At 37.9% G+C, this 109,519-nt stretch overlaps 1 protein-coding gene across 2 annotated transcripts; it reads left to right on the top strand.

Annotated features, from left to right (window-relative positions):
• Nucleotides 1-1,524: 1,524 nt before the first annotated feature.
• ANKRD26 (ankyrin repeat domain containing 26) lies at nt 1,525-95,219 on the top strand. Of its 2 annotated transcripts, XM_067030267.1 has the most exons (36): nt 1,528-1,936; nt 10,122-10,236; nt 10,399-10,572; nt 15,245-15,351; nt 16,626-16,763; nt 18,915-18,985; nt 23,349-23,382; nt 26,031-26,103; nt 26,987-27,047; nt 27,137-27,336; nt 30,932-31,058; nt 31,561-31,622; nt 34,516-34,609; nt 36,979-37,077; nt 37,696-37,724; nt 37,817-37,889; nt 46,317-46,574; nt 49,013-49,095; nt 53,078-53,229; nt 56,001-56,171; nt 57,962-57,995; nt 58,519-58,660; nt 61,696-61,909; nt 63,787-63,970; nt 64,622-64,759; nt 66,982-67,938; nt 69,317-69,469; nt 72,309-72,379; nt 72,722-72,815; nt 76,929-77,041; nt 78,626-78,755; nt 84,698-84,988; nt 85,572-85,789; nt 87,184-87,412; nt 93,744-93,789; nt 94,977-95,219. In XM_067030267.1, the coding sequence occupies exons 1-36, from the start codon at nt 1,707-1,709 to the stop codon at nt 95,111-95,113; spliced, it is 5,502 nt and encodes a 1,833-aa protein (XP_066886368.1). In that variant the 5' UTR covers nt 1,528-1,706; the 3' UTR covers nt 95,114-95,219. The 2 variants fall into 2 exon arrangements, with proteins under 2 accessions (XP_058912647.1, XP_066886368.1); XM_059056664.2 differs by lacking the exon at nt 16,626-16,763 and having other exon boundaries at nt 1,525-1,936.
• The last annotated feature ends 14,300 nt before the right edge of the window (nt 95,220-109,519 follow it).

Here is a 109,519-nt window from a genome sequence, read left to right as displayed (position 1 = left end):
TTCACTATGATGATTAGATTTAGGAGTGGGAAACAGATTTGGGTGGATAAAGCAAAGGAGCAAAGAGACTATTAAGAGGAAACACAAAAGTTAGATGTCCCTATTAGTTAGCTAATTACTGAAAAATTTGGCTAATAGAATTTTAAGGAAATTTAGCTATATTGATTTTTAAAATTTGTAGCAACGATCTTATACTTCAATAAAAACAGAGTACCTTGTTTGCATTCTACTTGATTTTTTTTTATCTGCATACTATTCTACAATATTCTTCACTCTATACCAACCAGTTTGTGCCTTCCTTAAGTACTGCCAGAAACTATCAAGTCTTTCTCCTGTTACAAAATCATAGTTTAAAAAAGTTCTTCACTCTAGTTGTCAAAAGAATACATATCAAACAATAATCATTTACAAATTATAATGAAAGAATAATATACCATTACCAAAAAAAGCCCAGATACAGATATATCAAGAAGTGTACAGGATTTACATAATGAAGAAAGCTACCAAAGGCTAATGAAGGACATAAGACAAATTGAGAGACATAACATGTACCTGGATACACTGATACAAGAGACTGATTCTCAGTTAAAATTCTCTTAATTACAATCAAAATCTCACTAAGAACTCTCTTTAGCTTGCCATAGTGATTAAAAATTCATCTCAAATAATGTAGAGGTAAACATGTCCAAGAGAATACTGAAAAGGAAGAATGAGGGGAACCTTGGACCTGTAATAAGATATTTATATTTTATACACTACTGACGCTAGAAGAAGCAGACCAGAATGGAAAACCCAGAAACAGAAAAAACATCCGAGAATTAAATGTAAGGTTAAGGGGTAAACTAGGTGAGGAAAGATGGATTGTTTGCGACAAGTGAATAACCACTTTTTCTCAAATGTTACACCATGCTCCAAAATAAATCTTGAATTGATTAAAGATTTAATTAGGGGAAAATAAAAGCGAAAGCTAAAATATAAGTGAAGAAAATGTGCAGACGCAACGCTGGGCCACAGGGGAGGGTCAGGAGGCATGCCGAAACGCATCTTCGTTTCATCTGGAGAAATTGCGTTGGTTTCTCCTAAGTTTGCACTTTATGACACCTGTTGCCACAATTTCTGGAACCATGAAAACAGTTTTCTGTAGTTACATCTGTTAAATTCCATGGAGAAAGCCTGGGGCCCAGAGAGATGTGGAAAGGAATAAACTGAGGGATAAGGAGATTTTGAGAGTTTTTTTAGGGGAGCTCTCTGGGGGACGAGGCCTTCAGCATCCTGAAGCTCCAAGCCACTCTAGCCCCAGTCGCATGCGAAGGCGACTTTCTCACGGGAGATTCTAACGTTTGCAAATGTCCAGAAACGCTCAGCCAGCTCGCACCAACGTTGCAAAAGAACCCAGCGCTGCCCACAGAGAATCGCAGAGATTTCAGACGTTTGGGCCTCGCACATGCGCACTGGGCACTCCTGCTCTCCGGGCCTCTGTGCGCAAGCGCAGTAACGCCTTCTTACAAGGCGCGCACGCGCACTGTGTTTAGCTGTATCGCTTGGCTAGGGTTACTCTGGGCTGAAAGATGAGAAACCGCGGAGCTGCCCAGCTGGGAGGTTGTGGCCAGATCGCGTTGGCTTATCTGTACCGCTAGTGTTAGGCTCAGGAGACTGTGAGAAGCCGAGGGGGAGGTGAGGTGTGTCTGAAGCCTGTAGGCTCTGCGATGAAGAAGATTTTCGGCTTCGGGAGTAAGAAGGGCGAGTCGCCCTTCGGCTCCTCCACCAGCCCACGGAGAGAGAGCGGTAATCGAGTCAACTCCCGGCCCCAGTACCACATCCGAGACAAGGATCTCGGGAAGATCCACAAAGCTGCCAGCGTGGGCAACGTAGCCAAAGTGCAGCAGATTCTGTTGCTTAGGAAGAATGGCTTGAACGACAGGGACAAGATGAACAGGTAACCGGGGCGGGCGGGAGGAGGCGGGGCGGGCCTGGGTGGGGCCCCTGCTGTCAGTTTCCCCTCCGAGGCTCGTGGACACCTACGTGGGGTCCCGCGCCCCGCAGACTTTATAGGCAGCAAAAGCCTTAGCTGGTTTCGGACCCTCTCATGATTCCCCTTATAGAGCACTTTACTGACAGTTTTAAAGTCATTTGACAGAATGTCAGTAATCACAGAAACGAAATTAAACATGAGCAGCATCTTATTTTTAATGTACACATTTTTATACCGTAATGTTATATGTTACAGAGAAGTGCATAATGAGGAAAATAATTCTCATGACAGATCAACTTCTGGACTAAAAATTCTTCAGATACAATCCAGTATCTTTTTAAAAAATTAATTTATTTATTGCTGTGTTGGGTCTTCATTGTCGTGCGCAGGCTTCTCATAGTGGTGGCTTCTCTTGCTGTGGAGCACGGGCTCTAGCCGCGCGAGCTCAGTTGGTTGTGGAACGTGGGCTTGGTAGATGTGGAACGTGGGCTCGGTAATTGTGGCTTGCCGGCTCTAGAGCGCAGGATCAGTAGTTGTGGCGCACGGGCTTAGTTGCTCTGCAGCATGTGGGATCTTCCTGGACCAGGGCTCGAACCCGTGTGCCCTGTATTAGCAGGAGGATTCTTTTTTTAAAAAATTTATTTATTTTTGGCTGAGTTGGGTCTTCATTGCTGCACGTGGGCTTTCTCTAGTTGGAGCGAGCAGGGGCTACTCTTCGTTGCAGTGCGTGGGCTTCTCATTGGGGTGGCTTCTGTTGTTGTGGAGCATGGGCTCTAGGTGCGCGGGCTTCAGTAGTTGTGGCATTTGGGCTCAGTAGTTGTGGTGTGCGGGCTCTAGAGTGCAGGTTCAGTAGTTGTGGTGCACGGGCTTAGTTGCTCCACGGTATGTGGGATCTTCCCGGACCAGGGCTCAAACCTGTGTCCCTGCATTGCCAGGCGGATTCTTAACCTCTGTGCCACCAGGGAAGCCTGCAGTATCCGTTTTATATCAGTGTACACCTATGTATATATGTTCTCTACTGAAGGACCTTAGAAGACAGCTTTGAAGTGGGAAGATGGCTGTGTCCTTGAATAGGAAGACTCATTTTCTTAAAATGTATGGTCTTCCCATATTTAAACCAAATAAGCATATGGTGGTTTAAAATTTTTTGAGTTACACATGCTTTCTTTATTTGTTGTGATGAAATTAAAAGTTTTATGTAGTAGACAAAGATTTGCCCTTCTAGATATAAAAATGTGCTGTAAGTTCCCACAAATTGTTCATTTACTAACAACTGAAAAGACAGATAAGTGAATGGAACAGAATAGAAAATGCCCAAACACCCAAATATATGTAAGATTTTAGAACTTGAACTGATGACATTTCATATTAGAAGGAAAAAATTAATTGTTTGTAAATGGTGGAGAAGTAAACTGCTAACTATTTAGATAAAAGTAACTAGATTTTTATCTCACAAAAATAAGTTTCAGATGGAGTACAGATCAAAAATTTTAAATATACAAAGTGAGAAGACGACCAGAAGAAAACAAAATTCCTATTTATACATTTTTTGTGCTGACAAAGACCTTCCTAAGAATGACTTCAAACGCAAGAATTCTGGAGGTTGATTTAACAACATAAAAAAATTTAAGCCCTCTGTAGATCAGAAAAGAAGATTAACAAAATAAAAGACAATGAGCTTTTAAAATATATCAACGTATTTCTATCAGGCAAGAAAACATATCTTCATTTTACAGAGAATTCTTTGAAATCAGTAAGGGGAAAAAACCTCTAATTTGAAATTAAGCAAAGTACTTTTTTGCATATACATAAGTGACCAATGGATATAGGGAAAAAATTTAGCATTTCTGGTAAGAAAAGGAATTTAAGTTAAAGAGGAATGAAAAACCATTTTCCCTTCAAAAAGTTTGTGAAGATGAAGAACAGTGGTACTTATACTGCTGTTTAAAGTCTAAGTTGCTTTTGACTTTTCAAATAGGCAATTTGGTGATAAGTACCACATTTAAAAAATGTATATTCCCTTTACACATCAATTCTCTTTATACAAATTAGAGGTAAATAATTAGAGATAAATTAGAGATAGGTAACATACAATTTGTTGTTCTCAACACTGCTTAAAATAGCAATGTATTAAGATGAACTCAAAGGAGTTTATAAATAAATTGCAGTGTATCTGGTATGGAGTAATATGTGACCATTGAAGGTGGCATGGATAACAGATGTATGTTGACCTGCAGAGATGTACTTTGGTAGATCATTGAGAGAAAAAAAAATCAATTTCATTATATATAAAATCAAGAAGACTATGGTCTTATCTTAGCCAAAAATATATACAAAAATATGATTAAAAAAAGCATTCTTTTCCTTTAAAAAATCTGTGATTTCTACAGTGAACATATACAAAAAATTCTAGTAAATGTTTAGTATTAGTGAAATAATCCTGGGAGAGAGCAGGAATATGAATCTTGTACAGATAAAAATAATTTCTCACTTTCTATTTTTTTGGAAGTTTTTCAAGGATTGATATCTTCTGACAATGTTTACCCTCTTCAGAAGGGAATCTTTTTATCCGTGCCTGTAGATTTTACTAGGTATATATTTCGCTATATACACGTTTTTGATTTTGTGTAACTTTATTACCTATAATATGTAAATGATTATAGATTAATCATTTTACTTTATTGCAGTCTTATGAAAATAAAAAATAGTAAATATAAGTGGTGATTATTACTATTGCAAAAGTTTATAGAGTTTTAGTTGCGTACTTATGAAAATAAAAAATCAAAAATATAAATGTAAATGATTATTACTATTGCAAAAGTACTGCTTTACTTCCCAAAAGTTTTCTTTAAAAATATCGAACTCTCCAAAGTAACAACTGACATCAGAAATACAAAGAATCATGAGAGATTACTACAAGTAACTATATGCCAATAGAATGGACAACCTGGAATAAATGGACAAATTCTTAGAAAAGCACAACCTTCTGAAACTGAACCAGGAAGAAATAGAAAATATAAAGAGACCAATCACAAGCACTGAAATTGAAACTGTGATTAAAAATCTTCCAACAAAGAAAAGCCCAGGACCGGATGGCTTCACAGGAGAATTCCATCAAACATTTAGAGAAGAGCTAACACCTGTCCTTCTCAAACTCTTCCAAAATATAGCAGAGGGGAGAACACTCCCAAACTCATTCTACAAGGCCACCATCACCCTGATACCAAAACTAGACAAAGATGTAACAAAAAAGAAAACTACAGACCAATATCACTGATGAACGTAGATGCAAACATTCTCAAAAAAATACTAGCAAAGAGAATCCAACAGCACATTAAAAGGATCGTACACCATGATCAAGTGGGGTTTATCCCAGGAATGCAAGGATTCTTCAATATACAACAATCAATGTGATACACCAGATTAACAAACTGAAGGATAAAAACCATGTGATAATCTCAGTAGATGCAGAAAAAGCTTTCGACAAAATTCAACACCTGTTTATGATAAAAACTCTCCAGAAAGACAAACTGAAGGATAAAAACCATGTGATAATCTCAGTAGATGCAGAAAAAGCTTTCGACAAAATTCAACACCTGTTTATGATAAAAACTCTCCAGAAAGTAGGCATAGAGGGAACTTACCTCAACATAATGAAGGGCATATATGACAAACCCACAGCCAACATTGTTCTCAATGGTGAAAAACTTAAACCATTTCCTCTAAAATCAGGAACAAGACAAGGATGCCCACTCTCACCACTGTTATTCAACATAGTTTTGGAAGTTTTAGCCACAGCAATCAGAGAAGAAAAAGAAATAAAAGGAATCCAAATCAGAAAAGAAGAATTAAAGCTGTCATTGTTTGCAGATGACATGATACTATACATAGAGAATCCTGAAGATGCTACCTGAAAACTACTAGAGCTAATCAATGAATTTGGTAAAGTAGCAGGATACAAAATTAATGTACAGAAATCTCTTGCATTCCTAAACACTAAGGATAAAAAATCTGAAAGAGAAATTAAGGAAACACTCCCATTTACCACTGCAACAAAAAAAAATAAAATAACTAGGAATAAACCTACCTTAGGAGACAAAAGACCTGTATGCAGAAAACTATAAGACACTGATGAGAGAAATTAAAGATGATACAAACAGATGGAGATATACCATGTTCTTGGATTGGAAGAATCAACATTGTGAAAATGACTATACTACCCAAAGCAAACTACAGTTTCAATGCAATCCCTATTAAACTACCAATGGCATTTTTCACAGAACTAGAACAAAAAATTTCACCATTTGTATGGAAACACAATAGACCCCAAATAGCCAAAGCAATCTTGGGAAAGAAAAATGGAACTGGAGGAATCAGGCTCCCTGACTTCAGACTATTCTACAAAGCTACAGTCATCAAGACAGTATGGTACTGGTACAAAAACAGAAATATGGACCACTGGAACAGGATAGAAAGCCCAGAGATAAACCTATGAACATATGGTCACCTTATCTTTGATAAAGGAGGCAAGAATATACAATGGAGAAAAGACAGCCTGTTCAACAAGTGGTGCTGGGGAAACTGGACAGCTACATGTAAACGAATGAAATTAGAGGAATGAAATTCCTCTAAAACTCTTAGAGGAAAACATAGGCAGGACACTCTGTGACATTAATCACAGCAAGATCTATTTTGATCCACCTCCTAGAGTAATGGAAATAAAAACAAAAATAAACAAATGTGACCTAATGAAACTTAAAAGCTTTTGCACAACAAAGGAAAACATAAAATAGATGAAAAGACAACCCTCAGAATGGGAGAAAATATTTGCAAATGAAGCAACTGACAAAGGATTAATCTCCAAAATATACAAGCAGCTCATGCAGCTCAATATCAAAAAAACAAATAACCCAATCCAAAAATGGGCAGAAGACCTAAATAGCCATCTCTCCAAAGAAGATATACAGATTGCCAACAAACACATGAAAAGATGCTCAACATCACTAATCATTAGAGAAATGCAAATCAAAACTGCAATGAGGTATCACCTCACACAGGTCAGAATGGCCATCATCAAAAATCTACAAACAAAAGGGGCTTCCTTGCTGGCGCAGTGGTTGGGAGTTTGCCTGCTGATGCAGAAACACGGGTTTGTGCCCCGGTCTGGAAGGATCCCACATGCTGCGGAGCGGCTGGGCCCGTTAGCCATGGCCGCTGGGCCTGCACGTCCAGCACCTGTGCTCCGCGGCAGGAGAGGCCACAACAGTGAGAGGCCCATGTAACGCAAAAAAAAAAAAAAAAAAAAAATCTACAAACAATAAATGCTGGAGAGGGTTTGGGGAAAAGGGAACCCTCCTGTACTGTTGGTGGGAATGTACATTGATATAGACACTATGGAGAACAATATGGAGGTTCCTTAAAAAACTTAAAATAGAGCTACCATACAACCTAGCAATCCCACTTCTGGGCATATACCCTGAGAAAACCATAATTCAAAAAGAGTCATGCACTACAATGTTCATTACAGCACTCTTTACAATAGCCAGGACATGGAAGCAACCTAAGTGTCCATCGACAGATGAATGGATAAAGAAGATGTGGCACATATATACAATGGAATATTACTCAGCCATAAAAAGAAAGGAAATTGAGTTATTTTTAATGAGGTGGATGGACCTAGAGTCTGTCATACAGAGTGCAGTAAGTCAGAAAGAGAAAAACAAGTACCATATGCTAACACATGTATATGGAATCTAAAAAAAAAAAAAGGTTCTGATGAACTTAGGAGCAGGACAGGAGTAAAGACACAGATGTAGAGAATGAACTTGAGGACACAAGGAAAGGAGAAGGTTAGGCTGGGACGAAGTGAGAGAGTAGCACTGACATATATACACTACTAAATGTAAAATAGGTAGCTAGTAGGAAGCAGCTGCATCGCTCAGGAGATCAGCTCTGTGCTTTGTGACCACCTAGAGGGGTGGGATAGGGAGGGTGGGAGGGAACGCAAGAGGGAGGGGATATGGGGATATATGTATACATATAGCTGATTCACTTTGTTATACAGCAGAAACTAATGAATCATTGTAAAGCAATTATACTCCAATAAAGATGTTAAAAAAATTATTGAACTCTCCAGTTATTTTTATCCATTGTTTAATCCATCTATTCATCAAATATAACTTGAATACCTATTATGTAGCAGATGTTTTCTACTCAGGACCCTGCATCTATCTCTCAGAACCCTTTCATCTTTAAAAACTTCATGTTGCCCCTGTGAGCAAGATGAGAAATTTAAAATTGAAGTATTAAGGCTTAGTCTCAATTGAAGCTTTTCTCCCTTCTTTCAAACAGAAGCATTTCTGAAGGTAGGAAATTTAAAAAGATAACCTTTACTTGTCCTTTTGAACATTTATAATGGTATTAAATACTAATATTGATCATTGGAAATGTCTGATTTCACACAACCTATAAATGTAAATATTGAATAAAATTAGCCATTCCTATTCATTTGAATCCTGAATTTCCTTTGGCTTAAAGTTTCCTGAAAATCAGAGTTAGAATTACTTTAAAAAAATTCTTGTTTTGTTTGTTATTTTAGTTCTCTTTCCCCGTGCTGCTTTTATTATTTTTTTAAAATTGAAGTATAGGTGATTTACAGTATTGCTCATCATGCCTTTAAGAACTAAAAGTTATTTAAGTGCCAACCATGTGACTAGAACTGCAGTAGACCTGTTATATAGACCATTATTTCATTTAATGTAAGGCACCATGGATTGTATGATGCCCCACTATTTTATATATTAATAAGAAATTTTTTTAAATGTTGCCAACTCACAGATATAGAGAACAAACTAGTGGTTGCCAGTGGGGAGAGGAAAGGGAGGAGGGGCAAGATAGGGGTAGGGGATTAAGAGGTACAAACTATTAGGTATAAAATAAGCCACAAGAATATATTGTACAACATGGGGAATATAGCCAATATTTTATAATAACTATAAATGGGTTATAACCTTTAAAAATTGTGAATCACTATGTTGTACCCCTATAATATATAATTTTTATTATTTTATTATTTTTTTATTTTTGGCTGCGTTGGTTCTTCATTGCTGCGCACAGGCTTTCTCTAGTTGTGGCGAGCAGGGGCTACTCTTCCTTGTGGTGCGCGGGCTCATCATTGTGGTGGCTTCTCTTGTTGCAGAGCACGGGCTCTAGGCATGTGGGCTCAGTAGTTGTGGCTCGTTGGTTCTAGAGCACAGGCTCAGTAGTTGTTGGCGCACGGGCTTAGTTGCTTTATGGCACGTGGGATCTTCTGGGACTGGGGCTCAAACCTGTGTCCCCTGCATTGGCAAGTGGATTCTTCACCACTGCGCCACCAGGGAAGTCCCATAATATATAATATTATACATCACCTATACTTAAATTTTTTTAAAAAGGCAACTTTAGGCACAAAGACATTATGATAATTAGACCAACAGGAAAAATGAGAAACGAACAAACAAAAAATGCTACCAATTATAGTTGTAAGACATCGTGAATTATAAATTTCATTCCAATGTCAGAGATGTTAAAATGTGAGAAAATGAGCATATTAGGATCACTGAAGTACAGTGTTCTCTCTAGCCCTCAAGACATATCTTCAAAAGAGGTATAATATCCTTTTACTTAATTGAAATGTTGCCCTTGTAAAATAGTAGTAATAGTAATAATTATGATAATATTAGCTGATAACTATTGAGCTGTTATCTGTGCGAGGAACTGTTCTAAACCCTTTGCATGGGTTCTCATTTAAGCATCACGATGGTGTCCTGTGAGATAACTACTGCTCTATTCCCATTTTGTTGATGAGGAAATTGAGGCACAGAAAGGTTAAATGACACCTAATAAGTGACAGAGTTAAAGTCAAATCCAAACTCAAGTTGAGCTGAATCTCAACTCAAGGTCATGCACTTTGTATTCAAGCCGGTTGTTCTTTCATTAATGTGGAGAGTAAGAAGAGCTAATATATATTGTTCTTTCTCCAGAAGAAAACTAAATATTTGTTTTAAAGGGATAGGAATAGCATGCTATTAAATGTTTTCAATTACATGAACAGTTGTATGTTTTGAAATAGTGCACTACAATTTCCTAAAAACTCCTCTCGGTTTCGTAGGACTGCTCTTCATTTGGCCTGTGCCAATGGCCATCCAGCAGTGGTAACCCTCCTAGTGGAGAGAAAATGCCAGCTTAACCTCTATGACAATGAAAACAGGACAGCGCTGATGAAGGTACAGAGTAGCCAACCATGTCAACGTGAGATGGATTTGATTCAACTACTTAGAATAAAAATGGATTTATCTCATTTAAATATAATGAATTGGTGAAACTTCTGGAATGTTTACTTTGAATTCCTAGAATTTACAGTCTGTTTCTTGGCATAACACTTATAGGCCATACAATGCCAGGAAGAGGAGTGTGCAACTATTCTGCTGGAACATGGTGCCGACCCAAATGTCATGGATGTCAGTGGCAACACTGCTCTCCACTATGCTGCCCTTTATCAGAATATATCACTCGCAGCAAAGCTGCTTTCACATGACGCCAACATTGAAGCAAGGAACAAGGTATAGCTCAACTAACTTTATTTACAAAATGTTTGCAATATATGGTTGTTGTTTTTTTTTTGTTTTAGCTGCAGATGTTTTATCTATAATAATATGTATACTGAATACCACCCATCAGGCCCTGTTACCATGGAAACAACTCCAAAGCCAAGTCACAGGCTGGAGAAAGGTGGTGCTCACAGAAAGAGCACAGTTCTGTCTCCCAGCCACCCTTCTACCCCAGAAGGACAATCTTCCCATTAGGATATGCCTGGGAGTGGGTGGTGGGCTCAGAGCCCACACAAGACAAAGACCTGGGGGAAGTGAGGTGAGGTGAGGTGGGGGCTGGCTGCTTGCAGGGGCTCAGGGAATGGGTACCGTTGGGGATGGATGGGAGGAGGAAGGAGACCCCGTACCCCAGCAGGGAGAGCTGGGTGAGTGCAGGTGGCCAGGGCAGGCAGCAGGCCCTGAGCCCTCCAGGACCCCAGGTTCTAAGATCGGGGAAAGTGGGGCAGGTCGTGTTTGACCTCCAGCAAGGGTGTTCACTTATGCTGGTGGCCATTTGGTCCACCATGTACACCTTGGGGTCTTCCACACTCAACCTCGGGTGGCTCCTCAGCAGAGTTGTAGCTGTGCGTGGGGAGCAGGTGATGGCGAAGCTGCTGTTCCTGCTTTTTCTTTGGGACACATATTACCTCCTCCAGCTGCAGCCACGCCAGGAACTCCCTCTGCTGACACAGATGGGGTCAGTTTCACATATTTGGAAGCTCAAGCATTCCCTGAGTGAAAATATTTTGAAATAACTTAATTATCTAAGATTTCACTTTAAATCATTATATTTCTAAAGAAGCATTGGAGGGTATAGCTTTCTTTTATGTGTCTATGGCAGATATTTGTGAAAACATTGCATTTGTTAAAGGTAAGACTTTTTTTTACCCCCAAATATTTTTTCCCCCACTCACAGTTTTTTTCTGATTAGTGTAAAACAACACAGAAATGTAAAACATGCCTTGGAGATAGACTTTGTCCTAAAACTCAAACAAAACCAAAGCATTTTACAATATAATAGCAATCTTGCTGCTGTTGACAAGTTCCTATTTTATTAAAAAATGATTTATGTAAAAATGATTTCTCTCTCATTGCCTAAGGCTTCAGAGGGAAAAAAGAAAAGGAAAAGGAGAGAGCAGTTGAAATATGCAGGCCAGGCTTCCCTGGTGGTGCAGTGGTTAAGAATCAGCCTGCCAATGCAGGAGACACGGGTTCGAGCCCTGGTCCAGGAAGATCCCACATGCCGCGGAGCAGCTAAGACCGTGAGCTACAACTCCTGAGCCTGCGCTCTAGAGCACGCAAGCCACAACTATTGAGCCCGCGCCCCTAGAGCCTGTGCTCCGCAGCAAGAGAAGCCACCACAATGAAAAGCCTGCGCACCTCAAGGAAGGGTAGCCCCCACTCACCGTGACTAGAGAAAGCCCACGCGCAGCAACGAAGACCCAACGCAGCCAAAAATAAATAAATAAATAAATTTTTTAAAAAAAGAAATATGCAGGCCAATTTGGATATTTGACAGTTGGGAAATGCCAAGAAGAGGTTTTTGGGGTTTTTTTCCCCTTCAGTTTATGTATTTAGGCAAAGTTCTTTTCAGGTTTCAGGGATAATCTTATTTGGGGAAAGAGCCTAAGTGAATTGTAACCTTGCCTAGAGATCAATTTTAGGAGGACTCAGAGGAAATCAGATCGGCAGTGAACGTGTGGTGATTAAATGGGAAATAAGGGAGAAGAACAAATAATTAACTGACATATTATACTGTTTTGGCAGAAACAGCCACTTAGATAAGAGTCTAGACTCTGCTCTCAAATCTAGAATGTCTTGATGGGAAGTAAAGGGTTTATAAGTAATGAGATCAAGTTGCATTTTGAGTTTACTCGTCCCTGTTCTACCTATTTACCTAGAAAAATTAAATGTAGTTTTGGTGACTCTTATCTCTTATACTTCTCTTTTTTTTTTTTTCAAATCCTCAATTGAGAAAAGGAATTGGCCATGTGGGTAGGAGATGAGACTGACATGGTCGCTACACTAATTCTCAGCTAGAATTGTGCTCATGAACCACAGTCACCTGGGAGAACTTATAAAAAATTTATAAGCCTAGGCGCTCCCCTGAAGATTTTGATGGAATAAATCTAGGAAGGCCCGGACGTCTGTGTTTGGAAATATTTCCTCAAGATTCTGCTATAGCCCTTGGTTAAGAACAGTGGAATGGATGAGTGTGATTTATAAGTTCACAGATCTCAAAAATAAGAAATCTCTAGAAGAGTTGGAGTTTGATAGATGCTACTTTCATCAACTCCCTCCTTTCCAACAATATTAGCCTGATGTTTGTCTTTCTCTGCCTCTGTGATTGAGAAGGTAAAAGGGATATTATTGGCAATACCTATTGGCTTGAGGAATAACTCCTTTTTCCTTCCAACCACTAATCATTCACTGCCACTCAGAGTCTTTAGAAATTTGCTTATGGTGAGTCATTTAATAAGTAGAGTGTGATCCTTTTCGGATTTTGCACCTTTTGTTATCATCCAGGTCATTAGGTCAACATGTTTATCACAAACAGGGTTTTCCTGACTGCAGTAATAGTAAAGCATGAGCCTTCTTTTGGTGAACGCTGCATGACAGACTTTTGCAGTGTGTGTGTTAGGTTCACTGGGCCCTGGCATAAGCAAGATGATAGTTTTAAACATCAAAACTCATGAAGTTAGTAACAGTACAGATAGGAATTGTTTTTTTTTTTTTTTTTTTTTTTTTTTTGCGGTACGCGGGCCTCTCACTGTTGTGGCCTCTCCTATTGCGGAGCACAGGCTCCGGACGCGCAGGCTCAGCGGCCATGGCTCACGGGCCCAGCCACTCCACGGCCTGTGAGATCTTCCCGGACCGGGGCACGAACCCATGTCCCCTGCATCGGCAGGCGGACTCTCAACCACTGCGCCATCAGGGAAGCCCATAGGAATTGTTTTAATAATTTAGTTTCAGCAGTCTTATGAACTAATTATCCATTTGGTTAACATCAGGGAGAATTATAGAAATAGACTATAGTTTTAACAGGCATTGGAAACATTCTTGAAGTGGGTATTATGAGTCTTAATAGCAATTTTTATTACGTGTTGGGACCCACTTTTTTTAGTAGAACACGATACTAAAGAAAGGAAAGGTTTTACATGCAAATATTTGCTTTATACCCACCCGTTTGGAAACACTCACAGCAAACATAAAAACACAAGTGGGCTATAGACTAAACGTGGCCCCTGGATGTGTTTAGCTTTCCTCTACAAATTGAGTCAGCATTTAAAATTTAGGAAACTCATGCAGAAATCTGCATTTCAGGCTTCTCTTAAGGAATCCAATCTGGTCCCCCTTGAGCCCACGCTACTATTTGGTCTGCCGTGCAAAGTGGGCCCCTTCTGTATGGGGCGCGTTCTCTGGTTTGCTGGCCTCACCTGGGTTCTTCACTTACTTGGGTCACCTACTTTGCCTCCATAAGCATCTGTGTTTCCAATTCCTGTATTACAGTTTATTTTGATAAATATTTCTAGATTTTAAAACAGTCATTAATTTATAATCTATTTCATATTTTAAAAGAATCTCTTAAGAATGGGATTGAATTTTTCAAGTTAGAATTTATAAGTTGGTTTTTTAAAAAAACTTTTTCTTTACATGTTCATGTGAAGAATCATATTCCCATTGGAATGTCTGTAAACCTTATGAGGTTAATTGGTTATCGCTGGATAGGTTATGCATGTTGCAGACAATATTATATCTTTCTCCTCAGTATTGTTCCTAAAATATGCAGTTGATTTAATAGTTAAATGATTATCTCTGGAGGAGTGTTTAGAGTGTATCGACTAGTATAGAGCAATAAAATAACTACAGGGCTTCCCTGGTGGCGCAATGGTTGAGAGTCCGCCTGCCGATGCAGGGGACACGGATTCGTGCCCCGGTCCAGGAAGATCCCACATGCCGCGGAGCGGCTGGGCCCGTGAGCCATGGCCACTGAGCCTGCACATCCGGAGCCTGTGCTCCGCAGCGGGAGAGGCCACAACAGTAAGAGGCCCGCATAACGCAAATAAATGAATACATACATACATACATAAATAAAATAACTACAGTATACCTGATAAATACTGTGATAGAAGCAAAGATCCTTGGAACCAGTAAATGCTGGAAGTGAGTTTTAGAGAATGACTTTGCAGTTAATCATGTGAAGAAGTGAGGAGGAGCATTTTATTTATTTATTTTTTATTTATTTTTATTTTATTATTATTATTATTTTTTTGTGGTACGCGGGCCTCTCACCGTTGTGGCCTCTCCCGTTGCGGGGCACAGGCTCCGGACGCGCAGGCTCAGCGGCCATGGCTCACGGGCCCAGCCGCTCCGCGGCATGTGGGATCCTCCCGTACCGGGGCACGAACCCGTATCCCCTGCATCGGCAGGCGGACTCCCAACCACTGCGCCACCAGGGAAGCCCGAGGAGGAGCATTTTAAAGAGAAGGAAGCAGCACAGGGTGGGTGAGAAGGAAGCGGCTCCTTTTTATTTACTTTCTATATTAGATGTTTAAGTTCAGAGAATATTTTATAAGTTTTAAAATTCAGTTTAGAAATATGTAACTTTGTACATTCTATATAAAGTGTTTCTGCTGTTTTACAGGAGGACCTCACCCCACTTTTACTTGCTGTAAGTGAAAACAATCAGCAAATGGTGGAATTTTTAGTAAAGAAAGAAGCAAATATACATGTAGTTGATAAGATGAAAAGGTACAGTAGTTTGTTCTTTTTCTTTTTAAAACCCTTAGTGCTATTCTAGAGTGGTGACAGAAAGATTAAATTAGTAAGAAGAGGATTAATGTATAATCAACACATCATCAGGTCGAAAAGCAATTATTCTGACTGTGTATCATGAAAAATAATATATAGCAGGATTCATATTCCTTTATAATATTGACTGATGTCATTTGCAACCTGAGTTTTTTCTTTTTTTGGTCATACGATCTTATAATAGCTAAGGGATTTCATAGTTTTATTAGCTTTATAAGGTATGGATTCTACTTTTTAATTTACCTTATGACACAGTATTGAATTTCTTAATTCTTTTATAATAATTTTTTAACCTCTACTTTGTACATATTTTTCCTTAAAAGATGCATGTCTTTGGGATGACTCTTTGCTTTAAATTACTTTCTTTGAAGAATACTGATGTTATTAGGTTATCACTAAGTGATTGTTAATCACTATTACCAGGTACTTCGGGCTCATCAGTTTTTATCCTTTTTCATTTCTAGTACATTTTGATGTTCTTATTTTTAATTGGTGAAGGTAGAAGGAAGAAAGGTAGCTTTAACTGGATAAACATTTCCTTCAATGAAGACAAGTCATAGGTGGGTGATAAAGAGGAAAGTGATGGGCTTTAGATCCAGACTGGTTTAATTCCTAGCTTTCCTACTTATTAGGTGTATGACCTTGGGAATGTTACTTATTATCAGCAAATATGTTTCCTGATATGAAAAGGAGGATAGTAGTATATCCTTCAAGGGTGGTTGTGTGGAAGAAAGATTACATATATAGTATTTCATTTAGTGCCTAGCACATGCGCATCAGCATCTTTAACTGCAACCATGACTATTTTAATTTCATTATTATTAATATTATTGTTTTAAGCCTGCAAATAGCTTTTCATTAACCTGACCTCTAGCTGATTTTGAAGTATAATATAACAGACTAAGGAAGAACTGGGGAATTCTTCCTTTATATACTCACCTGCTTCAGATAAGTGACCTCAGCATAGTTTTTTTGTCCATCAGGACTTTAAATTAGCAATTTCTACTACATGCCATCCGAGTGGGACAGGAGGCTTCTTTTTTGTCCCTTCACTTTCGCCTTGGAGGTAATTTACAAAGATGAACGCTTGAACATGTAAATGGTCAGTCCTACATGGATGGGCAAGATATTAACTTGGTAAAGTACATCAAATTAGCTGATAAAGTAAGTTAGCTAAAGTTCCTAAGGGTGAAGTTATCTCTCTGTTATTTTAGAACAGCCCTCATACTTGCTGTAAACTATGAATCAACAAATATAGTCAGGCTTCTTCTTCAGCAAGGTATTGATGTGTTTTCCCAAGATATCTATGGATGGACCGCAGAAGAATATGCTCTTATTAGTGGTTTTAATATGTAAGTGTTTACATTAAAATGCCAGTTATCACTAAACTGTGGTTAAAACTAGTTTAACTGTTACTTGTTATGTGACAGGTAAGCATTCTAGTTTGGTGCAGGCAGTTTGGGAATGGTGGTGAGATGTTCCCCATCATCAGCTGGAAACCAGCCGAAAGGCCAGACTAGTTAGATGTAGCAGTGGGCACAGGGTTCTTTATCTCAGGACTTTAAGACTTTAGATCCTTAAAGATCCTAACGTTATCCATTTCACTCCAAGCGTAACCCCTATGCATGGGGTACAAGTAGTGTCACAGCTCTGGTTTTTCTAACTTGTTATTTGGGTCTTGAAATGTTGAGTTCAGCTGACTATCCTGTAGTTTCTCTTGGGGACTTACCTCTATACTCTCCCTCTTAAATTTTGCAAGAACCTAAGGGATTCCCTAAGATCAAAGAGACAGTCCTCTTCCACAAGTCATTTGGAGGGGAAAAAAAGGGCATTCTCATCATTCTGTTGATTGCATCGATTCTATTGCTGCAGTGTTGCTACTAAAACTGGTCTTAGCAGGGTCTCCTTGGCAGCTGGATCTGGAGTCTGGATGTTGCTCTAATAAGACCTTTAAGAATTTTAAAAGAAAAAAAGAAAAAGAAACCGGCCCTGCAGCGGGGTCATGATTGACCTTTGCTCCCAGGATGCCCTTGCTGATCCAGATTCCTCAGTCTTCATGGTGATGCACGCTTAGACTTCAAAGGGACAACTTTTTTAGTTCTCATACATATGCCTGTAGCGCAGCCACTGTTCCAAAGCACCAGCGCCCAGTTCTGGCACCTGGGCCTTCTAGCTTTAGCCACACACACCCTCCCCGACACACTCAAAAACCTTATGTAGAGCCCACATCTTAGCCCAGATCTTCACGATGAGTTACCCTTTGAGGCTCTTACTTGTCTTTTCTGCTAGCAGACGTCAATGGGAACCGTTTTAGGCTGTCAGAGAGGTTCAAATGCTCCTGCCGGGAGAGAGCAGACTTTCCCTTTTCCTTTGTTACCAGACCTGAACCTCAAGGCTGCTTTATATCCTGTGGGGCACTTTTTCTTAGGTCGTGGAAGATCCCATATCATCCTCCTCAGAGTAGTGGGTGCCAGCTTGCCTGAGATTCCATAACTGAGGTTGGCCCCTCAGATGATCTGTTTTCCGTGATAATGAAAATCTTCTCAATGATTTACATCTGCCTCAACCTTCAAAGTATTTTCAGATTCTGCCTCATAAGGAACCCGTTCACCAGAAATCCCTGAATCTCAAGTAGGTTAGTTGGCATTAGGAGAGGTAAGCCCTGTCCAGGACTTGTCAGCATCCATTGTAAAAGTAGGGTTATGTCTTCCAAGTGAATTGGAGATGAACATGGAGCTTAAGCATCATTCTGAGAAAGATCTACTGGTTCAGAGTTTGAGTAGGTAGAGGAGGAGTAGTAGTGGTCCAAGCCAGGTCTGGACTTTGATTAGTTTTCTACTCTTGGTGCGATTAGCTGCAATAATGGGAGACAGTTATGTTATCTAATTTAATGAGGTCATATATTTATAAATAAATTCAGTTACAAATTATAGACTAGCTAAGAGTCCCTGAATTACAAACCACAAAGAAAGGACAGCTAATCACCCTAATTACTGACATTTTTCCTGAAAACTGCAACATTAGAATGTTAAACCTATGAAAAGACACACACATTGGGTTTTTAATATGATTTTTAAAAATTAATTAATTTATATATTATTTATTTTTGGTTGCATTGGGTCTTTGTTGCGGTGTGCAGGCTTCTCATCACGGTGGCTTCTCTTGTTGTGGAGTTCGGGCTCTAGGCGTGTGGGCTTCAGTAGTTGCGGCATGTGGGCTCAGTAGTGGCTCACGGGCTCTAGAGCTCCGGCTCAGTAGTTGTGGTGCACGGGCTTAGTTGCTCCACGGCATTTGGGATCTTCCCGGACCAGGGCTTGAACCTGTGTCCCCTGCAATGGCAGGCGGATTCTTAACCACTGTGCCACCAGGGAAGTCCCACAATTGAAGTTTTGATAATAGCTCTGACATTGTCTAAAGTGATCTAAGAATTTAATATATTTGGTAATTGTTTTTCATATTAGTATTAAAATAGTAATATTATTTATCACATTTTTAATACATAGCAATCGCCAACTGATTTCTGAATATAAAGAAGAAAAGAGACCTAAAACTCCTTCTCAAAATAGCAACCCAGGTAAGACGTCTGATAGTGAATTACTCTTGGTGACCCTACCATAGATAAAGTAAGAGTGAGGAAGTTTTAATAATGAAAAAGCAATGAAAAAAACCAGTGTGTAAATTACGTGTATATTTTTATTTTTAAAATTAATTTCTTAATAGTCTAGTATTCAGAATTGTTTAAGAAGTTAATTGTAAGTAATTTAAAATCAGAGACAGTATTGTCTGAAAAGAAATCCACATATTTAATCATGGCCTCTAAAATCCCATATTATATCTTTGTGTAAATAAGAAAAAAGATTTTTTGGTTAGTATGTTGTATGTTTCCTCTATAATTACATGAATATTAGTTATTGTATAGTGATTAGCCTCACTAAAAAAGTTACCACCTTTAAGCCTGGTATCTCAACAGTACCTTCCTGGTACTTTAAACAAATGGCAAACAAGAAGAACTGCAAAGCTGAGCCAGTGTGCAGCATACCAAGAAGAGATTATTTTTGAAAGATACGTACCTATAGTACAGAAGTCAGAAAAGCAATGCCTGGTAGAGAAGCACTGGTTATTTTCCATATTATTGTACCAGCGAGGTCTTGCTATTACCAACTTCATTCCTTACAAGTCCAAACAGCGTGAGATAGGCTGACTTCATTAGAACCAGATGTTTTCTTCTGTGTGTTGAATAATTGTCATGACACTATAATTTTGTTAGAATGAGATGCTCTGTTGGCATTAGTTAAAGGATTATCGTAATATTCAAATAGCCCAACTGGAGACTCAGCAAATTCTAATAAAAGCACAAAAATAATTCACATTAAGAAAACATGATTGTGTTCCCTAGATGTGGCACCTAGCGTGTTATACAATCTGTATGAGGACACCTCTAACATAGTAGCCCTCTGTCCATCAAAGAACTTCTGTAGGTTGGTTTTACACGTTAGAGGAGATACAGAGATGAAATAGAGCTTTGGTCTTCAAGGTACTAATAATAGAGTTGTCCCTGGTTAATTTCTGTATTTTTTAAAATAGAATTTTCAAAGAAAACATTCTTATTTATTTGTTAATTTGTCCACTTAACAAATAACTATCAAGTATCTTTTAGGTACTAGGCACTATTCTGATGTCACAGGATGCAAACATGTAAAAAACACAGTCCTTGCCCTCCAGGAGCTTGTTATTATAATGATCATTTTTATTATTTAGTATACTTTATTCTGTGCTTACTATGTGCCAGAGCCCACTAGGAGTTTACAAATTGTCTTTATGTATTTTTTAAAATTGGTGTTTCATATGTGCCAGATATTTTAAGTCCATGGTGAGGAATTAGAGTTTTTAAAAAGTGAGTGGACTTTAAGGTAAGCATGCAGAGTGTGGAGAAGTTTTCTAGGTAAAGAGGCAGAAGGACAGCGTTTGGCAGGAGGAACATCTATCAAGATCACATGTTTTGCAGAAAGAACTGCAGTGCACAGGCTAAGATGTACGAGTGAACTTGGCAGGATTTATGAGCAGTTCAGTTTTGCTGGTGCAGAAAGGGTGCTGTGGGGATGGTTGGTAAAGAACACTTGAGGAGGGGCTGGAGGAAAGTAGGGCAGGCACTGAGCTCCACAGCGGGACTAAGGGAAGGTCTTCTGGGGACAATCTGAGTCACATACTGCAGGGATCCTCCTCAAGGAATTTGAGTACCAGCCAATGACAAAAAGATGTCAATGGAATTACAGAGCCCTTAACTGAGGACTGAGGGTCTTGAAATGGAGGGAAGTAGCAATATTCCACATAGATCAGTTTCTTTTTTTAACATTTATTTACTTATTTGTTTTGGCTGCGTCAGGTCTTTGTTGTGGCGTGCAGGCCCCTTGTTGCAGCATGCGGGCTTCTCTCTAGTTGTGGCGCGTGGTAGACCAGTTCCTATATTTGTTCATCTGAGTGTGCTAAATAAAACTCTCATTCAAAATAAAAATTGAAAAGGAAAAACAGAAAAAAAGAAAAGCAGGAGAGAATGGTGGTGATGTTACAAAAACCTTTTAAAAAGAAAATTTCAAGGAGGGAGTATCAATTATATCGAGTAAAATTACTGAAAAGAAAGTTGGATTTAACTCTTAAAAGTTCTTTGGTGGTAACCTTTTCATAAGGACAATTTAAGAGTCATAACATCTACTTTTTACATGAGTGGTACATCTGATGTCCAAACATGGAAAAATCAGCACATCTGCCAAGGTCCTACCTAAGTTTTTCATAACAGCGGCAGCTGCCCACGCAGCGTCAGCGAAAACAGTCTGGCCTGGTGAGTACGCTTGCCCGCGTTTTCCCAGAGTTGGCAAAACCTGGGAATGGGACTTCCTTGGTGGTCTAGTGGTTAAGACTCCCTGCTTCCACTGCAGGGGGCACGGGTTTGATTCCTGGGGAACTAAGATCCTGCATGCCGCTCGGTGTGGCCACAAAAACAAAAACAAAACAAAAAACCTGGGAGTTAACTGTGAGGAATTAAACCCTGCTTAGTTGGAGAAAATTAACTCATCTTTTCATTTTCTTTATAGGAACTTTCATACTTTAGAACATATTATCAATCATCAGAATTCTTTGGTTTTCTTCTGGTTGAACTAGGATTGTTGCTTGTTTCAATCAGTTTCTGACATCACTGTTTCATCTATCCCTTTTATGCCTTTATTCAGATGGATATAGAAATACAGGAATCTCCAAGGCAAATATCAAGAAAAACAGATTTGAGGAAGGTTATTCTGTGGAATAACCTGACTGTAATCACATATAACACATCAACCCAAATAATACAGACTTCATGTAAACAATGCAACTGTTTGAGAGGTTTCCCCAAACCACACCAGGTTTGGCTCTTCCAAAGAACTCCCAGGACTCAGCATGTGGTTGTACTCATGCTTGTGATTTATTACAGTGAAAGAATACCAAGCAAAATCAGCAAAGGGAAAAGGCGCACGGTGCAAAAGTCTGCAGGAAACCAGGCGCAAGCTTGCAGGTGTCCTCTACCCATGGACTTACTGCATGTGCTTCGTTCCCCCAGCATCAGATTATGACAACACATGTGAAATGTTGTCCAGCAGTACCAGAGTCTCTCCCTCCCTCCTTCCCTCCCTCCCTTTCTTTGTTCATCAGCTTAAGATACGATGACATATGCCTTACAAGCTGAAAAAGCATGATTTCTGTAATCATTTGCCACATAATGGGAAGCGTTGAGAAAAATGACATCCCTCACTACTACACAGCACTAACTGTTTGGACCATGCTGCTCTATGTGGTGGGTCCAGATAGACTCTCGAGCAATGGAAGGAGACAGTCTCAAGAGATTATACTTTAAAAATGTATATATATTTAAAACTTAAAAAAAATTCAACTTCTCCATCCTCACCATCCAGTTGACCCCATTTGCCCTCCCCCACCTCCCTTTCAGGAGATTATCCTTTATAAAACTGGAATTACAAAGTCTTTCATGCTTATCTCGCAACTGGAAATAGGGCCAGAAAGAGTTTGTTTCCTGTGTGTTGCCATGCTCTAAAGTACAGTGCCTGTAGACCAGGCTTCCTTGTGACAGGGCGTTTTCACCCTGAACTGAAGAGCTGGAGAAGTTGTGTTACGTGATGGCAAAATACATGTATTCTCTACGCACTGCTCTGAGTGATGGAAGTCCAGAAATATCATGCTATTTAAGTTTGCTATTATCAGTTTATGGTACTGATTCTACTAATGATATTTTCTGTCAGTCTCACAGTTTGGTTAGGATTATGGTCATTGTAAACAGCGCTTCACTTTTAGGTATCAAATTTTGATAAGTAGTTTTTTGTGGTTTTTTTTGCATTTGATAAATGTGAAGGAGGGGAAATGGCTCTCATGCATAATTGCCTAGCAGTGGTATAATCAGCATTCACTCTAGTATACTCTCCAGGTGTGGTTCCAAAGGAATACTTTTTAAAAACTAATTAATTAATTTTATTTTTGGCTGTGTTGAGTCTTCATTGCTGCATGTGGGCTTTCTCTAGTTGCGGGAGTAGGGGCTACCCTTTGTTGCGTTGCGCGGGCTTCTCATTGCAGTGGCTTCTGTTGCGGAGCACGGGCTCTAGGTGTGCAGGCTTCAGTAGTTGCAGCACATGGGCTCAGTAGTTGTGGCTTGCGGGCTCTAGAGCACAGGCTCAGTAGTTGTGGCGCATGAGCTTAGTTGCTCCACAGCATGTGGGATCTTCCCAGACCAGGGCTCGAACCCATGTCCCCTGCATTGGCAGGCGGATTCTCAACCACTGCGCCACCAGGGAAGCCCACAGAGGAATACTTTTTAACAAAGCATCAGTCTTACACTTATAATATTCTGTATTTTTCTATTGTTGATTTAAAATGTGTTTTACTTTTTCCTTTAATAGTGGATGGGAGTTCTGAAGAAGAGTCTTTAAGCAGGTAGGATTTTATGGATTTTTAAAACTTGTATGTTTAACTAAGGGAACATGGAGAAGAGAAACTAACCTTTGTTGAGTGTTCTACTCTGGGTTAGACACTGTATTATGTGCTTAAATTTGTTACATCATAGAGTCATCACAACCGCTTTGCAAAGTAGCTGTGCTATATAGCTTACTTTAATTAATTAGGCAGCTGTGGTTTGGAGGGCTTGGTTAATTGACCCTTGATTCCTTAGTCAACAAGTTGCTGACCTGTGATGTGATGGTCAGCCCCAGATCCACTCTCATGTCCCTCAGCAGAGATTGATAAGTACCCGTGTAGCACTGGGGTCAAGATACAGACCCAAATCAGATCAACTCAGAAAGTCAAATTTAGTTATATATTAACTCTGATTTAGAGTTTTCCTAAGAAACCTGGTTAGTCCAAGCCTTTGTCCTGATATATTTGACAATTGCAGTGGTAACTAGTACTTTGTATTTACCATTAAGGTGTTATGGCAGATCTCAGGTAGCTGAGGCCTCAGAACCATAGGGTTTTATGCAAGCAAGACCTCATTAGGCACATCTTCTTAGATATAGTGATGTCTACTCTCCTTAAGGTGAATTAGTTTTCTATAAGAGAAGAGTATCTACCTATAGACCATGTTATGTTAATTAAATTCAGCATCTACATAGAACATCTGTCTAGTTGATTTCTCTGCTTACTGCCTTCCCAGTCTGGTTTTGGTTTTCCATTCAGCATAGTACCCTTACCTGGTTCTCTGAAGTTTTTTCTTTTTTCCTAGAGTCTTTATTCTTTTCTTTTTTTTTTAATAAATAAATTTGTTTATTTGTTTAATTTTGGCTGCATTGGGTCTTCGTTGCTGCGTGCGGGCTTTCTCTAGTTGTGGCGAGCAGGGCCTACTCTTCGTTGTGGAGCACGGGCTTCTCATTGCAGTGGCTTCTCTTGCTGCGGAGTGCTCGGGCTTCAGTAGTTGTGGCACGTGGGCTTAGTAGTTGTGGCTCATGGTCTCTAGAGAGCAGGCTCAATAGGGTGGCGCATGGGCTTAGTTGCTCCATGGCATGTGGGATCTTCCCAGACCAGGGCTCGAACCCGTGTCCCCTGCATTGGCAGGCGGATTCTTAACTACTGTGCCACCAGGGAAGTCCCGAGCCCATCCTTGATTCAGGAACCATTGCCTTCACAGGCTGAAATCTTAAAGGTTGGAGGCTGCCATTGAGCAGGCCTCAGGGGTGAGGCACAGGGGTGATTTGGGAGGGGAGCCTATAGGAAGGAAGATATTTAGGCAGTACCTAGGGAAAGAGAGGCACAGCTGCCAGGACTCTGTTTCTACAGCACTGTCTCTGCTTGGGGATCTAAGTGCCTATGAGGGTTTTTAAGAGCTAGCTGTTTATGTGGACCTGAATAAGGCAGGACCTGTACAGGAAAACTAAGTAGACTTTATAGTTTTTAATGTTTTAATCTCTCTGGGAATAGTTTAACATATAAATTAAACATATAAATTTGTTCTTTCAGGGGACTTCCTGTACTGTTTTAGAGTAAAGGGAAGGAATGGGGCCTTCTTTTTTTTTTTTTTTTTTTTTTTTTGTGGTACGCGGGCCTCTCACTGTTGTGGCCTCTCCCATTGTGGGGCACAGGCTCTGGACGCACAGGCTCAGCGGCCATGGCTCACAGGCCCAGCCACTCCACAACATGTGGGATCTTCCCGGACCGGGGCACGAACCCGTGTCCCCTGTATCGGCAGGTGGATTCTCAACCACTGCACCACCAGGGAAGCCCGGGGCCTTCTTTTTTTTAAAAAAAATAATGTATTTATTTATTTATTTATTTAATTTTCGGCTGCATTGGGGTCTTCATTGCTGCGCGCGGGCTTTCTCTAGTTGTGGCAAGTGGGGGCTACTGTTCGTTGTGGTGCGCGGGCTTCTCATTGTGGTGGCTTCTCTTGTTGCGGAGCATGGGCTCTAGGCGTGCGGGCTTCAGTAGTTGTGGCGTGTGGGCTCAGTAGTTGTGGCTCACGGGCGCTAGAGTGAAGGCTCAGTAGTTGTGGCGCACAGGCTTAGCTGCTCCGCAACATGTGGGATCTTCCCGGACCAGGGCTTGAACCCGTGTCCCCTGCATTGGCAGGTGGATTCTTAACCACTGCACCATTAGGATAGCCCCGGGGGCCTTCTTTAATAAGTGGTTTCCCTTCTGGAGAATCACGACTGCCATTTTTGACGGACACAGATTAGTCTTTGAACCAGGCATGGACAATGGAGAAGGAACAACATATCCTTCTACTTTGTTTTAGGTCATCAGATTTGTTCCAGTTCTGGTAAACAAAAGTTATGTTACCCATTAATTGGGTTTTCAGTTCAGGTTTTAGGACTTTTGGTGAAAACAAATTATTCTCAGGCTCTGCCAGTATATTGGCTGTCACCCTTTGTTATGGGAACTAAGAATGGGTCTTAGCTAGATATTTCATAGGTAGCGAGAGATAGAAGCAGAAATAGGTAACTAAAAGCTTTTCTAAAACAGAGGCCACATTTTAATGATGTCAAGAAACATCATTTAATACATAGATAACCAGCCTTTCACTTGAATTTTTTGTTTGTTTTTGGTTAAAGAAATGAAGGCACTTATTTTTGTTATATATTTTTGCTCTGAAGGCTTTCCAACAAACCTGGTGTTGATGATTCATGGCCTACATCAGACGATGAAGACTTAGATTTTGATACCAAGGTAAAGTTCTCTCCTGTGAAATTAGTTTTCCTGCTTTGAATTTAGTTTTGTGTAGTATTAATTTTTAAAGTTTAGCAGTGGTCTACCTCTCATTGTTTTATGTTTGTAATAGAAAGTTGGTCAGAGCAAACCATTTTATAAAAATATGACTAGTTGAATTTTTTTTTTACTTTGCTAAATACTGAAGGTCGTGGCTGAAGAGAAGATGGGCTGGGAAGTAGATAGTGACAGGAAAAGTGTATTGGGAAGCACTTGCCCACAAGGGAGGAAATAAGAAATTTGGTCAAGGATAAGGATTCTTACTGTGACTTTTCAACCATACTGACGTGATTTATATAATACTCATGCTTAAATGAAATCTTTAATGGATACAGTTACTTACTGTAATAATGATAGAATTTTCCTGGGGCCTTTCAGTTCCAAAACTATATAGCATATATCTAGTTCTTTTTTCTTGGACAATTTTTATTTTGGTATCATAGAGTTGTTAGGAGAAAGCTTTTTTTCCCTCTGTTTCTGTCTTTGGTTCTGCATTAAGCCTAAAATAACAGTCAAAATTATGGAAATTTAGAAATTAAAATTCTGTTTCTCAAAATCCATATTATGAAGGGATTTCGCTGTGTTTTCTGAAGCATTCCATTAAGCGTATATTCAGGGAATTCCCTGGTTGTCCAGTGGTTAGGACTCCACGCTCTCACTGCCAAGGACCCAAGTTCAATCCCTGGTCGGGGAATTAAGATCCCACAAGTGGTGCAGGATCTTAGTTTCCCTGACCAGGGGTTGAACCCATGCCCACTGCAGTGGAAGCATAGAGTTTTATCCACTGGATCGCCAGGGAATTCCCAATACTTCTTATTCTTAAAGCTCTTGTTTTCTTCTCTAGAATGTCCTGAAACCAAGCTTAACAGAGCTAATGAGTGCTTCTCGGCAATCCAAGAAAAACAGTAAGTTATTTGAAAACTGTCCTTCTTGTCTTATTCACTGATTTGAAATTATGGATGTTCTCATGTACTCCACCTTGTTTTCACCATAGTAGAAGCAAAGTGTGGCATCGTGAGACCAGAGAAGAGAACCTTCTTTGAGGACAATAGTTCTGATAATGAAAATGAAGATGTGGTCGAAACGTTTCCCAAACCATCAATCAGACTCCAGGGCGTCTCTCATCCTGCTTTCCCATCACCTGAACCTCTCCCAAAACCTCTCAAGTCTTTAGCAGGCCTTGGTCTTACAAAGGTAAGTTGTTCTGTTTTGTTTTTAACTTTTTTTTTCCTGTGCTTTTTCACATACCAGCCCCCCGATTCTTACAGTGATGAAAAGGGTCCCTTACAGAAATGGAATTGCTTAAGATCACAATAGAAAACAGTGTAATAACAAGAGCAATATATGTGCAGAATTGAGATTTATGAATGTTGGCAGTAAACCATTCTGAAGTATGCCTTTATGGAAGGAAAGAATTAAAAAGTAACTAGAAGGAACAGCTAGATGAATATGAAGATGGGGAGGGGAATGAAGGGGAAGAATTCAGTTAAGAAGGACAAGATGAATTTAAAGGTTGAATGAGGGTCAAGATGAGAGAGATTATTATACAAAAACAACAGAAATAGTGGGGTTAAATGAGAGCAGGAACTAGAAATTATTTCAAATTCAAATTAACAAGAGAAAGTCAGGTCATGGAAAATAATGCTCATCCTCTTTTGAATGACATATAGTTAATTTTTATGAAGAACTGAAAGAGAATTTGATCCTTACCTTTTTTTGGTTGTTGTCATTTTTTAATTGAAGTGTAATTGATTTACAATATTGTGTTAGTTTCAGGTGTACAGCAAAATGACTTGGTTATACATATATATGTATATATCTATATTCTTTTTTTTCAATTCTTTTCCATTATAGTTTATTACAAGATATTGAATATAATTCCATGTGGAAGTTAGTTTTAATTTGAAGGTTTTTCCTTTTTAAAAAATTCTCACTTTTAAATTAATAAGGTTATGTCTTATGTTTAATCTAGCAAAAGCTTTGTTCATAGATAATGCAAGATGAGCTCTGTTTTAGGCCTTATCAGATTTATTATGAATTAAGAATTTTTGGCCCTTCTGTTTCTTGTGGTTTTTTACTTACTGTTTGGTATATACTTAACTTACTTAACTAATTTATCTTACTGTTTGGTATCATCTTGGTAGGTGTTTTAGATCTTTTTGAGAATAAACAGAGAGGAAATAAATTTTTATCAGTCTTTCACTAAGATTATAATTTCTAATTATGTAAATGAGGTTCTTAATTTCAAGTCATTAAATGAGAAAATTTTAAACTGCAACAATCTTAAAGAAAAAAAACATAGAAATCTTTTTCTCTGGAGAGATTTTGATTTATCTTTTCCTAGTAATATCTGCACATAATGGGCACATATACACACATCAAATGAATGAAATCACAATTTCTGATTTTTTTCAAATATAAACTACTTGTTTTTATAAAACAGTAAGGAAGGAAAAATTACCAGCAGAGTGTACAAAATTATCTCTGGAAGATTTTTTTTTTTTTTTTTTTTTTTTTTTTTTTTTTTTTTGCTGTACGCAGGCCTCTCACCTCCGTGGCCTGTCCTGCCGCGGAGCACAGGCTCCGGACGCGCAGGCTCAGCGGCCATGGCTCACGGGCCCAGCCGCTCTGCGGCATGTGGGATCTTCCCGGACCGGGGCACGAACCCGCGTGCCCTGCATCGGCAGGCGGACTCTCAACCACTGCGCCACCAGGGAAGCCCAATATTTTACTTTTTAAAATATCTCCAGCAATAGGTACATTTCATGTTATTCTTGAGAAACTTTATTAACTTCAGTATTTATAGTTAAACTAGCATGTAAATATTTTGTTATACAAGTTAAACTAACATGTAAATTCTTTCATATCTAAAACTCAGGAATCCTGGTTATTTGATCTTTTTAGTCCCTTTGTTCTTCCCTCATGTGAATATTGGGTCCTGTTTGTTAATCATAGATGTATCTGAGAACTTTTAAATCTCCAACTTGGATAATCATAGTTTTACTAATTTTTTTTTAATACTAAATCATTTCCCCAATCTTTTTTTTTTTTTTTTTTTTTTTTTTGCGGTACGCGGGCCTCTCACTGTTGTGGCCTCTCCCGTTGCGGAGCACAGGCTCCGGACGCACAGGCTCAGCGGCCATAGCTCACGGGCTCAGTCGCTCCGCGGCATGTGGGATCCTCCCGGACCAGGGCACGAACCCGTGTCTCCTGCATCGGCAGGCGGATTCTCAACCACTGCGCCACCAGGGAAGCCCTTTTTTTTTTTTTTTTTTTTTTTTTTTTTTTTTTTCATTTCCCCAATCTTTAACTGCCATTCTATAAGGTGTAGATAGGAAGAGTTATTAGCATGCTGTTCACAGGTGAATAAGAAAACCATGTGATTTTAAAATAGGGTTTTATATTTCTTTTGTACATCATAGTAGTACTTAAAAATGCCTTCTAATTCCATAATCACATAAACATTCTCTTCTACAATTTAAAACTTGTCTTTTAAGATTAATATTTGAAAAGGAGTCTTCTTGTAGTCTCTTGAGTTGGTGTTTTACAATTAAATCTTTTCATTAAACTTAAAAATGCTTATTGCTATACTATCCCAGAAATGAATATTTGCACATAATGATGAAAGAGTATACTTTATATCCTTAAACAAATGTTGCAATATATAATCGAAAAATTGAATCTCATGGTTTTCTTCCCCAGTCTTGTTTATATTTTCCAAAGTTCAGAATTCTGCCTAGCTTTGCATCATTTAATTATACCAGTTAGTATATTTTACAGATATTTATCTTAACATCATGTGCTTTTCCTGAATAAGTTTATCTATTACTAATCCAAATGCATTTATCCAAATCTTTCTTCTAAGTCCCCTGGGTGCCTCAAATTTGTTGTGCCCCAAACTGAAGACATTGTCCCTGATGCTTTCCTCTTTCCTGACTCTTCGTAAGCTACTCTGTCATCTGTCTTCCCCATCCTAGTAGATAACATCACTGAAATACCGAAGCAGGGAAAATCCTGGACTCCATCCCTCCCTGAAATCACCACATTCCTGTTGCTCATCAAGTTCAGTATTTTCTACCTGCTTACCATTTTTCATCTCCTATTACTTTCTCACTTATGATTTCGAAATGCTCTTTTCTAGTGTTGCTCCCCTGATGTTCATCTTTACGTTGCTGCCAGAGTGACCTTTCTAAAATATATTTGTGAAGGTGTAACGCCCCTACTTACGTAGTGGATCCCCATCACGTGAAGGAGAAAGTTCTTGTTCTAGGAGGACCCTTGCTTTTTTTGGTTTGGTTCTGATCCTCCAGTTTTGTCTCTCCATGTACCATTCCCAGTAACTGTGTTCTAGTTTTCCACGTGACTTGTTACGTTGTTTCACGCCTCGTCCTTTTGCTCAGGCTGCCCTTTCTAGAATCGCCTTCACATCCCCGCTCTACGCTGTGTCTGTCTTTTAAGACACAGACCTGTCTTTGCGGCATTTCCTAAGCTACCCAGATACAGCTGACTCCTCTTTCCTTTGTGCCCTTCCTGGACTCTGTTCCCATCACTTGTAGAGCTTTTGAATGATACTTTTCTGTGCTTATTTGTTTTCATGTAGCTCTGCTTCTCCTAGAATACAGAGCAGAATCGGTCTTCTATTTATATTTCCAGCTTCTCCCAGGATAGTGCCTATGATTTGATAGATCCAGTAATGTTTGTTGTCTTACTGATTGATTGAATGGCCAAATGAATGAATATGATGGTTTCTGGAATTAGGTGTTTGTTTTATTTTGTTTTGTTTTTATAGGAAGGAGCAACAAATCCAGAAATTGGAGAAAAAGAAAATGATACTGATATTGAAAGTGCTCCACAAGAGCAAACAGATCATAACAATTTGACTTCTTTTGATGGAGCACACAAAAATAATAGGAGTGGTAAGTTAGTGAATATTTATGAATTTTTTTCGGTGCTTCAAGGCTAGTATAAAAACATCTAGGGGCTTCCCTGGTGGCGCAGTGGTTGAGAGTCCACCTGCCGATGCAGGGGACGCGGGTTCGTGCCCCAGTCCGGGAAGATTCCACATGCCGCCGAGCGGCTGGGCCCGTGAGCCATGGCCGCTGAGCCTGCGCGTCCGGAGCCTGTGCTCCGCAACGGGAGAGGCCACAGCAGTGAGAGGCCCGCGTACCGAAAAAAACATTTACAGTGTGTAGATCCAAATATACCATCCATTTCTTTTTAAGTATGTTTCTTTTGCTCTGTTTCTTCAGAAGTATCCCAACTACTACCAACTTTTTCTTCCTGAAAATGCCTCAACCCTCTGCAATTCTTTTCTGCTACTTTATTTAAATATTTGTGGATGGAGATAGACTTATATATGTATTTAAAATTCATAGTAGTAAATGTTCTCATTAATGTATCTGTGGCTGCATTTTACAGATATGATGTCAGCATTAGGATTAGGAGAAGAAGAAGATATAGAATCACCTTGGGATTCTGAGGTACTGTCTTCTATTATTATTATTTTTTTTTATTTTAAAATATAAGCACTGAGTGATGTTAAAACATAAAAGGGGGGATGCTTTGACTTTACTTTCTCACCTTTGCATTTGCCCATCAAAATTTCCTTATATTTTTAACCTGTAATTAATTAAATAATTGTGTGCTAAATATAATAACTACCACATAGTGCACTTTTGTTGATTTGCAAGATTCACCTAATGAAACCAGTGTAGTATAGAGCAAAAACCAAGGCTTAGAAGTCATAAGGAATCAGTTTGGGTTCTGAAGTTAAATTTATCTAAAAATGGAGGGCTTCCCTGGTGGCGCAGTGGTTGAGAATCCGCCTGCCGATGCAGGGGTCACGGGTTCGTGCCCCGGTCCGGGAAGATCCCACATGCCGCGGAGCAACTAAGCCCGTGAGCCATGGCCACTAGGCCTGCGCGTCCGGAGCCTGTGCTCCGCAACGGGAGAGGCCACAGCAGTGAGAGGCCCGCATACCACAAAAAAAAAATAAATAAATAAATAAAAATAAAAATAAAAAAAAAAAAAAAAAAAAAAAAATGGAAGCATTATTCCAGGTCAGCCTATGGCCAGATGTATGTTTCTTTTTCCTTTTTTTTTTTTAAAAAATTTTTGTTTGAGTATAGTTGATTTACAATGTTCTGTTAGTTTCAGATATACAGCAAAGTGAATCAGTTATGCATATACATATATCCACTCTCTTTTAGATTCCTTCCCCATATAGGCCATTACAGAGTGTTCAGTAGAGTTCCCTGTGCTATACAGTAGGTCCTTATTATTGATCTATTTTATAGATAGTAGGGTGTATCTGTCAGTCCCAGTCTCCCAAGCAAATGTATGTTTCTTTGGTACTTATGGATGTGTAAAACTCCTAGTGAGGTTCAGAGAGAAACAGGTTGAAATGTAGTTTTTTACCACTTAGACCTGAAAAAGATAGTGCCTGAGACTTGAAAGTATTATTACATTTGGATTGTCAAATAGATCTGCAAGGAACATTTCAAGAGAAGCAAAAGAATGGGGAATAATAAGTATGTGGCGTTATAATAACAACAGTTTGGTTTAGTGATGTTTTAATAAGTACACACCATTTTGGCTAGTTAAGCTAGTGTGCGTTGAGTACATTTATGGCAGCCGTACTTGAAGTAACTTAAATATAAAGTAATGATGACCTGTTGTAAGGTGACAGCTATGGAAAGAGATAATAAGGGCCTGATCTGTTAGATATAGGCAGCTGCTGCAGTGATACAGCACTGTGTTTAAAGTTAAAAGACATGGTAGCATCCTGGTTCTGTCACTAGCTGTGGGATCTTGGAAAAACTTGTCTACCCTGGGTGAGCGTCAGTGACCTCCTTCGTAAAAATGGTACTGGTACCCACTTCTCAGGTATGTGTAGGGAACAGATGTGATAACAGCTGTGAACACACATTGTAAACTGTAAAGGGTGCTATAGAAATGTAAGACAAAAATGATCACAGTGGCAATTAGTGATTCACTAAATGCTGGGGCACTTTTTTAAAACCTGAAGGACAATAAAATGACAGTAGTGTTAAGAATAGGAAAATTAGAACGGGCATGTGGATTTCTAGTTTGGGGTATGTTAAGTTTCTGTAGACTGTTATTGGAGATCTCCTATAGGTATCAAGTGCTTTGGTACTTGAGGTGCTCTCGACATTTTAAATGTTTTGATCTTAAATAAATTCCTGTTATTGAATACCAACTATGTGCTGGGGAGTTCGACACTGACTGTACCAATTGAGGGGTTAGGCTGTAGTGGTGGGAACATAAAGCCAAACAGGAATCCTTTATAAGTCACTGTTAAGTCCTTCATGTAAAGAAATGGAGAATGTTACGTTAGACAACATTGAGACAGTTTGTAGTTAGGATGGGGATGGGAGTGGGAGTGGGAGTGGAATTTAGGTAGTCAGAAAAGATCTGCATGTGAGAAAAGCTACCAAGGGGAGGATGGGAAGGAGCCAGTCATGTGAGGGTCCAGGGGAGGGACATTCTGGACAGAGAGAACAGCAGATCCCATCTGTGCGTCGTTTCACTCTCGCATCTTGGAATGACCAGGAAGTGGGGTAACTGTCCTTACAATCATATCATTGTTGTTGCATGTAAAAAATAAAATGTGCATAATAAAAGCTTGGCACATTTAGATGATTAATAAATAAATGTTCTTATTCTTCCCTTATTAAAGCTTGCTATACTTTTTTGAAGAGTTGCATAACTATATTTAAATTTTTTGCTGTTATTTAAACCTAAAAGTTTTCCTTACTACTTCGCTATTTTATTCAACTATTTTTCCTATCAATAAAAATTTTATCAAATTTTAAGCCTTTGTTCACCTAAATGAAGCAGCTTCTACAGTGTTGTGTTTATGCTCAACATGACATACTTCATGGTTTCTTTTCATGCCAAGTATATTATTTTAATACTAAAAAATTTCTGTCTTTAGAAATATTTTAAATTTATAGCAAGTGTACTTATTAAAGAATTTATTTAAATACATATATTTTAAAAAATACTCTCTTCTTTTGACAGGGAATACAAAGTAGAGTTAGGTGTTTTGAAGTTAATTCTTTGCTGAAATGTGCCTATAAGTCAGTATTTTGTCTGTGAAAAATAATTCCTCTGGCTTTCCATGCTCAGTTTACAGAGTCAGTAGCCAAATGAGGGTAAAAGATAGACTTGATCTAGAGAGTATATATGAAGTTTTCTATTTAAATGTTTGGGTTTTCAATCCATGCTTCTGTTATTTTTAAATCTAATTGCTTGTAAAGTAGGAAATTTTTAAAAAGTAGGGTATTTTCAGGTATTAGAAGGGGATTAGGAAATCTTTATGCAACTCATTATTAATATCAATTTTAACAGAGTATCTCTGAGAGTCTTCCACAGAAGTATGTTGATCATTTATCTGGAGCTGCAGGTCAAAGAGGAAAAAATGTATTAAATGTACAAGTAGAAGGTAAGAACTGTATTTTTATGAAAAAGTCATTTGACAGCATGTTGCTTTAAAATGGGAATTCTGATATATTCTAATAGCCAAAGAAAATCACCTGTCAGTTAAGAGGAAGAATCATTCCTCACACTGATTTCAGGTTGAACTGAGCCTGTCTCATTCTGGAAAAGAAGTGCTGTATCAGAAGAACTAAGCAGCTACATCTTTTTTTCAAGTCAAAAATCCATCAACAGTTTTTAAGCAGTTTTTATTTGGCCAAAAAGCAGTGCATGAATGCTTAACTGTGTGCTGTGTTCTATTTAAGTTCTGACTGTCCAGATGTTCTTTTGTAGACAACATGCCATGATATAATCATCTATCTCCATGTCTGTTATCAAGTTACACTGTGAAGTGTGCTACCCTTTTGAGGTGGTCCTCAAAGACACAGTTTGCTTGTTGTTTAACCAAGTGTCCTAAAGCATGTACCTGAAGTCATATCATTTTTTATTCTAAAAAGCTATGCAGCTTATATTCTGAAAACTATTAAAAAATATAACACTGTTGATGTAAAAAACAGCAAAAAAGAAAATCACCTGTCAAATGAGGAAAAAGACGAGAAAAGGAGGGAAGCTGTGTATCTTATCTGGTGTCAGCCACAGATTAAATTGAGAGTCCCCTTTAAGGAGCTAAATTATTAGTTCCGTTTCAAGGTTCTCTACAACCTAAGGAAAGTCGGGAAATGAGGAAGAGGAAAGAGGGAATAAAGAATGAGAGAGGCAGAGGTTACAGGGAGTAAATGAAGGAAAAGGAAGCAGGGGTCTGTGGAGGAGGGTGGCAAAGTAAAATAGGTCTTTAGAAAAAGGAAGGGGCTTCCCTGGTGGCTCAGTGGTTGAGAGCCCGCCTGCCAATGCAGGGGACGCGGGTTCGTGCCCCGGTCCAGGAGGATCCCACGTGCCGCGGAGAGGCTGGGCCCGTGAGCCATGGCCGCTGAGCCTGCGCGTCCTGAGCCTGTGCTCTGCAATGGGAGAGGCCACAGCAGTGAGAGGCCCGCGTACCGCAAAAAAAAAAAAAAAAAAAAAAAGAAAGAAAAAGGAAGAGAAGAGTATTTGAAACGTGAGACAAATTTGAAGTGAGCTTCCAGCACCAAAACTTGTCAGAGAAGAACAGTAAAGCTTTCCCACTCTTACTGTGGGAATGTAGAAGCAGACTCATAGATCAGTTTCTCAAATTTTAATTAGTCCCTTGGGGACCTTGAAAAGTGCACATGCTGAGCAGCGAGTCTGGGATTATGCATTTCTGACAAGCTCTCAGAGTAGCAAGGGTGTAGGCTTGCATTTAGAGAAATCTGGAAGAGGAGCCACTGGATAGTTCAAGACAACAGGATCAAGGAAAAGCATTATTTTGTTTTTCTTTCCTAGCGTGTTTATAGCCAGAGGGAAGCAAAGCGTTGAAGTAGAACTTATAGATGTAAGGTACCACTGCTAAGCAAAGAGGAAAAAAGAAGTGGTGCGGATGATCCATAAAAAGAATGTAAAAGGGGAAGAGTTAAGACCACAGATCCAGAGACTACCTTTGAAGAGGAAAGAATATAGTGAAAGGAAGGAGGGAGGAAAGAAAGGTGTTAGGGAGGTGATTGTGGAAGTGATGAGGAAACTTGAGAGAACTCTTGTTAGATGACTTCAGTGTATTTACACTGAAACAAGGTTAGGTCTTTGCTGCTCCAGAGAATACTGGAAGCAGGAGTGGGTGCTAGAATTGAGGTAAAAACTCCAGCTCCTCCTTGTAACTATCAGGCATCAAAGGTATATGTTGTGTTGGTATGTGTTATTCAAATGAGATTAATTTGAATATGGAAGCATTGGCTATTTTTTTTTTTTTAAGATAGGTTTTTGTTTTGGCTGCTCGGCTTGGCATGTGAGATCTTTTTTTTTTTTTTTTTGCAGTACGTGGGCCTCTCACTGTTGTGGCCTCTCCCGTTGCGGAGCACAGGCTCCGGACGTGCAGGCTCAGCGGCCATGGCTCACGGGCCCAGCCGCTCCGCGGCATGTGGGATCCTCCCGGACCGGGGCATGAACCCGCGTCTCCTGCATCGGCAGGCGGACTCTCAACCACTGCGCCACCAGGGAAGCCCACAGCTAATTTTTTGATGATAACTGTTTCACAAAAATCCTTTTAAACATTAGCATGATATACTAAACCAAACTAATTTTGGAAACAAAAGAAATTAATAGGGTTCATTCCCTAAATGCTAAAATTGTTATTTTCAGTAAATACTACACTGATTTTGAAATATGAAAGATTTTTAATACCTAATAATTCTGTGGCAGTAAAATTTATTTTTTCCTTTTTGATCATCGTACTTCGATATTGAAAACTTATAATACGTTATTTCTTAGATGTGTCTTATATACCTTCTTGCATGAGTGGATCAAGAGACTTTAAGATGACTAAACTAGAGGAGCCAAGAAATGTAGGCATACCAGTAGCCCACATGGGTATGGAAAAAAAATGAATATTTTTATGAACTATTATTCTACAAGTATATATCCAAGCTGATCAGTTCATAACACTTTCTCTGATTAGAAATGAATTATACATTCAACTGAACTGTCATCCCAACTGTGCACTTCCTAAATTACAGGACAAATTTAAGAACATGATAAATACTTGTAGTATAATGGTGTAAATGATGCTGCTGTATTGCATTCAAGATATGCTGTTACATTTTACCATCAGCTTTCACATTTACCTTCTCGGGGTCATGATTTGTTCCTCTGATTAAAGATCACTTTTCTCCTCATCAGTCAGCATGTTCACATTGGTACATGTGCATTTTTCCATTTTATAAAGGCTTTTGGAACATAATCTTACTTTTGAAATCTTAACTGCATGTTTTGTTAAACCTGTACTCCTATTTTTTCTTCAGTATCTATAGTGGATTCATATGTCTGTCTTGTTGCTGTCCTAACTTCCCCCAAGAAACAAAACACCAAAAGCTGAAGTATTCACTGCCAAGGCCAAGCATGAGGATTCTGCTCAGTACTAACTGCATGAATATATAGTTGGCTTTCATAGTTACGTGTAATTGATTCTATGTCCCTTTTGCCTTTTAGACTCTCCTGAAAAATATCCTCACTTGAAGGTAACAACTTATATTTTTATCTTGAATTATTAACTACAGATTGTATCAAATGTACATTATTCATTAATCAACTTGTTTCAAAACCCATTCAGTCTGCAGTTGGAGTGAAAGATTCTGTTCCTAATAAAACAGTAGGAATGAAGGATTTACAGACATCCAGATCAGGTAAATTTTGCAGTGCAAATTTACCTCTGGAAAGAGGTACACTAAAATATTTGAAATTCTCACAGTCTTCATATTCCTAATTCTTTTTTTTGTTTGTTTTTGCAAATTTAATTGAAGGATTTGACATAAATAAGGCACGTTATTGTTGGTATCCATGTTTTGAAAAAAAGATAATTACAAGCATAAGTAAAAGATATTGTTAAAATGTAAGCTTTAACTCAGATGTTTCTATGTATGTTTCACTACCCTAAAGTTCTCAGTTTGGAATCACTGTACTTCTTAGGGATTCTCAGAGGTTAATTATTAGATTCTAAGATTTTTCCAGTTCTATAAAATGCTTATTTGAATTCTGACCTTTACCTAGAGTAAAGCTTCACTTGCTAACATGTCAATTGTATTTCAACTTTAATTATTTCATTTTAGTGGTGTTACACGATGAGCTTAAGCCAACCAGATGTTTTGATTAGCAGACTCTGTGTGTGTGTGTGTGTGTGTGTGTGTGTGTGTGGTCTTTGATAATTAAAAGTGGGGGAAAGTCATCATACCTTACTGACAATTTGATAGACACAATCTTTTAAAACAGTAATTCTGAAAGTTTTTGTCTTTAAGATCCTTTTATTTATTTATTTGTTATTTCTTTTATGATCCAGATATAGGATCCTTTTATACTTTTAAAAATTATTGAGAATTCCAAGGAACTTTTGTTTAAGTAGGTTGTATCTACTGATGTTTACTGTATTGGAACATAAAACTGAAAAAATTAAAATACAAGCACACACAATCACACATTCTATTAGCCATTAGAACTATGATGTTATCACATATCTTGTCTCTGGAAAACTCCACTGTACACTTAAAACAGAATGAGAATGGAAATAACCTTTACTGTTATTGTGAAAATAGTTTTGGCCTCTTGGACCCCTTGAATGGTTGGGTCTTGGGACTCCAGGGATGCTCAGGTGACATTTGAGAACCACTGTTTTAAACCATTCACAGAGCTCATGGATGTGAAATGATAAAGGGGCCCTTGTGATGAAACAGGCATTAAAGTTTCACTTTTACATTTCTTGCTTTTTTCTTTGATTTGTCTTTTTTTTTTAGGTTTTTTTTCTTTTTTTTTATACAGCAGATTCTTATTAGTCATCAATTTTATACACATCAGTGTATACATGTCAATCCCAATCACCCAATTCATCACACCACCATCGCCAACACCCCGTGGTTTTCCCCCCTTGGTGTCCATACGTTTGTTCTCTACATCTGTGTCTCAATTTCTGCCCTGCAGACCGGTTCATCTGTACCATTTTTCTAGGTTCCACATGTATGCGTTAATATATGATATTTGTTTTTCTCTTTCTGACTTACTTCATTCTGTATGACAGTCTCTAGATCCATCTACGTCTCAACAAATGACCCAATTTCGTTCCTTTTTATGGCTGAGTAATATTCCATTGTATATATGTACCACGTCTTCTTTATCCATTCGTCTGTTGATGGGCATTTAGGTTGCTTCCATGACCTGGCTATTGTAAATAGTGCTGCAGTGAACATTGGGGTGCATGTGTCTTTTTGAATTATGGTTTTCTCAGGGTATATGCCCAGTAGTGGGATTGCTGGATCATATGGTAATTCTATTTTTAGTTTTTTAAGGAACCTCCAAACTGTTCTCCATAGTGGCTGTATAAGTTTACATTCCCACCAACAGTGCAAGAGGGTTCTCTATTCTCCATACCCTCTCCAGCATTTGTTATTTGTACATTTTCTGCTGAAGCCCATTCTAACTGGTGTGAGGTGATACCTCATTGTAGTTTTTTTTAAAAATTATTTATTTATTTATTTTTGACTAGAGTCTTCGTTTGGGGTCTTCATTTCTGTGCGAGGGCTTTCTCTAGTTGCGGCAAGCAGGGGCCACTTTTCATCGCGGTCCGTGGGCCTCTCACTATCATGGCCTCTCTTGTTGCAGAGCACAGGCTCTAGACGCTCAGGCTCAGTAGTTGTGGCTCACGGGCCTAGTTGCTCCATGGCATGTGGGATCTTCCCAGACCAGGGCTCGAACCCATGTCCGCTGCACTGGCAGGCAGATTCTCAACCACTGCGCCACCAGGGAAGCCCTTCATTGTAGTTTTGATTTGCATTTCTCTAATAATTAGTGATGTTGAACAGCTTTTCATGTGCTTCTTGGCCATCTGTGTGTCTTCTTTGGAGAAATGTCTATTTAGGTCTTCTGCCCATTTTTGGATTGGGTTTTTTTTTTTTTTTTTTTTTTTTTTGCGTTAGGCAGGCCTCTCACTGTTGTGGCCTCTCCCTCTGCGGAGCAACAGGCACTGGATGCACAGGCTCAGCGGCCATGGCTTACAGGCCTAGCTGCTCTGCGGCATGTGGGATCTTCCCGGACTAGGGCACGAACCCACGTCCCCTGCATCGGCAGGCGGACTCTCAACCACTGCGCCACCAGGGAAGCCCTGTTTTTTTAATATTGAGCTGCATGAGCTGTTTATATATTTTGGAGATTAATCCTTTGTCCGTTGATTCTTTTGTGAATATTTTCTTCCATTCTGAGGGTTGTCTTTTCATCTTGCTTATGGTTTCCTTTGCTGTGCAAAAGCTTTTAAGTTTCATTAAGTCCCATTTGTTTATTTTTGTTTTTATTTCCATTGCTCTAGGAGGTGGATCAGAAAAGATCTTGCTGTGATTTATGTCAAAGATTGTTCTTCCTACGTTTTCCTCTAAGAGTTTTTTTATAGTGTCCGGTCTTACATTTATGTCTCTGATCCATTTTGAGTTTATTTTTGTGTATAGTGTTAGGGAGTGTCCTAATTTCATTCTTTTACATGTAGCTGTCCAGTTTTCCCAGCACCACTTATTAAAGAGATTGTCTTTTCTCCATTGTATATCCTTGCCTCCTTTGTCATAGATTAGTTGATCATAGGTGCGTGGGTTTACTTCTGGGCTTTCTGTCTTGTTCCATTGATCTATGTTTCTGTTTTTGTGCCAGTACCATATTGTCTTGATTACGGTAGCTTTGTAGTATAGCCTGAAGTCAGGGAGTCTGATTCCTCCAGCTCTGTTTCTTTCCCTCAAGACTACTTTGGCTATTCGGGGTCTTTTGTGTCTCCATACAAATTTTAAGATTTTTTGTTCTAGTTCTGTAAAAAATGCAATTGGTAATTTAACAAGGATTGCATTGAATCTGTAGATTGCTTTGGGTAGTATAGTCATTTTCACAATATTGATTCTTCCATTCCAAAAACATGGTATATCTCTCCATCTGTTGGTATCATCTTTAATTTCTTTCATCAGTGTCTTAGAGTTTTCTGCATACAGGTCTTTTGTCTCCTTAGGTAGGTTTACTCCTAGGTATTTTATTCTTTTTGTTGCAATGGTAAATGGGAGTGTTTCCTTAATTTCTCTTTCAGATTTTTCATCATTAGTGTATAGGAATGCAAGAGATTTCTGTGCATTAATTTTGTATCCTGAAACTTTACCAGATTCATTGATTAGCTCTAGTAGTTTTCTGGTGGCATCTTTAGGATTCTCTATGTATAGTATCATGTCATCTGCAAACAGTGACAATTTTACTTCTTCTTTTGCAATTTATATTCCTTTTATTTCTTTTTCTTCTCTAATTGCCAAGGCTAGGACTTCCATAACTATGTTGAATAATAGCAGTGAGAGTGAACATCCTTGTCTTGTTCCTGATCTTAGAGGAAATGCTTTCCGTTTTTCACCATTGAGAATGATGTTTGCTGTGGGTTTGTCGTACACACCCTTTATTATGTTGAGGGAGGTTCCCTCTATGCCACTTTCTGGAGAGTTTTTTTCATAAATGGGTATTGAATTTTGTCAAAAGCTTTTTCTGCATCTATTGAGATGATCATATGGGTTTTATTCTTCAATTTGTTAATATAGTATATCACATTGATTTGTGTATATTGAAGAATCCTTGCATCCCTGGGAAAAACCCCACTTGATCATGGTGTATGATCCTTTTAATGCATTGTTGGATTCTGTTTGCTAGTATTTTGTTGAGGATTTTTGCATGTATATTCATCAGTGATATTGGTCTGTAATTTTCTTTTTTTGTAGTATCTTTGTCTGGTTTTGGTATCAGGGTGATGGTGGCCTCATAGAATGAGTTTGGGAGTGTTCCTTCCGCCGCAGATTTTTGGAAGAGTTTGAGAAGGATGGGTGTTAGGTCTCCTCTAAATGTTTGATAGAATTCACCTGTGAAGCCATCTGGTCCTGGGCTTTTTTTTTTTTTGGAAGATTTTTAATCACAGTTTCAATTTCATTACTTATGATTGGTCTGTTCATATTTTCTATTTCTTCCTGGTTCAGTCTTGTAAGGTTATACCTTTCTAAGAATTTGTCCATTTCTTCCAGGTTGTCCATTTTATTGGCATAGAGTTGCTTGTAATAGTCCCTTAGCATGCTTTGTATTTCTGCGGTGTCTGTTGTAACTTCTCCTTTTTCATTTCTAATTTTATTGATTTGAGTCCTCTCCCTCTTTTTCTTGATGAGTCTGGCTAATGACTTATCAATTTTGTTTATCTTCTCAAAGAAGCAGCTTTTAGTTTTATTGATCTTTGCTATTGTTTTCTTTGTTTCTATTTCATTTACTTCTGCTCTGATCTTTATGATTTCTTTATTTCTGCTAACTTTGGGTTTTGTCTGTTCTTCTTTCTCTAGTTCCTTTAGGTGTAAGATTAGATTGTTTATTTGAGATTTTTCGTGTTTCTTGAGGTAGGCTTGTATAGCTATAAACTTCCCTCTTAAGACTGCTTTTGCTACATCCCATAGGTTTTGGATTGTTGTGTTTTCATTGTCATCTGTCTCTAGGTATTTTTTGATTTCCTCTTTGATTTCTTCAGTGATCTCTTGGTTATTTAGTAACGTATTGTTTAGCCTCCATGTGTTTGTGTTTTTTACATTTTTCCCCTGTAATTCATTTCTAATCTCATAGCGTTGTGGTCAGAAAAGATGCTTGATATGATTTCAATTTTCTTAAATTTACTGAGGCTTGATTTGTGATCCAAAATGTGATCTATCCTGGAGAATGTTCCATGTGCACTTGAGAAGAAAGTGTAATCTGCTGTTTTTGAATGGAATGTCCTATAAATATCAATTAAATCTATCTGGTCTGTTGTGTAATTTAAAGCTTCTATTTCCTTATTTATTTTTATTTTGGATGATCTGTCCATTGGTGTAAGTGAGGTGTTAAAGTCCCCCACTATTATTATGTTACTGTTGATTTCCTCTTTTACAGCTGTTAGCAGTTGCCTTATATATTGAGGTGGTCCTATGTTGGGTGCATATATATTTATAATTGTTATATTTTCTTCTTGGATTGATCCCTTGATCATTATGTAGTGTCCTTCCTTGTCTCTTGTAACATTCTTTATTTTAAAGTCTATTTTATCTGATATGAGTATTGCTACTCCAGCTTTCTTTTGATTTCCATTTGCATGGACGATGTTTCTCCATCCCCTCATTTTCAGTCTGAATGTGTCCCTAGGTCTGAAGTGGGTTTCTTGTAGCAGCATATATATGGGTGTTGTTTTGTATCCATTCAGCAAGCCTGTGTCTTCTGGTTGGAGCATTTAATCCATTCATGTTTAAGGTAATTATGGATATGTATGTTCCTATGACCATTTTCTTAATTTTGGGGGGTTTGTTTTGTAGGTCTTTTCTTCTCTTGTCTTTCCCACTTAGAGAAGTTCCTTTAGCATTTGTTGTACAGCTGGTTTGGTGGTGCTGAATTCTCTTAGCTTTTGCTCATCTGTAAAGCTTTTGATTTCTCCATCAGATCTGAATGAGATCCTTGCCGAGTAGAGTAATCTTGGTTGTAGGTTCTTCCCTTTCATCACTTTAAGTATATCATGCCACTCCCTTCTGGCTTGTAGAGTTTCTGCTGAGAAATCAGCGGTTAACCTTATGGGAGTTCCCTTGTATGTTATTTGTCATTTTTCCCTGGCTGCTTTCAATAATTTTTCTTTGCTTTAATTTTTGCCAATTTGATTACTATGTGTCTCGGCATGTTTCTCCTTGGGTTTATCCTGTATGGGACTCTGCACTTCCTGGACTTGGGTGGCTATTTCCTTTCCCATGTTATAGAAGTTTTCGACTATAATCTCTTCAAATATTTTCTCGGGTCCTTTCTCTCTCTCTTCTCCTTTTGGGACCCCTATAATGTGAATGTTGTTGTGTTTAATGTTGTCTCAGAGGTCTCTTAGGCTGTCTTCATTTCTTTTCATTCTTTTTTCTTTTTTCTCTTCTGCAGCAGTGAATTCTACCATTCTGTCTTCCAGGTCACTTATCAGTTCTTCTGCCTCAGTTATTCTGCTATTGATTCCTTCTAGTGTAGTTTTCATTTCAGTTATTGTATTGTTCATCTCTGTTTGTTTGTTCTTTAACTCTTCTAGGTCTTTGTTAAACATTTCTTTTTCTTTTTTTTTTTTTTTTGCGGTACGTGGGCCTCTCACTGTTGTGGCCTCTCCCATTGTGGAGCACAGGCTCCGGACATGCAGGCTCAGCGGCCATGGCTCATGGGCCCAGCCGCTCCGCGGCATGTGGGATCTTCCTGGACCGGGGCACAAACTCATGTCCCCAGCATCGGCAGGCGGACTCTCAACCACTGCGCCACCAGGGAAGCCCTGTTAAACATTTCTTGCATCTTCTCGATCTTTGCCTCCATTGTTTTTCCGAGATCCTGGATCATCTTCACTATCATTATTCTGAATTCTTTTTCTGGAAGGTTGCCTATTTCCACTTCATTTAGTTGTTTTTCTGGGGTTTTATCTTGTTCCTTCATCTGGTACATAGCCCTCTGCCTTTTCATTTTGTCTATCTTTCTGTGAATGTGGTTTTTGTTCCACAGGCTGCAGGATTGTATTTCTTCTTCTTTCTGCTCTCTGCCCTCTGGTGGATGAGGCTGTCTAAGAGGCTTGTGCAGGTTTTCTGATGGGAGGGACTGGTGGTGGGTAGAGCTGGGTGTTGCTCTGGTGGGCAGATCTCAGTAAAACTTTAATCCACTTGACTGCTGACGGGTGGGGCTGGGTTCCCTCCTTGTTGGTTGTTTAGCCTGAGGCAACCCAACACTGGAGCCTACCCAGGCTCTTTGGTGGGGCTAATAGTGGACTCTGGGAGGACTCACGCCAAGGAGTACTTCCCAAACTTCTGCTGCCAGTGTCCTTGTCCCCACGGTGAGCCACAGCCACCCCCCGCCTCTGCAGGAGACCCTCTAACACTAGCAGGTAGGTCTGGTTCAGTCTCCTATGGGGTCTCTGCTCCTTCCCCTGGGTCCTGATGTGTACACTACCTTGTGTGTGCCCTCCAAGAGTGGAATCTCTGTTTCCCCCCGTCCTGTCAAAGTCCTGCAATCAAATCCCACTAGCCTTCAAAGTCTGATTCTCTAGGAATTCCTCCTCCAGTTGCCAGACCCCCAGGTTGGGGAGCCTGACGTGGGGCTCAGAACCTTCACTCCAGTGGGTGGACTTCTGTGGTATAAGTGTTCTCCAGTCTGTGAGTCACCCACCCAGCAGTTATCGGGTTAGATTTTGCTGTGATTGTGCCCCTCCTACCATCTCATTGTGGCTACTCCTTTGTCTTTGGATGTGGGGTATCTTTTTTGGTGAGTTCCAGTGTCTTCCTGTTGTTGATTGTCCAGCACCTAATTGTGATTCTGGTAGTCTCACAAGAGGGAGTGAGAGTATGTCCTTCTACTCCACCATCTTGGTTCAGCTCTGATTTGTCTTAAAAATTAAATCTGACAATTTTAGTTTCTTTAAAAAAGATAAAAATATTTTTGTTATGTATTCATTTCCTGTCTCATGGCACTGTATGCTCTTTGGATCTAGTGTGGGCCTAGACTTATCCTATTTTTACCTGGAAACAATTAGTCACTCAAGGCTATCATTTCTTTTGTAAATTTGTGATATTTATCCAAGGCTTAAAAAATGAGTTCTGAAGATATTGGTACATTGAGGAAAGACCATCTCATTGTAATTAAAGTAGTACCATTCATTAAAAGATTTTTTAAAACCCATGTCTCTAGAACACACAATACTGTCATGCATATTTAAACATAAAATAAATGGTTAGACATAATTCTGTTAATGAAAAAAATTCATATGTTGAAGAAACATAATTATTAATAAAGCTCTTATGGTATACAGAACATGTAATAGAGATTGATGAGTGAATCATAGTAAGTAATACTAGAAAATTAAAAAGTAGAAAAAACGAGAGGCAATAGTTAACATATCTATGTGAATGGCAATGACGTGTAAGATACAATAAGCCATGAAGCAGTAGTGTGTTTACGGGGAGAGGAGGACATGGGACTGCTTCTCTGAGGAAAGAATTTGTTCAGGTTAGTCAAATTTGTATTAGTATTCACATTCTAATAAACGGAAACTTTGTTTTCAGATTTTTCAGATTGGGATTCTGCTAGTTTGACGCTTAATAATGAGACTTGTCAAAGAGCCGGGCATTTGAAAGTTGATGATAAATATCCATTTGTGTCACAATCAATGACCAAAAATCAGTCAGCATCCACAGAATTTGGAGAGATGACCTTAATAGATAAAGAAAAGATTAATATCGGAGCGGTGTTTCTGTTAGGGAATTACACACTCCATGACCTGTGTGAGTCACAGCTGCCAGAAAACAGAGAAAGCAAACAAGGTAATAAATAAGCACAGAGCACTCAACTGTAGGCCACCTCGGCATGGCTTCACCATAATCCTGATGTTTCCAAAATCATTTTGTGGCAAAATCTGCTTTGTGTTTACTCCTTTTATTCAACCTGCAGCCAAACGTCTTTTAGCAAGACGTTTGCATTCTTCCTCTGACCAAAGCAACATAATAAATAACAAAGAGAATTAGGAGAGAGAATAAGTTCGTTAGGCTAGTATTTAGCATACACCTGAGAGTGGGTAGCAGGATTATATTTAGAACTTTGGGACTAGTTGGGAAACCTAGGTAGACATCTCAAGATTCCCTTCTCAAAATGTAGTTTCTTAGCTTTATTTTTATTTAGCTCTGAATTCATTAGTATTAGTTATAACTATATTCAATGTAACTAAAAAAGCACCTCCAAAACCAAATACTAAACTATTTCTTGTATTTTCTATGAGTTTATATATTTTAGAATTGGCTTTCTCAGCGGTAATGGGAGTCATTGGGGATTGCTACATAGTCCCTCCTTCTTAGCTGTGTCCACATAGTATATCAACTTATTTTTAATGAATTAATCGTTCACAAGGGATATTGGTTTTAAGGAGTGCTGATCATTTAAAAATAGTATATGGAAAATCAATTCTAATTCTACTAGGATGCCCAGTCTATTGATTAACCACATCTAATATATGTTCTACATAAATACCAATTAATTAATTTAGTGCCCTTAATCAGTCATATGATCAGGGCTATAGTAATAAATCATACACTGTTTTCTTTTTTCAGTCCTATAGTTTTATCTTCTTGTCTTTCCTTACCTGTAGAATTAATATTACATTTACAAAAGATTCTCAGTTATCTCCTAGAGTAGTGACTACAAGCTATAAACTCGAAGTTTTTTTATCTATACAAGTGACTTGTTTGCTCTCATTTCTCTATGAGCTTAGTAGGTCCAGGAAGCAAGAATTCAAATGAAACACCTACACGAGCCCCCTCAACACAGGAAGATGTGAAACAGGAAAACTGGAAACTAAATACAAGCACCTTAAAACAGTTCATACAGATCATTTCTCTTCTCAGTTGATACCTTTTATAAAGTAATAAGCAGAGTCTAGTTCTTGAGGGACCCAGGATTCGTGCATTTATTTATTTAATAGAGATTTATTCTATGCTGGGTCCTGGTAATTTTATATCCTAAATATTTCTGGAAACAGTCCCTCAGTGTAGGCCTGCATCATCTTTTTTTTGCATTATAATGCCATCAAATTCGTGTCCCTCTGTTTATTTGTATGGCCTTCAAATTCATCCCTCCCGCAGCATTTAGAGTGATCTATCTCAAATGCACCAGTGATCATGAACCACTCTTTAAAGCATATTAATGTCCAGCCATCTTAGAATGACACGAGGCTTTCATAATCTAACTTCTACCTGACTCTCCCTCTCTAGCCCTTTCTGTCTGTCCTTTGCTCTGGAATTCTGAACTGCTGGTGATACTCTCTCATCTATCCCTGTATTTGAGACAAATATTCACCCTGTTTTATGTATGCTTCTCTCCCTGTCTTGCTACAGCTTTCCATGCTCTCTCCCTTTCCTGCTCTCTATTCCCTTGAATCTGACTGACCTCACTGTAAGTCTCAGCTCAGGCATTATGTCTAGAAAAGCCATCCCTGACACCTTTTATCTACATTCTTCTTTAAACTGCAATGTTTAGTACTGAACAGGAACTCAATAAATAATTATTGAGTAAAATAAATAAAGACTGTTTATACAAAGATGATTTCAAGAGATTGTCCTCTACAGTCTAGGAGCAAAGAGGATAGACGTGAAGAAATAATTTACAGTTCAGGTGATGAAGATACATTAGAAAAATCTATAAAGTACTAAGGTAGCTACTAGGAAAGAGATACCTATTTGGGGAAAGAGAGCTGTAATCAAGGAGGACTTCACAAAGCAGGCTGAGTCTTAAAAGATGAAAAGAAATTTGTCAGAAGAGTAGAGGAAAACATTTCAGATTAAGGAACTGACAAAAGGATGAAAAGTAACAGTAATTTTGGAAACCATGAATAACGTTGCAGTTGAAGCTTGGTGTGTTGTTAAATAGGTACTACTATGAAGTAGAGAACAGAGTATATTGTGACTTTATGTGTTTGTCCTGTATTTTTAAATTTTGTTTTTGATTGTTCTGTTCATTGATGTTTGGTGGATGAATTTGTAAATGAACCTTTGAGATGTTTGTGTGCCTGTCACCTGGTGACATCTGGTATTTCCCAGATGGTTTGTTGAAGTTTTAGGTAATTAGAAGTATTTCTTAAAGAAGTAAATATTCAGCTAAAGATTAAGCTTAATTTTAATTGTCATTTGATAAAATTTTTTATATCTGTATTTATAAAGATTATATCTTTTATCTAACTGTTCTAAGTAGTAAATTTTAACTAAACATATAGATTTGTCAGCAGAACTAGACTTAGAAATAACATCGGAGGAAGCACAAGAAAGGCTTGATGGAAGTGAAAATAACCACTCACAGGTATGTAAAAATGTAAATGTAAATTTCTGGCTCAATATTGTTTTCTATGCTTTAACAACATAACAGAGTTCAAATGAAATTACCTTTCAAAATTAACCTCTTAGAATCAGCAGATAATAATTTAATATTTAGTTTTTATAGTGCTTTAATTACAAAGCTTAAAATATTGTTAGAATCTATTGTAATTTATAGTTTAACTTTGTCCTTGGAATTGAGACAAAAAAATTTCCTGAATATTGTTTGCTTCTTCCTTACGTGATAAAGAAGGTGATAATCAAATACTGAATCGTATGATTAAGCAGTTGAAATTGTGAACAATATATATCAATGATGGTCCGTGAGTTAGATTCATGGAAGGAGAAATCATTCCCAGCTGTTCAAAATTTGCAGTTTCAAATTGCCAATCACTAATGCCAAGATTAAAGATTTATCCTGTCTTGTGACCTCTATGTAATCAACCCAAGGATCTACATTCAGGGAGAGAAGGGGTCATACAATCAACCCAATTGCCTATTAAGGAATCAAACCTTCCAGAATTGGACCTTTGTTGTTAGGGTACAAACAATAACTTTCTAATTTATTTCATTTCACTGTAGGAAACCAGTAAATATTATTAAACAATGTTTTATCCACTTTCATTAGTGGATATTAGAATATAATATAACTGAATGAAAGCAGGTATTATATCAATGTATAATACTATCATAGTATATAATTTGCATTAAAATTTAGGAACTTGTTCCTCTTTCTGATTGGTGTTAATTGATTTTGGCTCCTAGTAATTTAAAGTTTGTTTATTCTCCAGTTACTAGTCCTTAAAAAAAAAATCCTTACATGCACATAGGGACTCTTTAAGGTACGGTGAGGTGAAATATTTTTAAGTAAGGAAGTCTTTGTAACATTAAAAATCATCTCCTAATTCATTTTTGGTAGATTTAACATATATGAATTATTTAGTTCAAACAAACAGTGACAAAATTGGGTTTGTGAGTTCATGTTTTTCTCCTGTTTTAGGCTAAGGCAAGTTGTTTTTCACTTCTTAGTTGTAATCCAGCGATTTGTGAGTAGCTAAACATAGATTAAGAAGTTTAACGGTTAAATTTTAATTATTTTCTAATTTTTCTTTGTCCGTACTTGATTACTTAAGGATAAAGGTATTTTACTAACATGTACCCTGACAGAAAAGACATCTGAAAATCAAATCAAGCCAACTAATCTTCCACTTTTGCATCTGCAAAAAATGCCTCAAGAGCCAGAAATGAATAAGGAATGTGATAGAGAGAACATATCTGTGTGCTCAGGACTTCCTTGTGTACAAAAGTATGAGGAAATGTGGATCAAACAAGGCAAATTAGAGTGGAAAAATAACTTAAAACTCATCACAAGTGAGTTAAAGCAGAAGTTTGGTGAAATTTGTGAAAAATACAAAATTACTGTTTGTCCTGAGGAAGAGCCACTACATGATAACCCTAAAGAAGGAGCAAACATAAAGGAAATACCTTCTAATTTGACAAATAATATACCTGACTGTGAGGCAAAAGATGCATTTGGAGTATCTATCTCTCTAGCATTCCAAGCATTTCCTGAACATAAAGAACCCAGTCTTGAAAATGTTTTTCCATCTTATTTAACCTCTGGGTCCTGGGGACATGCTTGCCCGTCATCTTCACAGCTTTATTTAAATGAAAATAAATTAGACTATGAAAGTGATAAACCAGACACTGAACATGTTTTTAACAAAAATGAGGAGAGTTCTTATAATGATACAGAAAATAAAAAAGTAAGGGACCCAGTAGTTACATTTGAAGTGCAAGAAGACCAAGAGTTTGATATGCAAATGTTACAAAATATGAACCAAAATACCACTAATTGGAAATTAGACATCGGATGTATACCTCAGTCTAGTGATCCCAAAAGACTTTTTGATTTATGGCTTGCCCGCTCCAATGAAATGAAACACATGATTCAAATAAAAAGTCATGATACTTCTGCTGTTACAAATACTTATAAGAAAACCAAACCAATACAAGACTGGTTCCAGAAGCCATTGCTTGCAGATAATTGCAGTGCTAATAACTATAAAAGCATGGAACCTGAATTAGAAAATGGGAGTTCTTCTCCACCGAATAGTAACAGAACATCCAAAGTGTATCTAAATGACGAATTACAGCAAGATATGCAAAGGTTTAAGAATGAGATAGGCATGTTACAAGTAGAGTTCCTGGCTTTGGAAAAAGAGAAAATTCAACTTCAAAAAGAGGTAGAGGTTCATTTGCTGCTACTTTGTTCCTTCTCTTTATCAATGATCTGATCCATTCTGATTTTCCACTTATGAATAAAATGGGGTCAGCTAAATAAGTAATTGTGTAGAAATAGATTACTTCTGCCATCTAAATAATAGGAAACTATTTTCATGGTTTTTGTTCCTTAATCAACCTAAGTCTCTCTCTGTCAGTCTTTCATATGGACTGGGAAGCTAATTTAGCTACATACCGTGTGACCTTCTGAGCCAGAATATGCACAAAGGAAATTGCTTAAGAAATATAATAAGCTAGGGTTTTGGTTTTTTAAAAAAAATCTATTGGATTTTAAATATAAATTACACTTCTATAGTATGGGAAGGAAGCAGTGACTGAAAGAAGGGACATAAACACGTATTCCTGCTAAACTAATCTCTATATTGTGCTTTTTAGTGTGTGCGATCTTCTCAGCTTTACTCAATCCCTTGGCACTTAGAATTCCAACATGGCCACTTCAAGATATTTTTAATAACATGTACTCCCACATATTCTTTAATCACCACTCTCAGATGTTTCTGTTGAGTCAGACCTTTACATTATGTTGTTTAATAAAATGTGGTAAGTTTTGACATGTATGATTTTATCATATAGGTAGTATAAACCCTCAGCAAAAAAATTCAGTATTTATCTCCAAAGGAGAGAACTGAGTTTTGACGTGCGGTGAGTTTTTTTTTCCTTCCAGTAATAGATTTTTAAATTTGTTTGTTTGCTCTTTTGTGTAAGAGGTTCATTGACTGAATTTTAAAGATAGACAAAAATCTGTAGATATTCTCCTTTAAAAGGAAAAGAGATGAGCCCTACCCCCAACTGAGGCATTAAATTACTTTGCCAAAGTCACACTTTTAACTTATCTGATTAATTTGATGAATTCATTTGGTAATTTATTAGATTCAGGGTTACAGAATCGTATCATCTCTTTTGGTGCCATGAAATGCTAGGAAATGCCACTTTAGGGGCTTTGGACAAATCATTGAACCTTTCTTGGTTTTATTCCCATTATTGGTAAATAGTGGGGCTAAAGTAGATAATTACTTCTGTACCCTTTAGCTATAAAATTTCATGGTTATTGAATGTGAAATTGAGAGGCATTACTCATTTTCCAGAATTCCACACTAACTAACAATTCATCAATTTCACTCTACTCCTGTTTTTTGGTAAACTTTGGTTCATATATTTTAGTGAACACCATGACTTTTTTGATATCCCCAGGACCCAAATGAAAAAAGAATTGTAAAAGGCAGTGGGGGAAGAATAGCTTTCAGTGCAGAAAGAAGAATGTTTCCTTTTTGTTACTGAAGCACCAAGGTGTCACATCCTCTAAATTTGGCTGTTTAATGCAAAACCCAGGTGGTAAAGACCGAAGAGGACAAGTTTTGTGTCTTTGTCTCTTTATTTCTCTATCTCTGCCATCAGACGGGGAAGAGTGGATGTGAATAGCTGCACAACATTAAGAAAGCCCTTTTTGAAATTTTAAAAATTTTATTTCTTTTCCTCAAACAGAAAGAAGCAGAATTTACAAAAATTTCAATGACTTGTAATTTAAAAAATTAAAGTAAGCACAAAAATATTTTTATTGCTTGAAACCGGGGCAAACTCTGAGTCAAGTAATTAATGAAAATGAAAAGGTCTTTATAATGAATAAAGTAATAACAATTATATGTAGTGTCAAACTTTCATTAAAGGTTGAAGAAGAAAAGAAGAAGCACAAAAGTAGTGAAATGGAAGTATCAGAAAACATATATGATGCTGATGATAGTGGATTAATTCAACAGAGAAAGAGCAGAAAAACTAATAACCAGCAGTTTCCTACCATGGAGAATGAAGATTCTGATAGGTAAGCCTATCTAAGCCTATTTAACAGTAGATAATTGTTATTTTTCTATAAAACAAGTTCTCATTTGAGCTAATGTTCATGATTAACAAATTTTATATTTTACTAGGGTTATAGTTATTTCTAATACTCTTGTCCTTTAGCCTTAACACTAGAGTTAATTGGTTAACACACCACCGTATTACAGTATTAGAGTATTCTGGATTTGACTGTATACTTACCTTTACCAGTGTGTTGTATATTTAAATATATTTTATGTTACTAATTAGCATCCTTTGATTTCAACTTGAAGACTCCTTTCAGCATTTCTTGTGAGGCAGGTCTAGTGGTGATGACTTCCCTCAGCTTTGGTTTGTTTGGGAAAGTCTTTATCTCTCCTTCATTTCTGAAAGACAACTTTTCTGGATAGAGTATTCTTGGTTGGCAGTTCTTTTCTTTTAGCACCTTGAATATGTCATCCTAGTCTCTTGAAATCCACTGATAGACTTACGGGGGTTCCCTTATAATTTACAAGCCTCTTTACTTTTGCTGCTTTTAAGACTCTCTTTGTCTTTGATTTTTGACAGTTTTGTTATAATGTCTCCTGGCGAGGATTTCTTTAAGTTGAGTTTGTTTGGTGACCTATGAGCTTTAGGAACTTGGATATCCAAATCTCTCCCCAGGTTTAGGAAGTTCTCAACCATTTTTTCTTTAAATAAGCTTTCTGCTACCTTCTCCCTATCTTCTTTTTCTGGAACTGCAATGATTTATGAATTATTTCTTTTGATGGTATCTGGTAATTCATGTAGGCTTTCTTCCCACTTTTTCATTCTTTTTTTCTTTATTCTCCTCTGGATAATTTCAAAGCTCCTATCTCTCTCTCCTTTTTTTTTTTTTTTTCATGCGGTATGCAGGCCTCTCACTGTTGTGGCCTCTCCTGTTGCGGAGCACAGGCTCCAGACGTGCAGGCTCAGTGGCCATGGCTCCCGGGCCTAGCCACTCTGGGGCATGTAGGATCTTCCTGGACTGGGGCACGAACCTGTGTCCCCTGCATCAGCAGGTGGACTCTCAACCACTGTGCCACCAGGAAAGCCCATCAAAGCTCCTGTCTCTTAACTCACAGATTCTTTCTTCTGTTTGATCCATTCTGCTGTCAGTGCTCTTTATTGCATTTTTCCTTTCATTCATTGTATTCTTCAGCTCCAAAATTTCCATTTGGTTCTTTTTAATTATTTCTATCTCTTTGTTAAACTCCTCATCTTGTTTGTGTATTACTTTCCTGATTTTGTTGGGTTGTCTTTCTGTGTTTTCTTTCTTTTTTTTTTTTTTTTTTTGTGGTACACAGGCCTCTCACTGTTGTGGCCTCTCCTGTTGTGCAGTGCAGGCTCCGGATGCGCAGGCTCAGTGGCCATGGCTCACTGGCCCAGCTGCTCCATGGCATGTGGGATCTTCCCGGACCGAGGCACGAACCCGTGTCCCCTGCCTCGGCAGGCAGACTCTCAACCACTGCGCCACCAGGGAAGCCCTCTGTGTTTTCTTGTAGCTCACTGAGTTTCCTTAAAACTACTACTTTGAATTCTCTATCAGGTAGATTGCAGATCTCCATGTCTTTGGGATTTGTTACTGGAAAATTATTGTGATCTTTTGGTAGTGTCATGTTTTCTTGATTTTTTTTTTAATGTTATTTGAAGTTTTGCATTGCTGTCTTTGCATGTGAAGTAGCAGTCACCTCTTCCAGTCTTTAATAACTGCCCTCTCCAATGTATCCCAACTTGCATTTTTTTGTTCTAGTGGTATGCTGGCACTTCTCTGCTAGAAACCTGGATTTCCACTAAGGCTCTCTCGTCTCTGGGTGATTCTCTAAGACAGTGTTTTCCAGGGGTTCCCTGGACGTTGCTAAGAGTGGCTGGAGCCAGTTCGTGGGCCATGCAGGGTCCACAGCTGGGATGTGGTCTGTATGTCTGTTACCACTTAGGTGGGCAGGACTCTTCCCAGGTCCCTTGGTTTATGGTGCTGGATCCTGCAACTCCCACAAAGCCACTTTTGTCTGTGGATAGATGCCAAATTGTTGCTGGTAGTGGAGGGATACTAGAGGTACCTATTTTTCAGGCCTGATGCTGACATGACCCCAACATGTGGGTGTTTAAAAGTAAATTTTCCCCCCAAGATATTTCCTTGAGTTCTTCTTTCATGTTATATGTACCTCATGTTATTTTTTAAAAATCATGTAAATTAAACATTATAACATATCAAAACAAAACAAAAAATATAGTAGAAATCTAATTATTACTCCCATGTCTGAGAGTCATTGCTTTTAGGCAGTGAACTTCAGCTTTTCAGTGTAGCACTTGAGGTTCTTCAGAATGTCTTTCCAGACTCATCTCTCTGCTTCCTTCTGTGTATTTTGTACTTTTCCTTCCAAGTTGCTAGGAAACACCTAGATGCCATGTGCCTAATCTTTGTCCTCACGTTCTAGTCACCAAGTAGAATGATTTTCTCCATTTTCTTTTCCTCATGACCTCCTCTGTTTATTTAACCTCTTCTGTAAAGCTTTCCTGTGTTCACTTATAACTTTCATATATCAAATCTTATATACCACATTGTATCATAATTGTGTATCTGTCTTTGAAGCAAGAAATTGTATTTGCTTGCATATGGTTGGTACTTCATAACTGTTTTGTGAACTAATAAATGACTTATGATGGGTAAGAGTTGGAATTTTACAAAAATTGGTTTTTTATTCTTTATCAGTAGAATTATTAGAAAACATTGGCTTTTTTATGGATTTTTTAAAGTAGCAGTCCTGGCATGCATATGAAGGAAGTAAAGAAAAATGAAAATGAAAAATGGACATCAAAAGAATGTGTGATTACACCAATGTTTGAGAAGGCTGATTCACTGATTGGTGGTCTGCTACACATGAATGATGACAGCAGTTTAAGTGGAGTAGATCAGGATGATGGCAGGTAAAATCTACAAATTCTTTATTTTTAGGTCAAGAAATATTAACACTGAATACTTTCTCTGGAAATAGAACAGCATAATATAGTGTACAGGCCACGACAAGAGAATTCTCAACTATACCAGATGAACGCTGCTGAAAGGTTAAGATGAGGACAAGTGGCTTTGACCAGAAGTAGTTTCAATAAATATTCCCCTTGGAAGCTGGACTGTAGTGAATAAGTATAAACGGCTCCTTCGGGAATATTTACTGGGAAAGGCAATAGAGAACTGGATGGTAACTGAAGAGGAATGTGGAGTTCAAGGTAGTTTCCTTTCTCTTTTTATGTTAAGATGGGAGTTTTTAGAGTATGTTTGTATGCTGTTGGAAATGAGCAAGTAGAGGACACATTTATTCAGTTTAATTTTGTTTGCATGTCCAATATTAGAAAGCTTATTGATTGTATTACATTATCTTTAAAATATTATAGTAAACTAATTGTACATAATACTTCTATTGACATATAGTTTTATGGTAAGGGCTTGTTCATTGATTTTGAAGTGTAATATTCTTATATAATTGAATATGCAGATGATTACTTAAAAGTTATTCTATCATACATCGATTTTTAAAAATTATAAATCATAAATTTACAAACATTTAGGCCATACTGAATAGGATTTAATCATTCCTTGATAATTCTAGATGACAGTATCATCATGCGTGGCTATGGTTTTGTAAGGTACTCTAAAAAAGATTATGTTAACTTCATAGTGGTTTAGATTCCAGGGAAAAGGGTAAGATTTTGTTTATATTCGATAGAAAAATAACTGTTAACAATCTATCACAGATTATTACTTTCGGATTATAAAGTTCTAAATTACAAAAGTCGTGCCTCCTATACCAAAAGTGTCATTATCACGTATTGTGCACTCAGTAAGTATATGTTGAATGCATGAATAAACAGCTGAATGGGTGAATGAATGTCTGTTGATGAATTTCTTTACAAAAAGCAAATCTTTATTGAAAATAGAATTCCAATATTGCCTAGGTCTAAAGTCTTTATTTTTAAAAAATATGTGTAAGATTCAGAAATTATTATTTATAGTTATAACTAGACATGGAACAATAATACAGATTCATTTGCTATCATATTACTTAAAAACACTTAAAAATAAATATTACCTTCTCATCATATTGTGAAACACAAGTGTTGAAGCCAGATTTCCTGGGTTTGAATTCTGGGTCTGCTGCTGATTTGCTGTATGGGCTTGGGCGAGTTACTTAGCCTTTCTGTGCTCCATTTCTTCCTGTGTAAAGGACCTAATGTATTACCTCTCTCTCAGAATTGTTGTGAGGATTAAAATGCCTTTAAGACATGTAAGGTGCTTATAATAATGCATAGCAGTTACACAGTAAGTCCTCAAAAAGCTAATATCATGATTATTAAAAAAGTGTTTCTTTCATATAAGGACTTAATACTTTCCAAATAGGTTTTAGTGCCATAAAGTTAGTTTTTATTGAAAATGACAATAACAAAAAACCCTGGTATATTTCTTCCTATCAAATAATGCAAGTAACATTATGTTTTTCCTTTTCCTTTGATTGTCAGCTTGATCTAATTTATGCTTTGTTAATATTATTATGGTATATTTTCTTTGTCCTTTAATGTTACTCTTTCTATTTATTGTTTAATCTCTTTTATAGAAAATTAATTACCAATGCAAAGATTTTATGTAAAAAACAATAAGTTTAGGTATTCTTTGTATTTTAATTATTTAATATTTGCCTGAAAAGAATTGTTTGCTTTTTTAGGGCTGCAAAGGAAACATCTAACGAAAAGAACAAGGTATAGTAAAAAATTAATTATAGGGCTTCCCTGGTGGCGCAGTGGTTGAGAATCCGCCTGCCAATGCAGGAGACACGGGTTCATGCCCTGGTCCGGGAAGATCCCACATGCCGCGGAGCAACTAAGCCCGTGAGCCATGGCCGCTGGGCCTGCGCGTCCGGAGCCTGTGCTCCGCAATGGGAGAGGCCACAACAGTGAGAGGCCCGCATACCACAAAAAAAAAAAAAAAAAAAAAAAAAAAAAAAAAAAAAAAATTAATTATAAAAAATATTATCCTGTAGTAAAAATTACTTTGTAAAAGGTATAGTGGAAAAACAGAAAATCTTCCTTTGTTGTAGAGACATTTACTTTGAAAAAATAATGTAGAAACACTGTTGATAAAGTTATCCCTTTGATAAAAATCTGTTCTTTTAAGAAATATTTGTGTTTTTGCTTTAATAAAGAGATATTTATCACCTCTGTACACTTAGTATATTTTATAAATATTTTGGGGACATTGTGAAATAGTATTTTTTATTTGTAGGTCAAAGAGCAAGTTAATTCTATGGATGACCTTGATGACTTAACTCAGTCATCTGAAACAGCTTTTGAGGATTGCCAGATGCTTTACTCTAATTATAAGAATTCCATGTTGCTAATTGAACAACTTGGCATGGAGTGTAAAGGTAGGACCATGGTACAAATATAAAGCCTTTTTATGTATACTGTTGTAATATTTGGTAGAATTCACCAGTGTAGCCATTTGGGCCTGGAATTTTCTTTGTGGGAAGGTCTTTAACTAGGACTTTAGTTTCTTTTTTAGATATAGGGCTATTTCGTTTATTTGTTCTTTCTTGATTGAGCTTTGGTAATTTCCCTTTCAAGGAATTTACTCACTTCATCTGAGTTGTCAAATTTATTTACATAATGTTCATACTATTACTCTGTCAGTCTTTTAATATCTATAGAATCTGTAGTAATTTCTCATTACTCATTTCTGTGAAATTGGTAATTTGTACCTTTTCTCTTTTTTTTTTCATTATCAGCCTGACTAGAGGTTTATCACTTTTATTCATCTTATGAACATATTTGGTTTCACTGATTTTTTAAATATTTATTTATTGATTTATTTATTTTCAGCTGTGTTGGGTCTTCGTTGCTGTGCGCAGGCTTTCTCTTGTTGCGGCGAGCGGGGGCTACTCTTCGCTCAGTGTGCGGGCTTCTCATTGCTGTGGCTTCTTTTGTTGTGGAGCACGGGTTCTAGGTGCATGTGCTTCAGTAGTTGTGGCACGTGGGCTCAGTAGTTGTGGCTTGCGGGCACTAGAATGCAGGCTCAGTAGTTTTGGCACACAGGCTTAGTTGCTCTGCGGCATGTGGGATCTTCCTGGACCAGGGATCAAACCCGTGTCCCTTGCATTGGCAGGTGGATTCTTAACCATTGTGCCGCCACGGGAGTCCCTCATTGATTTTTCCATGCCTTTTCTGTTTTGTCTGTTTTTCTCATTGATTTTTTTCTTTGATTTTTTTTATTTCCTTTCTTCTGCTTGCTTTGGGTTTAGTTTGCTCTTTTTAAAAAAATATTTATTTATTTTAGTTTATTTTTGGCTGCGTTGGGTCTTAGTTGCGGCACGCGGGATCTTTCGTTGCAGTGTGTGGGCTTCTCTCTAGATGTGGCATGTGGGCTCAGTATTTGTGACACTCCAAATGGGGTGTGGGCTCCAGCGTGTGTGGGCTCTGTTGTTGCAGCATGCTGGCTCTCTAGTTGTGGCTTGCGTGTTCAGTAGTTGGCAGCGGGCAGGCTTAGTTGCCCCATGGCATGTGGGGTTTTAGTTTCCCGACCAGGGATTGAACCCACGTCTCCTGTATTGGAAGGCAGATCCTTAACCACCAAACCATCAGGGAAGTCCCCTAATTTGCTCTTTTACTGGTTTTTTATGTTGGAAGCCAAGGTCATTGATTTGAGACCTTCTTTTCTAATATAGACATTCAGTGCTATAAATTTTCATGCAAGTAAGCCACATTCCACAAATTGTAATATATTATGTTTTCATTTTTATTCAGTTCAAACTACTTTGTAATTCCTCTTTTCATTACCTCTTTAATCCAAGGGTTATTTAGATGTGTGTTATTTAGTTTTCAAATATTGGAGTATTTTCCAGAAATATTTTTGTTCTTGATTTCCACTTTGATTGCTTTGTGGTCAGAGAACATACTTTGCATGACTTAAATCCTTTTGACTTACTCCTTTATTTTATAACCCAGAATATAGTCTTTTTTTGGTAAGTGTTCCATGGCTACTTGAAAAGAATGGTGGTGTTCAAGTCTACAGTATCCTTGCTGATTTTCTGCCTGCTCTTTCTATCACTTATTCATTGAGGGGTATTGAAATCTCAGACTGTAATTGTGGATTTGTCTATTTTTCTTTGCAGTTCTCTCAAGTTTTGCTTCATATATTTAGAAGTTATTAGACGTGTAAACGTTTAGGGTTGTTATGCTGCTTATTAATTGACACTCATCATTATGAAATGACCTTGTTTATTGCTGATAATGTTTTTTGCTCTGCAGTCTACTTTGTTTGGTATTAATATAGCCACTCTAGCTTAGCTTTGTTTTGTCACATGTTAGTGTGGTATATCTTATTTCTAACCTTATTACAAATTTATGTCTGTATGTTTAAAGTGCATTTCTTATAGGTGGCATACAGTTGGGTCTTGCTTTCTGATCCAGTCTGACAATCTGCTTTTAAAAAAAAAAAAATTATTTATTTATTTATTTATTTTTGGCTGCGTTGGGTCTTCACTGCTGCGCACAGGCTTTCTATAGTTGCGGCGAGTGGGGGCTACTCTTCATTGCGGTGCGCGGGCTTCTCATTGTGGTGGCTTCTCTTGCTGTGGAGCACAGGCTGTAGGCCCATGGGCTTCAGTAATTGTGGCATGTGGGCTCACTAGTTGTAGCACATGGGGTTAGTTGCTCCATGACATGTGGGAGGACCAGGGCTCGAAACTGTGTCCCCTGCATTGGCAGGTGGATTCCTGACCACTGCGCCACCAGTGAAGTCCCTGACAATCTGCTTTTTAATTGAGGTTTTCAGACCATTTTCACTTAATGTGATTATTGATACAGTAGGTTTGAATCTGTCATTATGCTGTTTGATTTCTGTTTATCCCATCTGTTCTTTGTTCCCCTTTTCTTTTTCTGCCATCTTTTAGATTAATCAAGTAATTTTTATGATGTATTTTTATTTCTTTTTTGTTTTTTTGGTTTATTAACTGTAACTTTTGTTTCGCTATTTTAGTGGTTGCTTTAGGGTTTACAGTATTTTACTTAGGGTTATCACAGTCCACCTTCAGGTAATATTGTACCACATCATATATAGGATAAGAATATTACAAAATAGTTTGCTTCCATTTCTTCTCTCCTTGCCAGATCCTCCTGGATCTGTGGGATTATAGTTTTCATTAAGTTTAGAAAGTTGTTGGCCATTCTTTTCTTCAAATATTTTTTTTTCTGTCTCTTTCCTCCACCTCTTTGGGGCATTGTATATTTAGCCATTTGAATTCCTGGTCAGAGAATTAAGATCCCGCATGCTGTGTGGCATGGCCAAAAAAAAAAAAATGTATTTGTTCAATGTATGGATGAGTGAAGGTGAAAATGCACAGTGCTCTATACACAAAAATTCCTCATATATTTTATTTCTATTTTTGTTTTCTTCCCAATGCAGATTCTGTTAGCTTATTGAAAATTCAGGATGCAGTTCTTTCATATGAAAGGTTAATAGAAATTAAAAAAAATCACTGTGAACTACTTACAGGAAAAAATAAAAAAATGGAAAGTAAGGTTAGTGGGCTACAAAAGGAGCTATCAGAAACAAAAGAAATGAAATCACAGTTAGAGCATCAAAAGGTGGAGTGGGAACAAGAGCTCTGCAGCTTGAGGTATGGAACATCTTGGTTTTAAAGAAATATTTGAACTGTTTTTAATTACTGTAATACTACAGATGTGTATTTACTTTAATACTATGGGAAGTTTTATAATTGCTAACTTACCTGCTGGGATTTTACAGGGGAGAAAACTTCATTAGTATTGTGGAGTGTGAAATTCTTGGAAATAATACAGCAAGTTCTTAACAGTGAATACTTCTACTAATAATTTAATGTATATATTTCCAAGTCATCATTTTCATGGCCATACAGAAGTCCTCCATACAAAGCCTCATTTTTTTTTTGTAATCTCTCTTTTTTTAAAGAAAATTTTATTTATTTTTTTTATACAGCAGGTTCTTATTAGTTATCCATTTTATACATATTAGTGTATACATGTCAATCCCAAGCTCCCAGTTCATCCCACCCCCCTGCTTTTCCCCCTTGGTGTCCATACATTTGTTCTCTACATCTGTGTCTCTATTTCTGCCTTGAAAACCAGTTCACCTGTACCATTTTTCTAGATTCCACATATATGTGTTAATATATGATATTTGTTTTTCTCTTTCTGACTTACTTCACTCTGTATGACAGTCTCTAGATCCATCCATGTCTCAACAAATGACCCAATTTCATTCCTTTTTATGGCTGAGTAATATTCCATTGTATATATGTGCCACATCTTCTTTATCCATTCGTCTGTCGATGGGCATTTAGGTTGCTTCCATGACCTGGCTATTGTAAATAGTGCTGCAATGAACATTGGGGTGCTTGTGTCTTTTTGAATTATGGTCATTATTTTTTTAACAAATTGAATTTCAGTTGTTTTTCATTTTTCTGTATTATATTTAATGCTACAAGGAACATCTCTTCTATAAATTCATTTCTACATTTCTGATTATTTATTCTGAATAAATTCTTTAATATTGTGTTATTTGGTTAAAGTATGAGAACTTTTAAAAAAGGTCTTTGATCCATGTTTCTAAATTGTTCTCCAGAAAGTTTATATTACTTTACACTCCCACCCACAGAAGTATGAAATGGCCATTTTTCTCAAGACAAAATTTTTTAAAAAATATATGCAGTTTTATTCTTAACATATGCATGGATGAAATAAAAGGTAAAAATGGAAGGTGATTACTGATTAGTTTATTCAATATCTCTTTCATACAGAGATAAAATTAGTTCAAAGGTTTGTGCTGAAAGCACAAAATACTCTCTATTGTTTAATTAATTAATATGGATCCTGCCATATGGGATTTTAAATGATTTATTAAATAGATAATAATCAACAAGTTGAAAATGTTGCAAAAGAAGAAACATAAAAATTGTGGGGCAACAGATATTAGACTCCCTAGCCTAGTCTTGGATTACAGTGTCTGAATATATATGTTCTGTAAAAGACATCTGCAGATTTTATCTGGTACTGTAAGTCATTTAGGGGTACCTATAGTATTTTATGAAGTTGAAATTTTATTTCTAGTGGACTTATAAACTTGTTTCTAAGCAACAGCTTCTCTTTTTAATTAGTAACTAAATTATCTGTCCTAAAGGAAGAGTAATTATGACAATGTGGAAAACAGGGTAATTTTTGACCTAACTTCACTGAATAATTTCAAAATTTCTTTCCTACACTATTCACCAGAGTTACTCTTGACTAAAACTTACTTAAGTGGCAGAATGTTTTTTCATTGCTACCTTTCAAGTATATATATCTTTATGAAGAGATTGAAATGAGGAATTAAAAATATGAGACCTAGAAAGGAAAAAAAAAAACCTGGAGAACAGAAATTTCATTAGGATACTAAATCAGCGGGTGAAGAGCCAGATCATAAAATGAACTTTTTATTTTCTAAAAATACACATTTTAAGGTAATAATATTTAACTGCAGATTCACCCTAAAACAAGAAGAAGAGAAGAGAAGAAATGCTGACATGTTATATGAAAAAATTAGGGAGCAGTTAAGAAGAAAAGAAGAGCAATACAGTAAAGAAGTTGAAATGAAACAACAACTTGAACTCACTCTCAGAGCACTAGACATGGAACTGAGGACTGTGAGAAATAATCTGAATCAGGTAAATTAATCTTTGGTAGAAATAATCTGAATCAGGTAAATTAATCTTTGGTGAAAATTTCAAATTTCCAACAGTATTTCATCAGTATTATTTGTAATAGCTCTTTGATTTAATATATATTATTTAGGTTTAAAACAAATAAAAAGTGTTATCTCATCCAAAATATGAACTATGACATTTATAGCTTAAATTATTAATTTGTTGCCATTCTTAGCTTCTAATACATGCTCTGTGTATGTTTTCTGAATGGAGGAATGGAAGGTAAATTGAGCTTAATCATTAACATAATGATTGGCATTTTTGGTCCATTCGAAAGTAATATTCTTAATTCCAATCCTGTGTTAATTTTGGTTTTTTTATGTTAAAATACAGGCTAAAGTGCCTTGAGACTGTGATGGAACTAGTTAAATGCTTTGTGAAAAGATTTTCTTTCACAATACTATATCTCCCTGTATTTTTGCTCTGTGATAAGTTTAGCAGTCATTTAAATTAAAATCTTGAGTTATTCATGTGGGATAAAGATCCTTGTGCTTATTTTAAAAGGCTACTTCCTTTTAACAGTTTTTTGTTTTTTTTAAATTCTGCTCTTAAGCTTTTGACTTTTTTTTTTTAATGGTATGAGACCAAAAACCTCATGAAATGTGTCTCCAGGTTGTAGAAGAGCGAAATGACACTCAGAGGCAGCTTTCTCGAGAGCAGAATGCCAGAATTTTACAAGATGGAATCCTGACCAATCACCTTGCCAAACAAAAGGAGATAGAAATGAGTAATAAGGAAATGAATTCTGAGGTATTTTCTTTAATCATTTTCAAATATTTGTGTGTATGTATCTGTATATGTATATATTTTAAAAACCAATACTATACATCACAGACAGTATAGAGGATATTTAAAACCTATTTAAGTATATTTGGGGGGGTGACGTTTCTCGTCTCTTGGATATTTAATATTTTTAATTCAAACATAATTGAATTATATTTGATTAAATTTAATTCAAGTGGTATTTTTAATTCAAATCCATTTGTCTGCAACAGTCAAGCAGTAACATACAATAGCCTCATCCAAGGAGAGGCTTTTAATATTTTCCATAGGAACTGATGAACTTTTCATAATCTCAAAACTATTGCTACCATCTAGAAAAGTCTGCACCCTGATGGCGGTTCAGGCAGGGAAGACCATGTGTACTCCACCATTGACCACACTCCCCAACCAAATCCCAGCACTGAATACGTTCTTGCCCTCTGCTTTGGAGTGAACATGTCAATCACTATGCATCTCATCATTTTCAGTGTCTAAATCAGAGTCTGTTCTTGGCTTCACTGTCATTTCTTTAACCAATACCCCATCAATGACATTTTCACATCACTTACAATTTTTCAGTATCGTAAAAGCTGCAGCATTAGTTGTAAAAACATTTTTGAGCACTTAAAAAATTATTGCCTTAGAATAAACTTATAAAAGTACCAAAAAAAAAAAGAAAGAAAGAAAGAAAACCCACAAACAAACAAACAAAACAACATTATGGGTTTTGGCAGTGATTTCACTTCCTTAATAGATTAATAGGTTAGTTTATCCCTTCCACTGATGGTAAGGAGGAAATAGATATGCCATAATATTTATTTAGTGATAATTTATTGATAAGTATTTTATTTTTAGTGAAACAGTTCATTGTATTTCCCCCTACCTTACTATTTTAAGCATTATGAAGAGAGAATAAAAGTTATTGCAGCAGCGAATAATCTCATGATTTTCTAAGATCTCTATAAATTTTACCTTATTTACCACTAGTGTATGCACCATTAATGAAATATAAGGCTTATTTCGTATTTATATGTTTGTACTAGAGAACTAGCTGTGGTTTGGTGTAAGAGGACTCAGTAAAGTCAGAAGACCTGGGGAAAAGCCTGCAGCTTGCTTGTATTTTTGACTTCCTCATTTCCAGGACTATCATAGCTAAATGAGTTAACTGATGTTTGTAGAAGTGCTTAGTACAGTTATCAGTAGATGTAATTCTTGTAACTGACTATAAAAATATTAGAAACATAGAATATTTATGGAATATTCTCAGGAAAAAAATTTTTTTAGGAAATTTAATCTGTCAAAATATATACAGAGCTAAGGCTTTTACTATGGGGTAGCTGTATAAGTTAGATAGCAGATATAATTTTTTTTAAGCTAGTGGGTGGTATTTTATTTTTTATTGAAGTGTAGTTGATTTATAATATTATGTTAGTTTCAGGTATACAGCACAGTGATTCAGTTTTATATATATATATATATATATATATATATACTTTTATAGATTATTTTTCCAAATATTGAGTGTAGTTCCCCATGCTACACAGTAGGTCATTGTTGGTTATCTGTTTTTTATATAGTAGTGTATATATATTAATCCCAACCTCCTAATGAATCCCTCCCCCTCTTTCCCCTTTAGTAACCATAAGTTTGTTTTCTATGTCTGTGAGTCTTTTTCTGTTTTGTAAATAAGTTTATTTGTATCATTTTTTTAGATTCCATGTATAAGCGGTATCATATGATGTTTGTCTTTCTGTCTGGCTTACTTCACTTAGTATGATAGTCTCTAGGTCCATCCATGTTGCTGCAAATGGCATTATTTCATTCTTTTTTATGGCTGAGTAGTATTCCATTGTATAAATATATCACATCATATGCAGTTTTTAAGTGTAGTCAGATTTATTAATCTTTTATTTTAAGCCTTCTGGTTTGTTATAATTTAGAGAAAGGCCTTTCCAATTCTGAGCTTCTTAAGAATTCTCTTGTGGTTTCTTTTTTACTTTCATGGATTCATTGTTTTCAATTAAATTTTTGAACTTTTGAAGATTTCTGCATGTAAGAAGTCTGAGGTTTGTATCCAACCTGAATTTTTTCCAGTTGGATATCCACTTATTGCAGCCTTGTCATATAAACATATAGGTTAGTCTTTCAGAGGAAATCATGAAATGTCAATTTATTGAGTACTAGCTAAAAATCTCCTTTGTTTCACTTAGGTGTCTGATAGCCCTCAAAAAGAAAAAGATCTGTTACATAAAAACCACATGTTGCAGGATGAAGTTGGCATGCTAAGACTGGAAATAGACACAATAAAATGTCAGAACCAGGAAAAGGAAAAGAAATATTTTGAGGACATTGAAATTGTAAAAGAAAAGAATGATGATCTTCAAAAGACAATAAAACTGAATGAGGAAACATTAACAAAGACAATATTTCAATATACTGGACAGCTTAATGTTCTGACAGCTGAGAATACAATGCTAAACTCTAAGCTGGAGAATGAAAAACAAAGCAAAGAAAGACTGGAAACAGAAGTGGAATCCTACCGTTCTAGACTGGCTACTGCCATACATGATCACCATCAAAGTCAGACATCAAAAAGAGACCTGGAACTTGCCTTCCAGAGAGCAAGAGATGAGTGGTTACGCTTACAGGACAAAATGAATTTTGAAGTGTCTAACCTGAACGATAACAATGAGATGCTTTCCCAGCAACTTTCTAAAGCTGAAAGTAAATTCAATAGCCTAGAAACCAATCTCCATCACACAAGGGATGCTCTGAGGGAAAAGACTTTGGTGTTAGAACGTGTACAGAGAGACCTAAGCCAAGCACAGTGTCAAAAGAAGGAAATTGAACAGATGTATCAAAGCGAACAAGGCAAAGTGAATAAATACATTGGAAAGCAGGAATCCTTAGAAGAGAGATTATCTCAACTCCAGAGTGAAAACATGTTGCTCAGACAGCAACTGGATAATGCACAAAACAAAGCTGACAGTAAAGAGAAGACAGTAATTAACATCCAAGACCAGTTTCAGGACATTGTGAAAAAACTTCAAGCTGAAAGTGAAAAACAAGGTCTGATGCTGGAGGAAAGAAACAAGGAGTTAATCAATGAATGTAATCATTTGAAAGAGAGAATGTATCAGTATGAAAATGAGAAAACAGAAAGAGAAGTAAGTATCCAAGAAGAGAAATAATTCTCAGACTTCCTGAAAGAAAATTCAAAGTGATTTTGATTATGGCTAAATGTTGAATCTAGTTGAGTATAAAAAATATATAGACTATAAATCTATAGACTGTAAGTCAGCCTAAAAACATACCTTGTATCCAGCAAATAAAGAATTAGACCTGAGAGGTGCTTTACTTTGAGTAGAGACATTGTGTCACCTATGAAATTTTAAGAGATTAAGTTATAAATTGTTAATGGCTATAGACAGGTATTAGTAATTTACTCTTCTACTGCTAAGATAATAATTTTAATCTTTATGTCACCACATTTTAGTATGATGATGAAGCAGATAAATGAAATGCTCAGATCTAAAATGAATTATTTTGAAATTTAAGATTCAGTTGTGTGTATTACCTTGACAGTCAATTCCAGATTTCCCAGATGAACTGATGTGTTGATGCCATATCTCATAGTACTTTTCCTTCAGTAGCTTGTCATAACTTTTTAGTTGCTATAATTTTATTTTTATTCATGTCAAGTTGAATTAATTTGGGAAATAGTTCAGCCTCAAACCATGTATTCTTATGACCTCTCAACTCTTTAAAGGCATCTACTTTCCATTAAATCATAATTTGGGATTAAAGTAGTGAGCTTTAGCAAAACTATACTTGATTTAATCTTCCCACTTCTACTTATAATTTACTTGGAACATTTTTACAGATAATTTGCTCATAATTCTCATTTCAAGGCTCAGTTACTATCATTTGGATAGAAATTTGTCCAATACAAAGAGAATTGTAGCTCTCTGTGACTTATTAATTTGGCATTGGACTCCCATTTTCAGACTAGTGAGGGGTGGCAGATTCATGAGTAGCAGGAATAGAGTGGGGGACAGGGTCATAGGGGCTGCCGTCGGGAGGCCCTGAAGGTCTCATTTTAACTCTAGGAATTAAAATGGGAATGACCTCATTTTAATTCTGAGATAGGAATCTGTTGAGCACGGGATTGAATATGTGAGGATCTCTATAGTTAATTGAAGCCTCCAGTAGAGAAGAGGGAAGATGTTCCCACCACTCGTCCCACCTACACACCCCTTTCTTTCTGAGACTTGAGGAGGTCCTCAAGCTCTGCAAATTGATCGGGAAGGGCGGGAAGTGGATAGTGGGACTGAATCCATTGTCTAAGTAACTTAATAGCGATAAGGCCAGAGGGTAACACCTTCTGTGTCTTAAACCAAATTCAGTGAGCAGGAAGGTGCACATAGGAGAAGAAGGAGACAAATTGATGTCTCTGGTGATAGTTTTCAAAGTACATATGTTGGAGTTATCTATTATTAACATAACAAGGTAATTTATAAAATCGGTGACAGAGTATCTTATTAGGTACTTGTGAGACAACTTCAACAAGAACTGGCTGATACCCTAAAAAAGCAATCTATGTCAGAGGCTTCACTGGAGGTCACGTCACGTTATCGTACTAATTTAGAAGATGAGGCACAGGATTTAAAGAAAAAATTACGTCAAGTCACAAGTCAGGTATGTATGAAATTTAATGTGTCAATACTTAATGTATAGGATAAAGTGTTTTAGGATACTAATTTTCATGGACGGCTTTCTTTTGTATTTTCATTACAAGTAAATTTATTACAATTTTGTTATCTTTATAATGCACTTGTTTCTTAAACTCTGACTTTCATTCTGCCGTTTGCATTATATATTTTTTCTTACAATATTTATTTACCCTTAGGAAAGTTGAGAATTGTGCATGATTCCTCACAGAAGTTGAGAGACTTTTTTTTCTATTAAACAGTATTTTTTAGTGATATCTCTACTACCATGATGAAGCAAGCCAGATAAAATCAGAGGATAATGTTTAATGGAATGTTCCATAAAATTGTCATTTTTCATCTTCACTTTCGTGAATGGATATAGTATCTGTGTATATTTATTTCATGGATTTCAGAGTAACTTGTGCAGAAAGGTCATTATACAAACCAGTTGAAGTTAGGCATTGCCTTCATTTTCTTTTCATTTTAGATATATTGTAAAAGCGTAGAGATACTCAGATTGTGTATAGTATGTACACCCAAAATAGAAAATTATCTAGATCCTGCCATTGTATTTTTAAAACTATTGAGATAATTCACATATTGTATAACTCACCCATTTAAAATGTGTAGTTCAGTCTCTCCTTGTATATTCAGAGAGTCGTGCACTTGGCATCACAGTCAATTATAGAGCATCTCCATCACCCCCAAAGGAAAACACTGCATCCCTTAGCCATCACCCATGGCCCGCATCTCCCTCAGCCCCAGCAACCACCAGTCTAATCTCTGTCTCTGTAGATGTGCCTATTCTGGGTATTTCATATAAATGGAATGTGGTCCTTTGTGATTAGCTTTTCTCATTTGACGTAACATTTTCGAGGTTCATCCATGTTATAGTGCATATCAGTACTTCCATTTCTGTTTATTGTCGAACAGCACGTTATGTGGCTAACCCATTCATCCATTCATCAGTTGATGGGCCTTTGGGTTATTTCCACCTTGGGGCTGTTAATAATGCTGCTGTGAACATGCATTTACAAGTTACTGTGTGGACATAATTTTTATCTCCCTGCTGTTGGATTTTATGCTCTGAGTTAATTGGCTGATTTCACCTTTTCTTGGCCTTAACTCATGCTGTCCTTTCTGTCTTTACAGTTTCTTTTCCTTCTTCCTAATCCTTCATTTATTCAGACCTGGCCCCCAGTCTTCTCCACGAAGCTCTCTCTGACTGTCCTAGCTCTCATTGACCCTGTCATCTAATCTGTGAAGAACAGTTGAGCCCTTAATTTTACACTGTTTTAATTTTTTTCATGAGAGAGAATCTTGTCTAAGTATAAATTTGTCTAACAGGGATTATTTATTGATATGCATGGCACCTGTCTTGCATAAATTGAAAATATTTTAGCTTAACAGTTGCTAGGATACAATTAAGTACTTTATACCATACCAATAATTTTTTCTTGGAGATACTGATATAATAATACTTTTATTAAAATGTATTTTATGCAATTAAATGTAAAATTAAAAGCTCTTAATCTAATAGAGGAGAATTGTTCAATTAAATGCTCTTTTTTTTTTCCCTCACTCTGGAAGAAAAAATCTAAATTTGCCTTCCTTCATTATGCAGCCAGAACTGGGGATTTTCACATTTATAGCATTTCGCCAACTGTAAAGCTCTGTGGATAGCTTCTCCGATATCCATACCACATAACCTTAATTTTCTCATCCAAGTACTTTCTAGACATAAACAGTCTCTGGGAGTGAATTGATTCAGAACTTTGACTTAGCAATAGGGTGATATTTCCATGCCAGTGACTTAACCCTTCCTCTGATGGTCATGTAAGTTATGTACCACTCAATCCAGGAGGTGCTATTTGCATATTAATCCATGATCACTGCCCACTGAGTAGTACAGAGAGGAAGTAAGTTATAAATTATTATAAGTGGAAAAAAGTACTGGTTGATTAGTGGAATCAGTGAAAGTTTTTGAAGCACTGGGCACATACATTCTGGTCTTCATGCTCCCTGTTTACTGCCAATTTCAATGGTATGGAGAATGATTTCAGTGTGACTTGTACAGGAGACCACTTCTGTTGGCATGCCATCTGCCTAAAATATCAAATTGTTTAGAACATAAAATACAGCAGTAGTAATAATTCTAATTGTAAACACTTAGCATTTACTATGTGCCACGTACTTTTCTAAATACGTTATGTATACCCCCCAATTTAATCTTCCCGACATCCCAGTGAGGTCAGTGCTATTATTATCTTCATTTTACTGCTGGAGAAACTGAGACACAGAAAATTTAAGTAATTTGCTCAAGGACATACAGCAAATAACTGGTGGAATTGGGACTCAGAGCCACGTATTCTGGCTCCTGTGTAGATACTGCCTCTCACACTAGTCCCTGAAACATCTGGTTGTCACCAACAGTAGTGTGTAGTGTGAACGTTCATAATCACCGGAAGAGCTGTGGTCATTCACATATGTGGCTATTTAAAATTATAGTTGGTACAGAGCGTGGAATAAAAAATATAAATGTCTTTCCCCATTTGGCCAATTTATACATTTGTGTATTTATTTGATAAAATATAATTTAAAGCATGAATGATGTTGTGGTTTAGTACTAGAGGTCAGTAACTTGTAAAGGGCCAGAGAGTAAGTATTTTAGGCTTTGTGGTTCACAAGGTGTCTGTTGTAGCAACTCAACTCTGCTGTTGCAGCAGGAAAGTAGCCATAAACAATATACAGATGAAAGACGTAAAAACAGATGATGGCGGATTTGCTAGATTATCAGTAATTAAAACTTTTTTTTCTCCTTTTAGTTGCAAGAAGCACAGGATCGACGTACAGAGGCCATGAGATATGCTGAGAAGATGCAGGATCACATCCAAAAGTACAATTTAAAGCAGCACAGAAAATAACTTAAGTATAAGTAGAGAGCAGATAAGCAGTATAGTATGAGAATTATATCAGTAATGACAATAAATACATCATTGTGAAGCTGGGTAAACATTTCAGCTTTGAGCTATTTTGAAATGCTTAATTTTTCTCCATTATTTCTAAATTTTGCACATTATCCACAGAGCACAACTAGAAAACGGCACAATTGCCAAATCATCTACTTTTCAAAATTCTAAGAACGTATGTAATTGAACCTGCAGGTGTTTGTTCAGAAAATGTGTGGTATTTTAAAAATCTGTGTGTGAGAATAATTATTTTAAAATATGCATTTTAGGCTTGAAATTGAAAATGCCAAGTTAAAAGCTACAGTCAAAAAGCAAGCGGGCAAAATTGAACAGCTTCAGAAAAACCTGTTAAGTACAAGTTCAGTAAGTCAATCTCTTAATTTCTGTCATGCTGAAAAGGAATTTTATTTTTTTTTATTAGTAATATATAAGAATATTTTGGACAATATGAAAAGTCTCATTGATAAAAGTTTATTTTTATATTGATACTACTTGCTACTAGTAGCATAATTCCTCTTTATAGAGGAAGTTGACTGAAATAATAAAATTGATTTATGTAGTAAGATTTTAATTAAAAAGATTGTGACAGTCCAAAAGCAATATTTTATGTATACCACATTTTGTTTATTCATTCATCTGTCTATGAACACTGGGATTTTTCCACCTTCTGGCTATTGTTAATAATGCTGCTATGAACAGTGATACACAAATACCTATTTGAGTCCAGAAATTTGAGTAATGATTTGATCTAGAATTCTGAATACCCCTTGTAATCTAAACCCTCCAGTGCTATTTTGAGAATGAATTACTTTTAATGTTGTAGTTCGTTTTCTTTATCAAGAAGGAATACTAGGTCACTACGCAAGTATTTTTCTGAAAGGAATGTAATTTTTCCTTCCTTGGATTTTATTTTACTTTATTTTTTAAAGATCTTTTTGATGTGGACCATTCTTAAAGTCTTTATTGAATTTGATACAATATTGCTTCTGTTTTATGTTTTGGTTTTTTGGCCAGGAGGCATGTGGGATCTTAGCTACCTGACCAGGGATCGAACTCCCTGCATTGGAAGGCAAAGTCTTAACCACTGGACCTCCAGGGAAGTCCCCCTTTTTTCTTTAAAAAAAGAAAGGACATGCCAGTGAAAAAAGTAGAAATGGCTGCTCAATCAGGGCCTTACATAGTAACAGGTGCTTCTAGCATAGCAAGTTCAGGAACAATTTTTTTCCCAGACACTTGAATTCATCAGCCTTTCAAAGGTGTTAACAGCCAGTCTCAGAAAAGACTGATGTGTAATCCAGGATTCTAATTTATTGATGTATAGTGAAAGCGATGTAACTATTTACCAAGCAGAAAGGGATTCTCCTGCTGTTTATACTCTCCTTTGTAGGGAAAGCTACCTATGATTTAAAAATCAGAAGATTCTATTGTGAACCCTAAGTTGGAGGGATGAGGTAGATGCACCTACCAACTCGTTTCGTTCCATCACAATAGTTAGATTCATGCAGTGTCATTATAGAGATATACTTGTCAGGGGAACTAGAACATTCTGTTGACTGGTGCTTCTTGTGTTCAAAGAAACATTGAAAATTATTTTTTCTAGACTTGATATAAATTAGTCACATTGTATTAGCATACTTTTCATACAAATGACAATACAATATGTTGACAAAAGGAGTCTTATGTGAATGAGAGTGCCAGATGTCCCCTTATATTGTCAAACAGAAGTCTATTCGGGTATCAGAAATTGAAAATTTTGTAAGAATACCCCACACTGATTAAGCGTATTAAAAAAATAATGAGGGATTTTCTGTAGATTCCTATAGAAATTAGTTAGGATTATGACATAGAATTATTGGCCACTTTAAGGTCTACACAAATCAAAAATTTAATGAGACAGCTTTTCACCAACTCAGTCAGTAGCCTTGGCTTCTCTAGAAAGTTCTCATCTCAGGAATCCCCAGGCCAGAGCCAACCTGAGTTAAGATATATGGTCAGGGCTTCCCTGGTGGCGCAGTGGTTGAGAGTCCGCCTGCCGATGCAGGGGACACAGGTTCGTGCCCCGGTCTGGGAAGATCCCACATGCCGCGGAGCAGCTGGGCCCGTGAGCCATGGCCACTGAGCCTGCGTGTCCAGAGCCTGCGCTCCTCAACAGGAGAGGCCACAACAGTGAGAGGCCTGCGTACCGCAAAAAAAAAAAAAAAAAAAGATATATGGTCAGCACAGTGTTGAGATGAAGAATCTGGGCTGGGAAGAAGAGAGAGTTCCAGCTGACTCAAGACTCTAAACAATATAGTTGAGTATTCACCTGAAAGGAGTATCAGAAGACTTCCATAAGGTCAAGTCTCTATGGAATAGGAAATTATTCAAAAGAAAACAAGGGCAGGGACTTCCCTGGTGCAGTGGTTAGGAATCCGCCTGCCAATGCATTGGACATGGGTTCGATCCCTGGTCTGGGAAGATCCCACATGCCAGGGAGCCACTAAGCCCGTGCGCCACAACTACTGAGCCCGTGTGCTGCAACTGCTGCAGCCCACGTGCCTAGAGCCTGTGCTCTGCAACAAGAGAAGCCACCGCAGTGAGAAGCCCATGCACCACAGCGAAGAGAAGCCCCCACTCACCGCAACTAGAGAAAGCCTGCACGCAGCAACGAAGATCCAATGCAGCCAAAAAAAAAAAAAAAAAAAATAGAAAACAAGGGCAAATAATTGAAAATCTGATCCCTGTGAAAAACTTTTGCATTATAATACAAAATAAAGACAAAGTATGCTGGTCAACATCCTAAGGGTGAGGATGCCCTCCAAGATTAGAAAATAACACTACACTCAAAGTAACACCAACAAGAATACACATAAAGTGTCTAAGAATAGCTCTGTACAAGGATAATCCACGCTGAGTAATGGCTCATGAGTGTGGCTGAGGATGTTGTCTATGAGGAGCGAGAAGGGGGAGAGAAAAGGGGTCAAGACTGGAAAGGTAGGTTAGGGAATCCGGTATGAAGGCTTGAGATGTAAGGAGCCCTGAGAGAATTTAGAAAGAGGATTAGAAAGGGTCAAGGACTGAACATCAGGGGTTACTGTCATTCAGACTGAGGTGGGCTCAGAGGAGCAGAGGCAGAGTGTGGTCATGTTAGCGGTTGCTTCTGAGAAGTAAAGCAGGGTAAGGACTGAAGAAACGGTTCTTGATGACCCTCAAAACTTTTAGTGGAGTTACAAGATTGAAAGTCAATTTAGTGTAAAAGAAGAGAATAAGTGATGAAAGATGAATTGTGGATGAGACCATGCATTAAAGAATGTAAGAGTCCAGGGCTTCCCTGGTAGCACAGTGGTTAAGAATCCGCCTGCCAATGCAGGGGACACAGGTTCGAGCCCTGGTCTGGGAAGATCCCACATGCCGCAGAGCAACTAAGCCTGTGCGCCACAACTACTGAGCCTGCGCTCTAGAGCCCGCGAGCCACAACTACTGAGCCCGTGTGCCTAGAGCTCATGCTCCGCAACAAGAGAAGTCACCACAGTGAGAAGCCCACGCACCACAACAAAGAGTAGCCCCCGCTCACCACAACTAGAGAAAGCCCACACGCAGCAACAAAGACCCAACGCAGCCAAAAATAAATAAATAAAATAAATTAATTAATTAAAAAAAGAATGTAAGAGTCCAGTGGTGGGGGCGGGGGAGAAAAAGGATGAGAGAAAAAGCTACAAGAATCAAGAAGAAGTTACATTTTTATGTAGTGTATAGAAGACAAACTTTATTTAAAGAGAAGAATGGTTAATAGAAATGGAGAAATTGAAACCTATGGAAGAATGCTTACAGAGAATGAAAGACTTTATCTCATGTTGCATGGGAATTTTTCAAAGATTATATTAGTAAGATGTGATTTAACAAAACCTGGAATATCTTAAACCATTGATGAAAATGTTTCTAGGGCATCTTTAGAAACTAAAACGTAAATATAGCCACTCTTTAAAAAAATTTCATTAATGTGTAAAAACCTCTGGGTTTTAATTAATTAATTTATTTATTATATATATACTTTTGGTTGCTCCAGGTCTTGGTTGCAGCAGGCGGGCGCCCCAGTTGCAGCAGGTGTGCTCCTTAGTTGTGGCATGCAACCTCTTAGTTGCGGCATGCATGTGGGATCTAGTTCTCTGACCAAGGATTGAACCCAGGCCCCCTGCATTGGGAGCATGGAGTCTCATCCACCATGCCACCAGGGAAGTCCCCAAACGTCTGTTTTTAACAAATAAATTTTGGCAATTTAAATTCTAGAAAAATGATGAAATGATGAAAATGAAAAATCAACATAAGCTGTTTCAAGAAAAGTCATTATTTTTGAAATCTGTCCTTATTGGCATCAGGTTTATAAACTGTGTTTCACTATAAACGTATATTACTCATGAACTCATGAGAAGTAATATTTTTAAGAAAGAAGAGTAAGTCTCTAGGTTTTAAAAAATAATTAAAAATTTTTTTTCAAAGTCTGAGGATGAAAAGGAGCAATTAAAGAAATGTATTGAGTTAAAACAGTCTCTGGAATATAGTTTGGATCAAGAAATGAAGAAAAGTAGTGAATTAGAAAAAGAAATTACTGGGTAAGATTTTAATATTTCTGATAATTTCAACTATTAATTGATTTAACTATAATTTTGTTTTATTAAAACCTTAGATACAAATTCATTTTATATGTGTATATTCATACTTAAACAAATCATCCATCCTATTTTAAAGTTTACTTTGGAAACTCACAGCACAATCTGAAACTGTAATACGACTGCCCCAGTATTACAGTTCCTCTTTAATTATTTCTAAGACAATAACAATAGTGTGCCTTGCATATAGTAATGTCACTCTGCTCTTCATCATCTACCGTGAATTGTTATGTCTGAAAGATATCTTTGCTCTTTTTTGGTAATCCTGCCTTCTTTCAGTTGTGTTCTTCCCCTTCAGCGTTCAAGTATTTTAATATCTAAAAACCTATTTGTGTCACTGTTTAACAACATCAAAAACTATCTTGACTTTGCTTATATTTTCTTTCTGCTCTCAAAGTTTAGTTCTAAAATATACATACAAAAACATACGTATGACTTAAAGAATAATAAAATTGGTGATCATGTTTTGACCACTCAGATTAAAAAAAAAAAAAAGAGTGTTTCCCAATATCGGTGATGCCTCCACATGGCTTCCTTTCTGGTTATTTGCTGAGCACAGTTAGCCCTCAGAATCCACAGATTCAACCAACCTCAGATTGAAGGTATTCAGGGGGAAAAAAATTCCAGAAAGTTCCAAAAAGCAAAACTTGGATTGGCCTCAGGTGGCAACTATTTCCATAGCATTTATTTACATTGTATTTATAACTACATAGCATTTACCTTGCATTAGGTATTATAAGTGATCTAGAGATGATTTAAAGTATACAGGAGTATGTGCTTAGGAGGACTTGAGCATCTGTGGATTTTGGTATTATACTTATGGTTCTTCCCTGATTCTCATTAGTATTTCTCTCTCATTTAATTTTCTCTACATTGCTTGGCATTTTGTTAACATTGTGCTGGGCAAGATTTCTAGATCTCTTAAAACAGCTTGAAGAGACTGGTACACATTCTCTCTCTGCTCATTTCCTTTTTTATGAAGCTCAGCCTGTTTTTTTTCCCCATCAACTCAGACTCCAAACATTTTTCTTTCTTGTTTCTTTTTCTATTTTGAGTGAGTGTCAATGTTTTTTGTGTGTTCTTCTTTGCTTCTTGTAGAGGCTGTGGTCAGTAGGTACCAAAATGTCTTTTTGTGTCTTTTCAAAACATTCATATATGATAATGCTCTTCTTCTTCAGCTTGGATACTGATCTCTGGTTTATAACTAGTATTTAATAATAAGTTCATATTTCATATTAACATACTAAAAATGGATACTAATAACAGCTTACTTATAAGAACTGTATAATATATGTATACACACACTATATTAACTCTTTACTTTGCATGTGTCATAAAATTTTTCTTCATATTATTTACCTAAGATTATAATTTAGTTATTATGCTTTCAAACAATATTAGATTAGAACAGATGAGAAAGGATTATAATTTATAGAGTTTATTTTATATGATAGAACATATATCTGTTTAAATAATTATTGTCTACTCTTCAAGAACTTGACTTATTCATTCTATGCATTTCTACAGACTTAAGAAACTCTTAAAAATGCCAAGAAGGAAGTTAAATGAATATGAAAATGGAGAGCTTAGTTTCCATGGAGATTTAAAAACCAATCAAATTGAAATGGATATTCAGATTAATATGCTAAAACATAAGGTAATTTTTAATCAGTTTTGGGACCCAAAAGTCACTTAATTGGGGGAAATATAAATCACTCCATGCTTTGAGCAGTGAAACACAGATTTGTCTGTTATTTTTTTAGATTTGGTACCAGTAAAAAAGACAGCTTTTTCCTATATCACTTTTCCATAAAAAGGGCACACTGTTGACTGTCTGTGTCTTGAACCATGGCTAGTGATCTGAAGCTGAGCAGCACACCATTACCCCACAGCATCCATTATTTTTTGGTGACAGCTTTATTGAAATATAATGAACATACCATGCAGTTCACTCATTTAAACTGTACAATTCAGTGACTTTTAGTATATTCAAAGAGTTATACAGTTATCACCACAATCAATTTTAGACCATTTTCATCACCCTAAAAAGAAACCCTATACTTTTTAGCCATCACCCTGTGCCAGTTTTCCCTTCCTCATATTCCCAGCCCTAGTACCACGACTATACTCCCTGTTTCTATAGATTTGCCTATTTTGGATATTTCATGTCAGTGGAATCACAGAATATGGGGTCCTTTGTGACTGCCTTCTTTCATTCAGGATAATATTTTTAAGGTACATCTGTTTTGTAGCATGGATCAATACTTCATTTCTTTTTATTGCTGAATAATATTCATTTGTATGGACATACCACATTTTATTTATCCATTCATCAGTTGATGGACCTTTGGGTTGTTTCCACTTTTTTGGGTATTGTTAATAATGCTGCTATGAACACTCATGTCCAAGTTTCGGTGTGAACATATTTTTTTCATTTCTTTTTGGAATATACTTATGAATGGAATTGCTGTATCATATGGTAACTCTGTTTAACCTTTTGAGGAACTGCCATGCTGTTTTCCAGAGTGGCTGCACCATTTTACATTTTTATCCAAAGTGTGTAAGCATTCAAATTTCTCTACATGCCCATCAACACTTGTCATTACCTGTCTTTCTGATTATAGCCATCCTAGTAGGTGTGAAGTGGCATCTCATTGTGGTTTTGATTTGCGTTTCGCTGATGACTAATAATGTTGAGGCACTTTTCATGTGCTTGTTGTCTATTTGTGTATCTTCTTTGAAGAACTGTCTATTCAACTTTTTGCCCATTTTTAAGTTGGATTGTCTTTTTATTATTGAATTGTAAGAGTTCTTTTTGTATCCTAGATACAAATCTTCAATCTGATATAGGATTTTCAAGTATTTTCTCTCATTCAGGAGCTTGCCCTTTCCCCTTCTTGGTGGTGTCCTTCAAAACACGGAAGTCTTTAATATTGATGAAGTTCAGTTAGTTGATTTTTGTCTTTTGCTGTCATATCTAAGAACTGCCAAATCCGGTCATGAAGATAAACACCTGTGTTTTCTTCTAAGAATTTTGTAGTTTTAGCTCTTGCATGTTGAGTTAATTTCTACATATGGTATGAGGTAGACGTCTAATTTTATTCTTTTGTATGTGGATATTCTGTTGTCCCAGTATGATTTTTTATAAAGACTAACTATTCTTGTCTCATTCAATTATTTGGCACTCTTATTGACAAGCAGTTGGCTATAAATGTGGGGCTTTCCTTTTAGACCCTCAAGGGTAATGCATTGATCTGTATGTCTGTCCTATGCCAGTACCAAGTCAGATTTTATGAGAATTCTTTCTTAGTCATCTTGCATATTACCAGTTGTTTTATGTAATCATAAAAAGTCAGTGTAATGGCATGTCTTTAACTCTACTTCTGTGGAGGTTTTTTGCCTCTTGAAGGAGGCTGTGGCCAGCTTATACCTCACTGACCCCATGACATGGTGGTAAGTAGGTTTGCAAAGGTAAAGTCCATTCCTTTTCTTCTCCCTCCATTCAGACCTTTAGTCTCTCACCCAGTGCCTCCCACTTCACTCCAGTTTCCATCAAATCTTGGTCACGAGATCTGCTGACTTAGTCTGCTATCTGCTTCATTATGTTTAGCTCATTATAATTCATAGACTCATCCATAGATTTCACCATCTAGAAGATTAAGTCTGGGCTGTCAGCTTTCCTCGTTGGAAGTCTCTAAGCCATCATGTTGCAATTCACAATTAAATCATCTTTTGACGTGGTTCTTGTTTGGAACACTCATGCTGATCTTGTTCTTGACATAGATCCTGCATTCTCAGAAACCACAGTTCCCTGTATCTACCTTCTTTTATTTAAAAAGAAAGCAATGCATAGCTGTACTTTATAGCTTAACACATAATGAATAGAATAACTATTTCATCCCATCCAAAGAAAAATTTTTAAGAGTATAGCTGTTAAAAACCAGGTAGGGCTTCCCTGGTGGTGCAGTGGTTAAGAATCTGCCTACCAATGCAGGAGACAATGGTTCGAGCCCTGGTCCGGGAAGATCCCACATGCCATGGAGCAACTAACTAAGCCCATGTGCCACAACTACTGAGCCTGCACTCTAGAGCCCGCAAGCCACAACTATGGAACCTGTGTGCCACAACTACTGAAGCCCATGCGCCTAGAGCCCGTGTTCCACAACAAGAGAAGCCACCGAAATGAGAAGCCTGTGCACCTCAACGAAGAGTAGCCCCTGCTCGCCGCAACTAGAGAAACCCTGTGCACAGCAACGAAGACCCAACACAGCCAAAAATAAATAAAATAAATAAAATATTTTTTTAAAAAAAGGTAATAATCAATTTATCTGGGACAAATAATAGATTAGTAATTTGAATTTCAAAGCCAATTTGTATGATACAGAGAAGCACTGTGGTACAATGTAAAAATGAGATAGTCCTACCTTCCCTTACAAACAAGCTTTAAGTAAGGTAAAGGAAAAATTGTATTTAATTATATACTGCCAAAGGACAGTGCATTTGTTTTACTACTGAGAAGATTAAAAATGCTTCAATGATGTTTTATTTCCTCTCTGAGGAAAGGACAATGAAGATTGAGTCCTAGATTAATAAATATTCAAAGCTGCCTATCCCTTAGAATTTCAGTTAATTGAGATGAGGTAAAAAAGTCTGATTTTGGTAATTAAACTGACGATTTCTAGTTGTTTTTCAATTATTATACTACATATGTCTCCTTGCTTACCAATCTTCCTTATCTTCATACTTGAGGGGAAATTCTAAAGAGGCATACCTGCCTATTTGTAAGAAATTGTAAGTGAAGGGAACCTGCCCAAAACTTCCTCCTGAATAGTTCTTAGGTCTTTCTTCTAGTTATCTGCTTCTTCTCATCAGCATTGTTTGTCATTTAAAATTAATCTCAACATTTATTAGATTCCAGTTTATAGGAAACCAATTTCTACTGTGTCTAAGTTATGTTTCTTATTATCTCTTTTTTTAATCCACTTTTCTATCTGTTTTTTCCTAAAAATCTCCCCAAAGTTTAGTAGCTTAAATAAGCAACGTTTATTTTGTTCACAGTCTATACTTAGGAAAAGCATAGCCATGACAGCTGGCCTCTCTTCCCCTCAGTTGGAACACCTACCCTGAACACCTAGGCTCTCTTTGTGGCCTGAGCTTCCTCACAACATGGGGCCGGGTTCCAAGGTTTAGAGCCAGGTAGAAGCTGTGTTGCCTTGTCTAACCTCGCCTTTCAATTCACACAGCATCTCTTTCACCATATTCTGTTCATTAGGAATAAGTCACCTATGCTTGGCCCATAGTCTACCTTTTTTAGATGGAATAAATTTTTTTTAAAACTTATGGATACATTTAAAAACCAGCATAATCCACCCACTGGCCACAATTTTTTATATTCCTTCCACATGAAGAATATACTTATCCCTACTCAGTTCCCCCACAAGTCTCAGGCTCAGGCTTGACTCCAGGATCTTACCATCTTTTCACCAGGTATGGATGGGGATGAGGCTCCTGGGTATGGTTTCTAGAGTATAGCCCCTTGAGTACCAATCCTCTCAGTATTAAGACTTGAGAACTAAAGGGACAAATTTTCTGCCACCCACATACCCAACATTCTGTTAAACTTCTAAAGACTCTCCCATTCAGAAATGGAAAATGGAAGACATGCTGGTCCATAGCAGTTCTGAAATACAACATGATACCTGCTGCCAGCTCTTTGGTTAGGACTTAGTCCCGACCATGGAAGTGATTCTCCTTTGCTGTACCCTCTGAGCTGTTTGTTCTGTCCTTTTCATAAGAAATGACCTGTGTTTGCAGCTGAGTAGTGTTTCTCAATCCAGCAAGGGAAGAAAATGACACTGAAACCTGGAGGAGGGGGGACTTATAGAACTTCTAAGAAAATCCCAAAGGCCTCTTCTCATTTTTGTACTGTCTTGGTCTCTGTTAATCCAAGCTAGCAAGCAGTGTTTTTGCTACCACAGTTCTCTTTAAAGCTTTGAGTGTCCTGTGAATTTTACTGGGGTTCATGCCATTGGAAAAGCTACCCTCCCAAATCTTTTTGAGATAAGCTCTTCCCCTTGGGCTTCTTGTAAAGCTGTTGTAGGACAGAAAGCTTTGTACGATGATGCCTTTAAAATTCTTATGCTTTTTTAAGATCCTTAAAGGAATTTGAGGCACCAACTTAAGTCTTTCCAGGGTCTTAATAAAGGGTTCTACTGTCTTGGTTCATCTTTAGACCATGTTTTCCTAGCAGCACCCTAAATCTGATCTTAGCCCAGAAGCTATTTCTCTGTTTTAGCATTATTTGGGCATGTGGAGATGCTGTAAATGGGATACAGATATCTGAACCCAATGAGTCCTGGATCCTTTATATTTAATAGTCTTTATTTTTTTAGCTTATCCCTCTCATCAGTTTTACTTTCAGCTGCTTTGTAGGTAGAGTCCCCCTTCCTCCAGGTTGCAGTGTCATTTTCTTCCCTTGCCTAGAAGCTGTCACCTTCAGCCTCTTCTAGAGCCGTCAGGCTTCCATTAACAGTCTTGCGAAGCCCTGGGAATTTCGTGAGAGAAGTGTCAAAGAATTTGTAGGCATGCTTTTTTTTTTTCTTTTTTTCGGTGGTACGCGGGCCTCTCACTGTTGTGGCCTCTCCCGTTGCAGAGCACAGGCTCCGGACGCGCAGGCTCAGCAGCCATGGCTCACGGGCCCAGCCGCTCCGCAACCATGTGGGATCTTCCCAGACCGGGGCACGAACCCGGGTCCCCTGCATCGGCAGGCGGACTCTCAACCACTGCGCCACCAGGGAAGCCCTGTAGGCATGTTTTAAAACTACCACATCCACTTGCCTTGTCTTACCAAATAATCATTCTGTCTAAAGGGAAGTAGTTCTTCCCAACTCAGTGTTGTTGAAATTCCAGCAAGTTTTTTTGGTTGTTTTGTTTAGTATGTTCTCTTATTCTGTGGAAAGTAACAAAGCATTACAAGAATTAATGGCACTTTTTGTTCAGAAAAATGTATGGATCATCTCGCTGAACTATTACACTGGGAGAGAGCACCTCTACTGTGATTTCTCCTTAACCCTGCAAAGCATTTCTCCTTGGAATGCAATTCAAATTAGCATAAAATATTTGTAGTTCAGAAAAAAGGCTTATGGCATTAGAAGCCATATTTACAAGACTCATTAGAGTCCAATTTTCAGAGTCTTATTCTGGGAGGCATTTATTAACTCAGCCCTAAATAACTCAATATGATATCCCTAAAACTTTAAAAATCATGGAGGGTTAAGATGGGGGTGGGGAAGGAGTAAGAGGCTTTCTACTAAGAGGTGACTTATAGTCATTTTATGGAGGAAAGACATGAAACAATAGAAGAATAAAAGGGTATAAAATCAAATGCAAATGTGTAACGATGACAGTAAAGGATATATATTTGTGGCTCTTGGTGGTTTGAACTTTTTTCTTCATTTTCTTAGTAATTCAAGGTCCTACATGCTACAATATAGACACCATTTTATTGTAACTGAATTTATTTTAAAAGTTGATAGTGGTTTTGAGTTAGGCTATTCTCAGTCTACATCCCTAATTACCAAATGATTTTATTCATTGCAGATTGATGACCTCACAGCCAAACTGGAAACTGCATCTTCAAAATGTCTACATCTGGATGCAAAAAATCAAGTTCTTCAACAGGAGTTATTATTTATGAAAGTAATGCAAAAGAAATGTGAAAAACTAGAGAAGAATAAAAAGAAGTTGGAACAAGAAGTAGTGAACCTCAGAAGTCATATAGAAATGAATATGATAGAACACAGTCAAGTACAGCAGTATAAACGGGAGATTGAAGAAAGAGCAAGACAGGATATAATAGAAAAATTAAAAGAAGTCAACCTATTTTTACAGGTTAATTTTTTGATCTGTAATGTGCTTTAATTCACTTCACTATAAATTACATTTCGGATGTATACATTTTATGTGTTTCTTCTACTTCCCTGTTATAGCAGTTTGTTTTGTAAATTTCTGGAAGGAAGGTGGCATTTGTTTCTCCCTTTAAATATTTCTGTTTCCATCATTATTCTCACTAAATTGATCTTTCAGAACGATTCTCACTAGAGAATCATTTTATTTTTAAGACCAACTGGTATAAAACAAAACTATTAGGATGAAAAGAAAATACTGTGATTTAGAAATTGTACTATACTCTTGGATTATTCTTAGTTGTATTGTTCAGTTTAAAAATTTTAAAATTGATCCTGTTCTTTGAATTATCAGATTACATGAGATGAATATAAGAATGATCCAACTTTAATTTTATAATTAAGATTTAACTCAGTTTACATTGATGATAAATATTTTTAAAGTTCAGCTTTTTTTTCACACTTAAAATTGCTCTCTGAATCATTGATGCAAAACTAAAGGGCACAAATATACAATAATTATTCAGGTTATAATTATTTTAAACATGTATCTTTTTATTTTACTTCAGACACAAGCAGCATCTCAAGAAAACTTAGAGCAGTTAAGAGAGACTAATAATGCTTCAATCAGAAGTCAAATGGAACTCAGAATTAAAGATCTGGAATCTGAACTCTCCAAAATGAAAACTTTTCAAGAAGATTCTAATAAAGCAGAGTTGGAAAAATATAAGCAACTCTACCTCGAAGAACTAAAAGTTAGAAAGTCATTGGCAAATAAACTAAACAAGTAAGTCAAAACATAGAATCATAGAAAATAAATTTAAATTTAGCTCATTAATTTGCCTCTAAAGCATAATTTTTATTGAGCCAGGTTCATGAGATTAGTAGGAAGTGAAAGCTAACTAGATAGTATAACTTTGGAAAATGTTAGTAAGTGAAGTCACCTTTAAAATGTTAGTCCAGTTTGCATCTCCCCACCTTTTTGTTGGTTTTACATAACTTTATTTTTTATATTTTCATGTATTGGGTTGGCCAAAAAGTTCGTTTGTGTTTTCCTGTAAGATGTTACTGGAAAAACCCAAACGAACTTTTTGGCCAACCCAATAGTTAACCTGACTTAGTCTTTAAGCTAAGTGTTTTTGAAACTTTGTAATTCAGATAAAATTTCTTGTTGGAATTCCCGTAAATAGAAATATTAACGAGTTTAATTATTTTTTGGAAGATTACAGCTTAAACGCAAAGCGTCACATTTTAGCATTTGGTAAATTTACTTTCTTGATTATGATCTTTGGTATCATCGCTAGAGGGCGCCCTGAGACAAACTACTGTATTTGAAGTTTTTCTACTCTACATAAAGGCATGCTTGTGAAATAAGGGGAAAGTAACAGAGGGGCGAAGGGCCGTATAATTCACAAAGTGTCTAAAAAATAACACGGTGGCCTGCGTAAGGGGGTGTGTGGAAGACCGCAAGGGCAGATCCCGCCCCCAGTGCCTCAGGAACAGTGTTACGGGTACCTGTCCGCAGCCTGTTAGGAACCGGGCCGCACAGCAGGAGGTGAGCGGTGGGCGAGCCAGCAAAGCTCCACCTGCCGCCCCCTATCGCCCCCCATCGCTCGCATTACCGCCTGAACCATCCTGACAACCCCCATACACCCCCATCCACGGAAAAGTTGTCTTCCACGAAACTGGCCCCTGATGCCAAAAAGGCTGGGGACCGATGCTCTAGATTATTCCTCAGTGCCGAATGCTTAATTTCTCTGAGGTCATGGGTGAAATGTGTATACAGGGCTGGTGAAAGCAAATGCTTGAAAATGTCTTTGAGGGATGGTTTGTTTTTTCATCCCTGAACTGGTTTACTAAAGGTGAGTGTCTAAGTGCAGCCATCGCAGAAGGCAGCAAGCGTCACCTGTTGGGCCGTCTCCATTGTGACGCCATTTCTCTCCTCTCCCGACTTTGACTTGCTTGTTAGATAAGAATCCCCCAGACACATATATACTTCTTTAGAACAATTTTACACCTAGAATTATTTACAGTAGGTCTGCTCTGACCCATTTTAAGTGTTAAAACGTGGTTTAATGGGACATTCCATTTACTATTATGGCAATTTAAAAAATGCAAATCATTTAGGAATCATTTAGGGAAAATGAAATGAATGAAATTGGTGTTTTGCCGTCTTCCCAGGACTAATGAGAGGCTGGCAGAGATCAGTACCAAACTACTGGTGGAGAAACAGCAGAACAGATCTTTACTCAGCACTCTTTCTACGAGGCCAGTCCTGGAGCCGCCTTGTGTAGGAAATCTTAATAATAGTTTAGTGCTCAATAGAAATCATACTCCAGGAGAAAACTTAGAGATTTCTACCTCAAGTTCACGCCCTTCAAATAAGAGCATGGAGATTTACTTGACCAAGGTTAGTTATATTATCCTTATTTCCTTGGGTTTCAGATTTCTGATAACAATTCTTGTTTTTAATTTGGTGAAATTCTGAATTGTTTATTTGACTTACACACACGAAGTAAAAGCCATAATTAATTATGCTAATAAAGAGACAGAAATTTTATGATTTTTTTAAAGTCCCTGGATTTCTCATTTTCAAGAGATTTATCATTAACTTTATTCAGTAAATTAAACTGACAAATGTTAAATTTCTTGAAAAGCTGCAGTTAAATTCTATTTTAGAAATTAAATATTATTGCCTAATAACCAAAGATATACTTTCTTATTGACTTCAGTTTGGCGATGGTTCATAATCATTTTCAAGTTTTGCTGCACCCTAGTTTTTCTACCCCTAAGCATAAGTGAATGATCGGCATCCAAACACTTAACCATATATGGACTTTTTTTATTTAAAGGAATCCTAGATAAATCCTTTTTGTAAATTAAATAGACTTGTAGCACTAAATAGGTTAATTTCTGTTTTTAAGTTAAAATTTTTTGTCATTTTCATACATGAGAGTGCATCCTTAATTGCTATTTTACTTAGAGCATTTTTATTGAATTTTTATGTCTTGCTGAGCAATTGTAGAACATTTCTAAAAACGTAAATAAAGCAAATATTTAAATTTTTTAAATGAAGTCCACTTATGTCTCTATCTTGCCATCACCTGGCTGAATGAGCACTATGATGGAGAGTCTTTAAATTGCAACAGGTTTTCATTGTGTATCATTGTTATTAAAATATCCATTTTACTCCGTGCGCAGGGGTTTATGGTTTTGATGGTGTTTTCATGATGTTCTTGATGCAGAGAAAAGTAGCCCTTGTTAAATGAAGTCTCAACCTGTTGTCTCATTTGGCTTCCCGTCCTAACAAATCATAGAAGAGAAAAGCTAAGGTTTCTTAGACAGTGTTTTGGCTAAATTGGGTCTAAGTGCTTCAGAGCCGTGAAACTGGACTCCAGGGTCAAAAAAAAAATGCATGTCAAGCCCTCAGTTGCTAAGCATGATGTAAACTTAGAATGTTCTCATGAACTGTCACCCAAAAAAATCAGATAATGTATCATTTTACAAGATGAAGAGGAAAGAGTGTGTGAATGCAAAAACAATGTGAGAGAAAATTTCTGTGGGAATTTTTTCCTTTAATTTTTTTGGAGGAAAGAGGTGTTTATTTTTTTAGTAATTCTAGATAAATCAAAAAATAGTTTATTTTAAACTCAATGTTGTAGTTACTAGGTATACATAGTTCCCTTGTGGGGTCTTTGCCAAATCGTGCTGGTTTTAATAAGAGAGATTGAAGAGCATTACTTGATCAAGATGCAGACATGTCTCCATAATCACTATAGAATGCCGCGGAAGAGTTATTATACAGTTGTTGTTCACGTAATTCTTAGTAAGACTTACAGAAAGAAGGTGCCTTCTGGAATTGCTAGGAATATAATTATTTCTACTAGGAAAACATAAAATAATACTATGAGAGGTGTTAACGTACTGTCTAAAATGATAGAAAGGGGTGGGTTTTCGGATGGGACATTACAAGACGATAGCCTTCTAAAGGTTTTAGCTATGATTCTACAAAGTAAAATGTTAAAAATGGCATTAGGATTGCATTTGTTTATCAGTCTCCTTTATTGGCAAGGTTTTAGCATTTTGGACTATTCCTATTGTGAAGTTTTATCTTACTCAGCATTTTCCCCTAACTTTAAGGAAAATAATTATAGCAAAGTACTGCTCTAGGTCTGTGGTTTCAGTTGCGCTGGTTGTAGCAGCAAGCTTTCTCCATGTACCTAACACTTAGATTTATTACCTCCCTCACCAGTACATGAAGTTCAATCTTATCAGTTGATAGCATTGTGGGGGTAGGAGATTACTACGTATCTGTCTTGCTAATTTTACCCTCAGTTTTCACATTCTAGTTAATTCTGGGATGTTTGTCCTATGTATCAGAAGTAATTTTACAGTTTTTTTTCAATTGTTATTTAATTATATTATTATAAAATACAAAAAGTTAACATTGGCCAGAACAGCTACATCACTGTTAGATTTTCTTGCACATAGAATTTTTTCAAGAACTGAAAACTTAATCTATTCTAGACAATTTTATAACAGACACAATTTCACTGGTTTAAAGATTTTTTTGTGTTCAAGAGTTTTTAGGTATTTGTGTGCTGAACACGATGCAAGGCCAGAGTAGTTAATAAATGCCCTTTAAATATGTCTGAAGTAGGAGGACTACATTTTATACTGACTGATTTTGTACTTTTGGTGCATTACTGACACTTTGAAAATTTTTCTAATGATTTATTTAAGTAATTTAAAAAACTGCTCAAATGTCCATTCAGTTTAGCAACTCTCTTTCTAAATGTGGTCATACAGGGCTTCCCTGGTGGCGCAGTGGTTGGGAGTCCGCCTGTCGATGCAGGGGACGCGGGTTCGTGCCCCGGTCCGGGAGGATCCCACATGCTGCAGAGCGGCTGGGCCCGTGAGCCATGGCTGCTGAGCCTGCGCGTCCGGAGCCTGTGCCCTGCAGCGGGAGAGGCCGCAGCAGTGAGAGGCCCGCGTACCGCAAAAAAATAAATAAATAAATAAAAATAAAAATGTGGTCATACAAATGCACTGAAGCTAAAACAATTAATATTCCTAAGACTTTGACTTTTTATATGACACAACATTTTGTGTCTCACCAGAATATTGAGTCACATTTCTTTTAAAAAAATAGGCCTCCTGTTTACATCACCAAGGCAGTGCCTATCCACTCTGAGTTTTAACTCTAATCAAATTACCACAGTAGTTAAGCTAGTTTCTCATAAGGCACAGGCAGAGTTCAATAAACTTTATTGTCTCAGTTTATTATATCAGTATAATCCTTCTTGTTCCCACTTCATTTTGTCCACGTGGACAAATGAGTAGGCATTTTATCTTTTGAAAGTTAGAGGTAATAGCTCAACTTCTTACAGTTCTTTTTCTTTCATTCATTTTTTTCCTGTACTTAGTTTTTCAGCTCTTTGATCTACAAATTCTTCCTCAGTTCTTCTCTCTGCAGCAAAATACATGTACTTAATATCTACAGACTGCCAAGTGTAATTTCCTTCATACATTAGCCTGTTACAATTGGATAATGAATGGAAGTGGTTTAAATGACTTGATTTTATTACATTTTTGTGAAATTTAAAATGAGTGATATCAAATTTTAAAAATATCAATAATGACTGAAAATAAGTTAACTTCGGAAATGAGTGTGTATGTGTATGTGTGTGGTGTGTATATATTTATCAAATTGGTCTTAAAACGAGAGTGCAACATTATTTTCCAGCCTGCAGTCTCAGATATAATTTAACAGTAATACATTATGGTTGGGTGAACGAACACATACTTGTGCTTCAAATTGTTATTGGCTTCACTACGTTTCTTTCTAAAACGTTTCTTTCCCCTTTCCCCTACTTTATAGTGGGGGTTGTTTTGAACAACGTACGTTAATTATAAAGTCAGGGAAGAAGAAGAGAACATTCCCTCAGTGTCGCGTGGTTCTCTGGCTTGCTGGAGCTCTGGTGCGTAGGTGGCCGATGACACTTCTCTTCCCCTTCTGAGTTCAGCTTGCGGGAGTCAGCAGCTGGAGATCAACTAAGGAGCTTTGTTACTGACACATAACTAAGGAATTGGAGGACGTGCTCGAGGTGTGCAGTCACAGTGGGCCTCAGAATACTTCCTCCCAAATTAGGCCTAAGAGGAGGAAGCAAGTGCTTGACCCCCGCCCCAGGGCGGGCTGCTTACCGCGGGCCTGAGAGCACACCCCAGTTCCCGGTGCTGAGGGCACACACACCTTCTCAAAGAAGAGATTTGGAAGCAAGCAAGCGCTTCTGAGTTCCTTCTCCCAAATTCACCCATTGGGTAAATCTCCCCTCCTCTCATGAGGAGGGTAGGAGTGTAAAGTCCTCACTTAGAAACTTTAGGCCAAGGAATTAGCCTGTAATTTCTGACTGGATTCAAATTCTAATTGAGATTACACTCATGTTTTTTGTACATACAAACTAATGATGAGAGATTGAAGTATGCTAGATGGTAAAGAGACATCTGTTTTGTGTTTTAAATTTTGCCATAAATAACCCGCATGTGGATAATTCATTTGTTGACTCATTTTGGTAAACCAAGTTTTTTTTGGAGGAAATGAATATCCTTTTAAAGAAGAATCTCCTCAATTTTGGCCTGTGTGATTCAACTGAAGATTTTCTCCTTCAAGTTCCCTGTCCTGTGGTTAAAAAAAAAAAAATCTGTGCTTTATAAATTAAATATATTGACTGTTACTAATAGGAGTTATTATAATTTATTCTTGTTCATGCCTTTAAAACATATAATTTAGTTAGAAAGCTACTATTTCATGTCTCATACATCAAACATTATTGAGCTACATGACAGTTTTACATATTCATTTTCTCTGAGTTATAGTTAAAAATCTATATGTTTTTTTTCTTAATCTGAGGAAGTAGCTGGCGTAGAACTCTCTCTAGAGCTGGCTTTGTGACACGTTGGCTTTGTGACAAAGTCTCTCTGAGCCTTTGTTACCTCTTTTGTAAAATTAGGGACTTTGACTAAATCAATGACTCTCACACCTTAAAAATTTTTTTTTCAAGAACCTTTTTTAAAAAAAAAAAATTTTGCATGAAACTGTATTATATAAAACAGAGACAAATATAGAGCTGTTTAGCTAGGAGTGGCTGGAGACCCTGAAGCTGTGACTTCTTTGTCCTTCAATCCTACAGTGTCCTCAGTGGGACCTTCCATTTCTATGGGACATAGTTTGGAAACTACCAGTTGTGAGAGAATCCTTCTAACTAAAAATCTTTAGAATTAAAACTTGCTGATATATTGTTTTCCTGTGTATAATTTTCTCACCTGTGTTTTTGTTAAATGGAAAAGTTTAAAGAAAAATGCAGGTGTGTTCTCCTTATTAATGTTCGACTTCCAACTACTTCCTCCAGCCGAACATGACCCTCACTTAGAAATCAACATAAGGGTCTCGGAAGTACATATTTAGGAAAAGAGCTTTTGGGGGAAAAGAGAGTAATCTTACACAGGTCATTCCCTAATTCAACGCGTGTAAAAACGTGACCTACATTTTGCCGTGTTTATTAATGGTAATAAAAAATCATTTCAGTAAAGGCATCTTCCTTCATCTGTTATGAGTTATTAATTTCACAAAACCTGTCTAGTAATGTTGTCACATTATTCATTTTATAGGGCCTCTCTATAGTGCTGTTGTCAGAAAACTGTTATGGAAAACCATCTCTGAAAATATTGGGAAACCCGCTAGCCAAAAAATTTGTCTTCGCACCTAAAATTCACAAAGGCGTTGGCTATCATGTTATCATCATCATCACAGTGTTCATTATGTTCAGTATTTTAGACCCTGTTTAGTGGGAGGGTGGCTTTTATAAGAAAGATTTTTAAAAGAACACTCTAGGTGGTGACACTTGTAATACAGTTTGAAATGTTCCCACTCATTTCATAATTAAGTAGATAACTATAATTAGTCAAATGTTTCAAAAAGTTGGCCCTAATTTCTAGAATAGAAACAAAATTACAGTTAAAGAATTATACAGTGTTTTTCTTTCTAATTCTAGAAAGTCATGAATCAGAAACTGAGTTTGAAAACTGGCTCTAGCCTCTACTTTTCCTTTCTTCAAGCAGATTCTCTGAAATAAATGTTTTAGTCCTAATATAGACAGCAAAATACCGTTACTTAATTTTTTGCCAGTAGAATTTTGACATGACATTACAACAGAACCATTTTCTTCATTTTATGTATTTAAGATTCTATGTTGAAAAATTATTACCATAGAACATACCTTAAAATTTTAGTTTTATAGAAGTGTAAGAATGGAAAACTCATTTTAAGGAAAAATCCATTAGAGTAAAAAAACTGATGAAACTTTTATAAAGAGCAATTTTTCTAAGAATTGCAAAGTAATGCATTCATTGTAATATATGACTTGAATCATTTACACTCGTTTGTACCAATAAGATCAAATATCACCGTCTGAAATTATGTATATTCAATAGACTGATATTTATTGTACTTTTTATCGGATTAATCTAAATAACATTACATATATATGTTCTGTATTATCTAAAATCAAAATAAGTAGGAATTTATTTTATTTTATGTGATTATTTTTCTATTTACGCAATCCTCAAATTAGGTCTAGCCTCTAGAAGTATTATTTAAAGGCCACATTTCATAACATATACATCATTCCCACAAGAATGTCTCTTGTCTAACTTAAACATAAATAATATTTGACTTATTTCAGATGCAGCAGGAGATGGAAAAAAATATAACTAGAGAACTAGAAAAAGGTATGTTGCCGAAATTTATGAATTAAATTTAGACATTGATTTCTGAAATAAACTGTAAATATTCAATAGTAAATGGCATCTCTTTCCATTGTTTGGACGACAGATAACTGTTGATAGGTTAAATATCTTTTCTTATACATATCTAATGAAAAATGTGAAAGCATGAACATTCATAATGAAAAATATCCTGATTCCTCATTTATTCATCATGTTCCATAGCTTTAAAAAAAAAAAATCTCAAGAAGTCTCTGTATTTCTTTCTATTTCTGGCTATATCCTTCCTCTACCTCTGCCATCCCTGTGGAACTGTCCACCTGCACACTGACACTATTAGAAAACATGGGGTTCATCAACTTCTCAAGTTTCTGGTAGTGATTAAGGCCAAAAAACCCAGACTCAAGCAGTCACGTTCATGTAGCTGTCACTTAGTGGCTGACATTAAAATTTCCTGTCATTGACTTTGTCATTGGTTTATCTTTTGCTCTCAGGAAAAATTCCAAATTCCTTATCATGGAATAAAAACACCCAAATCACTTCGGGTCCTGCCATAGTATTCAGCCTTATCTCTTCACTACCTTCCTCTGCCCCCTTGCTCTGCGTCTGGTCAATAGACCGCTTACAGCCCCACAGGTGCTCTTCCTCACCTTTAGTCTTTGTATTTGCTTCTTGCCTCCATCTCCCGTACTTTTTCCTTGTCCTTCAGGTATCCACTTAAATACCACCTGAACCAAAAAGCTGACAGTATTGACACAAGCTGGGTGTCACTTCTGAGTGTTCCTTTCACCCTCTTTTACACCTGTCATAGTATTTATGACTCTGTATGGAAATTGCCTGTTTGTCCAGTTTATAGTATATGATTTTTCAGGGTGGACTGTGTCACCTTCATCTTGTAATTTCAGTGCTTGTCACAGCACCTTAGCAGATGGTTGTTGAGTAAATGAATGAAGAATGAGAAAACCAGAAGCTCTGATACTCAGCCACAAGAGCAATTAATTCATCGTGCAACCACGGGCAAATTATATAATAGTAATCTTTAATCTTGTATTTTGTGTTATGTCGTGTATAGATATTTTTCATTCTTCAGAACGCTTAGAAAGGTCTCAGCTTTTTTTTTTTTTTTTTACTAACATATTTAGTTAACTCAAGTATTTTAGGTAAAGAATATAATCCTTTCTTTTTCTTTTCAGCTGCAGCAGAATGTGAATCTGGATCCTATAGAGCTTCTCCTCTAGGAGCTACTGATGAGTCAAATCTAAATCAAGATCTAGTTTTGAAAACGTCACAAGAATATGTACAGATTTTGAAGAAAAATTATATGATCTAAAAGATAAATAGTAAAATTTTCCCTGCTGGGTTGTTTGCATAACATTTTAGTTGTTTCCCATTAAATATGATGTGAAAATCTTTATTAAAGGAAAATATTTTTGTATTATATGTGTATGATGAAAATTTATATAGTAATTTAAACCATGTTTCTCTGCATCTAACTTACTTTTAAGCAGATTTTGTGAATCAAAACACTGTTGAGTTTTATATACTCAGACTGAGCCCTGATACCAGCCCCCAGACAACCAAACTTGTCATTAATATATAGTGGTGTTGATTGATAGCTTTTTTGTATTTCCAATTTTATCACTATAGACCTAAAGATTTAGATAGACATCATTTGGATATACTGCTGCTATGGCTATTGTCAAATTTTTTTAAATATTATTTATTTATTTTTGACTGTGTTGAGTCTTCATTGCTGCATGTGGACTTTCTCTAGTTGCGGCGAGCGAGGGCTACGGGCTTCTCATCGCCGTGGCTTCTCTTGTTGCGGAGCCTGGGCTCTAGGCGCACGGCTTCAGTAGTTGTGGCACGCGGGCTTCAATAGTTGTGGCATGCGGGCTCTAGAGCACAGGCTCAGTAGTCGTGGCGCACAGGCTTATTTGCTCCATGGCATGTGGGATCTTTCCGGACCAGGGCAAACCCGTGTTCCCTGCATTGGCAGGAGGATTCTTAACCACTGTGCCTCCAGGGAAGTCCTTATTGTCAATGTTTTGATCTATTACAATTGTTATAGTGCCATAAAACTTAGTATATATAACTTTAAACACTCATTCATAGATCCTTCCTCATGGAGAAATAAAATTTGCCTAAGACTTTTCACCGGGCTTCCCTGGTGGCGCGGTGGTTGAGAATCTGCCTGTCAATGCATGAGACACGGGTTCAAGCCCTGGTCTGGGAAGATCCCACAGGCCGCGGAGCAACTAGGCCCAAAAGCCACAACTACTGAGCCTGCGCGTCTGGAGCCAGTGCTCTGCAACAAGAGAGGCCGCGGTAGTGAGAGGCCCAAGCACCATGATGAAGAGTGGCCCCCACTTGCCGCAACTAGAGAAAGCCCTCGCACAGAAACGAAGACCCAACACAGCCATAAATAAATAAATTTTAAAAAATAAAAATAAATAAAAATAGTTTTCACCTTTTCTATTTATTTACTTACTTACTTTTTGGAAACAGTCTTAAAATTAGAGAAAAGTTCCAAGCACCAGACTCAGACATTTTCATAAAACTACCATATCTCCCATATAGTCTCCTAATGTAACATTTATCTTTCCTAAATGTCATTTGCTCTCCCATAAGTGCCCTTCCCTCCCCACACCAACAAGTCCTGTTTTTCAGAAGATGCCTTTCCCCTACTCCCTGTCACTTAAGTAGTATATAAGGCCCCAGTTGTAGCCAGCCCTTCAAATCACGTTTTGTGAACCCCTGCATGTAGTCATACACAGTTAAATGTTTTTGTCTCATGGTAATCTGCTTTTGTCAATTTAATCTGCAGATTCCCAATTAATGAACCTAAGAGGGTAGAGGAAGTGTTTTCCTTCCCAACAATTCCAAGAGCTAAAATGTTAGTAACTCTTACTTACATCCTTTATTCCCTTTTCTTCTGTCCTTTCAGTGTACTTAGTTGGCAGAACTCCATAAGAGATTGCTTATCATTCTTCCCCCTTACCTTCACCCAGGCATCTACGTGCTGCTGAAGAAAATTATTCTACTACTTTTATTTAGTTAATTTGCATCTTCTTTCTTCGCAATGTCGATTTCAAATCTCCTCTCTCTGTAAACTTTTCACCCTGTTTTTCCCCTCTCATGTGTACCAGGCAATCTCATTTCCCACGACAGACTTCTTGAAAGATTTGCCTGTATCCCCACCCACTCCAGGCTGTCTTCTCCTTCCCCCATTCTCTCAAAACTACTCCGAAGTCACCGATGACTTCCACGTTGCTAAATCAAAGTGACACCTTTCCAGTCCTTGTCTAACCGAATTTCTCATTCCTCTTGGCATTCAGTATAACTGACCTCTTTGAGACACTCTCTTGGCTGGGCTTTTAATACTCTTTAATTTTATCCTGAATGCACCCATCACAATGCGTATTGTGATCGGAGACAGAGTTCTTATTAATATCTCACAGTAAATACACAGGCCTTCCCCCCCTCACCCAGCCCTGCACCTGGGGCAGCATGGTGAGAACAGGTCAGTTGTTCAAAGCCAGCAGGTGAAGGGCGGGAGGAAACTGGTTTTCCCTGCTGCTTGTGAAGGGGCAGGAGTTAGCCGTCCTCCTCTCCTGGGAAGCATCTCCTCCTCACTCTGGTCTTTGGTATGTAAGCAAAACTGTTACCCACCCCAACAAGGGTCGTTCTGCCCAGTATCGCTCCCACCAGTAGAATGAGTTGGGTTCAGAAGCAAAGGAAAGCTTTACTCTTTGATCAAAGAATGGAGAGGCACAAGCTCCCGCTCAAGAGGCCGTGGGCGGGGCTGCTTCACAGGGATCCCATCAGCAGGGGAGCGGGTGGAGTTCTCGCGGGGCAGGCGCAGGCGCAGGCGCAGCTGCTCCCCATCACAGTGCCCACGTGGCCCGCCACCGCCATCTTGGATGGGGGTGTCGTGTGCAGCGTTTCTGCCTACGGTCGGCCCTCCCACCCCCAGCTGGAGCATTGGCACAGCCATTTCACACCCGGAACTCTGGTCTGAAGCACCCTGTGGGCCAGTGAAAGCAGAGTAAGCACAAAGGCAAAAAAGGTTAGAATTTGTTTTACTACCCAGATTCTATTTTTATTTCCTGGGAACAGCTAATGGGTTTTGCCGGTGATGAAATCTCTCCAGGAGCCAGACCCGGAGTCTCCAAGTTTCTGGGCCTCATTCCTCCTTGAAATGTGAATTCCTAGGGAGATGGTGCACCTCCGGGGACCTACTCAGGGCTGTAACTATTTGGTCCTCCTGGGGGTATGAGACTTTATGAATCCTTTCAGATCAGAGCAATTAACTAGACAAATGGCTGTAGATGTGAATCTCACGCTGCACAAAGAGTCTCAGAGGGCCAGGGCTTTTTACAAGATCGCTGAGAAATCCCAGGAAATTTTGCTTCCCCACAATTACACCCCTCATTCCGGAAGGAACTTTAGCCCCCAACATCGGACACTGTGACCAGTCCAACCACACGTGAAATTGGTGGGCACCAAATCCTTTGGGCTTGTCTTAGCCAACACTTAATCAGAGCTACGATCAGCAGGACCCTGACTTTGCCAAAGAAGTTGGTCTCAGCTGAACTCCCCCAAATCTCAGATTCAGGCATCTAGCCGAGTCCCCCAAACCATTAGGGGCTACCTTGGGAAGGCAGGTGGCTTCCTCCTTGTGTTTCCATATTAACCTTTGCTACCTGGCCCAAGGCACTGTAGGGAAGCAAAATTTGTCACCCCAAAACGTGTCTCTTTGGCACGAGAATTATTTTAGGCTGAATAATTTTAAGAAGTGGAAGACTCAGGAAGTCTTTCTTTTTACCACCCCCTTAACTGTTGAAGAGTTTAGATAAAGGGCCTGGTCCCAGAAGACCCTCATCACCAGAGACGCCTAGAAGGAATAGGGGCTAGGTGCGGTAAAGAGCACTCCAGATATTTACAGGGAGTTCCAAACATTTGCTTTTCCATCTCCATGTGAATTGCCTTCTTCCACTTTGAAGTCCCAAACCACTACCCAGAACATCCTTTTTTGTCTTTAGCTGAAGATGGTATTTAAGGGGAGGGTTTTAGCCATTTTTTTTTTTTTTTTTTTTTTTTTTTTTTTGCGGTACGCGGGCCTCTCACTGCTGTGGCCTCTCCCGCCGCAGAGAACAGGCTCCGGACGCACAGGCTCAGCGGCCATGGCTCACGGGCCCGGCCGCTCCGCGGCACGTGGGATCCTCCTGGACCGGGGCAAGAACCCGCGTCCCCAGCATCGGCAGGCGGACTCCCAACCACTGCGCCACCAGGGAAGCCCTAGCCATTTTTTAAAACTGGTGAGTTACTCAGTTTTCCTGGGTCTCTCCCATGTGTATAGGAAGTATACATGTTAGTAAGCTTTTTTTTGTTTGTTTTTCTCCTGTTAATCTGTCTCACATCAATTTTATCCTGAGACCAGCCAGACGAACCTAGAAGGATAGAGGAAGGATTTTTTTCTCCCCGACAGCACATACCTTAGTACAGGTAGCGTTGCTGATTTACAAGTGGCACAGACTTTGCCTCGCCTGCAGGGAAGGAATCTATGGCAAACTGTGTTATCCACACAATGCTAGCCAGTGAGTTGAAGCTCACCTGAATGCCTTCAAGCTGAGGTGGGGTCATCGTGTTAGTCATGCTGCTCGCTGCAGGACCCACCAATAAATTGAGAGACGAGTTGTTGGAGCAAGGAATAGCGACCTTATTTGGAAAGCTGGCAGGCTGAGAAGATGGCAGACTCACGTCCCAAAGAACCAGCTTGCCTGAGTTAGAATTCAGGCTTCTTTTATACTGAAAGGGGAGGGAGTAAGGTCAAACACTTCCTGGTTCCCATCAGCCTCCAGAGGGGAGGTGTTACTTTTTTTTCCTCCCTGCGGTCATTCACAGGTGGGCCTGGTCAGCGTGCTTCCTGGGAGCTAAACAAAGGTACTTGAGCTTAATGCTCATTACCTGGGAGGCAGGGTTCCCAGAGATGGGCCATCGTGTATAATTTAAGCTTATAGGCAACATCCCCTAGAATACGAAATTTCTTCCCTTTGTATGGTATTGTACAATTGTTCACTTCAGCAGAAGTCAGGGACAAATTTCATACTGCCTTTTGTGAAAGAAAAATAAAACTGGAGTCAGTCCCTAAAGAGGGCTCTCTAAAGTGGAGCTGGGAGGCCATTAAGGGGTGTGACATATGCAAGTCTCAGCCCGGATGGAATCTGACCTTTTGACCATTTATTGTCCTAATGAAGTCATCCAGAATATCTGCCAGAAACTCAAGATACTTCTTGGACCCTACCCTAAAATAACTTGTGATCCCTTAAGGACAAGTATTTCCTGACTGGTATCAGAGTCAGTCATAATTCTCATCAGGCAGTTTTTGTCATCCTGTGGCTTTTTGTCTTTATAAGCCCCTGACTCTCTCTCTCGGAACACTCAGTTTTACGTGAATCTGTGTCTCCCGAATTGAAATTCTTTTTTGTTCCTTCCAGTTTTATTGAGATACAATTGACATGCAGCACTGTATAGTTTTAAGGTGTACAGCATAATGATTTGACTTATGAGATGATTACCACAATATATTTTACTATAATTATAAACATAACTATATCCCTGTTGCCAGGATGTAGTGAAACATAACTATAGCCCTGCTGCTGGGATATAGTAAAATTATTAGTCAGTATTCTCCAGAGGGGAAATAAAAACAGTATGGGATTGCCTATCTATCTGTCTATCTATCTATCTATCTATCTCTATCTGTCTATCATCTATCTATCATCTATCTATCAATATCTATCTATCTCTAGCAACAGGTCTGAAATCTGCAGGGTGGGCCTGCAGGCTGTAAATTCAGGGAAGAGTTGATGTTGCAGTCTTGAGCCTGAATCCCCAGGACAATAGTCTGGAAACTCAGGCAGGGTTTCTATGCTTCAGTCTTGAAAAGAGTTCATTCCACTTTGGGGAACCTCAGTCTTTGCTCTTAAGACCTTCAACTGATTGGATGAGGCTCATGGACATTATGCAGGGTAATCAGCTTTATTCAAAGTTACTGATTTAAATACTAATCACATTTAAATACACCTTCACAGAGGGGACTTCCCTGGTGGTGCAGTGGTTAAGACTCTGCACTCCCAATGCAGGGGGCCCGGGTTCAATCCCTGGTCAGGGAACTAGATCCCACATGCACACCGTAACTAAGAGTTCGCATGCCACAACTAAGGAGGCTGCCTCCCTCAACTAAGGAGCCCACCTGCTGCAACTAAGACCTGGTGCAACCAAAAAAAAAAAAGATTTCCTCAAAGAATACTTAATGGTATGGTAAAATGCTCCAAATGTGATGTTTATAAAAACAGGATACAAAACTATATTTAAATATATATATATATATATATATATATATATATATATATATATATATATATATATATATATATATATATTTAAATATCTTCATGGAAACATCTAACTTGTGTTTGACCAAATAGCTGGGATCATAATCTAGCCAAGTTTGCACATAAATTAACTATCACACTGGGCAGATATTTTAACTATCAATTTTAAGAAGAATATTGAAATATTCTAATATTTTTCCAGTTTTAGGCTAGGTTTTTTGGAGAACCTATAATGCAACCTGTATATTTCTTCCTGCCCCCCTGCAAGAGTTTTTAATTTTTTTAATTTTTTTTTTTTTTTTTTTTTTTGTATGTGGGCCTCTCACCACTGTGGCCTCTCCTGCTGTGGAGCACAGGCTCCGGACGCACAGGCTCAGCAGCCGTGGCTCACGGGCCCAGCCGCCCCGCGGCACGTGAGATCTTCCGGGACCGGGGCACGAACCCGCGTCCCCTGCATCGGCAGGCAGACTCTCAACCACTGCGCCACCAGGGAAGCCCTATTTTTTTAATTTTTAAATTTTTTTATTAGAGTATAATTGCTTTACAATGTTGTGTTAGTTTCTGCTGTACAATGAAGTGTATCAGCTGTATGTATACCTATATCCTCTCCCTCTTGGACCTCCCTCGCCCGGACCCCCATCCCACCCACCTAGGTCATCACAGGCACCGAGCTGAGCTTCCTGTGCTTTATAGCATGTTCCCACTAGCTAGCTATTTTACACATGGTAGTGTATATATGTCAATCCTGATCTCCCAGTTCATCCCACCCTCCCCTTCCTTCCCTGTGTCCACATGTCCATTCTCTACATCTGTGTCTCTATTCCTACCCTGCAAATAGGTTCATCTGTACCATTTTTCTAGATTCCACATATATGCATTAAAATATGATATTTGTTTTTCTCTTTCTGGCTTACTTTACTCTGTATAACAGACTCTAGGTCCATCCACATCTCTACAAATGACCCAATTTCATTCCTTTTCATGGCTAAATAATATTCCATTGTATATATGTACCACATCTTCTTTATCCATTCTTCTGTCATTGGACATTTAGGTTGTTTCCATGTCCTGGCTATTGTAAAGAGTGCTGCAATGAACACTGGGGTACATGTGTCCTTTTGAATTATGGTTTTCTCTGGGTATATGCCCAGTAGTGACATTGCTGGGTCACATGGTAGTTCTATTTTTAGTTTTTTAAGGAACCTCCATACTGTTCTCTATAGTGGCTGTATCAATTACATTCTCACCAACAGTGCAAGAGGGTTCCCTTTTCTCCACACCCTCTCCAGCATTTATTGTTTGTAGATTTTTTGATGATGGCCATTCTGACCGGTGTGAGGTGATACCTCATTGTAGTTTTTTTTTTTTTTTTTTTTTGCGGTATGCAGGCCTCTCACTGTTGTGGCCTCTCCCGTTGCGGAGCACAGGCTCCGGACGCGCAGGCCTGGTGGCCATGGCTCACGGGCTTAGTCGCTCCGCGGCATGTGGGATCCTCCCGGACCAGGGCACGAACCCGTGTCCCCTGCATCGGCAGGCGGACTCCCAACCACTGCGCCACCAGGGAAGCCCCTCATTGTAGTGTTGATTTGTATTTCTCTAATAATTAGTGATGTTGAGCATAGGAGTTTGTTATTGATTTTGTTACCAAACCAAACTTGGGTCCACTTGCACGATTAACAGCAAAGATAATCTGCTGACACCAGGTTGTGATGAAGGAAAGTGTGGCGTTTATTCCAAGGTGCCCAACGTGGTGCCAAGCAAGGAGAACAGATGGCTCAGGCTCAATAGACCCAAACTCTCCGATGGCTTTCAGGGAAGGGTTTTTAAAGGCAACATTAGGGGTGAGGATGTAATGTGTCAGATGAGCTTGTGTACATCCTTCTGGATTGGTTGGCAGTGAGGTAACAGGGTGGTGTTTTGGGAATCCACATCATCAACCATCAGGTTCCAACTGGTCTGAGGTCTATGGGCTTGTGGTCAGCATGCAGGTAACTTCTTCCACCTGGAGGGGTTTTCAGTAACTGCAAAACCGCTCAAAGATATATATGGCTTAGAATATTATCTATAGCCCTTGAGGAGGAGCTAAAGGTCTTTGACTTTGTTTTATGGCTAAACTATTATTATTTTGTCTTGCTTCACTATTTTCCTTTTTTCTCACTACCCTGATTACATTTGCTCTTTGGAACTGGGGGAAAGCCTAGGAGGCTAAAGGTTTTCTACAAACAAGAGGCAGGGGCCATGGGGAGGTCTCCACGGGGTCCTGCTCCATTGCAATTAGTTTTTCTTTTTTTTTTTTTTTTTTTTTTGCGGTATGCGGGCCTCTCAGTGTTGTGGCCTCTCCCGTTGCGGAGCACAGGCTCCGGACGCGCAGGCCTAGCGGCCATGGCTCACGGGCTTAGTTGCTCCGCGGCATGTGGGATCTTCCCGGACCAGGGCACAAACCCGTGTCTCCTGCATCGGCAGGCGGATTCTCAACCACTGCGCCACCAGGGAAGCCCTAGTTTTTCTTTTTAACAGTGTTTCCCCCCTTATTTTTAATGGATTCAAGAGGAGGGGAGAGGGTTCCTAGTTTTTCAATCATAACCCACCTAAACTGGAAGGTCTAGAAAAATCTCTCTCCTTAAAATAAAATAATCTGTGTGTCATATTCCCTCACCTCGGATAGTAAATGCGTGTTACATCATTCGAAAAGCTACAAAACAAAACCAGCCAATTCCAGAGCTCTAGTCTACGTGCTGGATGCTAGAGATGCAACAACAAATAAAATGTGGCTTCTTCTCTCTAATTGTTTGTTACCGGTTGTCACTTTGATCCTTATGCTAATGACTCACTGGAGTAAATAAAACAAAATCACTTTATGAAACTGCAAAGAAAATGGGAAGAAAGTCGTAGGAAAGACCACTTAGCTTCTGAGATATTTATTAGGAGTTGGAGAGATTTGTTCTAAAGGGATATAAAGCCTGTTCTAGCAGGAAACAATTAAAAAAATTTTTTTTATTGGAGTATAGTTGACTTACAATGTTGTGTTAGTTTCAGATGTATAGCAAAGTGAATCAGTTATATATATATCATACCTATATAGATCCATTATTTTTCAGATTCTTTTCCCATGTAGGTTATTACAGAATATTGAGTAGAGTTCCCTGTGCTATATAGTAGGTCCTTATTAGTTAGTTATCTATTTTATACGTAGTATTGTGTATATGTTAATCCCAGTCTCCTAATTTATCTCTTCCCCCCATGCTTCCCCTTTGGTAACCACAAGTTTGATTTCAAGATTTGTGAGTTGGTTTCTGTTTTGTAAATAAGCTCATTTGTATCATTTTTATTTTGTTTTGTTTTTGTTTCTTTTTTTTTTTTTTTGCGGTATGCGGGTCTCTCACTGTTGTGGCCTCTCCCGTTGCGGAGCACAGGCCCCGGACACGCCGGCTCAGCGGCCATGGCTCACGGTCCCAGCCGCTCTGCGGCACGTGGGATCTTCCCAGACTGGGGCAAAACCCGTGTCCCCTGCATCGGCAGGCAGACTCTCAACCACTGCGCCACCAGGGAAGCCCTGTATCATTTTTAAATTAGACTCCACATGAGTGATATCATATGATATTTGTTTTTCGCTGTCTGACTTACTTCACTTAGTATGATAATTTCTAGGTCCATCCATGTTGCTGCAAATGTCATTATTTCATTCTTTTTTTATGACTGAGTAAAACTCCATTGTGTATCTGTACCACATCTTCTTTATTCATTTCTCTGTCAATGGGCATTTACCTTGTTTCCGTGTCTTGGCTATTGTAAATAGTGCTGCAGTGAACGTTGGAGTGCTTGTATCTTTTTGAATTATGGTTTTCTCAGGGTATATGCCCAGGAGTGGGATTGCTGGGTCATATGGTAGTTCTATATTTAGTTATTTAAGGAACCTCTATACTATTCTCCATAATGGTTGTACCAATTTACATTCCCGCCAACAGTATAAGAGGTTCCCTTTTCTTCACACCCTCTCCAGCATTTATTGTTTGTAGAATTTTGATGATGGCCATTCTGACCGGTGTGAGGTGGTACCTCATTGTAGTTTTGATTTTCATTTCTCTAATGATTAGTGATGCTGAGCAGCTTTTCATGTGCCTACTGGCCATCTGCATGTCTTCTTTGGAGAAATGTCTATTAAGGTCTTCTGCCCATTTTTTTATTGCATTGTTTGTTTTTTGATATTGAGCTGCATGAACTTTTTGTATATTTTGGAGATTAATCCCTTGTTGGTCGCATCATTTGCAAATATTTTCTCCCATTCTGTGGGTTGTCTTTTCGTTTTGTTTATGGTTTCCTTTGCTGTGCAAAAGCTTGTGAGTTTGATTAGGTCCCATTTGTTTATTTTTGTTTTTATTTTCATTGTTCTAGGAGGTGGATCAAAAAAGATTTGCTGTGATTTATGTCAGAGAATGTTCTGCCTGTATTTTCCTCTAAGAGTTTTATAGTATTCATCCTTAAGTTTAGGTCTTGGATTTTGAGTTTATTTTTGTGTGTGGTGTTAGGGAGTGTTCTAATTTTATTCTTTTACATGTAGCTGTCCAGTTTTCCCAGCACCACTTACTGAAGAGACTGTCCTTTCTCCATTGTATATTCTCGCCTCCTTTGTTGTAGATTAATTGACCATAGGTGCGTGGGTTTATGTCTGGACTTTCTAAACTGTTCCATTGATCTCTCTCTCTGTTTTTGTGCCAGAACCAGTGTTTTGATTACTGTAGCTTCCTATTATAGTCTGATGTCAGGGACCCTGATTCCTCCAGCTCCCTTTGGGAGGATAGCTTTGGCTATTCAGGGTCTTTTGTGTTTCCATGTAAATTGTAAAAGTTTTTGTTCTAGTTCTGTAAAAAATGCCATTGGTAATTTGATAGGTATTGCACTGAACCTGTAGATTGCTTTGAGTAGTATAGTCATTTTGACAGCGGGAAGCAATTTGCTCAGGATGGTTCTAGGTATGCGGTAGGCACCTGATATTCATTAAATCAGATCTGATTTTTCCCAGCCTGTGACTCTTTGCGTCCAGCAGATGGCGCCAAATGACTGGCCATGGTTCCAATACATGGGCTGTTCTTTGGAAAACATGAAATGTAATTATAAAAGCCCAGCACCTTAAACAGAACATTCATATTGTCTGTCTGTGACGCTTTCATTTGCTCTATTTTAGCGTGATGTGAATCAAAATGAGAAGCAGACAGTAAAATGGTTGCCTCTCCTGGCATGTGGTTGTATTGTGGAATAATGAAAAGGTAAGTCAAACACAGAGACAGCCCAGTAAAACAGCACCTAAACATAGAGCTGGTGTGGGGAACTCGTGTGTGTGTGTGTGTGTGTGTGCGTGCATACGTGTGTGTGTGTGTGTGCACTTGTGCTTCTGAGAAAGATAAACAATAGTGGAAGTGATGAAACATACTTCAATAAAAGGTAAAGAGAAAATATTGTAGAAAAACCTATAAAGAGAGTAAAAATGTTGGAGATGAAAGAGAGAAAGAGAAGGGAGAGCTCAAGGGTGCGTAAGACTAGGCTACAGGGATAAAAGTATTGACATGGGAACTCCAGGAGACAGCATCCTATTCCTCTATTTCTTGCAGTTCTAATAATAATTGAATTTCTAATGAATATCATACAAGCAGAGGACAAGAAAAAAATACAGTAAGTCATCTGGAACCAATTCAATGGAATTCTTCATTTCAAGGGACTTTGACTTCGTCTCACAAAGACTGGGAATGTTCCGTACCCCTCACAGCACCTGTTACAGAAGGTGAAGTCGAAGCTGCAGGTACTGAAAGAGAAACTCCCTACTGCGGAAAAGGAGAAAAGAAAAACGCAGTGTTGAGTTCGAATAGCAGACCTACTGAGTTCACTTCTTTGTTAAGCTTTTAAAATCTCCCCCATTAAAAGAGAAAGTCTGCCTCAGATAAGGGGGGCTGTGAAGAGGGAGGTTGTTCCTGCTGCATCGAGGGATCTCTCAGTTCAGAAGCTGCTTCCAGAACAGGGCCGCCCACACCCTAATTCGGAAAACAGTTCCCTGTGTCCTACGTCACCGGTTGGGAGGCATTTCTTTTTTTTTTTTGTGGTACGTGGGCCTCTCACTGCTGCGGCCTCTCCCGTTTCAGAGCACAGGCTCCGGATGCGCAGGCTCAGCGGCCATGGCTCACGGGCCCAGCCGCTCCGCGGCATGTGGGATCTTCCCGGACCGGGGCACGAACCCGCGTCCCCTGCATCGGCAGGCGGACTCTCAACCACTGCGCCACCAGGGAAGCCCGGGAGACATTTCAAAAAGGAAGAAAAAGAAAAGCAGTCATGAGATATTCCAGTGAGCAACCACAAGCGACCACTGAAGCCAGGACCAAGACTCTACTTCCATGGTTTGCCCGGGAGACTGCGGCTCCTCTTAGGAATCCTGCAAGTTATAAACCTCCTGAGTGAAGTGATGCTACAGGCAGAAGTGTCTTTAAAGCATCGTAGTATAAAATATTATGGGCTTTGCAGTTTACCTCAATTCCAGTGACCTTACCAAAAACTAAACTTGCCTAAAAACTGGAAGTCCCTTTCTTCCAGGAGAGTTGATTTGTTACGAAAAGAGTATGACACCGAGGTTCTTACAGGTTTGAGTTTAATTATAAAATCTATGGAGGGGAGAGGTGTTTAATCCAGATTATTCCAATTAATCCTTCAACAGATGCCTTCCTCTTTTTCTTTTGGCCGTGCCACATCTATGCGGGGTCTTAGTTCCCTGACTAGGGATGAGCCCGTGCCCCCTGCAGTGGAAGTGCAGAGTCCTAACCACTGGACCTCCGGGGAAGTCCCCCAAAACGCTTTCTAAACAAGCTCTGATAAGCCGGTGGCTCTCAAATTTGTGTGTTAATGAATCGCCTGGGGTGCTTGTTAAGATGCAAATTCCCAGGCCTAGCTCCAGACGCTGATCGAAAGGTTGGGTTTGGAGCCTAGCTATGTGCACTTTAAACAGTCATTTCAAGTGATTCAGATGCAGAAGATCCAAAGACCTCTCTTAGAGAAATATTGCCCTAAGCAAAGGCAGGATTGGTCTTTCAGGGAGGCCTTCAAACTCACTTCCCATCTATCCATCCGTCCATCCATGCATCCTTTCAGTCATTCCCTCCCTTTCTCCTGAACTCATTAATTCAAGGAACATTTCTGGTGCCCTCGCATTGTACTAGGAGATGTTGGACGTAGTAAATACGAAGAGACTCAGTTCCTGCCTGGAAGGTATTTTATACCTAATGACTGATAGGCTGATATATATATATATATGATATATACACATATATTATACATATAAAAATATATTCTATTATGTTAAATATATAATCTACTTATATTATATATAATATATATATGAATGACAATGTCAAGTGGTGAGTGTTGAACTTACAGCTGTGATACCAAAGAATGTTGCAGGAATTTAGAAGCAAGTTGCGTGGACATGAGCTAGTGTGGCTGGGAAAGGAAGACAGCTCCACGGAGGGTGTGGGATGTGGCCTGGGCCCTGACTGATGAGGAGCAGGCAGGATATTTGAGAGGAAGGAACAGTATTAGCTTCCTATCACGCTTGTTAAGCAAGGTCGTTATTAATACCCATAAGCCTGCACTAAAGATAGCAGAGTGGCAAGGCGTGGCCAGGGATTAAAAGGATAATCTTATTAACTGCCTTCAGAGGAGCCATGAAGGATGAGAATCCAAAAGCTCCTGACTCAGAAACATCATCTCCTTGTTTTTTTCAGTATTCTGGTGCCAACAGGACCATTTTTTTTACTTTAATGGTTGATAAATAGTAGAACACTTGACATGACATGTTTACTGTATATATCCTGTTTTTCTCTTAGGTCCATATCTATTTCATCCAGCTGCTTTAAAAAAGTTAAAATTATGGTCATAAGACATAAGAAGGGCATAGACAATTAGCATCATCAGAAGAGGATCAGAACTGTTAGAAACCAAGGGAGGAAGATGAGTTTAATTAAAAATTACTTATGTAATAAGGAGAGCTGTATTCCTGAAGATTTATGCTTAGACATATTATTATATTTAGCTATATTTTGCCTATCTCATTACGTGAAAGACGTTTTAATCTAGCTACTTTGTTTTTCTTCTCCAGCTCTTCTTCCCAACAACCACAAAGCATCAGAAACAAAATGTTTAAGCCAGTTTTGTCCAGGAGTTTTCACTGACCATGTAGAGAAGGGGTGTTACTGTATACTACCACCACCACACTTGGTGGAAAGGGGACGGACTCTGGAGCCAGACAGTTGAGTTTTTAACCTTAGATCCATCACTTACTATCTGTGTGGCTTTGCTGT

The sequence above is a fragment of the Kogia breviceps genome, chromosome 3 (assembly GCF_026419965.1).
Source record: "Kogia breviceps isolate mKogBre1 chromosome 3, mKogBre1 haplotype 1, whole genome shotgun sequence".
Lineage (NCBI taxonomy): Eukaryota > Metazoa > Chordata > Mammalia > Artiodactyla > Physeteridae > Kogia > Kogia breviceps.
Note: the sequence above shows the minus strand (reverse complement) of the source record. Positions and strands in the feature narration are given on the sequence as shown.

Bases quoted from the DNA above. Each gene is read 5' to 3' on its own strand.
- ANKRD26 (XM_067030267.1), top strand. From the start codon at position 1,707: ATGAAGAAGATTTTCGGCTTCGGGAGTAAGAAGGGCGAGTCGCCCTTC. The intron at 1,937-10,121 runs GTAACCGGGGCG...TCGGTTTCGTAG, and splicing joins GACAGGGACAAGATGAACAG to GACTGCTCTTCATTTGGCCT. The intron at 72,380-72,721 runs GTACAATTTAAA...TATGCATTTTAG, and splicing joins ATGCAGGATCACATCCAAAA to GCTTGAAATTGAAAATGCCA.